At 38.1% G+C, this 144,179-nt stretch overlaps 3 protein-coding genes and 2 pseudogenes across 3 annotated transcripts; all 5 read left to right on the top strand.

The window, feature by feature from the left end:
* The first annotated feature begins 5,545 nt into the window (after nt 1-5,545).
* LOC102928869 (actin-like protein 9) lies at nt 5,546-6,918 on the top strand. The gene has a single exon (XM_006992748.3). It carries the CDS (start codon nt 5,638-5,640, stop codon nt 6,871-6,873), a length of 1,236 nt encoding a protein of 411 aa, XP_006992810.2. The 5' UTR covers nt 5,546-5,637; the 3' UTR covers nt 6,874-6,918.
* Nucleotides 6,919-25,705: 18,787 nt separating this feature from the next.
* Nucleotides 25,706-48,931, top strand: LOC102902755 (vomeronasal type-2 receptor 116-like). Its single transcript, XM_006992749.3, has 6 exons — nt 25,706-25,902; nt 28,857-29,148; nt 29,416-30,228; nt 31,536-31,763; nt 45,398-45,521; nt 48,012-48,931. Exons 1-6 carry the CDS (start codon nt 25,706-25,708, stop codon nt 48,929-48,931), a joined length of 2,574 nt encoding a protein of 857 aa, XP_006992811.3.
* Nucleotides 48,932-58,994: 10,063 nt separating this feature from the next.
* Nucleotides 58,995-76,747, top strand: LOC102905533 (vomeronasal type-2 receptor 116-like). Its single transcript, XM_006992751.3, has 6 exons — nt 58,995-59,191; nt 63,219-63,510; nt 63,791-64,603; nt 65,943-66,170; nt 73,179-73,302; nt 75,843-76,747. Exons 1-6 carry the CDS (start codon nt 58,995-58,997, stop codon nt 76,745-76,747), a joined length of 2,559 nt encoding a protein of 852 aa, XP_006992813.3.
* Nucleotides 76,748-81,025: 4,278 nt separating this feature from the next.
* LOC102905841 (vomeronasal type-2 receptor 116-like) lies at nt 81,026-115,709 on the top strand (annotated as a pseudogene).
* Nucleotides 115,710-140,112: 24,403 nt separating this feature from the next.
* LOC102906153 (vomeronasal type-2 receptor 116-like) overlaps nt 140,113-144,179 on the top strand; it is a 16,546-nt pseudogene continuing 12,479 nt past the window's right edge.

Raw genomic sequence — 144,179 nt, 5'->3', positions numbered from 1 at the left:
CTCACAGCTCCAGAGAAGCTAGGAAACAAAGAGGACCCTAAAAGGGACTCATAGACTGGCTTTGGCAAGGGAAAGCAGATGGGATATCCATGAGTTAACTGGGGATGCATGGTGCAATAGAGGGGAGAGGATGAGGGATGAGAACATGAGGGAACAGGATGGTTGAGCTGGAGGAGGGACCGAGTGGAAGAACAATGAAAGAGATATCTTGATAGAGGGAGACATTATGGGAATAGGGAGAAACCTGGTGCTAGAGAAATTCCCAGGAATCCGCAAGGACAACCTCAGATTAGACTACTATCAATAGTGGAGAGGGTGCCTGAGCTGGCCTACTCCAGTAATCAGATTGGTGAATACCCTAACTGTCATCATAGATCCTTCATCCAAAAACTGATGGAAGCAGATATAGAGATCCACAACTGTTGAACCCATTTTGAGAAACCCCCAAGAGACCACCAAGGAGCTGGTTTCCAATGCAAGCACATAAGTGTCCTTTTATTCAGGTTGAACCTTTTCAGATAGAAAGAAATGTGGCAGTGGCCATGAGCCCAGGTGTAGAGAGTTTTTACAGGGAAAAACCACAAGCTGGGAATTGGCAATTTGGGATTGGGTAGAAGGGATATGGGGCAAGGCGATTTTCTGAAACTATTGGTCTAGACTTTGGGCACAAAACCACATTTGAAACCACTGGGTTAGACTTTTGGCAGGGAACCAAAACCCACTGCACAGAATTATCTGGATTGCTCAACAGGATTATCTAGATATCTCTAAGGGCCACAAATGGCAGACAGGATGTCTGCACGAGTATCTGGATCTTGTTAAACTTTACTTCCCTGTATCTTTTCAAGTTGCCATTGTACATTCCTGATATTCTTCCTGGAACTGAGTACAGCAGGTGGTCTGAGATGGTGGCCCTTTCCCTAGGATGGAGCCTGTAAAGTCAAGTCTAGACCTTCACACAACCACAACCAAGCACCAGGCAGAGCTCCAGAAGTCCACTCGAAGAAAGGAAAGAGGGATTATACAAGCAAGGGGAGTCAAGATCATGATGGAGAAATCTACAGAGACAACTAAGCCAAGCTCATAGGAACATAGACGGACACCTGTGGAACCTGCATGGGACCAGACTAGGCCCTCTGCAGACAGGAGACAGTTGGGTAGCTTGTTTTGTTTGAGGGGCCCCTGGCAGTGGGATCAGGATCTGTCCCTGGTGCATGAGCTGGCTTTCTGGAGCCCATTACCTGTGGTTGGACGCCTTGCTCTCCCTTGATGCCTTGGGGAGTGGCTTGATTTGATCCTGCCTCAACTGAATGTACCAGGCTTTGCTCTCTCCCCACAGGAGGCCTTACCCTTTACAAGGAGATGCAGAGGTGGGGAAGGATGGAGTGGGGAGTTGGAGGAGGAATGGGAAGGGGGGTCTGAGGCTGATATGTAAAATGAATATTTTTTAAATAAAAATATTTTTAGAAAAAAAAGGAAAGAAATGGGTCTGAGCATCTCAAGGAAATGACAAGGCAAAATTTTTACTTCTGTGTAAGTGAGCATAGCTGTGCCAAGCTCAGCATGCAAACAGACCCAGCAGGGGTCCCACTAGGACTTTTTCCATAAAGCAGAGGCTAGTGCTTGAATGGGCAGAGCTCACCTCACATGCTTATGATAATGGCGGGGTTAAAACAATGCAATTACAAGGAGAATAAAGTTTTGAGCACCAAATGAACCTTTTTTTTTTTTTTTTTCATAGCTGACCTCAAGAATAATTGACCTTGGAGAAACTTCAATTTATACCAAGGGGCTTCTTTACTTTTTTTAAAATTTTTTTATAATTTGATTTAATATTACATATCAGCCATGGATTCACCTGTTCTCCCTCCTCCCCTCCCCCCACCCTCCCCCATTCCCATCTCCTCCACAGCAAGGACTCCCCTGGGGATTCAGCTCAACCCGGTAGATTCAGTCCAGGCAGGTCCAGTCTCCTTCTCCCAGGCTGAGCAAAGTGTCCCTGTATAAGCCCCAGGTTCCAAACAGCCAGCTCATGCACTGAGGACAGGTCCTAGTCCCACTGCCTGGATGCCTCCCAAACAGTTCAAGCTGATCAACTGTCTCACTTATCCAGAGGGCCTGATCCAGTTGGGGGCCCCTCAGCCATTGGTTCATAGTTCATATGTTTCCACTAGTTTGGCTATTAGTCCCTGTGCTTTTTCCAATCTTGGTCTTAACAATTCTCACTCATACAATCCCTCCTCTTTCTCATCCATTGGACTCCTGGAGCTCCACCTGGGGCCTGGCTGTGGATCTCTGCATCTGCTTCCCTCAATCACTGGATGAGATTTCTAGCACGACAGTTAGGATGTTTGGCCATCTTATCACCAGAGTAGGTAAGTTCAGGCTTTCTCTGGACCATTGCCAGCAGTCTATTGTGGAGGTATTTTTTTTTTTTTTTTTTTTTTGGATTTCTGGGGACTTCTTTAGCACTTTGCTTTTTCCTATTCCCATGGGGTCTTCATTTATCATGGTCTCTTTTTCCTTGTTCTCCCCCTCTGTTCTTGATCCAGCTGGGATCTCCCCGCTCCCCTAAGCTCTCTTTCCCTTGCCCTTCATCACCCCCCCCCCACGTCCAGTTTGCTCATGTAGATCTCATCCATTTCTCTGTCATTGGGTGATCCCTGTGTCTTTCTTGGTGTCCTGTTTTCTAGGTAGCCTCCCTGGAGTTGTGAGTAGGAGTCTAGTCATCCTTTGTTTTACATCTAGTATCCTCCTATGAGTGAGTACATACCATGTTTGTCTTTCTGAGTCTGGGTTACCTCACTCCAAAAAATTCAATTTTTTAAAATGGAATTCTTTATTTAATTCTCTGACCAAAAGAGAGAGAGAGAAGAGAGAGGGGGAGAGGAGTATATTTTGTTTACATTTCCCATATTTTTGGACATTTAAGGCTACTTATTTAGACCCTCTCTCAGAAGAGAAATGCCTGGGAGCAGGAGAGATGGCTCAGTGGTTAAAATATTGGCTGTTCTTTCAAAGGAGGCGGGTTCTATTCCCAGCATCCCTATGTTAACTCATAATCACCTTAACTCCAGTCCAAGGAATCTGTTGCTCTCTTCTGGCTTCTGTGAACACTGCATACATGTGGACCACATACCTACATGCAGATAAAACAACTATACCCATGAAATAAAAATAAATCTTAAAAAAAAGTCCAGTGGAACCCTCTGTGGTGATGTTATCAACCCCCGCATCACAGCTACAAAGAGAAAAAGTAAGTATATTTTATTTACCTGGCTTTAACAGATGACACCTGAGATCAGCTCTATGAAGCCTAACATAGCTGTTGTCTGCTACATGGGTTTTTGATGTTACTAATAGCTTGTTCTAAAGTGCTGGGGGTTAAACCCAGAGCCCCATACATACTAGGTAAGTGCTTTATGACCCAGCTATCTCACTACTCCTGCTAACAATTATTGAACTCTTTGTTCCCAAATGTGCTCTGCCTGCCACTAGCATTTACAATGGAAGGAGCAGCCTATGTATTCTAAGAGGCTCAGTGTAATCAGGAGAAAGCAGACAACCCTCCCCTCTATAATCCCCATATTGTGAGAGTACAGAGTGGAAATGGGGGAAAGCTTCCAGGAAGCAGACATTGAGCTGAAATTTGAAGAGGCAAATATGGGGATTGGGAGAGATATCTTGGTAGTTAAGAGCACTTATTGTTCTGCTAAAGGACTTGGGTTCAATTCCAATCACCCTCATAGTGGCTCATATCATCCTGTAACTCCAGCCATTTCCATGGGTCCAATGCCCTCTTCAGGCCTCTAGGTGCACCAGGCATTCATGTGTTGAACAAATATACATATAGACAAAACACTCGTACATGTATTTTTTTAAAGGAAGTCATGAGAATAATTGAGCCAAGTGTAGCCACAAAAAAGACAAGGAATTTAAGACAGTTGAAAATACTCATTCCTATCTCCCTCTCCCTTCCTTCCATGCTGGCTACTCATTCCTTTCAAAAATCAGAAAGCCAGGGTGGAAGAGATGGCTCCATGGTTGAGAAGCTCAAGGAGATCTGGAGTAAGGATCCAGCAATCCATGTAGGCACAGCAGTCTGCCTGTAATTTAGCCTGGGAAATCAGAGATAGAGGATCCCAGAGAAAACTGAATTGCAAGATTACCTGCTTCAGCAAGCTCTGATTTGATTTAGAACCCTGTGGTGGTTTGAATGAGAATGCTGCCTCCCCTAGGCTCATACTGTAGGGTGAAAAGGGACAAGAAAAACAAACAGCCTGAAACCTCAGCCAAGGAAAAACATCCTGACACTGACTTGACCCCAGGACCAGGACTTCAAATCCCACGAATCCATCAGCTTGTTCCAGAATCATGCCACTAAAATCCACCAATCTCAAGCTGCCCTGGAAAAATCCATTCCCCCAAGAAACCCTCTGTAAGCTCTGTGCTCTGTTCACTTTGCTGCTGCTTCTCACCCTAGAGGCAGCCACCCCCCTGGATTCTTTTTTCCCCAATAAATCTCTTGAGTCAGGTTCGTTGCGTGGTGTGACATTTTCCCTGGAGTAGAGCAGAGCTGCAATAATTCACCTGATCAGAGCAAAGCTTTGCTCTGGAAACCCTCCCTTGCTGGAGCAGAGTTGCTACACTTGCATTGGGAAAACCTTTCCCTGGAACAGGGCTGTAATCTGCTACAGGTACTGCAACTTTGTGGTATTCCTTGGCTCCTGACTGCCAGGATACCTCTCCATCACTGGCTGCAGTACTTACACATATAATTGAATGTTTGGTTCCCAGCAGGGGGAGCTGTCTTGGAAGGATTAAGAGATGCCCTGTTGGAGGTGTGTCAGTGAGGGTGGGATTTGAGGTTTCAAAAGCCCACAGCATTCCCAGTTATCTCTCTCTGCCTTGTGCCTATGGACCAGATGTAAGGTCTCAGCTACAGTGCCTGTTTCCTTCCCTGCTGCCATGGTCCATAACATGATGGTCATGGACTTTAACCCTGTGGAACCTCCAGACCCCAAATTAAATGCTTTTTCTTATAGATGTCTTCATCAGGGTACATTGTCATGGCAATAAAAAGTAACTAAGACAGAGCCTGTGTCAAAGAATGAACAATAAGAATACAAACATTGGGCTTCCACCCACACAGGGAGATATGTACACATGGACCACCCTCCAAAAAACACACCCATACATAAATGAACCTATGTACACACATGAATGTACACTATGTCCACACATACATATGAAAAAGAACAAATCAGAAACTGAAGTTGGCTTGTTGCCTTCTGATTCCTTTTATCAGCGGGCACATGGCTATCTATGATGTATAGTAGATATCAATTGTGGGGGAGAGAATGTGGAATCAAAGAGTTGGGCAGAGGCCAGACCTACCTCTTCATATTTGGCTTTGTGGTCTTAATCTTCTGTGAACCCTGAGGGCAATGTGCACCTCTTCTGACCGCACCCTGCCCTTGCATTGTGAAGCCAAAGCAGGTAGAGTGATCTCATAGATATCATGATGCATCTCCCTCCCATTCTGCTCATCCTGGTTCTGACTGAGCCTCTTCTTCCCACATCCCTGAGTAAAGTTGCCAACTTTGTCAATCAACCTCACCAAATTCACTTGTAAAGATGGATGTAAATGGTCCCAAGTACTGGGACCTCCACAAGTCACTTGATCTGAACCCTCGCTCAACGCTGGCAAACAAGAATCGGCTACAAGAACCCTGTGGTATGGTTGGTAACAAGCTGTCAACAAAGATGCGTGCTGTGGTCATTGACATGGGCACTGATACGTGCAAGATGGGCTTCGCAGGACAGACTCGGCCCACTTACATTGTGGCCAACGTTGTGGGCTGCCAGCCGAAGAAACAAACCTCCATAGGGCAGCCAAAGGTGGAGACATTTATTGGTGAGGCAGCCCACGCTTGCCCAGAGTTAAACCTGTTGCAACCAGTTCGTAATGGTATTGTGGTGGACTGGGAAGCAGCTGAACTCATCTGGCGCCACATCCTTGAGAATGACCTCCGAGTGGTCACCCAGGACCATCCTCTGATGTTCACAGATCCACCCTTCAGCCCTGCCAGCAACCGTGAGAAGCTGGTGGAAGTAGCCTTCGAGTCTCTGCACTCGCCTGCCATATATGTGGCATCCCAATCCGTGCTGTCAGTCTATGCCAACGGACGAGTTAATGGGCTTGTGGTAGACACTGGCCATGGGGTCAGCTACACAGTGCCAGTCTTTCAAGGCTACAACCTGCCCAATGGTATACAGCGCCTAGACCTGGCTGGTCACTACTTGACTACCTTCTTGGCAGAGAAAATCTTGAGATCTAGTTTGCCGCTGAAGAAGGAAAACATGGACACCATGGAGAGCATCAAGCACCATTACTGCTATGTGGCCTCAGATTTCCAGAAAGAGCAAAGGCGCCCTGATGACAAATTCCGGCGGTGCCTGAAGCTGCCAGATGGACAGACTATTACAGTGGGGAAGGAGCTCTTCCAGTGTCCTGAACTACTATTCCATCCCCCAGAGACCTCAGGACCTTCGTCTTTGGGCCTCCCCGGCATGGTGGAACAGAGCCTCTGCATGGTGCCCCAGGAACTGCGGACCGACATGGAACAAAATGTGCTTCTGTGCGGAGGCTCCTCTCTCTTCACCGGCTTCGAAGGCCGCTTCAAGGCTGAGCTGCTGCAATGTCTTAGTCCGGATGCCCACGTGGTTGTGGCTGCCCAGCCCAACAGGAACCTCTCGGTGTGGATTGGGGGGTCCATTCTGGCCTCCCTGCGTGCCTTCCAATCCCGCTGGATCCAGCGTGAGCAGTATGAGGAACAAGGTCCCCACATAGTGCACCGCAAGTGCTCTTGATTCAGCACAGGGTGGGGAGGGGTGTGGGAATAAAACTTCCTTAAAGAGCCAGCTCTGTCCTGTCCTGTCCCATTCTCCCCCATCTCACTCACTGAAACCCACCCAGGAGCCTCAGACATGAACTCACTTGCAGACCAAGGCTACTGAAACTTCATCCTCACGCATTCCTGGGTGAATCTGACCTAAAACACCTCCCCTTATCCACACCCTGGAGACATCCAAGTTCTCAACTCTTCCTCCATAACAATCCTTTAACAAAGTACTTTGTGAACGAATCTCATCAACCCACCATCCGGAGATCATAACCTCATCTGTCCACCCAAGGCATCCTCAGGTCTGGTGAGACACACACAGATTCTAGCATTTGTTACTAGTTTTTCTTAATTGCCATTCTGACTGGGATAAGATGCAGTTTTCTACAGGTTAATGAACTGGAACACAGGTTAATGAACTGGAATGCATTTCCCACGTATATTGACCATTTGCATTTCATTTTAAGAACTGTTAGTTCATTAGCCCACTTAGTAATTGGATTGTCTGATTTTTCTGTTTGTTTAGTTTGCTGAGTTCTTTATGCATTCGAGACATTAGTGCTATGTCAGATGTGTAGAATGCAAAGATTTTCTTCTATTTTGTGGGGTCCTTACTGACTCAATTGGTTTTTGATTTTTGTTTGTGTGTTTGCTGTTCAGGAGCCTTTTAAGTTCACGAAGTCTTAATTGGCAGTTGTTGGCCTTGTTCCTGGAACAACTGGAGTCCTGTTGACAAAATCTTCCCCTATGCCTATATTAAATTATTTTTTTCATATTTATTCTTTATGAATGTGTTGCCTGCATATTTTATGTGAATTACATGCATACCCGAAGCCCATGAATTTCAGAAATGGGCATAAATTCTCATGGGATTGAATTTACAGATGGTTGTAAGCCACCATGTGGGTGCTGGGAAGTGAATCCAGTTCTTTAGCGAGAACAAGGAGTGATCTCAACTCCCGAGCATTCTCTCTAGGCCACAGTGTTTTCCTTTAGCAGGTTAAGATAGTCAGCTCATTCATTGCTCTCCCTCCTGTCTCTCCCCCATGCTCCAGTCCTTCATCCCCTCCCCTCCACTCTATTCCCCCCCTCTCAGTTTGCCCAGGAGATCTTAACCCTTTCCCCTTCCTGGTGCAATCCATGTGTGTCCCGCTTGGAGTCTTCCTCTTTACCTAGCTAGCTTCTCTAGGGTTGAAGCCCTGTTATCTTTTGTTTTGCTTCTAACATTCACTTATGAGTGAGTACATATCATAATTGTCAAGAGATATCTTGACAGAGTGTACCATTAAGGGGATGGGGAGAAATCTGCAGCTAGGGAAAAACCCCAGGAACTCACAAGATTGTCCCCAACTAAGACTCAACAGTGGTGGAGAGGGTGCTTGAACTAGCCTTCCCCTGCATTGAGATTGGTGTCTACCCTAATTGTCATTATGGAACCTACATCCAGTTACTGATGGAAGCAGTTGCAGAGACCCATAGCCAAGCACTTGGCCAAGATCTTGGAGTTCAGTTGAAGAGAGGCAAGAAGGATTATAAGAGCAAGGGGCAGAGGGGTCAGAATCATGATGGGAAAAACCACAGAAATAGCTGACCCAAGCTAATAGGAGCTCATGGACTCTGGACTGACAGTCGGGGAGCCTGCATGGGACTGAACAAGGCCTTGTGAATGTGGGTGAAAGTTGTGTGGCTTGATGTGTTTGTGGGTCCCCTGGCAATGGGACCAGGACTTACCCGGGTACACAAACTGGCTTTTTAGATCCCATTCCCTATGGTGCAATGCCTTACTCAGCCTAGATGAGACAGGGAGGGGCTAGGTCTAGCCCCAACATGGTATAACAGCATTACTCTCTATGAGGAGGGGATACAGGTGGGATGGGGGTAGATGGGGGAAGCAGGAGAAGAGGAGGGAGGGGGAACAGGGGTTGGTATGTAAAAGGAAAGAACATCTTTTAATAAAAATTATATATATATATATAATAAATTAAATAAATTAATAAAAATATATTATATATATATAATAAAGTAAAAGATTCTGAGAAAAAGCAAATTCATCAGTTATGATTCAGTAAACAATGTTATTAACAGCTACATTAAGTAAATGATAATAAACTTCTGGCTTCTAGTGAAAAGTAAAAGGTTGTCAGCTCTTCAGTGAAGGTCTTTGATGGCCTTAGAGTTGATATATATCTAATTTAATTCTTATACATATAGCTCTCTGGCATTATTTTTAGTTTTATTTTATTTTAAGTGTATGAGTGTTTTGCTTGCACACATGGGTATGTACCATGTCAGTGCCTGGTGTCCACAGAAGATAGAAGGGGGGAGTCAGATCCCCTGGAATTGGAGTTATGGATGGGTGTGAGTCACTATGGGTGGTGGAAGTCAAACTCTGGTTTTCTTCAAGTGTAACAAATGCTCTTAATCTCTGAACATCTCTCTAGCTTCCCACCCCCTCTTTGAGACAGCTTCTCACTGCACTGCCCTGGTTGGCCTGGAACTTCTTATATAGATGAAGATGGTCCTGAAATCACAGAGATCCACCTGCATCTGCCTCCTGAGTGTTGGAACTAAAGGTGCAAGCTACCACACCCGACTCAGCTATTCATTTTTACCAACACTATTTCTTAGAGATACTATCACAGATAATGGACATCTGCAGAGAAACATCATGTATCAGCTGTGAACTGAGCCATTGTGCACATGAACTCACAGGAGATGTGAATACATGCACAAGATTTACACACAAATTAACTATAATTAGACAAAAAAAGTCTTGCCAAGAAATATAAGAGTTCACACATTAAAAACAAGAGGTATTTCCAGCTACTATTGTGTTCTAAATATTAAACACAGGGCTGCTTTCCAGCCACTACTGGCTTCTAAGATGAGCATAAACAAAGGATGAAATCAACAATGTAGGTGAATGAATCTTTGGAGGGTACTGATCTGTAGGAAATAAGGGTCAGGGAAGAAGGTCATGTTTCGTAACTCAAATAAGAGTTTCTCATGGTAAATGATGAATTGGATATTAATGGACCATGAGTCAGAGAATGTCTGGATTTTGCCTGATTATTGGTTCTCCATGCAGTGCAGATCACAGGTCCTGAGTATCCTATATCTGTGACTATTGGAGCATGGGTCCAACTGTGCATTCTCTGTGCCTGATGGGTGCTCTACAAATGAGGCTGCTTTTCCCTGATTTGGACTTTGGAATGGAATATCGGGATTATACATGAGTTCTGACTGTCATGGGTCCTACAAGAACCTTAGCTTCACATCTAACAATAGATATTTTGAGACACACCACTGAAAACACTTTTAATGGTGTTCAGACAAATAGCTTGTTGATAGTGGCCTGGGACCAAATATGTCCAGCATGGATTCCTCCCAGGAGCTTTAATGTATGGTGATGTGAGTAACATCTTTGCACCTGAGGCTGAGATGACCTCAGACCTGATTTTTTTCAACCAGAAATGCAGAACAATGAAGCAGAGAGTGAATGTCCCAGATATTTTCAGTGGAGTAAAGCCACATGGAAAGAAAGGAACTGGGGGCAGACAAGAGATATCTTTAGTGGGCAACAATAATAAAATAATACCATAATAATGCAATAATAATAATAATAACAATAATAATTGCATGTGCTGCCAACATTTCCCAGAAATAGATGGTGCTGCCTGTCACAGATGCTAACATTTCACAGTGGGTGACTGGTACTGCCTGCTGCAGCTGCTCACACTACACAGTAGGGATAGAAGATTTGAAAACTAGGTCACTTTTGACCTGAATGAAGATGCGTGTCTGCTATTTTCAAGTCTTTCACTCTTTGCCATTTATACCACATCCACCTGTCTTTCCACTGTTCGGGAATTTTCTGTAAACATATTTGCATGCTGTTACTACTCTGTGCAGAGCTTCTGATCTCAAACTCCTAGCGGACGATGGGGAAATTCTCAGTGACAATTACTTTTTTCCTGGGGTGCAGGGGTGGGGGCAGGATGAAGACTGTTCAAGAGATGCTTCAGTATAGGCATGGAAACCACTGCAGGGCTGTTCCCAGAATGAAGAACGTTCAACTCTGCACACACAAGCTCACAGTCAAGGAGCAGGTTTGGAGGTCATACGTCAGATATATAAAATGATTAAGAAACAGAAGAACTGGGAGACTCTAGTAGCACTGAGTTAACCAAGTTTGTGTTTAAACCTGTTCTGTGAAATCAGATATGAGATCAGGATGAGGGCAGTGGCAACATTAGAGTGACCGGATACCTATACTGGCCAAACTGAATTAGTACTATTCACACTAAAATTAAACAAATCCTATTTTGTTACAATATATTTGGACTGGAAACTAACATAAAATAATTAAACATTAACTTTTGAGAGAGGAAAAAGGGAAGGAGAACTTTGAAGGTACTGGATAGAGGCCAAAAAGGGCAAATTTATGTAATTATATTTTAGTGTCAAAATAAAAGCCGCATGGTGGTGGCGCACGCCTTTAATCCCAGCACTCGGGAGGCAGAGCCAGGCGGATCTCTGTGAGTTCGAGGCCAGCCTGGACTACCAAGTGAGTCCCAGGAAAGGCGCAAAGCTACACAGAGAAACCCTGTCTCAAAAAAAATATTAATATGATCAAACAATAATACAAAATATAACTTAATTTGAAAAATAACCCTTCTTTTAATAGCTGTAGTGACATTAAGTAGATTATACATTCATGTGAGCATAGATTTCAGAACCTTAAATTCTGAAACAGGATGAAAATTTTTAAATTTACCTGAGATTAGATGGAATAGTGAACGATAATAATGGGCTAGCTCTAACCACTTTGGAGATAGTGATTGAATAGGTAAGTATCCATCTGAAACAACTCCAAACACTAGGAGTAAACCTAGAGGTAGAATTGAGTCTGTACATTAAATGTCACTGTCCTCAGAAAGTCAAATGATGAGTTAGCAATTTCTTTTATTCTAAGATGAAGATCATTGGGACTTTGCAGTAATACATTGGTTGTCATGGCAATGATGTGTAGATTGTTATCTAGCCAGAATGGGTTTCTGAACAATATAATTATGAACAAAATATTTGAGCCATAGTCACTAATGTTGACTGGTGATGTAATTCAGTGTTAGAACATTCCTTGGATCCTGGATTTGCTCCCGTACCACTAGAAAAGTAAAAGCAAAGATTGGATGACTGTCCTAAAAGCAGCTTATGAAGCTCTGACAAGTAAAATGACCAGCTCTATACTAAAGCTCTTGTTAAAAGTGCTTTAGATGATGGACTATACTCCAAAGAGTCAAAATAAATGAAGCCAAAGAAAAGAGAAATGGTGATGGATATTTGATAAAATATATTTTTTTAACTTTCAACTTTATAATATGTTTATGTGTGCTTGGATATGTGTATGTCTTTGCAGCACTTGCATGTCATGTGCCTCAGAGGCCAAAAGATGGCATTTGATCTAATGGAACTAGGGTTACAGGTAGATTAGGCCACCTTGTGTGTACTGGGAATCAAACCTGTATTCAATGAGCAGAGTGTTAATATAATCCCCAAAGATATCAATTAACCACAGAGCCATTTCTTTAGTTCTATAATTGTTAGCCATCTTACAAATTAGTATTACATTATTTTCAGATAGTATTGAATGTCAAGGACTAAATTACACTAAATTGTATGAGAACAAAAACAAAGTCAATATCCTCAGAGATGTAGAAAACAAAAATTACAATAGCACTGAGACACCATAATCCCAGGGAGAATGGATATTATCTACAAAATAACCCAAACATCCATGAGCATGTATTTTGGGGCTGGATACCATGTACACATTTAGTACATGGAAATGAAAGCAGTCACCATTGGATAATGAACACAACTGGTTATGGTCCACATACACTATTTGAAGGTATGTAAGTCAGCATAGCACAGAGACACTTGCTCATCAATGTTTTCAAAATTCTAATTTTGAAATTTAATATTTTAAAGACATTTTCAAAAATTTAAAGATACTGAAACAGTCCAGATGCCTATCAACAGATGAATAAATAAAGAAAAGAAAACAATAAAATTTGGTACTTTTTACTGGGAAAAGAGAACATCCTCAACAAATGGTTCTGGTCAAATTAGATGCCTAAGTATAGAAGAATACAAACCCATACTTGTCACCCTGCAAAAACCTCAGCTCCCCATGGATGAAAGGTCTCAACACATGACCATAAACACTGAATCTGATAGAAAAGAAAGTAGGGAATAGTTCTGAACTCATCAGCACAGGAAAAGTCTTTCTGAACAGAGCACTGACAGCACAGGCACTAAGAACAATTAGTAAATAGGACATCATGAAACTGAAAATCTGTGTGGCAAAGGAGAACATCACTCAGTTAGAGACAGGCTACAGAATGGAAAAGGATTTTTACCATCTACACATCTAATAGAGGACTAATATTAATAATACATAAATAAAAGAAACCAACATCAAGGAAACAATCCAATTAAAAATAGGGTACAAGCTTTTGCTTCTCCAGATGTCTATAGTCTCATCCCTAGGGATGTAATTGAATACCAGTGGCAGCATTCCTGCTTCCCAGCCTCTATCTCCTATAGAATTTTCTATTTCCTTTTTTTTATTAAGAAATTTTCTGTTCACTTTACATAACAACCACAGATTCCCTCCTCCTCCTTCTTCCCACCACCTAGCTTCCCCCCAACACAACCCCCATCCCCACATTTTCCAAATCAGGGTCTCCCATGGGGAGTAAGCAGAGCCTGGCACACTCAGCTGAGGCAGGTCCAAGCACCACCCCCCTCCTGACCTGCACCAAGGCTGTGCAAGGTGTCACACCCTAAGCATTGGGCTCCAAAAAGCCTGCCCATGAACCAAGGGTGGATCCTGATCCCCTAGCCTGGAGGCCTCTGAAACAGTTCAAGCTCAACAACTATCTCCTGTATCCGGAGGGCCTAGTCTAATCCTATGGGGGCTCCACAGCTATTAGCCCACAGTTCATGGGTTACCACTAGTGTGGCTGGTCATTTCTGCACATTTTTCCATCATGATCTCCATGTCTCCTGCTCACAAATCCCTCCTCTCTCTCATTTATTGGATTCCAGGATCTCAACCTGGCTCCAGGCCATGGATTTCCACATCTGCTTTCATCAGTCACTGAATGAAGCTCTATGATGACAGTTAGGGTATTCACTAGACCGGTCACCAGAGCAGACCAGTCCAGTCACCCTCTCGACCATTGCCAGTAGTCTAAGGTAGGGTGATCCTTGTGGATTCCTGAGAACTTCCCCAGTACCATACCTCTTCTTATTCCCATGATGTCTTCATTTATCATGGCATCTCTTTCCCTGCACTCCTCTTCTGTCCCTGTTCCAGCTCGGCTCTCCCATTTCATTATGTTCTCATCCCCCATTCTTTGCCCTCCATTCCCCCCCACATACTCCAAGTTTGTGCATATAGATGTCATCTATTTCTCCTTTGCTGGACTATCTATGTGTCCCTTTTTGGGTCCTCCTTGTTAGCTAGTTTCTCTGTAGCTGTGTGTTGTAGTCTGGTTATCCTTTGCCTTACATCTACTTATGAGTGAGTACATACTGTGTTTATCTTTCTGAGTTTGGGTTACCTCACTCAGGATGATGATATTTTCTAGTTCCATCCATTTGACTGCAAATTTCATGATATCATTGTTGGTTTTTTTTTTTGTTTTTTTTTTTTTTTTTGTTTTTTGTTTTTGGTTTTTGGTTTTTCGAGACAGGGTTTCTCTGTGTAGCTTTGCGCCTTTCCTGGAACTCGCTTTGGAGACCAGGCTGGCCTCGAACTCACAGAGATCCGTCTGCCTCTGCCTCCCGAGTGCTGGGATTAAAGGTGTGCGCCACCACCGCCCAGCGATATCATTGTTTTTTACTGCTGAGTAGTACTCCATTTTGTATGTGCCACATTTTCTTTATCCATTCTTCAGTTGAGGGTCATCTAAGTTGGTTCTAGGTTCTGGCTGTTATGAATAATGCTGCTATGAACACAGTTGAGCATGTGTCCTTATGATATAATTGAGCATTCCTTGGGAATTAGACCAAGAGTGGTATAGCTGGGTCTTGAAGAAGATTGATTCTCATTTTTTTGAGAAACCTCCACACTGATTTCCACGGTGGCTGTGTAAGTTTGCACTCCCACCAACAGTGGAGGAGTGTTCTCCCCATCCTCTCCAAAATAAGCTGTCTTCAGTGTTTTTGATCTTAGCCATTCTGACAGGTGTATCTCAGAGTCATTCTGATTTGTATTTCCCTGATGACTTAGGATATTGAGCATTTCCTTAAATGTCTTTCAGCCATTTGAGATTCTTCTGTTGAGAATTCTCTGTTAAGCCCTGTAGCCCATTTTTTTTTAAATTGGAGTGTTCTATATTTTGATGTATAGCTTTTTGAGTTCTTTATATATTTTGGAGATCAGCTTCTGTCAGAGGTGGGGAAGATCTTTTCCCATTCTGTAAGCTGTCATTTTGTCTTCCTGGCTATGTCCTTTGTTCTACAAAAGCTTCTCAGTTTCAGGAGGTCGCATTTATTAATTGTTGCTCTCAATGTCTGTGCTACTGGTGTTATATTTAGGAAGTGATCTCCTGTGCCAATGCATTAAAGACTACTTCCTACTTTTTCTTCTATCAAGTTTAGTGTAACTAGATTTATGTAGAGGTCTTTGATCCACTTGGACTTGAGTTTTGTGCATGGTGACAGATATGGATCTATTTGCAGCCTTCTGCATGTTTACATCCAGTTATGCCAGCACCATTTGTTGAAGATACTTTTTTCCCCAATGGTACAGTTTTGGTATCTTTGTTAAAAATCTGATGTTCATAGGTGCGTGGATTAATGTCAGGGTCTTCAATTTGATTCTATTGGTCCGCGTGTCAGCTTTTATGACAATACCAAGCTGTATTTATTACTATAGCTCTATAGTAGAGCTTGAGGTCAGGGATAGTGGTGCTTCCAGAGGTTGCTATATTATACAGGATTCTTTTAGCTATCCTGGGCTTTTTTTTCCATATAAAGTTAAGTATTGTTCTTTCCAAGTCTGGGAAGAATTGCATTGCGGTTTTGATGGGCATTGCATTGAATCTATAGATTGCTTTTGATAAGATTGCCATTTTTACTATGTTGATTCTTCCTATCCATGAGCATGGGAGATCTTTCCATTTTCTGACATCTTCTTCAATTTCTTTCTTCAGAGACTTAAAGTTCTTATCATACAGGTCCTTTACTTGCTTTGTTACAGTTACCCCATGGTATTTTATATTATTTGTGGCTATTGTAATGGGTGGTGTTTCTTTGATTTCTTTTTCAGCCCATTTATCATTTGAATATAGGAGGGCTACTGATTTTGAGTTAATCTTGTATCCTGCCACCTTACTGAAGCAGTTTATCAGCTGTAGGAGTTCCATGGTAGAATTTTGGGTCACTTATGTATACTATCATATTGTCTGCAAAAAGGGAAAGTTTGACTTCTTCCTTTCCCATTTGTATCCCCTTGATCTTTTTTTTGTTGTTTTATTGCTCTAGCTAGGATTTCAAGTACCATATTGAATAAATATAGGGAGAGTGGACAGCCTTGTCTTGTTCCTAATTTTAGTGGAATCACTTTGAGTTTCTCTCCATTTAATTTGATGTTGGCTGTGGGCTTGCTATAAATTGCCTTTTTTATGTTTAGGTATGTTCCTTGTATTCCTGATCTCTCTAGGACCTTTATCATGAAGGTGTTTTAAATTTTGTCAAAGGATTTTTCAGCACCTAATAAGATTATCATGTGTTTTTTCTTTCAGTTTGTTTATATGGTGTATTAAAAAGATAGATTTTTTTAATGTTGAACCACCTTTGCATCCCTGGGATGAAGCCTACTTGATCATGGTGGATAATTTTTTTGATGTGTTCCTGGATTCTGTTTGCCAGTATTTTATTGAGTATTTTTGCATCAATGTTCATGAGAGAGATTGGTCTGTAATTCTCTTTCTTTGTTGCATCTTTGTGTGGTTTGGTTATCAGGATAATTGTAACCTCAGAAAAAGTTTGGTAATATTCTTTCTGATTCTATTGTATAGAACAATTTCAAGAGTTGGAATTAGCTCTTCATTGAAAATCTGGTAGAATTCTGCACTGAAACCATCTCGTCCTGAGCTTTTATTGTTTGGGAGACTTTAAATGACTGTTTCTATTTCCTTAGGGGTTATTGGTCGATTTACATAGTTTATCTGGTCTTGATTTAACTTTGGTATGTGGTACCTATCCATAAAATTGTCCTTTTCTTTCAGATTTTCCAATTTTGTGGAGTAGAGGTTTTTGAAGTATGACCTGATGATTCTCTGGATTTCCTCATTGTCTGTTGTCATGTCTCCTTTTTCATTTCTGATTTTGTTGACTTGGATGCTCTCTCTCTGCCTTTTGGTTAATTTGGATAAGGGCTTGTCTATCTTGTCAATTTTTTCAAAGGACTAACTCATTGTTTCATTGATTCTTTGTATTGTTCTCTTTGTTTCTATTACATTGATTTCGGCTTTCAATTTGATTATTTCCTGATGTTGATTCCTCCTTAGTGAATTTGCTTCTTCTTGTTCTACCAATTTCAGGTGTGTTGTTAAGTCACTAATGTGAGAAATCTCCAACTTCTCTATGTGGGAATTTAGTACTATGAATTTTCCTCTTAGCACTGCTTTCATAGTGTTCCATTAGTTTGGGTATGTTGTACTTTCATTTTCATTAAATTTTAGGAAATCTTTATTTTCTTTCTTTAGTTCTTTCATGACCCATTGATGATTCATTTGAGCAATATTCAGTTTCAATAAAATTATTCAGGTCCAATAAAAATATGGAGGTTATTCCAATTCTTTTGTATCTGTTGAGATTTGTGACTGAGCATGTGTTCAGTTTTAGAGAAGGTTCCATGGGGTGCTGAGAAGAAGGTATATTCTTTTGTGTTTGGGTGGAATTATCTGTAGATATCTAATAAGTCCATTTGAGTCATAACTTCTGTTAGGTCTCTTATTACTCTGTTAAGTTTCAGTCTGGCAGATATATCCAGTGGTAAGAGTGGGGTGTTGAAATCTCCCACTACTAGTGTATGGGATCTGATGTGCAATTTTAGCTTTAGTAATGTTTCTTTTACAAATGTGGGTGCCCTTGTATTTGGGGTATAAATGTTCAGAATTGAGATTTCATCTTGGTGGATTTTCCCTGTGATAAATATGTAATGTCCTTCCCGACCCCCTTTGATTGACTTTAGTTTGAAATCTACTTTATTAGATATTAGGATAGCTATACCAGCTTGCTTCTGAAGTCCATTTGATTGGAAAGATTTTTCCAAGCCTTTTACTCTGAGGTAGTTTCTGTCTTTAAAGTTGAAGTGTGTTTCTTGTATGCAGCAGACAAATGGATCCAGTTTTTGTATTCATTCTGTCAGCCTGTGTCTTTTTATAGGCGAATTGAGACCATTGATATTAATGGATATTAATGAGTAGTGATTGTTAATTCCTTTTTTTTTTGTTGGTAGTGTTGTGTGTTTCTCTTCTTTGGTATTTGTTGGTATGGGATTATCTATTGCCTGTGTTTTCATGGGTGTATCTAACTTCCTTAGGTTGGATTTTTCCTTCTAGTGTTTTCTGTAGGGCTGGATTTGTGGATAAGTATTGTTTAAATCTGGTTGTATCATGGAATATTTTGTTTACTCTGTCTATGGTGATTGAGATTTTGCTGGATATAATAGTCTGGGTTGGCATCCATGATCTCTTGTGTCTGCATAACATCTCTCCAGGACCTTCTGGCTTTCAGAGTCTCCAATGAGAAGTCAGGTGTTATTCTGATGGGTCCGACTTGTATGTTACTTGTCCCTTTTCCTTTGCAGCTCTTAATATTCTTTCTTTATTTTGTATGTTTCATGGTTTGATTATTATGTGGATCGCCATTACTCTTAGGTTTGGTCTTTTCATGGTATCCCAAATTTCCTGGACATTTTGTGTTATGATTATTTTGGCTTTAGTGTGTTTGACTGATGAATCTATTTCTTTTATTTTATCTTCAATGCCAGAGTTTCTCTCTTCCATCTCTTACATTCTGTTGGTAATGCTTGCATCTGTAGTTCCTGTTTGTTTACTCAGATTTTCCATTTCCAGCCTTCCCTCAGTTTGTGTCTTCTATATTACCTCTATATCAGTTTTCAAATCTTGGACTGTTTCCTTTGCCAGTCTAATTGTTTCTTTCTTGGCTTTGTTTAAGGGATTTATTGATTTCTCCCAATATTTTGTTTATCTTTTCTTCAATTTCTTGAAAAATTATCATTCCGCTTTAAAGACCCCTATCATCTTCTTAAAGTCATTTTTAAAATTTATTTTTTCTTCTTCTTCTTCTTCTTCTTCTTCTTCTTCTTCTTCTTCTTCTTCTTCTTCTTCTTCTCCTCCTCCTCCTCCTCCTCCTCCTCCTCCTCCTCCTCCTCCTCCTCCTCCTCCTCCTCCTTGTTCTTCGGGATGTTCAGGTCTTGCTGATGTAGAACCTCTAGGTTCTCATGGTTCCATATTGGTCTTTGTGTTTTTGTTTTTGTTTTTTTTTTCCAAGACAGGGTTTCTCTGTGTAGCTTTGCGCCTTTCCTGGAACTCACTTGGTAGCCCAGGCTGGCCTCGAACTCACAGAGATCTGCCTGGCTCTGCCTCCCGAGTGCTGGGATTAAAGGCGTGCACCACCACCGCCCGGCTTGGTCTTTATGTTATTGACTGTATTTTTGCACTGGCATCTACCCATCTCTTCCTTCACTCTGTACAAGTGGTGTGTGTGACTGAGGGTTCCTCTTTTGGTCTGATTGATATTCTTTGACTAATGGCAGCTCTTGGTCTAATCTGGGCTCTTGGTCCAATCGGTGTTGATGGATTCTGTGTCTCAAGAAGCTGATCTTGGTCCAATGAACATCAGTGGGCTCTGTCTCATGGATCAGGTATTCCTAATTGGTGCAAGGTGGGACCTGTTTTCTTGGTGATGGGGCAGTGGAAGAGGTACCTGGATGGTCCCTTCTGCTTCAATGGCTGGAGGGAGGGGCATGGAATGTGCCCCAGGGGACTAGGGCTAGGGATCTGTTCTGCTCATTTTGGAGATGGGGTCTTCTTACCTGTTCCCAGTACCTGGGAACAGGGTAGGGTTATGACTCTGGTGTTCACTGGTGTCACAGGGGTTTGTGTTCTTGGTGAGGGGGCAGGGGAAGAGGCAGCTGACTAGTTTCTGGGGCTCCAATGGCTTGAGATGGGGACAGAATGTGTCCCTGGGTCCCAGGGGCTAGGGAACTGGTCTATCCAGTCTGAAGATGGGGCCTTACTTGGTGCAGGGTGGGCTTATGACTCCTGTTTTCACTCGTGTCCCAGGAGGCTCAGGACAGATTTTAAAAACCTGTACTCTAACTTTTTCAAAAATCTAAAACCAATGGATAATTTCCTCAATACCTACCATTTACCAAAGTTAAATCAATATCAAATAAATAATTTAAACTCACCAGTAGTGAAATAGAAGCAGTCATTTTAAGTTTCCCAACCCCTCAAAAATCCCAAAGCCAGATGGTTTTAGTACAAAATTCTATCAGACTTTTGAAGAGAAGTTAATGCCACTACTCTTTAGATTATTCCACAAAACAGAAACAGAAGAATATTTACCAATTCATTTCATTAGGCTAAAGTTATTCTGATACCCAGACCTCATAAAGATAGTGAAGAAAGTGAATTACAGACCAATTTTCCTTATGAATATAGATGTAAAAATACCACAAGAACACTTGCTCAACCATGTTCACTGATGCTCTTTTCACAATAGCCAGAAACTGGAAACAACCTAGATGTCCCTCAAAAGAAGAATGGATACAGAAAATGTGGTACATTTACACAATGGTGTATCACTCAGCCATTAAAAAATGTCATATAATATTTGCAGGCAAATGGATAGATTTAGGGGAAAAAATCATCCCGAATGAGGTAAAGGGCCAGCCAAAGAATACATTTTGGCCCTGAAACCAGAGTCAGTGAAAGAAACACACCTCAACCCCAAAACCAGAGCCAAAAGATTCAAAAGGGCCAGTGAAAAAAAATGCATTGGCCCTGAAACCAGAGCTAAAGAAACAGACTTTGCCACTGACCAATTCAGCATGAAAAACAACCAATCTCTGAACAGGAAGACCAATCAATCCATGATCATGAAATTCAGTTAATCTCTGAGCTTATCAAAACTCAGGGATTGAAATCCGTTGAAATCTGACCCATTTTGAAATTCCCATCTTGAAAATCTTCACCCTGGGAAAACTCCACCCCTAAGAAGCTCTACATAACTCCTGTATCTGTTCAGTTGTGAGCTATTATCCCACCTTTACTGAGATAGCCACTCTCCGGGATTCATCTGTCCAATAAATTTGTTGAATGATACCTTCTTTTGCCAAGTGGAGCCCGCCAGAGAAGTAACAACTTTCACCTGAGCAGGGGCAGAATGACTGCATGTATGTAGGGAAACTCTCTTAGTAGAGTGGAGCGATGAAGTAACAACTCTCCCAGAGAGGAGCGGAACAGCTACATCTCTGTGGGGAAACTCCCTTAGTGAAGCTGAGCAGAGCTGAACTGTAATGGCTCTCTTGGAGAGCAGCAGGACTTCTACGTTCCTGTGTGGAAACCATCCCCTACCAGAACAGAGCTGTAAGTATTGCCTGGCCTCTTACAGCCTGGATACCTTTCCTTCCAGAGCTGTAACACTTACAATAACTGAAATGCAGGAAGATAAAGATCTTATGTATTCTCTTACTAGTGAATATTAGCCATCAAATGAATGCTAACCAAGCTATAATCCATAGGCCCATAGAGGTTAGGTATGAAGGAAGGTACTAGGGGGACACATGGGTGTCCCCGGAAGGGGACACAGAATAAATTTTATATGTGTACTGGTGGTGGGTGTGGACTGGAACAGGAGTATCACGATGGGAGTGGGAGGAGAAATAAGGTTGAAGGAGAAAATGTTCCCGTGTTTTCAGTATGATATTCTTCAGGGTACCAAAAGAGACATTAACACCAACACAGACACAAAGTCTTCAATAATCTTTCCTGATTACAAAAAAGTGGTATAGTAATGCCGGCACAAAGCTTGTGGGAGTAGTCAGTCCATGTGTGATTTGAGTTAAGGCTCACCCCACACAACAGAACCCTTATGTGGTCCTCTTTGCATGACCTACAACTGAAGATTAGCTAGCCCAGAGGCTTAGGGTAAAATCAAATACTAGTTGTCTAAGAAAAACATGTTCTGATAAAATAGCTCCTAAGGATATTCTGCTAGACACAGAACAGAAACTTACTGAGCCATCAGCAGAGAGTCTTCCTCCTGCAGCAAACTGGAACAAACACAGAGACTCACAGCTAGACATTATGCAGAGAGAGAGAGACAGAGACAGAGAGAGAAAGAGACAGAGACAGAGACACACAGAGAGACAGAGACCGAGAGAGAGAGAGAGAGAGACAGAGAGACACAGAGAGACACAGAGAGAGAGAGACTTTGGGATACACACCTCTAAATAGGATTTATCCATCATATTCCTCCACTCAGAGCTCAAGGAACCCCTCAGAATAGGAGGCAGTAGGAATCGGGGAACCAAAGGGCATGGATAACACCTGGAAAACAAGGTCCTCTAAAGCAGTTTAACAAATCTCATATGAATACACAGGGCTGAATCACCAATCATAGGGCCTATATGGGTCTGACCAGATACTTGACATATACATTATAGCTTTCAGGTTAGTATTTTTGTCTGTCAATGATTTTGTGTCTTCTCTTGGAGATCTTTTCCTCCTGTTGCTTTGCCTTCTCCATCTTTGATGTAGTAGGTTTTGTTTTATCTTATTATATTTCATTTTTTTAAAAGGCTCTGTGATAAAATATAAATAAAAATTTTCATTTGCTTTAAAATTAGTAATAAATAATTCTTTCTTTTCAAAGATTTATTCTTACATGTATGAGTGTACAGAGATCAGAATATACAGTTTGATCCTCTAGAACTGAATTTATGAATGGTTGTGGAACTCCATGAGGGTGCTGGGAATAGAACATGAGTACTCTAGAGGAGCAGTCAATGCTCTTGACAACTGAGTCATCACTCCAGCCCTGGTAATGCATATTTCTTAATAACCAGTATTATATTTTAACTTCCCTGTTTTGAAATTATATAAAACTTCATGAATATGAAAGTGCATTCAGTTGCTTTAGCTACAAAAAATGAAAATCATAGTTATGATGAGAGTCCTTCATCACATAAGAATGGCTATCATCAAAAGATGACCAAAACCTAATGAGCATGTGGGAATTTTAGGGAATCACTTGAAAATATCTAGTGTGAGTAGAAACTGAGACAGCCAGTGTAGTAAGCAGTATACAGCTGCTTCAGTTAATGAATGTATGAGTAGTATGTTATGGTTCATCGTACCTTTCATGGGACTTCTTGAAGCTACCAAGGTCAGCATGTCACATAGACACTTTCCTGCCCGTATTTATTTCAGCAAAATTCAGAATACACATGATATGGAATCAACCTTGATGCCTGCCAACAAATGAACAAATAAAGATATGGAAAAATTTGTTATTTTACTTCACACATACATAGTCATTATTGTCATTTACAATGCATTCTTAGAATTTTGAAAGTTTCATTCAATAAATTATCTCACTTAAATAAACAGTGGTTTTTAACTGTTATATAACCAATTATATAGACATTTAAATATTTAACTTCTATGTAATTCATAAATAATTGAAACCAAAGGTAAAGTTAAATGAATAAGATTACTGAGTCCAGACTTCTCTTAGACCTATTGGAAGTCAGATAAAAGGCATGCAGAGTTTATACACATACAACAGAGTTGTCCTTAATCTAGAAGAATTAACTGATATGAGGAATTGAGGACAGGACAAGAGATAACACATTAAACTCAAGAGTCAGACTTGAGAAATTCAGACTTTTCACAGACTCTATATGCAATAGCATGTGTGTTTGACACACTTCTTTTTGCACAAAGAAAATAATATAGGTATTATATGAGCATTGAAAAGTGTAACATGAATTTTAAAAGTTCTTTTTAATAAAAAACCCAGTGCCAGATATTGGAGTAAACGCTGAAACCCAGAGAGACAAAGGAACAAACTACTGCTGCATCTTACCTCTAGGAATCATCAGGCTGAAAAGCCTTTAGGTCCTGTCTCCTCATACCTTGTATAACTTTCTCCAAACAGTCATCACTTCCTTCCTAGTGCTGGGATTAATGGGGTGTGCTTCCCAAATACTGGGATTGAAGGTATGAGATCTCAAGTGCTTGGATTAAAGGTGTGTGCCACCACTATCTGGCTCTGTTTCTCTTCTAGACTGAGTCAATCTCATGTAGTACAAGTGGTTTTGAACTCACAGGGATCCAGATGGATCTCTCCCTCCCAAATGCTAGGATTAAAGGTGTGTTTCACCACTGACTGGCTTCAGTGTTTAATCTAGTGGTTTGTTCTGTTCTCTGATCTTCAGGCAAATTTTATTAGGGCACACAATATATCACCACAGAAAAGGCTTGAGAGAACTGGGGATAGGATACGTTATGAAGCCAATGAGAAGAAAAATACAGAAGAAAATATCATCAGTAAACTCTCCCACTGACAATGCAGATTCTATAATGCAATGAAGAGTGGATAACTAGGAAAAATTGTATAAGAGTTTACACATTCAACACAGGGTTACTTCAAATTATTATTTCCTTCTAAGATACTCAGCAGAAGACTTCTTCACAGCCACTACTAAAATGTAAAATAAACAAAAAACAATGTACGAAATCAAAGATAAAGTAGAAGAAATTGGTCATTACAACGTATCTATGAAAACTGAGGATCAGGGATGGAGATCATGTTTTAGAGCTCAAATATTCAGCTTATCTTCCCATTAATAATGATTGATTGGGAGGAGGAGAAATGGTGGGTCTTATGTCATATTTGAAATAATGCACAAGCATCTGATCATCTCTCTGGATCTTGTTGAATATTTAAAAATCAACATTTAACATGCAAATGAACTCACTTTACACAGAATGTAATTATGTGATGAGCTGGACAGTTTTGGATATAACAGGACTCAGGAAATTTTGGGATTTGACCTGATAATTGGTTCTCAAGACAATGGAAGCACAGGTTTTGGTTAGATATCCTGTACCTGTCACTGGTGTAGCATAGTTCCCATTGTGCATACTTTGTTATTTCAGATGCTCCACAAATGAGGCTACCTCTCCCTGGAATGGACTTGTTGATATAATGCCCTGTGTGTAACCATGAATTTCAACTTTGTTGGTCCTTCTTGAACCATTAATTTATGTTTCACTGTGGGTCATCTAGGAAAATACACTGACATCATTTCTAATAATGTTCACCTAAACCTAGGTAGTCCTGGGACCAAATTCTTTCAACCTGGCTTCATCCCATGGGCCTTATGTCTACAAACATGACTGATGTCATGGAACAAGAGACTGAACTATCCCCATTTATAATTATTAACCCATGTTTTTCACATGGACTGGGGACCTCAGGTGCAAAGCCCCAGGGAAAAGATTGTCCAAGATTACTCCAGGGGTGAGGAAATAACTGGAAAAAGGGAAACTTTGATGTGTAAATAGCCTCTCATTTAGCTAAGAAATAAAAGCAGGTAGGAATAAGTGGGTGCCCATTTGATATACTTATCTGCATAGCACTTCACAATTCACACTTCCTTAGTGTAGAGCAGGGCAAAGATGTTCACTTTGATTTTCCTCTTCTTGCTCCTGAACATTCCACTTCTCCTGGCCAGTTTTACTTATTCCAGGTGCTTTTGGAAAATGAAGAAGACTGAAGACAAGGATGAAAACTTGGTGACAAGTTGTATCTTCTTCATCAGAACAGTGCAGTGGCCAGTGGAGAAAGAGTATTTCAACAACATTTTGAATATACAGTAAGTGCTTTTGTATTTTTCATGTAAATTGTCATCAGGAATATTTCATGAGGGGTTTGAGGATGAGGAACAGAGCAATGCTTTGAGTCTTCTATCATGTTCTCTCTACCTCCACACCAACAAATGACTCCAAATTCTTCTAAAGATTCATTGCTATTTTACCACTTTTACTTTGTCCAGAGGGTGTTCTATTTTTCTTCCAGTTACTTACAAGGATAGAAGTGGAGTGAAGAAAGCAGTCTCTACCATGATCCATCATGAATAGCTCTCCTCTTGACAGTGTTCATAACACAGTAGTCAGTCTCAGCAAAAGGAACCCATTCTATTTCATGAATTTTGAATTTGCAGTAAATGGTTATAGAGTTTGCTGATGGTCCTTTCATCAGTGTGAGCAAGTTCTAGGACCACAAGCATTTGTTCCACACCTAGGTGCAGAGAGATTTCAGGTACATATTAAGTTACTCTCTCAAATTCCTCGCATGTGGTCACTCTGCCTTCTGAAGATGCATCAGGAATGGAAGCAGGAGACATATCCACTGTGAACTCCATGTTTTCTAGGGAAGGAATTTATGAATTGTAAAGTATATGTTTATATTCTTTGGAAAGTGAGGCTATCATTAATAGTGATGTATTGTCACTTTCCTTGTCACTTGCCTGAGTAACAGCTGTGGCATGTGATAGTTGGCAACACTTGCGAACATGGATAGAAGAATTACTGACTAGCTCATCTTTGCCATTATTTAAGAAGCATGTGTCTTTTCTTTTTATGTATATGTTGTTTCTTGTCTGATACTTATATCACATTTACTTCTTATGTTTCTCTTTCTGTAATCTTACTAATTATAGCTGCATATTTTACAAATATGGGCACTGTACACATGTTGATTTTGTGGATTGCTCATAGTTACTTTCAAACACAGTACTTTAAACCAATAGGCAACTCTGACAAGCTCAAGTAACTGATGTTTCTTAACATTTACTATGCAGAAGTTAGTGCTTGAGGTGCACAAGTTCTAGTCTCAAATTTCTTTGTCTTTTACTGAAAATTTCAATAATAATTTTTCTGTGTGGTGAAAGGGAATATTTTAAAAGTGCCTATTTCTATAGACAAAGACACAATTTCTAAGTGAAAAACTGATTGTATTTAACTCTGAGGAAATCATTCAGAATAAAAGAGTATGTTTGATGTGTATTGGTGAGATGATATGAAATGGCTAGGAAGAAGCATGAGTCATTATTTTTCCCATAAATATGAACATAAAATGCCAACATTCTCTTCCAACTGATTTGTTGCCCATTTTTATTACAAAAATAAGTACTTTCTATAAATTTTATACTTTATATTCTTCTATTTTACAAACATGTAATACTGGCATGACAAATCCCAGTAGGATATCAGTATTATGTTAGTATAACTGGAAAAGTAGTCAAAAGATGTTATCTAGAAGAATAATTAGGTTGGTCAGATATACCCAGTGTGAACATATCACATGCCTGTGTAAACATAAAACAGGTGCACAATACTGGAGTGGAGGTGCACGCCCTCAATCTCTGCACTTGGGACCTGCAGCAGGTGTAGCTCTGTGTATTTGAGGTCTGTCTAGACTACAGGAAATTGTTATTCAATACCATGTGATCTGTGACATTTCATGTCCTAAATTATCATTATTCCTGTCTATACAGATAGACACATACAGACATACATCTTTTAACAAATATTTCTTTGGTTTTTGAATTTATTAAAAAAAATAAATGTTAAAAAAAAGTTTTTTTTACCTGCAATAGATAATCCTGAAAGAAAAAGAGAGGGATATGTTAACTATGTTGCCCACTAATTATAATGAATTGTAAGTCCATAAGCCAAATGTTACCCCATAAAGACTATTGTGTAGTTAACAGTTGCTCTTTGACAGCCTTAGCCATTTCAGTTGTTTTCATAAGAAAATAACACAAACTCCTTCGCTAACATATCATATGAATTTTTTATATTGCTCAAGAATTTCAAAATGAAGACAATGTCAGGTTTACTGTTTGGTCAAAGCTTGTGCCCTTAGGTTTTTTTTTTTTTCATTTTTCTTTATTAAGAAATTTTCTACTCACTCCACGTACTATCCACAGATCCCCCTTCTCCCTCCTCCCACCCCCAGCCCTCTTTTCCAAGCCACCCCACATCCTCACATCCCCCAAATCAAGGTCTCCCATGGGAAGCCAGCAAAGCCCAACATACTGAGCCTAGGCAGGTCCAAGCCCCTTCTCACTGCACCAGGGCTGTGCAACGTGTCACATCACAGGCACTGGATTCCTGAAGCTTCCCCTTAGACCAGTGACAGACCCAATCCCCCTGCCTGGGTGCCCCCCAAACAGTTTGAGCCACACAACCATCTTCTGTATCCAAAGGGCCTAGTCTAGTCCCACGGGGGCTCTACAGCCACCAGTCCACAGTTCATGGGCTTCCACTAGTGTGACCAGTCATCTCTATATGTCCTCCCATCATGATCTCGATGTCCCTCACCTGCAATGTCTCTCCTCTCTCTCATCAATTGGATTCCTGGAGCTCAGCCTGGTGCCTGGCCATGGATCTCTGTATCTGCCTCCATCAGTCACTGGACAAAGGCTGTATGATGACAGCTAGGTTATTTTCTAGTCACCAGAGTAAACCGGTCCAGCTGTGCCCTTGCTTTTAACTTCTGTGCAAGCACTCACAAACCAGATGGAAAACACTCTGATGAAGATGACAATGGCACCTCTCATTTATGGGAGACCCAGCCCTATGAACTTTTAATGCTTTTGCAAGCTTTCAGCTTCTTATATTATCCCAACCTTACAACAGAAGATATTTGTTTCAATATTTGAGAGAGTTTAGGAGTACCATCCATTACAGGATAGTCTTTGTATTGACTACAAATAATCATCTGTTGATCTTTGTCCATAATAAACACTGTACCCTTTTACAGAACATCAAATGACAACTACAAGTTTGCTCTGTCCTTGGCTTTTACTGTGGATGAGGTCAACAGGAACTCTGATCTATTACCAAATAAATCTTTAGAATTTGGTTTATCAGACATTAATTGTAAGGATGTGATTCAACTTTACATTTCCAATATGTTTTTTGAACATGATCATAGTGTTATCCCTAATTATGTCTGTTCTGAAGATATCGAGTGTGTAGTGATGCTTACAGGACCCAACTGGGCAACATCTGCAGTACTTGGGACAATAATGAACATCTATAAATCTCAGCAGGTAAGATTTTATGGGGTGGGTTTGCTGTTGCTACCATTCCTAGATGCCAAAAAGAATGTAAGGAGGGGACTGGCCTTACATTTGTATCAGTCTATGTAGTTCATGAGTATTATTCAGAGACTGACGGGCTTTCCACATTACAATCTTTGAATTAGAGATGAGGGACGAAGTAATAGGAGAGGATTATTTTTTATAAATCTTTGCAGAAAAACGTGTTTACAAGTTTTTAGAAGTGCTTGCTATCTCATGCTGCTCCCTGTGTCCTAGATCCTCCAGCTCACCTATGGACCCTTCCATCCTATCCTGAGTGATAATGAAAAGTTTCCCCATCTGTATCAGATGGCCCCACAGGACACATCTCTAGTCCTGGCCATGGTCTCCATCATCCTTCACTTCCGCTGGAACTGGGTAGGTCTGGCCATCTCAGACGATGATCAGGGTACCCAATTTCTCTCACATTTGAGGAGAGAGATGGAAAAAAATGCAGTCTGCTTTGCCTTTGTGAACACGATCCCAGCCAACATGAAGTTATACATGCCAAGAGCTGAACTGTATTATAACCAAATAATGACATCATCCACAAATGTTGTTATCATTTATGGTGACACAGACAGTACTCTAGCTGTGAGCTTTAGAATGTGGGAATCTCTAGGTATACAGAGAATATGGGTGACTACCTCACAGTGGGATGTCACTACAAGTAAGAGAGACTTTACCCTTGACTCATCCCTTGGGAAACTAGCTTTTGCACACCATCATGGTGAGATTTCTGGTTTTAAAAATTTTGTTCAGACATTGAACCCTCTAAAATACACAGATGAATATCTGGCAAGTCTGGAGTGGATGAACTTTAACTGTGAAGGCTCTGCACCCAACTGTAAGACCCTGAGGAACTACTCATCAAATACCTCAGTGGATTGTCTAGTGGTAGAGACTTTTGACATGGCCTTTATTGATAGCTGTTATGATGTATACAATGCTGTGTATGCTTTTGCTCATGCAATGAATGAGATTCTTCATCAACAGAGAGATAGTCAGCCAATGGACAATGGAAAAGGACATGGTTCTAGCTGCTTGAAGGTAGTGTTTCTTCTACTATATTATATTGGTGTCATCAATATCATATCTTTAGGAGTCTCTCAGATGTGGAAACTCAGTGGACTAGGAAATATTTCCCCAAATAGAAAGATTTCAGAGCATTTTTCCTAATGAGGAAGTAAACATAAATGTTGGTGTAAATCTCTAATGCAAAGGCCGTAGAGTAGAAGACACAATGAATCAAGGAAGATCAGTGATTTTGTTATGGAGCACCTGATTATCATCACCCCTGTTCTAATACAGGAAGCTTTATCAGTCCTTCCTCATGAATGCTCTCCACAATGCGAAAATGAGTCCTTGTTCATTATTAGTCAAATGTGTGGTAATTCGTGTAGGGAATGTTTTTCACACATGCTCTCAATCAATTCTGCCCCCACTGTCAGCTCTGGGGACCTCAATTGGCATTCTGAGAGTACACAGATAATATTGCTATGATTCAGTTCAGTACATACATGTGTATTCAGGTGTGTGAATGGTTATTTCTCACTGTGTATGTGTGTATGTTTGTATTTTTCTGTGTATCTGTGTGCACATATGATTTCCTGTGTATATGTTTGTTTCTATCAGTAGCTGTCTGTCTTCCTGTGGAAGTGAGCATAAATTTGTCTCTGTGTCAGTGTCTTTCTATATGGGTGATTTTTCTCCACATATCTTCATGTGTATATTTGTCAATGAATGTGTCTACATGTGCCTATGTGTGTGTTTTGTATGTTTCCATCTATACGCTTACACATATGTTTATCAGAGTTGCTGTGTCTCTGTGTATATGGACATATGTCATTTGATGAGGGCATAAATTTGTTTGTGTGTCAATGTTTCTCTGTGTTCTTTCTGTATCTGTGTGTCTTTCCTTATATGTATTTGTCTGTGTTTGTGTGTGTGTCTGTGTATATGCTTTCTGTGTGTCTGTCTGGATGCTTATTCCTGGCTCTGTGTGCCTCTATGTATATATGAATGTTGAGGCATGTGTGTGTAAATAAGATTGTGGCTGTATTTTGTGTCTATCTTTATATGGATGAGTGTGTACGTGTGTGGGGGGAGTGGGGGGGTGTACATTTGTATTGAGTATCTATGTTTTGTGTCTGCATGTATGTCTGTGTTTGTGTTTGGTAGTTTCCTCTGAGAGAACTGAAATTTTAGGAACATTATGATACTCTTACTTATCCATTTGCTTTCACTGAGATTTCTCCCCTGGGCTTCTTAAATAAAGTTGCCTTTAAGATAAAATCAGAATGTTTTTTGACTTCAAGGAAGGACACATACACAATATGATACTGCCTGTATTTCAGTTGCACTCCTTTCTGAGGAAGACCCACTTCACTAATCCTATTGGGGACAGAGTGAATATGAACCAAAAAGAAGAACTTCAGGCAGAGTATGATATTTTCCAGATTTGGAATTTCCCACAGGGTCTTGGACTTAAGGTGAAGATAGGAGAGTTTAACCCATATTTTCAACATGGCCAACAGCTCCATTTATATGAAGACATTATAGAGTGGGCCACAGGAAGTAGACAGGTGGGTGTGACAAAACTGTACTGATTTCCAATACACAGCAGTAACACTGTCAAGTAGATCCATTTGTGCTTCCTTGTAACATAATGAAATAAATTGTCATATTAAGAACCAATATCTAGCCTCCTATATTATGTTTCTTCTTTTCACTTTTTTTTGATATGACACTTTACTAATCCTTTGAGGATTTCAGACTGCATACAGTATATTTTTACCATATCAGAACCTGTTTCTTGTTTTAAATATAAACATAAAACTGGTTGTAACTATGATTTAATATTTCTAGTGAAGTGAACAATATTCTCTTGTTAACATTATGATTACTATGGAGTGGTTTCCTCCCTTATGCTTAACCTTGGGCACAGATGGAGTAAATTAAAAATACACCAGTCATGAATTTTTATAATCCAATTTTGTTTAATTATTTTTGCAAAGATGTCTGAAATTGTCAACACCTCTAACCATAAATTAACATTTTCATGATCCATATTAGATATTCTATGAATTATAACCTTGCCTTTTCTTTCTTTTTTCTTTTATGTGGGTACTGGTGTTTTGTCTGTATATATTGTATGTCAGGCAACTGCTGTGTGTGTGGTGCATATGGATGCCAGAAGAGTGATTTGCATATCTAGAAACTTGAGACTGCTTAGTGCCATACAGTGGCTGCTAGAAATCAAACTCAGGTCTTCTTTATGAGCAGGAATTGTTACTGAAAGCTAAGCCATCTCTCTAGCTCTTAATCACACCCTGTAAAAATAAATTACTCAATAGAGGAACTTTACCTGGTCCCATTAATTATTTCATAGTTCATTCAAGCTAATAAGGGAGTGTCTATATTTTTTCACTATATGGGAAGTATTGGTAGTAATAAAAATTGGTTTTGAGGAAATTTGTAAATGAAATATTTGTAAATGAATTATGCATCCTCAGATTTTATAGGTATGTATTTATTTATTTTTTTTATTTTACAACACCATTCAGTTCAACATAATAGCCACAGATTCCCCTGTTCTCCCCCTCTCGCCCCCTCCCCCTGCCCCCAGCCCACCCCCCATTCCCACCTCCTCCAGATCAAAGTCTCCCCCGAAGACCGGGATTGACCTGGTAGACTCAGTCCAGGCAGGTCCATTCCCCCCCCTCCCAGACCGAGCCAAGTGTCCCTGCATAAGTCCCAGGATTCAAACAGTCAACTCATGCAACGAGCCCAGGACCCGGCACCAACGCACAGCTGCCTCCCAAACAGATCAAGCCAAAAGACTATCTCACCCATTCAGGGGGCCTGGTCCAGTTGGGGGCCCCTCAGCCTTTGGATCATAGATCCTGTGCTTCCAATCATTTGGTTATTTGTCCCTGTGCTTTATCCAACCTTGGCTTCAACAATTCTCGCTCAAATAAACCCTCTTCTTTCTCACTAATTAGACTCCCAGTGCTCCACCAGGGGCCCAGCCGTGGATGTCTGCATCCAGATTCCTCAGTCCTTGGATGGGGTTTATGGCACAACTATCAGGGTGTCTGGCCATCCCATCACCAGAGTAGGCCATTTCCTGCCTTCTCTCGACCATTAACAGCAGTCTTTTGCGGGGGTATCTTTGTGGATCTCCGTGGGCCTCCGTAGCTCTCTGCTTCCTCCCCTTCTCATGTGGTCTTCATTTACCATGGTCTCCTATTCCTTGTTCTCCCTCTCTTTTCTTGATCCCGTTAGGATCTCCCACTCTCTTCCCCTCCACTGTCGCCCTTCATTGTTCCCACTCATGACCAGGTAGTTCATGTAGATCTCGTCCATTTCTCCGTGTCTTTTTTTGGGGTTCCATTTTCCAGGTAGTCTCACTGGTGATGTGAGTAGCAGTCCAGTCATCCTTGTTCCACATCTAGCATCTTCCTATGAGTGAGTACATACCATATTTGTCTTTCTGAGTCTGTGTTACCTCACTCAAGATGATTTTTTCTAGATCCATCCATATGCCTGCAAACCGTATGATGCCATTGTTTTTTCTCTGCTGAGTAGTATTCCATTGTGTATATATGCCACAATTTATTTATCCATTCTTCAGTTTTAGGGTATTTAGGTTGTTTCCAGGTTTGGCTATTACAAACAATGCTGATATGAACATAGCTGAGCAAGTGCTCTTGTGGTATGATTGAGCATTTCTTGGGTATATGCCCAGGAGTGGTATAGCTGGATCTTGGGGGAGATTGATTCCCAATTTTCTAAGAAAGCACCATATTGATTTCCAAAGTGGTTGTACAAGCTTGCATTCCCACCAGCAGTGGAGGAGAGTTCCCCTAGTTCCACATCCTCTCCAGCATAAAGTGTCTTCAGTGTTTTTGATCTTAGCCACTCTGACAGGCGTAAGTTGGTATCTTAGAGTTGTTTTGATTTGCATTTCCCTGATGATTAGGGATGTTGAGCAATTCCTTAAATGTCTTTCATCCATTTGGGTTTCCTCTGTTGAGAATTCTCTGTTTAATTCTAAAGCCCATTTCTCAATTGCACTGTTTGTCGTTTTGATGTCTAATTTCTTGAGTTCCTTATATATTCTGGATATCAGTCCTCTGTCACATGTGGGGTTGGTGAAGATCTTTTCCCATTCTGTAGGCTGTCACTTTGCCTTGTTGACCATATCCTTTGCTCTACAAAAGCTTCTGTTTCAAGAGGCCCCATTGATTGATTGTTTCTCTCAGTGTCTGTGCGACTGGTGTTATATTTAGGAATCTATCTCCTATGCCAATGTGTTCAAGACTACTTCCAACTTTCTCTTCTAGCAGGTTTAGAGTAGCTGGATTTATGTTGAAGTCTTTGATCCACTTGGACTTAAGTTTTGTGCACGGTGACAGATATGGATCTATTTGCAGCCTTCTACACGTTGATATCCAGTTATGCCAGCACCATTTGTTGAAGATGCTTTCTTTTTTCCATTGTACACTTTTGGCTTCTTTGTAAAAAATTATATGTCCATAGGTGTGTGGGTTAATGTCAGGGTCTTCAATTTGATTCCATTGGTCCACATGTCGGTTTTTATGCCAATATCAAACTGTTTCTATTACTGTAGCTCTATAGTAGAGCTTGAAGTCAGGGATTGTGATGCCTCCAGAAGTTGTTTTTTTGTACAGGTTTCTTTTAGCTATCCTGGGTTTTTTGTTTTTCCATATGAAGTTGAGTATTATTCTTTCCAGATCTGTGAAGAATTGTGTTGGTATTTTGATGGGGGATTGCATTGAATCTGTAAATTGCTTTTGGTAAGATTGCCATTTTTACTATGTTAACCCTGCCTAACCATGAGCATGGGAGATCTTTCCATTTTCTGACATCTTCTTCAATTTCTTTTTTCAGGGACTTAAAGTTCTTGTCATATAGGTCCTTCACTTGCTTGGTTAGTGTTACCCTAAGGTATTTTATGTCATTTTTGGCTATTGTAAAGGTTGATGTATCTCTAATTGCCTTCTCAGCTTCTTTGTCCATTGTATATAGGAGGGCTACTGATTTTTTGAGTTGATCTTGTATCCTGCTATGTTGCTGAAGGTGTTTATAAGCTTTATCAATTCCTGGGTGGAATCTTTGGGGTCACTCAAGTATACTATCATGTCATCTGCAAATAGGGAAAGCTTGACTTCTTCCTTTCCAATTTGAATCCCCTTAATCTCCTTATGTTGTCTTATTTCTCTGGCTAGAACTTCAAGTAATATATTGAATAAGTATGGGGAGAGTGGACAGCTTTGCCTCGTTCCTGATTTTAGTGGAATTGCTTTGAGTTTCTCTCCATTTAATTTGATGTTGGCTGTTGGTTTGCTGTATATTGCCTTTATTATGTTTAGGTATGTTCCCTCTATTTCTGATCGCTCCAGGACTTTTATCATGAAGGGGTGTTGGATTTTGTCAAATGCCTTTTCTGTATCTGGTGAGATGATCATGTGGTTTTTTTTCTTTGAGTTTTCTTTATATGGTGTATTACATCGATGGACTTTTGTATGTTGAAACACCCTTGCATCCCTGGGATGAAGCCTACTTGATCATGGTGGATAATTGTTCTGATGTGTTCTTGGAGTCTGTTTGCCAGTATTTTATTGAGGGAGATCGGTCTGTAGTTCTCTTTCTTTGTTGCATCCTTGTTTGGTTTAGGAATCAGGGTAATTGTAGCCTCATAGAAGGAGTTTGGTAATGTTCCTTCTGTTTCTATTATGTGGAACAATTTAGAGAGTATTGGTATTAACTCTTCTTTGAAGATCTGGTAGAATTCTGCACTGAAACAATCTGGTCCTGGGCTTTTTTGGTTGGGAGACTTTTAATGATTATTTCTATTTCCTTAGGGGTTATTGGACTTTTAAAATAGTTTATCTGGTCTTGATTTAACTTAGGTATGTGGTACCTATCCAGAAAAATGTCCATTTCTTTTAGGTTTTCTAGTTTTGTGGAGTATGGTTTTTTGAAATATGACCTTATAATTCTCTGGATTTCCTCAATGTCTGTTGTTATGTCCCCCTTTTCATTTCTGATTTTGTTGATTTGGATTCTCTCTCTCTGTCTTTTGGTTAGTTTGGGTAAGAGCTTGTCTATCTTGTTGATTTTCTCAAAGAACCAACTCTTTGTTTCATTAATCTTTTGTATTATTCTCTTAGTTTCTAATTTATTAATTTTACCTCTCACTTTGATAATTTCCTGGCGTCTATTCTTCCTGGGAGACTTTGCTTCTTCTTGTTCTAGAGCTTTCAGATGTGCTGTTAAGTCACTAGTGTGGGATTTCTCCAACTTCTTTATGTGGGCATATAGTGCTATGAATTTCCCTCTTAGTACTGCTTTCATAGTGTCCCATAAGTTTGGGTATGTGGTGTCTTCATTTTCATTGATCTCTAGGAAGTCTTTAACTTCTTTCTTTATTTTTTCCTTAACCCATTGGTGATTGAGTTGAGCATTATTCAGTTTCCATGAGATTGTAGGTTTTCTGTAGTTTTTGTTGTTGTTGAAATCTAACTTTAAACCATGGTGGTCTGATAGAACACAGGAGGTTTTTCTAATTGTTTTGTATCTGTTGAGATTTGCTTTGTGGCCAAGTATGTGGTCGATTTTAGAGAAATTTCCATGGGGTGCTGAGAAGAAGGTATATTCTTTCTGGTTAGGATGGAATGTTCTGTAGATATCTATTAGGTACATTTGGGTCATGACATCAGTTAAGTCCTTTATTTCTCTGTTAAGTTTCGATTTGGGAGATCTGTCCAGTGGTGAAAGTGGAGTGTTGAGATCTCCCACTAGTAATGTTTGGGGCTTTATATGTGGTTTAAGCTTTAGTAATGTTTCTTTTACATATGTGGGTGCCCTTGTGTTTGAGGCATAAATGTTCAGAATTGAAACTTCATCTTGGTGGATCTTTCCTGTGATGAGGATGTAATATCCTTCTTGATCTCTTTTGATTGATTTTAGTTTGAAGTCTATTTTGTTGGATATCAGGATGGCTACACCCGCTTGTTTCTTAAGACCATTTCTTGGAAAGTCTTTTCCCAGCCTTTTATTCTTAGGTAGTGTCTGTCTTTGAATTTGAGATGTGTTTCTTTTATGCAGCAGAAAGATGGGTCCTGCTTTCTTATCCATTCTGTAAGTCTATGTCTTTTTATAGGTGAATTAAGTCCATTGATATTAAGGGATATTAATGACCAGTGATTGTTCATCCCTGTTATTTTTGGTGGTAGTGTGTGTGTACTTCTCTTCTTTGGGGTTTACTGTTGTGGCTTTATCTATTGTCTGTGTTTTCGAGTATGTATCTGACTTCCCTCGGTTGGAATTTTCCTTCTAGTGCTTTCTGTTGGGCTGGGTTTGTGGATAGGTATTGTTTAAATCTGGCTTTGTCTTGGAATGTCTTCTTCCTTCCATCTATGATGATTGAAAGTTTTGCTGGGTTAATTAGTCTGGTCTGACATCCATGGTCTCTTAGTGTCTGCATAACATCTGTCCAGCTCCTTCTGGCTTTCAAAGTCTCCATTGAGAAATTGGGTGTTATTCTGATGGGTTTACCTTTATAGGTCACTTGGCCTTTTTCCTTGGCTGCTCTTAATATTCTTTCTTTATTCTGTACAGTTAGTTGTTTAATTATTATGTGTCGAGGAGACTTTTTTGGGGGGTCTAGTCTGTTTGGTGTTCTATAGGCTTCTTGTATCTTCATAGGCATTTCCTTCTTTAAGTTGGGAAAGTTTTCTTCTATAATTTTGTTGAATATATTTTCTTTGCCTTTGAATTGGTATTCTTCACCTTCTTCTATCCCTATAATTCGTAGGTTTGGTCTTTTCATGGTGTCCCAAATTTCTTGGACATTTTGGTTCATGACTTTGTTGGCTTTAGTGTTTCCTTCGACTGATGAAACTATTTCTTCTACTGTATCTTCAATGCCAGAGATCCTCTCTTCCATCTCTTGCATTTGAAGTTCCCGATCTTTTACTCAGGTTTTCTATTTCCAGCATTCCCTCTGTTTGTGTCTTCTTTATTTTTTCAATTTCCTTTTTCAGTTCTTGGACTGTTTCCTTTGTTTCATTACTTTTTCATGATTTTCTTTCAATGCTTTATTGTTTTCTTTCAGGACTTTATTGTTTTCTTTCAGGACTTTATTTTTTCTTGGAGGGCTTTATTGTTTTCTTCTAATTTGTTTGCCCTTTCCTCTAGTTGTTTACAGCGTTCTTCCATTTTTCTTGTCTTTTCCTTTACACAAGCCTCTACCTTCTTCATGAAGATTCTCATAAGGCTACTTTCTTCTGCTTCTTCCAATTTTTGGTATTCAGGTCTAGATGTTGGAGGCGGACTAGGTTCTGGTGATGCTGTATTGCACTTCATTTTGTTGTATGTACTTCTGCCTTGACGTCTGCCCATCTCCTTGTGGTTCCTTCTTTGTCTTATCAGTGTACTTTTTTCAGAAAGAGCTGACAGATTCAGGAAGTCTCTCTCTCTCTCTCTTGTCCAAAAGGGAGTTCTTTTGTCCAACTCTGGTCCAGAAGGGAAGTCAGTGGCAGGATGGGAGCTGGTGGCCGGTCTCTAAGTCTCAGGAAGTGGTTGGGGTTTCAGGCAGATGGGCGTGGGGGCAGGGCGCGGAGATTGCAGGGGCTGCCGGGGCGGGGGTCTTGGAAAGGGGATCCCTCCCAGTGGGGCTAGAAGTGGACCCGCTCGGTGGCCAGAGCCTGTGGCCAAGTTGGGCAAGTCTTCCCGGAGTGGCTGGTGCCCAGGGATGGGGTCCAGGTTGAACCCGGATACTCATCTCTGGTCCAGAAGGGAAGTCGGAGGCAGCATGAGAGCTGGGGGCTGGTCTCTAAGTCTCAGGAGGTGGCTGGGGTCTCGGGCAGATGGGCAAGGGGGCAGGGCGCGGAGATTGCAAGGGCTGCCGGGGGGCTTGGAAAAGGGGATCCCTCCCGGTGGGGCTAGAAGGGGACCCGCCTGGTGGCCAGAACATGTGGCCAAGTTGGGCTGGTCTTCCCGGAGTGGCTGGTGCCCAGGGATGGGGTCTGGGTTGGACTCGCATACTCACCTCTGGTCCAGAAGGGAAGTCGGGGGCAGGATATAGGTATGAATTTAAATGTGGGTGGTTTTAAGGTATACAATTCAAACTGCTCAGTACAAAGTAGGTTTAATTTTAAACATTGTAACTTCAGGAAACTCTGCAAGCATGATCTGAAGTGATATCACAGGTGGCCTAGATAGCATGAAACTTACAGTTAATGTTCTTTCTCAGTGTTGAGAAGGGTCATTCTCTGGATAAAGGGCATATGAGCTGAAGTTGTAGCTACTGAGCTAAATATTCACTCAGAGGACAGCAATGAAACCTCATGTCTTTTCTAACCACACCCCATTTGAGCATTACAAAAATATCTACTGGAATAATACATGGGATTAAAAACAATTCCACAAGTGCTCTGCTCCCAGAAATGCAAATCCCAATGCAGAAACTAACAACAAACAAATAAACATGGAGATATCAAAGCAACATCACTCCAAACCTTACAGTCATAGACATAAAGGAGAGTATATTCAATAATATACTAAATAACAAATTCAAAAGATGATTATAAGGGTTTTCCAAAAAAAAAAAAACAAAAAAACAAAGAGGGTACAAAACAACTCCTGGAAAATACAATGAGATCATGAAAACTTGCACACAATAAGACATTGAGTGAGCATTTGACAAAGGATTTTCAATAAAGATACAAAATAATGAAAAAGTTCAAATGAAAACATATAAAGAAAAAGGAAGATAAATCAAATAAATCTCAGTGAATATTCTCAAAAAGAGAATATTTTAAGTTGAATACAGGATGGCAAGACTTGAAGATCAGGAGTAGGAATTAGAAAATTCAAACTGTAGCAAAAATAATACAATAAGGAAGAATGAAGAACATAGGAGACCAAGTCAATATGATTAAAGATAAAATTTACAAATCATAGCCACAAGAGGGGAAGGACACACTAAAGCCATCAACATTATATCCAGTAAAATATAGCTGTAAATTTCCAAAATACAGCATGACCTACAGATTTCTAGATATAGTAGTCATCTAAATACCAAAGACTCAACTCCAGAAAAGAAGAAGTGCTTGTAATATTTTATTTAAAATTAGTTTTGTAACAGAGAAAATTGAAGGCTACAGGAAAGAGCCTCAGTCATAGAAGGGCTCCATCTGGATAACAGCAGATTCTATTAAGAATACTTTTAAAGGAGGAGAGTAACAGTGATGTATTTCAAACATATAGAGACATAACTGCCAACCCCAGTTACTATATGCAGCAAAATTATCCCTCATAAAAGGAGACAGAACAAAGTTCAGTAATGAACACAACTACAGGAATGCATAACCACTGAAACAGCAGTATGAAAGACTCTAGAAGAACTTCACACTCAAAACCGAGTGGACACAAGAGGTCAAAGGAACATAGACACAGCACTAAAAAGAAGTATTAGAAAAGTCTCAAATACTGCAATAACAAATGGACAATGATTTACAAATAATTCTCAATAAGAATGGAATGTTAATGGTCCCATTTTCTAATCAAAATGTGCAGACAATGAGATTGGTTCAAAAAGAAAAACAGACATTCCTTTGTTACCTTCATGGGAAGAAAACCTTTATTCATAAACATGAATAGAATCCTTCTTTAAAAGGAGGGAAAGCATTGTTATGAAGTGAAATAGACAAAAAGAAAATTAGAGAACAATCTCCTGGATGAACAGGGATGTAACAATTCTGCACTAAATATCTCCCAAGAGATCTCAACAACACAACAGAAAGATCAGTCTTGGCAACTAAGATGACTTCATTCCAGGGATGCAAGCATGGTTCAACATATGTAGATCAGTTAAGCGTATTATATCACATGAATAACTCAAGGATAGAATTCAATTGTTTTCTAAAAATGTGCAGAAAGGACTCTTAACAAAATCCAACCTCAATTAAGATTAAAAAAAAGAAACAAAGTCTGACAGAATAGAAGGAACACATCTTGACATAATAAGGTTTTCTATGTCAAACCTTTTTGCAGACAGATGTTTCCTGTCTTTATTTCTTGTTCCCAAATACCCAGAAGCCATGTCCCAAATTACCACACAGAGGCTTATACTAATTATAAATGCTCAGCTGATTGCTCAGGTTACTAGCTAACGCTTACATTTAAATTAACCCATTTCTATTAACCTATGTATTGCCATGTGGCTTGTGGCTTTATCTCTCCTTCAGCATGTCTTGCTTCCTGGGTGGCTGGTTGGCATCTATCCTGACTCTCCCCTCCTTCCCATCATTCTCAGTTTGGCTTTCCCACCTAACTTCCTGCCCAGCTACTGGTCTGCCAGTTTTTATTAGTCAATGAGAGTACTACATATTCATAGTGTAAAAATGGATTGTTTCACAGCATTTCCACCTTTTTGCCTAATTTAAAAGGAAGGTTTTAACCTATATATAGTGAAACTATACTCAACAAAGACGGTTATTAAGTAAGAATTATAGTAATACTATCTATTCCATTTGCATTTGGCAAAACTAGAGAAAATACTTAATTATCTATCTTATCTTGGTGAGTCTAAAGGTTTGTATCTAATTTACTTTCTATTATAACTAAGGAAAACTATAATCATAGCTATGTAATCTTTAACTCCATCAAAGATCCCAGAAGGGTGAAATGTTACCTAATGACAAGGACATCAGGCTGCTTGGACAGTTACCCAATGTTCCTCTATAATGTTGGGGCATCCAACTCTGGCCTACAGGCCTAGCATATCTGACAGACTTTCATGTGAAACAGGATTTCTGAAGGACTCTCCTGCCTTGTTTGGAAAAGTTTGACATTCACTTTCTTTTGTGTCCTGCTTGTCCATTTTAGACAGCATACCGTCAGCAGTTGAGGCAAGGGCTATTTCTTGCCCAAGTGGCTAACTTTTCCCACAAAGAAAGTAAACTCCATATGGAGTTTCTTTGATGCCTATTATCTTTTCTGAAGTAGATTGGTGCTTTCAGGAGCAGACATTTATCATTGTCATAAAAAAATCTTATGATTTTCAAACATCTTAAATGTCATATTCTGTAGATCTCTGAAGTGTTTGAAGATCATATATCTAAATATATCTGTTTATGATCTTGAAAACATACCTAACATGACAATAATTTTGACTATTATAGACTATCAATGTGTATTTTTAATTATACATTGCATTTTAAATGAACTGTATGAGCACAATCCTGCAAACAAGTGTAGAAACATACATACAACATACCAGAAATAACTTTAGATTTGTGTCAATAAATTTAAATCTATACCAATGTAAAATATTTTGAGTTTGTATTTTGAATTAAAGTAAGTTCAATAATCTACCCATTTCCTCCAACACTTCTATATTATATTCCCCTTTCTTCTTTTATAAAGATATCTCTATATTTAACTCCTTTGTTTAGCCTTTGTTGAGTATAACCAATAACAATTTGTAACCAACCCTTCCTTAAATAAGAACAAACATTTATGAGCAATATTTTGGGAATGTGGGAGTAGGTCTCTAGACTACTTCCTGTTGATTGGGGGCACTGGTAATCTTTGGAGGACCCTGAAAAAATTTAGGATTATGTTTAAGTCCTGACTGGATTATTTTGTGAGGCTGGATCATTTTAGTTAGCATGCTGGAAAGCTGTTCTGGATGCTGGATCACCTGGGCCATAGGTTTCATTGGAGATTTTTCAGGAGGTCTTTCTGTGGAAACAAAAGCATAACCTCTCCCTCAAAGTAACATATCTTTTGAAAAATTTTGAAGTCCAGATAATTTTAAAATCATAAGTTGGTTTAATATAGCAGTTTCCATAATCTGAGCTCTCTTAGCAACCAAAAAATTTTAAAGACAAAATAATAATATACATAATCCAAACATTCTGCATATTTTCCAGCTTTATGTGGATTATTTCTTTTTATATTCTTTTACTCCCATTTTAATACTTTATTTTATTATTTTAAAACTATATTTTAAAATCTAAGACTGTATATGCTCTTTCTCTTTTCTCTCCCAGGATTATGCATATTTTTAAACACACTGTTTAAGAGACTCTTTTTGTCTAAGTTCACCCATATTGTGCATTGGTAACCTTTTCTGTCTGTCTGAGAAACAAAAAAAATATTTTTGTAACTTAGATCATAGCATGCTGGTGCTGGCTCCTCCCACTTGGTTCTCTGACAGACTAGTCTCATGGTGGAGGCAAGTTTGCCACCAGCTTTGGGAGCGATGTTTACCAAGCCAAATCTGGGAAGTTACTGGGTCCACATTACCACCGAGGAGTCAATGCTCATAAATTCATTTAAGTTTTTGGCAGCAGAGCCTCTTATTGGAGCCACCCTATTTTTGCTGAAAACACTTAGTCAGGAAGCCTTCTCTTAAAAGAGCTGCCCCTTTGTTCACTGTCAGCAAACAAAGCCTACCAGAGAAAAGCCTACCAAGAAGCTGCGCTTGACCCTCTTTCTGTGTGTCTAGAATCCTTTTTTAAGCTTTGCCAGGCCACATGTTGGAATACCATATGAAGCATTAATCTAATTAATCTTATTGATAAAAACCAGGAGTCCAATATTGGGGTAAAAACTTGAAAGATCCAGAGGAGCAGCCATAGTCATTTCATACCTCTCCAGTTCCTTCAACCAAAAGGGCCTACATCCTTAATATACCCAATCTTGTAACTTCCTGTCTCCTCTATGTACAGACCTCCAGACTGCTATAATTAACTAGTGACTAGCTCCACCCTCAAACTCCAAGCAAACTTTATTTGTCAGAACACAAACAAAATATTACACACCTTTTGACAGCACTGTAGCACAATGAGAGAAAAATAAAAGAATAACCATTAAAATCAGAATGGGCAGGTGTGTGTGTGGTGTTGCATGTCTTTAATTTAAGCTCTTTGGATGCAGAGGCAGAAAATCTCTTTCTTTTTGTGGGCAGCCTGCCCTACATAGCAAGTCCAAGTAAACCAGAGCTACATATGGGACCACTGTCTTAAAATAAATGAGAAAGAAATGGACAAGAGCATGCATGCATTGTCTCCACTCTTCTTCAAAATAGTCTTTAAAATATTAGCAAATTAAAAAACTAAATGAAAAGAAGTAAAAAAATAAAGGAAAGAAATATAGCCTGGTCTACATAGGGAGTTTAGGAGAAACAATACAACACCATGAGACCCCATTTCAACACAAACAACAACAGCAAAGGAAGCATTGTAGTTATCAGTATCTGTGGAGAACATGAGATGATTCTGTGCAGAGGAGATGTTGTGGTTTTGAAATAGAACTTAATGCAAAACAAAAGATGCAAAGTGAGCATGCAAGAATCAGGAACTTTCTGATGCAGCATAAAAATCCCCATCACCAGGTTCATAGTAATACAAAGATGATATATACATTTTTTTTCAGTTTAAGAAATCCTTCAATTGACTTTAAACAACCTTTTATTGAGGTTCCAGCTGAATTAGAGTCTTTGTAAGGACTTTCCACATCAGGAAACACTTTACCTTCCAGCTCACTGCACATCGACTCACCAGTTTCTCACCACAAAATAAACTGGGTTCTGAATTTTTAGCCGTTTTGCTCTTTATACTGTTTGTCATGCTTTGCAGTGCTGTTTTACTGGAGTTAATCTTTGTTATCAGAGATTTTTGGAGATATTTCTCATTTTCAGATGTTCATTCATCGCAGCTTGCTATTTTTTTTTGCAGTGATTAAACAGTGACCCTAAGCGTATTGAGAAGGAATGTTTTCTTTGGCTCATGGGTTATAGTTAATGGGAGACAAGGCAGGATTCTGGAGACTGCAACCAAATCATAGACACTGAAGGAACAGTGCTTACTGGATTGCAATGCTTGCTTTGTCCTGCAGCCTTGCCTAGGGACAGTACTGCCCAGTGTTCTGGGCACTCCTACATCACCTAACGGTCAATGAAATGCTTCACAGATTGGACAGCAGTCTAGGCTGAAGGAGATAATATTTTTCAGTTAAGCTTCTTTAGGCCCCATGTTTTTTATTGTATTCTGAGAAATGTGATCACTCACTTGGAATATATGAAATTAGCTCATTAATATGTAAACATGCTATATAATATAGTTATAGAAGGAGTAGGTAAACCTTCTGACATCAGCATGTGTCTGATTTTCCTCAGATGCTGCCCTCTGTGTGCAGTTTTGATTGTGGTCCTGGATTCAGAAAATCCTGGCAGGAGGGAATGGCAGTCTGCTGTTTTCAGTGCAGCCCCTGCCCAGAAAATGAAATTTCTAATGAGACAAGTGAGTATTTACTACAGTTATAAATCTTTCACATTGATCATCCTTTCCACCCCTCATACTGGGATGCAGAAGGGTCTAAAAGGGAACTACACAAACACAATAAATTATTTTCCTAAGTCTTTATAGGAATATTGTTAACAAAGTCCCTGTATAAAACTCCTCATGCCTTGACCCACATCTTGACTCATTGTAAATTCATGGCTGGTGGCATTTTGTCAAAGAGACAGATTTGATAATCAAACTGCAGCGTGAGAGAACTTTACACAAGGTCTTTCATAGTGATTAATCTCCTCTAAAATTATACATAGATTAAATTCAGGTCTTGAATCTTTCAAAATATTTTTAATGTTTTTGCATATATGTATGTGTCCCTATATAAGTTTATACATACCAGGTATGTACAGGTGTGCGCAGAGAAGAAAATAGGGCAATGGATCTGCTTGACTGTATGTAGGTGCTAGCAACCAAATCCAAGTCCTCTGTAAGATTAATGAAGAGGGAAAATAATTTCCTGTTCAATTATTAGTAACTGCTAAGAATGAGAGAAGACTACATGTAATATCCAGAGATCTCTTCTCAAAGGTTTGATTTGATTAGAAATTTAGGAAAGTGGCGATAAGTATTGACACATGATATGGAAAATACATTCAATATTCTTATATACTTCACCCAGTAGCAGTGTCACAAAGTAATCCATTAAAATGGTTTTGTATGAAAGAAATTAGCCACAATTATTGAAATGATATTATCACCTACAAAGCCCATATTAGTCAAATGATTATTTATTCAAGATTTGCTAGATATAAATGATAGGCAGATAGTTTTTCACTACTTTTGCTTGTAATCCTATGTAATTATATTGAAAGTCCTTAAGGGATATGTATGGCAAGTAAAATGACTCACTAATGCTGATTAACTGAATTCATCCTCAGGACTGATATAGTAGTAGGAGTTAGCCTACTCCTAGAAGTTGTCTTCTGAACTCCATGCAATCTCACGTAAAACATATGCTAATGTAATTAAACACAGTATAATTAAACTCTTTTAAATTTAAAGACACATAGGAATAAAAGTTATTTGTGACAAAAATTAGCAGAACTGTCTTTATTATTACTTTCATTATGTGTATGGATGTGAGGCTGGTGGATATGTGCGCACAAGGGACAGTGCAGCAGAGAAGCCTCCAATGACTCTGCAGTTTTAGTTTCAGGTGGTTATGAGACATCCGATATGGATGCTGAGAACTGAACTCAGATCTTCTGCAGGAGCAGTACATTCTCTTCCCAGTTGAACAATGTTCCCAGCCCATTAAAAGAATTAACTAAATAGAAAAGTGCACAAAAAATTATTCTAGATAAAAATACTTAACATGTTGGAAGCCCGCTGTGACTATCTGTAATTACCCAATGATTCTGCGCAATTACAATATGGTTTCCTACACTTACCATCATGACTATTACAACTTATGAATAGGGCACTATTTATTGCTCAACACAAACATTCTGTATTGCTACTCCTTCTTAAGAGCTCTTGTGTTATCTTTATCATGCTGTTTATGCGTATCTACCTCACACTAGCATACACTAACAGAGTCTGGATCTCACAGAAATATAAATTAGGGAAGGAGGAAGGTGTTGTCTGTTCCGAAAGGTAACAGAATCCAGGTGTAGCGTCATTTTAATGCTAAGTATATTCAGAAGTTTATACTTTTAGTGATAGTGTTACTGCTTCTTACAAACAACTATTGGGAGCTTTCTTTCTCTACTGCCTGAAGAAGATATTACTGAGGCTGTATTTATGAATTCTCTTATTTTTGCCATCCTCAAGCATTATTATATTCATATAACTTTCATCTTTCACTTTTACCCTTCTACTTACCCCATATAAACCCAATCACTTTTAAATTCATGAGCTTTTTGTTTGTTTGATATATATACACTTATAAATATATGCACATATATAAATATATACACATGTAAAACTTACTGATTCCATGTAGAGTTGCTTTTATTTCAATGTGTTTGGGCCAGCAAATTTGAACTAGAAAATGTATCAGAGGTCTGGTCCCAGTGGAAGACACTGTCTCCATATCTTATGGGGACAGCTTTCATAAAAGAGACAAAGACATCAGGAGGCATTGAATCCATGTGATATCTGATTTTAATACACACTCAGAAAAAGTATGGTTCACTTCGGTGAATTCACCACTATAAGGCACTTCATCATAGCATCTGTAATATATTAAAAAATCTGTACTTTCTAATATCATGTCACATGATCACATCAATTCAAAAATGATTCTTTGGTTTTGTTCCCCATAGAGATAATGAGAATTATGAAATGGAAGCATTGTTATGCAGCAATGTTCTTCAATGACATCCTCAACAACAAAATACAGATATTGCAATGCTTTTTCAATACACATAATTGAAATGTCCTGTCAATGAAAGTGCTGAAGCAGAAATACTAATACTTTACTTTCTCTATCAGATGTGGATCAGTGTATGAAGTGTCCAGAGGACCAGTATGCCAACACAGAGCAGAACCAGTGCATTCACAAAGCTGTGATATTTTTGACCTATCAAGACACCCTGGGGATGGCTCTTGCGTTAATTGCTTTGTGCTTCTCCGCATTCACAGCTCTGGTTCTTGTGGTCTTTGTCAAGCACCATGACACTCCCATTGTGAAAGCCAATAACCAGAAGCTCAGCTACATCTTGCTCATCTCACTCATCTTCTGTTTCCTCTGCCCCTTGCTCTTCATTGGCCACCCAAACTCAGCTACATGCATCCTGCAGCATATTACATTTGGAGTTGTATTCACTGTGGCTGTTTCCACTGTGTTGGCCAAAACAGTTACTGTCCTTCTGGCTTTCAAAGTCACTGCCCCTGGAAGAAAGATGAGGTCCTTTCTAGTTTCAGTGGCACCTAACTACATCATTGTTATCTGTACTCTCATCCAATTTATTGTTTGTACAGTCTGGCTAAGAGCTTCTCCTCCTTTTGTTGATATTGATACACATTCTGAGCATGGTCACATCATCATTGTGTGCAGGAAGGGTTCAGTCACTGCCTTTTACTGTGTCCTGGGATACCTGGCCTGTCTGGCTCTGGGAAGCTTCATTGTGGCTTTCTTGTCCAAGAGTCTGCCTGACACATTTAATGAAGCCAAGTTGCTGACATTCAGCATGCTGGTGTTCTGCTGTGTCTGGATCACTTTCCTCCCTGTTTACCATAGTACTAAGGGTAAGGTCATGGTGGCTGTGGAGATTTTCTCCATCTTGGCTTCCAGTGCAGGGATTCTGGGATGTGTCTTCATTCCCAAGTGCTATATAATTTTGTTAAGACCAGATAGAAATTCTCTCCAAAAGATCAGGAAGAAACTATCTTCCAAAACTGATATCTCATGAATTCTAATACATAGTTGGTTATATATTAGACAAATCTATAGTTGGTTCATAACCACCAAATGCTGAATTATAATGCAACACCTATCCCTTTTACAATGACTCTCACTGTTTCCTCTAATGATGTTACCTAGCAGTATCATGTCTACTACTGTTGTCTACATTGGCTCCTATAATCTTTCACACAGCCACTCATTTCATAAGACCTAGCCATTGGACAATAGTGCAGTATGGAGATATCCTTTTCTTCTCTAAAATACAAACATGTTCAAAATAAAATCAGTGTTCTTACTTTAATATCTGTGTGGATAAATCACTTTGAGGGCAGATGAGTGGTGAGATAAAATGCAGAATATTTGTGGGAGAGTGAACTTGTGCTTATCAATGATGGTAAAATAATATTCCTCCTTCCAGGGGAATGTTAAGATAATCCTGATGCATCCTAGGGGTTAGAACAGTAGAACTTAGAGCAGAACAGGATGTTTTGATAAACAAATAGAAAGAATACTGCAGATGCTGGGTTAATGTCTAAGCAGTTGAGGTCATGTACTGCTCTTGAGAAGGACTTATGCAATTCTCATCCCCAACAAAATGCTCTTGACAACCACTAATAGCAATGTATCCAAAGGATCAGGTGACCCCTTCTGGATTTTAAGGTTATCTGTACTCACATGTGCACATAATCACACACACACACACACACACACACACACACACACACACACACACTTAAAATCACATAAGGTTTTTTCTTAAATATAGAAAAATATTACAAAGACTATGCACTTGGATTCTGCTTTTCAATGTGCTCTTAAGATGTCAGAATTAGAAATAATCTATGGACAAAGAATAAGATATGAGAAGAGATGACTGGGACTGTTAGTGCATATGACATAAGAAACTTCAACTTAAAGTGTACCAAAAGAGACATAGCTAGGGAATTGATAAGGGAAGAATAACTTGGTAAATTGATCTCTATTTGTATATATGAATGTTAGAGATCTTTGAAAATCAGAACTCTGCATTTGTCACATATCTGTTGAAGGAAAACATGGGTCTTAAGTAAATTGTAACATAGTAGTAACTTGCAATTTTTTTGTCAAATATATATCCCTGGTCCAAGGTTATAAGAGTTAGACTTCTTTTCTAAGAATTATTTTTTTTCGTTTCTTGTATAAGTGTGTTTTCTATTATGCAAGAAGTAAAGACAGAGACCAGCATACAGCGTTGAATCCCAAGAACTGTCTTTATGATTATTACTAAGGGGAGCTTTTCAGTTCCATGAGGCCCAGTTTATTAATTGTTATTCTTAGTATGTACACTAATGGTATTCTTTTCAGAAATTTTTCTCTATTCCAATGATTTCAAGGTTCTTGCCCACTTTCTTTCCTGCCTGGTTCACTCTACTTGATTTTACATTGTGGCCTTTGATAAATTTGGACTTGAATTTTGTGCAGGGAGATCTTCATGGATCTATTACAAGATGTCTTATATATGTAGACATCCTGTTAGGCCTGCATCATTTGTTAAAGATGCCTTACTTTTTCAAATGTGTATTTTTATTTTCTTTACAGAGTCAGGTATCCATAGGTATGTGAATTTATATATAGACCTTCAACTCAAATCCATTGTCTTTTTTTATTCCAATACCATGCTGTTTTTTTTGTTTAACAATGGAAGACATTTTATTTAGTTAGTTTTTTAAAATATTCTCTGAACATTTCAACTCTGTAGAAATCAAATGCAAAATATGTGCATTTTTAAATTAGTATGTACTCAACTGTCCGGATCACAGCAAACTCCTACAGTGAGACACACCTGGAGGGGGGGAGGCCGTGCCAGTATGCACAGCCAATATTTCCTGGTGGAAAGCACTCAGGACTAACTCCAGTAACCTGGCCTCCATCTGAGAGTCACTGCAATGCTGAAGCCAACTGGAATGGAAAACTAGAGCTCTCAGGAGTGGGCCAGGCAGTGCTGGCCAGTGTGGAAGGAACATCAAGGACCACAGCCCAGGGAGGCTAGTCTCAGTAATAAGATTGCTCAAATTTAGCTGTATATACACTTATCTACATGTCATTTATAGCTAGAGATAAAAAAGAGCCCTATAAGATTGGAAAACCTTCAAATCACTCCAGTAAATCGGAAGAACACCGGCAAATTCACAGTGGCTCAGGGTGTGGCCAGAGTCAGCCTGCTTCAGAGCTGAATGCCTTTGGGAAAACCCCACTAGCACGTAGATCCCACACAGCAGACATCACAGCTGTCTATGGCTAAAGTGTGTTACCAGTTCACAAGAAAGTAAGTTTCAAATTCCTGTCCTTCTCCTGGCTCTGCTCCCCAAAAAGGAAAATCCAGAGGTGGATTATTTATACAAGGAATCGTGGACACTCAGCTGAGTACTGGAGAAGCATTTGTCCGATGGGCACACACCACCTCTACCCACCCTAGTGCAAAAAGACAGAGCTCTGGGAACCAGTGAGAAAGGCTTAGGTGGGTGTAGAGGGAACCCCACCTGAATTTCCTTCTGAAATGAACTCAAAGTCTGGGGTACAAGATTCATGCTCAGCAGGCACCAAGACAAGAGCTGTAGATGTGAGAGCTGAGGTCTCCACCTTGTCTCTGGCGTCACTGCAGACCTCGGCACCATGCTAACCCCGCGTGCACACTGGTGGCAGGTGTCAAATTTTACTGTAGGGAAGGGCAGCAGCTCTCTACTCACCTGAGGAGGAACATGGGCTTTGTCATTCCCTAGTCCGAGGCTCTCAGATCCACCCTAGCAAGTGGAGACCACCCCAGGAAAGGGCATGAGCACCCCCCTGGAAGACTAAAGGACTCAGGGTACCTTTATAATTACCATATCATTAATTTCTTTCATCATGTTGAAACACACAGCAAATTGAACACTCACTTAAAAATAAACCTCAAACTCTGTATATACAGCACAGTAGGGTGCAAACAGGAAGGGACATCAGTCCTATTGTGGAGTCCACTTTCCAACTGCTGAGCAGATCTCGACAACACTGAGGGCTGATTGAGTGGAGCTGGCAAGATGGCATTCAGCTAATACTGGACATGGCTCCCCTTTGATACCAGTTGCGGGAGGGAGGGGGCGGGCACATCTGCCTAGGGATCCTTGTATAGGGATACTTGATTGGCGAGCCATCAGAGAGGCCCCATATGGCAGGGAGGGGCTCATTTCACAAGCCAGCAGGCCTCTAGCTCGCCTGCCACTCCTGGTGGGTATTTTCAGTGACCCGAAGGATCCTTCTCAGTCCAAGCTGGCTTTGCAGAAGGAGGGGTAGGTGTGTCAAGAGTCCCAGAAACAGAGACCTTCTTTCAAAGAAACCAGAACCCAAACCCAAACCCAAACCAGCTGAGCAGGGAGTGGAGAGGTCAGTGAAATGACTGGATGAAGTGCCACCCTGTCCCTCAAGAGCAGACAGCAGCCGCTGGTGGGGGGTGAAGTGCTCAGTGAACTCCAGTGTGAAGGAGCAGTGGCCCTGGCTGCATCCACGGTCAAGCTCAGGTCTCCACTTCTGATGCTGCTCGCTACCTCTTGATGGGACCAAGCCAGGTCAGTGGTGTAGCCCTTATAGCGGAAGATGGGGGTGGGGCCTATCTGTACACGAGATGGGAGAACTGAGTGGATTTGTAGTTCAGCTGGTTGTTGGGCATGAACTTGTGCAGCTCGCTCTTTCTGCAGCAGCCATGCTGCTTTTTGAAACTATAGCTTTTTAGTAAATTCGAAGTCAGGAATAGTGAAACTTCCCAAAGTTCTCTTATTGTTCATGATTTTTTTTTCAGCTATTCTCTTTTGTTTTGGTTTATCCCTATGAAGCTGTATATTTTCTTCTGAAAATCTATGGAAAATTTCATTAAAATGGTGCATTCTGGTGGTCATGCTTGGCTTTGTTGTTTGTATTTATATTCCTAAATCTTGATTTCCAAAAATCTTTCACTTTGGGTCCTATTTTAAATTATTGATTTAATTTCCATTTTTAGGTCTTGAGATGTTTTATTCATTTCCTTCCAGTTTGTTTGTCTTCTTGGATTTCTTTCCTTTAGTAATTATTATTCCTGTTCACAATCTCTCCTGGCCATAGTTTGTCTCCCCTCCACTCTTTCCTGTCTCATCCCCCACACATTTCCTCTCTCCAGTAGATCCACTGCTTCTCCTTTTTCCTTCATAAAGGGTAGGCCTCCCAGGGAGGTCAAACAAAGACCATATAACAAGTGGCAAATGATACTAGGCAAAACCCCTCATATCAAGGCTGGATGAGACAACCTTTTAGGAGGAAAAGTGTTTTAAGAGCAGACAAAAGAGTCAGACACACCCATCTCCCACTGTTAGGAGTCTCACAAACACCCCAAGGTCAACAACTACTGCAAGTATGTAGAGGACCTAGTACAGACCCATGCAGGCGCCATTATTTCTGTTTCAGTCTCCGTGAGCCCCTATAAGCCCTGCTTAGCTGATTCTTTGGGCCATGTTTTCCTAGTTTCCTTCACCTTTATGCTTCCTATAATCCTTTCTTCTTCTATTCCCCAGGGTTCTCTGTCCTTCACTTAATGTTTGTCTCTGGGTCTCATCTCTACATCTACTTCCAACAGCTGCCAGAAGAAGCCTTTCTGGTGGTGATTTGGCTAGACACTGATCTACAAGCATGAAAGAATGTTTTGGAATCAATTCATTGATTTTTTTTGTTTTGTTTTTGTTTTGTTTTAGTCAGTTGTGTTTGGTTTTACCCTAGGTCTCTTGAGACATTCAACTTCTGGTTCCTAGCCATCCTTTTCCTGGATTTCTTACAGGATTTAGCATCTTTATCTTTAAAAACTTCAATAAAGTTTTAAGATCTTGTTTTGCAGCTTCAGTAGGTTTACTGGTCACAAATGGAGACATATTGTCTTGGCTAGTTCCCATTGTATTTTTCAGTTGAGAGAGTAGCCTGCCAGTGGTATTCTGCTGCAGAGCTGTGGATGATACAGGGGGATTGCATTTGTGGGAACAGGGGGAAAGAAAAGGTTTATGGGAATCCTTGTTGGTTTTCTGGAAGAAGTGGCCTGTGGATAAGCAACATGTGTCTGCTGGAGCTAGGCTCTATGATATAGCAAAGGGTGGTGAGATGGAAGACAGAAGGGGAAGATCTATGGGATCCACAGAAAATGGAAATAGTTAGGCTATGAAGGCTACCACAGGAGTTTCTGCTGCAAAGCTGATGACAAGGCTAAGAGAGTTGAATCTGGGAGAAACAGGGAGAAGAGAAGGTCTGCAGGTAGGCTTCCTGGATTTCTAGCAGGCATAGTCTGTAGCATATCAGGGATTTTTTTCTTTACTTCTTTTTATATTTGGGATATTAGTTTCTGTTTGATGTCGAGTTGATAAAACCTTTCCCCCATTCTGTTAGCTGTCGTTTTGTCCAAATAACAGTGTTATTTACCTCAGAGAACTATGAATTATTGATCTTAATGCCTGCCATATCATTACTCTGTTCAAAAAGTCATCTTCTATGCCAATGAGTTCAATCGGGTTTAGTGTATCTGGTTTTATTTTGAGGTCTTTAAGACATTTGTACTAGAGTTTGTGAAGAGTGATGAAGATGTAACCCACTGCATCCTTCTACATGCAGACATTCAGTCAGCAGAACTATTTGTTGAAGATGCTGTCTATAGTTCACCCTGTATTTCTGACTTCATTATTAAAGATCAGATGTCCATAGGTGTATCAGATACACATAGGATTTATGTGTATCTTCAATTTGATTCCATTGCTCAGTTTTTCTGTTTATATACCAACATCATTCATTAGCTTTTTTTTCACTATAGCTTTATAGTACAATTTAAAGTTGTAAATATTGAGACCGGCCTCTGTGGTTTTATTTCTCAGAATTATTTTAGCTATCCTGCATTCTCTGGGTTTCCAATAAAACTGAATTTTTTCTTCAAAGATCTGGAATTTTGATGGGGATTGAAATGAAAATGCTTTCTGTAAGCTGGAAATTTTTATTATTGAAATCCTAGTGATCCATGATCATGGGAGGAGGTCTTTTCAGTTTTTTTTTTTTGATATCTTCTTCATTCTTTATTTCAAAGAGCTGAAGTTTTTGTCATACAAGTCTTTCCTTGCTTGGTTAGAGTTGACCCAAGATAGTCTATGTGTTTTGACTATTGTGAAAGTTGTTGTTCCTCTGATTTCTTTCCAGGCCCATTTGTCATTTGTAAATATGAAAACTACCAATTTTTGTGAATTCTTTATGTATCCTGGGAGGTTGTTGAAAGTGTTTATCAGCTCTAGGAGTTCCTCGGTGGAATTTTTAGACTCACTCATGTGTAGTTTCATAATATCTGCAAATAATTATTTTTATTTCTTCATTTCAAATTTGTTTCCCCTGATCTCATTCATATATCTTGTATATCTAGGTAAGACTTCAAGTATTATATACAATAAGTATGTAGAGAGTGGACAACTTTCTCTTATGCCTGATTTTGGTGGAATTTATTTGAGTTTCTCTTAATTTATATTGATGTCAGCCATAGGTCGCTGTAAACCTTCATGATTATGTTGAGGTATGTGCCTTTTATCCCTAATTTCTCCAAGACTTTTATCATGAAGGGGTGTTGGATTCTGTAACGGATCTTTTCTGCCTCTGATGGTATGATGCTGTGTTTTTGTTTTTGAAATTTATGGAATAGATTTATTGAATTTATTAGATGGAAATATTCTGACATCTCTGGGATGAATCCAACTTGATCATGGTAGTATTTTTGATGTGTCCCTGGATTTGGTTTGGACATATTTTATTGTGTATTTTTGTACTATTGTTCATAAGGTAAATTTGCCTGTGATTCTCTTTTGTTGATATAATATAATGTGGTTTGAGTGTCAGGATGACTAGAGGTTCATGAGATGAACTGACCAATGTTCAGTCTGTTTTTATTTTTCAGGACAATTTAGGAGTATCAGCATTAACTCTCCTTTGAAAGAATTTTGAAGATTCTGTGATAAAATTCATTGGTTCTGGTGTTGCTTGGTTAGGGGAATTTTAATGATTGCTTCTGTTTCATTAATACTTAGAGTTTTGGTTAAATTGTTTATCTAACTTCAATGTAAGTCTGGTAAGTGGAATGCATTGAGAAAATATGCATATGAATGTATATTCAAGTGTTTTAGCTATAAAAATGGAAAACCACAGTTAAAATGGGAGTATATAACAGTGAGAATGAATAGCTTAAAAAATGATCACATAAACTAATGAGCATGTAGGAGATGTGGGAATTCCCATGAATGTTTGTATTGTGAGTATAAACTGAGGGCCCCATTGTGGTAAGCATATACAGATAATTCAGTCTGTAAATTTGGGAGTATTGTATAGTCCATGCATGCCTCTCCTGCAACTTTCTGGAAGTTAATAAGTTAGTGTAGCACACAGACACTTGCCTGTCCATGTTTATTTCAACATTTTTTTTCATGATATCATCTAAAATTTTGTGATTTTGTTTTTACTTCAAATATACAAAAATTCATTATTACTATTTACAATGCATTCTTATCATTTTGAAAGATTCATTCAATGAATTACTACACTTGAATATATGCACAGTGATTTTTAAGTAAACCACATATCTCAATGTTATAGAAGGTTAAAAAAAATCTTCTATGTAATTCATAATTTATTGAAAACAATGATGACATTAAACAAATAAGATTACTTGTTACAGACTTTTCTTAGACTTTTTGGAATTAAGATGAAAACCTTACAGGACTTATATGCACATAATAGAGTTGTCCTCACCCTGTGAGAATTAAAAGATTAGCAGGAATTGGGGAGAGTGTAGGAGATAATCATGTTAACTACACAGACTCCAGATTTTCAAATTTTCAGACTCTAAATGTAATGGTTTGTGTCTGTGTGTGTCTCTCTCTCTGTGTATGTGTGCTTATGCATGAACATATATAAATGAATTTATACACAAAGAGAGTAGGAGAGGTATTATTTAAGATTTGAAGATATGAGTTTACTGAGTTGGGGTAGAACATAAAGACTGTATGAAGAAAATATCACTCTTGTCTCATAAATTGAACAAGAACCCACATATCGTAAGGCGAGAAGGAGGCTGTCTGAATTGAGGAATGGAAGTGGTAGTAAGATTAGCAACAGATGTTGAGAGAGGGGCAAATACCAACAAAAGTAATTTTACACACGTATGAACGTGACATAATAAAATCTTTAAGCTATACTTTAATTAAATTAAAATAACAGCAATTATTAGACGCTAAACAATACTGGATACCAAATCAAATCTGGACTACTGGAAATTTCATTTGTCTTCTTGATTGATAAAAATTATGGGCCTTGAGGTAGATCAATTCCCAATTTTCTGAGAAAGATGCTGTCTCTAAATCTTTTGCAGGCTTTTGGTTTCATACTCCTCCCACTATGTCACATTGATGAGGCTAAATACAATGAGAAGTGTTTATTCTTACTACAACTTGATATGCCATGTTAGATTAATATCCATTTGGTGAGATGATGCTTTCTGAATAGAAAGAGAGGAGGAGTGGTTGGGGGTAAAGGCACATGTTGGTGGGGGGAAGGACTGAAAAAAGAGGAGGGAAGGGAATCTGCCATTGGGATGTAAAATAGATATATAGTTTAATTTGTTCTCTCTTCCAATGAAAGCCTCTCCCTGTCACATTCCTTTTTATCCAAATCTACCCCCTCCCCGCCCCAGGAAAGCTCATCACAGAATCAGAGGTCATGTACTTTTAAATGTTGATCTTTAAAAGTACAGTAAGTTCCAGATGAGGACACCAGCCCTGTTTGCCTCATCTCGAGTGCTAAATAAGACATATATCCACCTATAGCGAAGGCTTGCCCTATACTTTTTCTGCTTTCTCTTCAGTCCTTATCCACTGAAAGAGGCTCATCAGCCCACATTCACCAGAACACTCTCTCACTGGCAGTTCAAGGTCTAGAATGCAAACAAAAATAGATGACTAGGGAAACGGTATAAAAGAATTTACACATTAAACCCAGAGTCACTTCCCAGTTTTTATTTGCTTCTAAGGTACACAACAAGACTTATTTGTAGCCACTAATGGTAAAATGAGGAGAACATTGTAGGAAATCACAGATAAAGGAGAAGAAATAGGTCAATGTACAGAATAGATCTATGAGACTGAGGCTTGGGAAGGTAGATCATCTTTTAGAAATCAAGTATTCACCTTATCTTCTCTTTAATAATAATTGTTTAGGAGTAGGAGTGATAAATTTTATATACTTCTTTATATACTATTTGAAAGGTAGCACACAAAATCTCTATGCATCATGTTGAATATTTTTTTAAAAAATCAACATTTTTGTAATGTTGTAAAGGTAACAGTGGTTCTATAATGATCTGGATAGTTGTGGGCCTGCAAGATTCAGAATTTTTTTAATTTGGCCTGATTGATTCTCAAGACAGTGAGGCACAGGCTTTAGTTAGATATTCTGTAACTGTCACTGGTGTAACACAGGCCCCATTGTTTATGCTGTGTGGAACTGAATTGCTCTAAACATGGAGCTGCTTTTCCCTGACAGGGAATTTGTGATGCAATTCCCAGTGTGTTACCATGAATACTACTTTGTGGGTCCTTCCTGAACCATTACTGAATGTCTCAATGTGAATTATCTATCATAATATACTGACATCATTTCTGAAGGCATTAACATAAACAGATTGTTCAGGAGTCCTGGGATCAAATTTCCTCATAATAGTACCTCCAAGGAACCTTAGTTTCAACAAACATGAGTGATGTCATCAAACTACATGAGATCTCCTCATATATATTTATCAACCAAATTTAATCACATGGACATCAAATGCACAGCCCCAGGAAACAGTTTGTCCAAGATTCCTCCAGAGTTTACAAAACACCTGGAAAATAAGGAATTATGAATGCACAAGTAGCCTTTCTTTTTGCTACAGATATAAAAGCAGGTGGGAATACATGGATGACCATATAATGTGTTGATCTGAATAGCTCTTCACAATACACACTGTGTAGACATAGAGCAGGACAAAGATGTTCACTTTGATTTTCCTGTTCTTGCTCCTGAACATTCCACTTCTTGTGTCCAGTTTTATTCATCCCAGGTGTTTTTGGAAAGTGAAGCAGAATAAGAGCAAGGATGGAGACTTGTTAACATCTTGTATCTTCTCCCTTGGATCAGTGAAGAGGCCTGTCAAAAAAGAATATTTCAACCGCCTTCTGAATGTACAGTAAGTTCCTTTGCATGTTCTATGTAAATGTCATCACGAATATTTCTTGAGGGCTCTTAAGGTAAAAATTAAAGCAAAGTTTTGACTCTTTTGTCATGTTATCCTGAACTACACACCAAGAAACAACCCCCAATTCTTTTAGAGACTCATTGCTATTTTTCTACTTTTAGTTTGTTCAGGAAGTTATTCCTCCAGTTTCCCTCCTACTTATAAGGCTAGAAGCTGAGCGGGGCGGGGTATGACTTTGTATCTTGTTCCATCACATATAGCCCTTTTCTGGAGAGCGTCTGCAGCACTATAGCCAGTGATATCTTTGAGTATCATCCTATGGGTGCAAATCAGTGGGTGTTGAGTAGACTTTGTGATGACCATTTGATTATTTTGTAACTCCTAATGTATGTGTATGTGCTTGGGCAACTAAGCTTTGTGGCACCTCTATCTCCAGAGAGTTTTTACATAGATATTCAGTTATTCTCTCAAATGCTCTCTTCCTGTAGCCACACTATGCCTTCTAAAGCTGCATCAAGAATGGAAGTAGGAGAACTGTCCACTGTGAACTTCATATATGTTCCTGTTTCTCCATACTTCACTTATACACATGTATAATCATTGGACTTTAATTTCAAAGTACAATTCCTCACTTTTTCTTTATAGGAAAGAAGGAATGTATAGACTGTAAATGTTATGTTTACATTTTTCTTAAATGAAAGACTATCACTAATAGTGGTGACTTCTTACACTCCTTGTAACATGCTGAATGACAGCTGTGGCATGTGATACTTGGCAACACTTGAGAACAGTTTTATACTAGCTCAACTTTTCCATTACTTAAGAAGCATGTGTCTTCTCTCTTTTATATAAGTTGTTTTTCTCTTACATTTATATCTTGTTTACTACCTCTTATATTTCCCTTTCAGAACTTTTAATAATTATAGCTGCATATTTTACCATTTAGGCACTACACACATTTTGATTTTGTGCATTGCCAAGAGTTGTTTTCAAACACCACACTTTAGTCCACTAGGCCATTCTAATAGCTCAAGTCATTGATGTTTTTTAATGTTTAGTTTGAAGGAAGTAGTAGTTGAGTTTCACAAGTTCTAATCTCAAATTCCTGTTGACTTTTACTGAAAATTTCAATGATAATTTTCTGTGTGATAATAATGAATATTATAAGATTATTTTCATTTAAAATGTATAGATAAGTATATTTACTTAAAAATAAAGATACCACAGTGGTAACATTTCTAAGTGAGAAATAGTTTATATTCAACTCTGAGTGAATTATTAAGAGTGAAACAGTATGTTTGAGTTTTACATTTATTGGCTAGATGTTATGCAATGTGTAGAAAGACTTGGGAGTTAATATTTTCCCATAAATCTAAAAACAAAATGGTATTGTTTTATTCCTACTAACTTGTTGACCATTTTACTAGCAAACTTTATATATATTTTCCATATATTGTATTCTTTATATTCTTTTATTTTGCAAACATGTAATAATGGCACAAATAAATCTCACTGCATTTTCCTGGTGTACCTAGTTCTCAGCTGCATGATAGTGTTGTATATTTGTAACTGGAAATGTAGTTGAAAGGTGCTCAGTATAAGAAAATTTATGTTGGTACAATATACCAAGTGTGATTACATTGAACATTCCTGTGTAAACATAAAACAGATGGACAATACTAGGGTATATGCTCTTAATTTCTGCATTTGGGGAATGGAACAGATGTATACCTGTTCATTTGAGGCCAGTCCAATCTAAAGCCAAGTGTCACTGAAAACCATGAAATCCATTACCAACTTATGGCCTAAATGAGTATTTTTCATGTCCACACACACACACACACACACACACACACACACACACAGATGCACATATTTACCAAATATACTCTAGTATTGAAATTTATTTAGAAATTAAATCTTAAAAAAACATTTTGGCCAAGTGGTGGTGGCGCAAGCCTTTAATCCCTGCACTTGGGAGGCAGAGGCAGCAGGCAGATCTTTGTGTGTTCAAGGCCAGCCTGGTCTACAGAGCGAGTTCTAGGAAAGGCACAGACCTACACAGAGAAACCCTGTCTCGAAAAACAAAAAAAATTATTTGTTCCATCCATTTGCCTGCAAATTTCATGATGTCATTGTTTTTCTCTGCTGAGAAAAACACCCCATTGTATGTATGTACCAGATTTTCTTTATCTATTCTTCAGGTGAGAGGCATCTAAGTTGTTTCCATGTTCTGGCTATTATGAATTATGATGCTATGAACATAGTTTAGCATGTGTCCCTGTGGTATGATTGCACATTCCTTGGGTATATGCCCAAAAGTGTTATAGCTGAGTCTTGAAGAGGATTTATTACTAATTTTCTGAGAAAACACCACACTGATTTCCAAAGTGGCTGTATAAATTTGCACTCCCATGGAACTAGAAAATGGCATCCTGAGTGAGGTAACCCAGACTCAGACGGACAAACATGGTGTGTACCCACTCACTAGTAGATACAAGATATAAAACAAAGAATACTAGACAACGACCCACAAATCCAAAGAAGATAACTAACATGGAAGTACCAAAAAGGGATGCTTGGATTGCCCTGGGAAGGGGAAATAGATGAGATCTCCATGAGTAAGCTGGGGATGAGGGGTGGGCAATGGAGGGTAGGAGATAGTCATGAGAACATAAAGGAATGGAATGGTTGAGCTGGAACAGGGATAGAGTGGGAAACTAATGAAAGAGATACAATGATAGAGGGAGATATCATGGGGATAGAGAGAAATCTGGTGCTAGTGAAGTTGCCAGGAATCCCCAAGGATGACCCCAGCTTGGACTACTAGAAATAGTGGAGAGGGTGCCTGATCTGAACTGGCTTACCCCAGTGATCCGACCAGTGAATACCTTAACTGTCATCAAAGACCTTTATTCCAATGACTGATGGAAGCAGATGCAGAGATCCACAGCCAAACACCAGGCAGAGCTCCAGGAGTCTGGTCAAAGATAGATTCTATGAGCAATTGTATCAAGATCATGATGGGGAAACCTGCAGAGACTAAAAACTAGTGGGAACTCATGAAAGTTCGATCAATGGCTGTGCAGTCTGCATGAGACTGGACTAGGCCCTCTGCATGGCAAGACCATTGTGTAGCTTGATCTTCTTGGGGGCCCCCTGCCAGTAGGATCAGAATCCATCCCTGGTGCCCAAGGGGGCCTTTTGGAGCCTACTACCTATGATGGGGCACCTCATGCAGCTTTGAGGCAGGGAGAAGGGCTTGGACTTGCCTCTACTGGATGTGCCTCCCCATGGGAGGCCTTGCCTTCTTAAGAGGGGGGAAGTGACAGGTGCATTGGGAGAGGAAGGGGGGAGCAGAAGGAGGGAAGAGAGGGATCTTTAATTGGTGTATAAAATGACTGAAACATTTTTCTTAATTAAAAAAAAAAAACATTTTGTGCCTGCAGTAGATAAGTCACAAAGAAAAACCAGCAAGATGAGGCTGGGCATGAGGGGATATGTTAACTGTATTGCCCACTAATTATAATGAACTGTAAGTACAGGAGCCAAACATGACCCGAGAAAGATCACTGTGCACTCACCAGTCATTCTTTGAATGCCTTCATACAATTCAGTTTGTTTCATAAAAAATACCAGAAACTTGGTTGACACATCACATGTATTTTTCATATTGCCCAATAATTTCAAAATGAAAACACGATTAGTTTTACTGTTTGGTCAAACCTGTGCCACTGTACTTATCTTCTGAGAAAGCACTTGAAAACCAGAGATGGAAAGTGCTCACTATGGAAGATGCTAATGTGTCCTTATATTTACTGGAGACACACTCTGATGAACTTTTAAAATTTTAGCAAGCTTTCAGCTTCTTATGTTACCCCAGCCTCACAACACAGGACAATTGTTTCAAACTTTGGGCAAGTTTGGGAATGCACTCCAGTATAGGATAGTCCTTGTACTGACTACAAATGATCATCTGTAGATCTCTGTTTGTAATAATCATTGTATCCTTCTACAGAACACCAACTGCAAGCTACAAGTTTGTTCTGGCCTTGGCATTTTCCATTGATGAAGTCAACAGGAACTCTAATCTTTTACCAAATGTGTCTCTGGTGTTTGAATTACCAGCAGGGGGTTGTCATCCTGTGTCACAATTACACAGCCTCATACATAATTCTGAACAAAGCCAGGAAGCTCCACCTAATTATGTCTGTTATGAAGACATCGGGTGTGCAATGCTGCTTACAGGACCTTACTGGGCAACATCTGTCATAATGTGGAAAATCATGGATCTCTACCAATCTCAGCAGGTGAGGATTTTTTGGTGGGTTTGCAAGAAATGCCATGTCTGTTGATACCATTCCCAGATGCTAAGAAGAGTGTGAGGAGGAGACTGGCCTCACACTTATGTCAAACTGTGTAGTGCAAGGGTACAGTTCAGAGACTTGATGGGACTTCCACATTTCCTTGTGTAAACGGAGATGAGGGTAGAAATAGTAGGTAAGGGGAGGTTTCTTGAACCCCTTGGCAGAATAGTGTTTATAAGTTCTTAAGAGTGTGTGCTACCTCATGCTGTTGCCTGTGTCCTAGTTACTTCAGCTCACCTATGGACCCTTTCATCCTATCCTGAGTGATTGTGAACAATTTCCATATCTGTATCAGATGGCCCCCAAGGACACATCACTAGCCCAAGCCATGATTTCTTTGATGCTTCACTTCAGTTGGAACTGGATTGGGCTGGCCATCTCAGACAATGATCAAGGTATTCAATTTCTCTCATATTTGAGAACAGAGATGGAAAAAAATACAGTCTGCTTTGCCTTTGTAAACATGATCCCGGTTAACATGGAGTTATACATGTCAAGAGCTGAAGTGTATTATAACCAAATCATGACATCATCCACAAATGTAGTTATCATTTATGGAGACACAGACAGTACTCTAGCTGTGAGCTTTAGAATGTGGGAATCTCTAGGTATACAGAAAATATGGGTCACCACTTCACAGTGGGATGATATTACAAGTAATAGAGACTTCACACTTACCTCATCTCTTGGAACAATAACTTTTGCTCATCACCATACTGAGATTTCTGGTTTTAAAAATTTTGTTCAGACATTGACCCATGTCAGATACTCAGATGAATACCTGGCAAAGTTGGAGTGGATGAAATTTAACTGTGAAGTAGCAGAATCTAAGTGGAAGACACTGAAGAATTGTTCAACCAATGCCTCACTGGAATGGCTGATGGTACAAACTTTTGACATGGCCTTTAATGATGCCAGTTATGATTTATACAATGCTGTGTATGCTTTGGCCCATGCCCTTCATGAGAGACTTCTTCAACAACAAGTAAATCAGCCAATGGACAATGGGAAAGAACACAATTTTAACTGTTTGAAGGTAGTGTTATTTCTATTGGAAGGTTTCCTGTGTTATAAATGTTATAGCACTCAAGAGTCAGTCAGATGCCCAAATCTAGTGTATTAATAAATATTCCCATTAGAAAGATTTATGAACATTTTTCCTGTTGAGGAAGTAAATCTGGATGTTGGTATAAATCTCTAATACTAAGGCAATCATTTGGAAGACACAATTTATCAGTAGAAATCAGTGATTTTGTTAGAGAGCTCCTGAATATCATCACACTGTTCTTATAGTGGAAACAGATCAGTCCTTCCCCATTAATGCTCTACATTAACTTATTAATTATAAAATACATGGTAGTCAGTGTAGGAGTTGGTTTTCAAAAGCATTCTTAACTGAATCCACCTGCACTCTAGGTTTGGGGACCTCACTTATAACTCTGAGAGTAATTACACATGAAATTGTTCTGTGATTCAGTTCAGTACATACATGTGTATTCATGTACATGAATGGGTGTTTCTCAGTGTGTATGAATGCATGTTTTTGTGCTTCTATGTATCTGTGTATATATCTGTATTGCTTTGTGTGTATGTGTGTCAGTCTAGCTGCATACCTACCTGTCTGTTTGTAGTAGTGAACATAAATTTGCCTGATGTCAATGTCTTTCTGTATGGGTGTTGTTTTTCTGTGTATTTTCCTATGTGTGTTTTGTATGTTTCTGTGTATTTACTTGCATATATGTTGCTGTGTATATGTGAGTGGGTGTCTGTGTCAGAATGTCTTTTGATATGTGCATAAATTGAACTGTGTCAATGTGTCTGTGTGGTTGTCTGTATCTTGGTATGTCTCCCTGTGTGTGTTTGTCTGAGACTATGTGTATGTGTGGGCCTGTGTATAAGTTTTCTATATTTATCTTTCTATGTGTCAGTTTAAGTGTATAAGTCTCTCTGTCTATGTGTGCCAGTATGTTCATATGTGTGTGTTGGCATGTGGTGTGTGTGTGTGTGTGTGTGTGTGTGTGTGTGTGTGTGTGTGTGAGTGTGTGTGTAAATGAGTATGTGGGAGTATTAGGTATTTATATCTGTATGGATGTGCATATCTCTGTGTTTAGCTGTGTTGGTGTATGTGTGTCTGTGTTTGTGTATAGTCCATATCTATGTTTTGTTTCTGAATGTATGTCTATGCTTGTGTCCCATAATTTTCTTTGAGAGAATTAAAATGATAGGAACATTATTAAAAGTTTATTTTCCATTTGCTTTCATGGAGATTTCTACCCTTGGCCCCTTCAATAAAGTTTCCTTTAAGATGAAACTGAGATATGTTTTCTGACTTCCAGTAAGGGCACATTCAATATAGAATGGTGACTGTCTTTCAGCTGCACTCCATTCTGAGGAAGACTCACTTCACTAATCCTGTTGGGGAAAAAGTAAATATGAATGAGAAAGAAAAACTACAACCAGATTATGACATTTTTCAGACTTGGAATTTTCTACAAGGTCTTGGAATTAAGGTGAAGATAGGGATTTTTAGCCCATATTTTCCTCATGGTCAACAGATCCGTTTATCTGAATATAGGAAATGGTGGCCCACAGAAAGTGGACAGGTGGGTCTGACCTAACTGTACTGACTTACATTACACAGTAGTAACGTGTCAAGTGTAATGGGTAGCCATTCCAGCTTTAATCTGGAAGCTCCAACCCTGGTCAGCAAGGCCTCTTCCTCTGTTGGTCCACCAGCTTGACCACCCCTAGTTCTTCAGGTCTTCTCGGAGCCGTACCAGTCCCTCAGTGCATCTCTTTGGAAGCCTGGCTAGCTCAGTCGGTAGAGCATGAGACTCTTAATCTCAGAGTCATGTGTTCAAGCCACATGCTGGGTGCCAGATATTGCTGAAATTATTAAGGCCACTCCACGTAGTTAAATGGGAGATTTATTTTGTAGGGTAACTTACAAGTGAAAGGATAGGGAACAGGGTCTGGGAAAGGTGTAGCACAGTCCGGCCTTGTTCTCTGGAGAACTCTGCTCAGTCTACCTCCAGCATCTAGGGTCCAGGAACCAAGAGAGCCTGCGCATCCGGATCCTGGGTCTTCAGGGTCCTCTCTCCACCCCACCTTGTAGAGTGGACAGTTACTGAAGCCTCAATGGGGGATGGAACTTCCAGATAAAAGCTGGAATGGCTACCCACTACAGTCAAGTCTGTCCATTTGTTCTTCCTTGTAACTCAGTAAAATGAAAGAGATTGTCACACTAAGAACCAGTCTCTGGCCTCCTATGTTATCTCTCTTCTTTTTACTTTTGATGTTATAGTTTATGTAATTCTTTGATTATTTTAGACATACACAGAGTGTATTTTATATCATATCAGAAACTGTTTATGATTTTAATATAAGTATATACTGGTTATAACCAATGTTTAATATTATTTCCAGTAAAGTGAGCAATATTCTCTTGGTACCATTCTGATTACTACATAGTGATTTTCTCCTGTATGCTGAACATCAGGCACAGATGATGAAAAGACTTAGACTGATTGTAAGGATAGAGTCAAGTCAACATGCATGCAATATTAATTTTTATGATATAATTTTCTGCAAACCTTCTTACAAAAAGATCCTTTATTATCAACACTTCTAACCATAAATTAACATTTTCATATTAGGTGTTCTATAATTAAATCATCCATATTAGGTATTCTATAATTAAATACTCACTTTTTCCTTCTTTTTTTAAAGGTAGGTATGGGTATTTTATCTGCATGTATGTCTGTTGAACATTTGCATTTCTAGTACATAAGAATGTCAGAAGAATGATTCAAGTTACTGAGAACATGATAGACCTTAGTGCCAGTCAGAGGGTCCAGAAAATCAAACTTGAGTCCTGTTCATGAGCAACAATTGTAATTACCAGTTGAACCATTTCTCCAGCCCTGAATTATAACGTCAATGAAATGTCACAGTAGGGAACTTTGCTTTTTCCCCATAATTCTTGCATAGTTCATTCAAAATAACAAGATTGTGCCTACTTTCGTTCTCTGTATGGGAGCAACTGGTAGTAATAAACTTTCATGATAATTGTAAATGTCACTGTCCATCTCTGGATGAGGGTAGGGTCTGAAGTGACTGCATGTAAGAGCAGTGATGGAGAAATCAGACTAGAGGATACTTTCAACTTTTGTTTTAGAAGTGATGGTCAGAGAGGAAACATATCTCTGTATGACTTGTCCTATTATGAAAACTTGCAGCTCTCACAGGCTTTATGTGTACACAAAATTATTTCCTCATATTTTTAATCATTGATTATAAAGTCTTTTCATGGCATATACTTTTTCTAAAGTCTTCCATGATTACAGAAGCATATTAAAATAAAAGAAACAAAACCAGCAAACAGCAAATTTCATTTAGAACTAAAATCTAACATTATGATAAAATCAATTCTTTTAACTCAGTTACTGTTTAAAATTGGTGTTATAAATCTTTGTGGTTACAGTAAAACTACGCAGGATATCTCTATGTAAGTTTGACTAAGTTAACACATAAGAATTAATTTCCTACTACCTGTTATTCTATTAATTTACTATAATGGATATTTGATCTTTCTACAGAAATCTAATTCCTCCTTCCCTTGCTTAAATTCTTTCTTTTAAATTTGACATAAGACCATCATCCTTTCCCTTGACCTCTAAAATACCATGTACTTCTCTTTATTCTTTTTACAATCAGAGAAATCCTGATGTGACAAGTCTCCTCAAGAAGCTAGGCAGTACACTGATACAAAATATTTCTGTTTGTGTCTCTGTCATAAACTTTTGTTTCAATATGGCCTTTAACTTTATTACAATCCAATAGAGTAAAAAAAACATCAAGGTTCCTAAAACAGCAGTACCAAGACTTGTCATTAATTTTATAATCAAAATTCTGTCCTGTAAATAATAGTTGTGTGTTTCTTTGGCAATACATGAAATAAAATTATTCAGTTATAGTTTGTCAACTTTTAAAACTTGCTTAATTTTTCTTCTTTAATTTCTTTTTCCAAATCCTATGCCTCATGCTTACTAATACCTATACTATTACCTAAGAGTAATAGGTTCTATAGAAAATTCAATTTCTTGCATAGCTAATTCTCCTAGGGAACCACCATAATTTTTTTCTCTTCAACATCAGTTTTTATAAAAATTGTTATATTATCCCAGTGCTAGCCTTCAGTTGTGGCCCCTTATCAGCAAGAAATTCAAACATTAAAATGTCAAAGATACAGGCAAGAGCTTTGTAGCAAATTCCACCAAACGCAGTGAAGGGTCAGTTCAATTCATTCAAGAACTGTGGAATTATTAAGCAATGCTTTCAAGATATTTAGCATGGCCATATCCCCTTTTTCTTTAAAGCTGTGAAGCATGAAATTCAACAGTTAAGGCCTGTAAACCTTTTCCTAGCTGTCTTATAATGACTGGGAATAAACAAACAAACAAACAAACAAACCCCCAAAATTATGAAATTGCTGATGCCCAAATTAACAAAACAGGACCCAGAGTTGGCATGTCCCACATGGGATTGTATAACCAGCAGTAAAGGAAATATCCCATTATGTGTCCTGGGCATACTAGTAGGCATGGATTCTGATGTGGGTGGTTTTAAGATATCCAATTCAAACTGACCAACTATAGAGTAGGTTGAATATTAAAAAAACTAACCTCAGGAAACTCTTCAGGCTTCATCTGAGGTGATATTTAGATTGTTCAGATAGTATAAAGTTTACAGTTAATGATCTTCCTCAGAGTAATGAGAAGAGTTATTTGCATGGAAACTCACACATGGACTAAAGGTGTAGCTATTGAGCTAAATATCCATTCAGAGGGTAGTAATGAAATATCATTTCTGTTCTTACCACAGCTCTGTTGAACATTACTAAAGCATCCAGTTGAAGAATTAACGGGATTAAAAACAATTCAACAAGTGCTCTGCTCCTAATCATGCAAATCCCAGTGCAGAAACAAACAAACATAATCATAAAGATACCCAAGCAAAATAACTCTAAATGTTATAACAATAGACTTAAATGCAAGTATTTTCAATGACATTTAAACAAAGAATTCAAAGAATGATTGTAAGAATGTACCAAAAAAAATCCCTGAAGTGTCTAGAAGAATAAAATGCTATAACAAAAAAATCACTGAGTGAGCATGTATCCAAGGAAATCATAAAAGACACAAAATAATGAAAAATTCAAAATAAAATATTTGAAGGAAAAGCTAATTAAATCAAAGGAAAAAACAGTGAAAATTCTCATCTAGATCATCTATCAGGCTGAAGATAGGATAGCAAGATTTGAACACCAGCTATGCTTAAGAAAATTCAAACAATGACAAAGGTAAAACAATACCAAAGAAAGAAAAACATAGAAGATCAAGGAGATATGATTAGAAGATCAAATTTACAAATCATGGACACTAAAAGAATCAACATTTTATCCAGTAAAATATAGGTATAAATTTCCAAAATGCAATGAGATATGTGGCCATCCAGATACAGTAGTTATTTAAATACCAAACACTTAACACCAGAAAAGATCAAGGCCTTGAAATACGTTACTTAAAATTGTTTTGTAACAAGGAGAAGAAATGGAAGTCTGCAGGAGAGAAGCCCCAGTCATAGAAAAGCCCCATCTAGATAACAGCAGATTCCACCACGGACATGTTTAAAGAAGCAGAATATCCTTTCTGCTTTCCTTTCCTTTCCTCTTTCCTTTCCTTTCCTTTCCTCTTTCCTTTCCTTTCCTCTTTCCTTTCCTTTCCTTTCCTTTCCTTTCCTTTCCTCTTTCCTTTCCTTTCCTTTCCTTTCCTTTCCTTTCCTTTCCTTTCCTTTCCTTTCCTTTCCTTTCCTTTCCTTTCCTTTCCTTTCCTTTCCTTTCCTTTCCTTTTGTTCTCTTTCCTTTTGTTTTTCTTTTCTTCTTTCTTTTTTTTTTTCAAGACAGAGTTTCTCTGTGTAGGCTGTCCATCAAACTCACAAAGATCCACCTAGCTCTGCCTCCCAAGTGCCTCCCAGCCCATGATGCATTTCTAACACGCAGGGACATAACTTCCAAGCTGAGTTACTATACACAGTAAGATATCGCTAATAATAGAAGGAAACAGATGGAAGTTGAACAATGAACACAATTACAACAATTCATAACCACTGAAACAAGCAGTAACTTGAAGAACCCCTTCACTGAAAAGCAAGATGAACACAAGAGATCAAAGGAATGAATAGACAGCACTTAAATAACAGTCCGAAAATCAGCTACCAGAAAACTATCCAGTATTGAATAAGAGCAAATGGAAAATAATTTTCTGTAATAATTAGGTGTTAATGGTCACCTTTTATCAAAACACACAGACAACAACATTAGTTTAAGAAAGTTACTCTGGTATCAATATGGGAATCAAATATATGCATTTTGAATATTTCCCACATTTTGGAGAGAGCAGTTCTACAAAATGTGGGAAAATATTGAAGTGAAGTGAAATAGAAAAAAATTAGAGACAATCTCTTTGATAGTTATGGATGAAACAATTTTTCACTGAACACCTTCCAAGAAAACTCAAAAACACAAGAGAAAGATCAATCTCTGAGCCAAGATGACTTCATTTCAGGGATGCAAGCACGGTTCACATAGGCAAGTCAGAGTGTAAGATATCACATAATAAACATAAGAATACAATTATATTATTATCCAAAAATGTGCAGAAAGGAATCTTAAAAACCTATCAACTACTCAGATTTAAAAAACAAAACAAAGCCTGAAAGAATAGAAGGAACACATGTTGACATAATAAGGTTTTCTATGGCAAAACTATTGGCAGCATTGTACTACATGAAGAGAAAATAAAAGAATGTCCATAAAAATCAGAAATTAGGATAGCTGTGTGTGGACAGATGTACATGTCTTAATCCTAGCTCATTGTAAGCGGAGGCTAAAAAATTCTATGTCCCCTTGTAGCTAGCCTGGCCTACATAGTGAGTTCAGACAAGCCAGAACTGCATATGGAAACACTGCCTTAAATAAATAAAAAGAAATTCAATTATTATTTAAAAATAGTTCTTAAAACATTGGTGAAAGGAAAAAAATACAAAAAAGAAGAAAAAATTGTCACCTGGTCTAGGTAGGGAGTTGAAGTCAACCAACCCTAAACAGTGAGACCCAACTATGACAACAAAAACAGAAAAGAAGATGTTGTAGTTGCCCATATTTTTGGAGAACTTGTGATGACCCTGTCTGTGTATAGGAGACACAACAAAGGATATTAGAATTAGGAACTTTTTGGTGCACAAGAGAGATTTCAATCACCATATTCATGGTAATACATAGATATATACATATTTTTTAAATTTAAAAAATCCATTGATTGATATTAAACAACCTAACATGCATTGAGATTCCTCCTCCTTTTACAGTCTTTGTAGCGACTTTTCATATTAGGAAACACTCCACCTTCCAGCTCAATACACATCAACTCAGCATTTCTTCACCACAAATATTCTGGTTTCTGCCTATTCAACAGTTTCCTTATAATTTGTCATGGTTTGCAGTGGTAATTTGCTATAGGTCGTTGTTACTATCTGAAATTTGAGCAGATATCTCCCCTGTTGCAGATATCCATGCATTCTAGCTTGCTACTCTGTTGCTGTGATTAACCATAAGCAATGTGAGGAGGAATGGTTGACTTGGCTCATGGGTTATAGTCAAGGGAGGAAAAGGAAAGAATCTGGAGACTGCAGCTAAAGCAACAGCCCCCCCCCCCAAAGGAACACTGTTTACTAGCTTGATTGTTTGATTTTTCATACAGCCCTGCTTGGGAATGGCACTGCCCAAAGTGGGCTGGACACTCCTACATAAATTACCCAATAATAATATGTTTTACCGATATGACAGGATAGTCCAATGCAACAAGTTATATTTAGTTAAGATTTCCTCTATCTTTTAAATGTACTTTGTGTCATGTTGATGAAAACTAACTAGAATTTGCAGCTTGAAAGGTCTATAGTGTTTTCATAGAGTGAACAACTCATTCTTCCTCCTAAATATTTAAGATTGGGAGGTGTAGCAGGGTCCTTTGCTGTTGTTCTCTTTGGGGGCGGGAGGCAAGTAGGCGCAGAGTCAAACCATACAGACTCTGAAAGAATGTGGAAACTACAAGCTCAGTTTATTCAGGAAGAGGCAAGCCTTATATACCCTCCACCCCACCCTCGGGGGAGGTCTAATGAATACTCATCAGCTGGTATGACTTTGCTGCCTCTCATTGGTCCAGGTCATCTCCAGATCATGTTTCAGCTGCTGTTGCTAAGACCATCAGGCAGACCCAGGCTGGCTCTCGGAAAGTATCTTTCTTACTTGTATGGGCCCTCTGGCCCTCAAGCCTGTTAGGGATGAATTATCCCACAGGGAAGCAACTCAATTTTTTATCAGTTTGTCTCCTTACATTCATATGTTTGACATTACATAACTTACAAAGTGAAATGTGATAACTCATGTGGTCTATATAAAATAAGTGAAATGATATTTCAATATGCTAATATAATCCATTAATGGAATGGGTAGGTAAAACTCCTCATATCAGCTTGTGTCTAATTTTCTACAGATGCCACCCTCTGTATGCAGTGCTGATTGTGGTCCTGGATTCAGAAAATATGGGCAGGAGGGAATGGCAGCCTGCTGTTTTAATTGCATCCCTTGCCCCCAAAATGAAGTTTCTAATGAGACAAGTGAGTGTTTGCTTTTGAAAAAATATCCTTCACATTGGCCCTCCTTTCTCCCTTCATACTAGTATTCTGAAGGTGTTTAATATGCAACTACTCAAGTCAAATACATCATTTTTCTAAGTTAGTCTTTGTAGGAATGTAATCAATTACAATGTCCCATAAAGTAACACCATGACATACATCTTAGACTCATTGTAAATTCTTGGCAGGTGAATTTTATGAAAGATACATTTTATTATCAAACTGTAGTGTCAGAAAATTCTACACAACATTTTTCTTAGTCATTAAACTCCTCTAAAATAACATGTAGACAAGATTCAGATCATGAATCTTGAAAATAGTTTTATTTTTTGGCATGTATTTATGTGACCCCATGTAAGGTCATGCACACCATGTATGTACAGGAGCCCATAGAAAACAGAATAGGTTATCAGGTGCACTGACCTCTGTCATGTGTGTGATGGGAACCAAATAAAATACAAGTCCTCTGTAAGGCTAATGAAATGGGAAAATAATTACGTGGAAACCCATCAGAAACTTCAAAGTTTGAGACCAAAGACTTAGTATTATATCCAGAGACCTGTTTCAAAGGTTCAATGTCATTGAAAATTGAGGAAAGTGAGAATACATGTTGACATATGATGTGGATAATATGAGTAGTCCTATACTCAGTGTTTTTATATACAGTACCCAGGTACTACTGTCACAAAATAATAGAATAAAATGATTTTTATGAAGCACAGTTAGCCACAATAATTCAAAATGTCTTGTCACCTACACAGCCCATATTTGTCAAATAATTATTTGATTAAGGACTGCTAAATACAAGTGGCAAACACACAGTTTTTCTCTCAATGCTCTGTAATTTAACAAAATAAAATGAAAGTACTCAAAGGACATTTATGGCCAGTGAGATAGATCAGCAGTTAAAACCCTTGCAACTAAAGCCGATGACCTGAGTTTATCCCCATGTTTCACATAGTAGGAGAAAGTTGCCTACTTCTAGACATGCCTTCTGATTTCCATGTACTCCCATGTACAACATTCACTAAAATAATTAAGCAAAGTGTAATGAAATTGTTTTAAATGTAAAAACAATTAAGAATAAAGGGTATTTAAACAATAAATACAACAAATTAAACAAAATATTTTTGTTACTTTATGTGTATGTATGTGAGATGGATGGTTATGTCTACCCAAGTGCAGATGCAGGTGAGAGGGATCCGATGTTCCTGTAGTTAGAGTGACAGGCAGTTATGAGAGACCTGCTATGAGTTCTGGGGATTGAAGTTGTGTCTCCTGCAATAGCAATACATTATTTCCACAGCTGAGCCAAGTTTCTAGTTCCTTAAACAATTTTGTGGATAGCTTGTGCCCTTAATTGTATTGTTATAGATAAAATGACTTAAAATCCTGGAAACTTATCATTACTTTCTGCAATTACCCAAGGATTAAGCTCAATTGAAATCACAATTCTTACCTTTGCAACAGTGGGTGTTACAAATAATGGGGGAATATTGCTCAACATAAACATTGTGTGTTATAATTCCTGTTTAAGCATATTGTGTTATCTTACTCATACTATTTATCACTGCTTACTTATCCTGAGTATACATGCATAGTCTCAGAATATCCCAGAGATGGAAATTAGGTAAGTTGCAAGGTGCTGTCTGCTTCTAAGTAATGGAATCAAGATGTAGTGATTTTTAGTGCTAAGTATATAGAGAGGATTCTATCTTCAGTAAAGAGTTTTGGCTTTTTGAAAACAATTCATGAGAGTTGGGTGACTGTGCTTCCAGATGAAGACACAAATGGGGGCATATTTATGTAAATTTTTACCCTTTGCTGTTTTCACACATTAATACACATTAATACTAAATTCATATAACATCCACAATTCATGCTTACCCTCTTGCTTTCCCCATGTAAGTCCAGGCATTCTCAAGTTCACGAGATCTTCTATTCCTTTTAAATGCTCACACATATATAAATATTTGTAAGCACATACAATCAACATATTTGATTTAGTGTTGCTTGTATGTCAGCGTGTTTGGACTGGCAAATTCACACTAGAAAATGTATCATAGAGCTTGTCCCAGTAGAAGTCATCATCTCCATCTCTCATGAGCATAGCATTCATAAAAGGAACAAAGATCTCAGGACGCACTGAATTGAAGGGATCTGTGATGTTAAAATACACTCAGAAAAATTGTGGTCAATGAATTTAGCTTCTGTGATTTCACCAGTGTAAATATTTTATCATCACATCTAGAATGCACTAGAAATATCTCTGCTTTCTGAAAACATGATTAATGATCTCATCAATACAGTTAATTGGACAAAACAAGTGACACTTTAGTTTCATTACTCATAAAGATAATGAATATTACTAAATGGAAGCATTGCCATGCAGCCATGTAATTCCATTACATCCTCAGGAACAAAATGCAGATATTGCAAAACTTTGTCAAAATCCAAAATGGAAATTTTCTGTCAGTAAAGATTCTGAAACTGAACTAATAACACTACCCTTTGTCCATCAGATTTGCATCAATGTGTGAAGTGTCCAGAGGACCAGTATGCCAATACAGGACAGACCCTGTGCACTGACAAAGCTGTGATCGTTATGACCTATGAGGACCCACTGGGGTTGGCTCTTGCCTTAATGGCCTTGTGCTTCTCTGCATTCACAGTTCTGATTCTTGGGGTCTTTGTCAAACACCATGAAACTCCCCTTGTCAAGGCCAATAACCGGAATCTCAGCTACATCTTACTCATCTCACTCATCTTTTGTTTCCTTTGCTCCTTGCTCTTCATTGGCCATCCCAACTCAGCTACCTGCATCCTGCAGCAAATCACATTTGGAGTTGCATTCACTGTGGCTGTTTCAACTGTGTTGGCCAAAACAATTACTGTGCTTTTGGCTTTCAAAGTCACAGTCTCTGGAAGAAGGATGAAGTATTTCCTGGTTTCAGGGGCACCAAACTACATCATTGCCATCTGCACTCTCATCCAAATTATTCTCTGTGCAATCTGGCTGCGAGTTTCTCCTCCCGCTGTTGACATTGATACACACTCTGAGCACGACCATATCATAATCATGTGCAACAAGGGCTCAGCTACTGCATTCTACTATGTCTTGGGATACCATGGCTCCCTTGCCTTAGGGAGCTTCATTGTGGCTTTCTTGGCCAGGAATCTCCCTGACACATTCAATGAAGCCAAGTTGCTGACCTTCAGCATGTTATTGTTCTGCAGTGTCTGGGTCACCTTTCTCCCAGTCTACCACAGCACCAAGGGTAAGGTCATGGTGTCTGTGGAGGTCTTCTCCATCTTGACCTCCAGTGCAGGCTTATTGGGATGCATCTTTGTTCCCAAGTGCTACATAATTTTATTAAGACCAGAGAGAAATTCTCTTAAAAAATTAAAGGAGAAAGCATTTTCTTGATCTCACTTTTCATAAATACTAACAGAAATGTGTGGTGATATTTTATTTGTCCTGAAATGTGATATTTTATTTGTGCTTTAATAAATAAATCTTGCCTGGAGATCAGAGTAAAAAGCCAGTCATTATAAGTGAGTAAAAAAGTCATGCAATGTTAGCACATGCCTTTAATCCTATCATTTGGGAGGCAGGGATCTGTCTGGATCTATGTGAGTTTAAGGCCACACTGGGAACAGAGTCAGGAATAGTGGCACATGCCTTAAATCCCAACACTAGTTAACCATGGAGGTTGGAGGTCTGTACATACAGACAGGAAGTGACAGAACTGGGCAGGAAGAGGAAATGATGTAGCTGGACAGAAAGAGCAAATCAGATGGCAGAACAGAAAGGCATATAGGCATGGGTTGAGAGGAAATATCTGCAGATTTCAAAGCTGCACAGCTGGTGAGGTGAGGTTAGCATGTAGCTGTTCCTATTCCTCTGATCTTTCTCAGGTTTTCACCTCTATATCTGGTTCTGTGTTTTATATTAATAAGAACGTTTAGAAATTTGCCAACAGACAAGTTTAATGTTGGTACAGACACATTTTAGGATACAATGCAAAATATACATTTTTCCTGACACTCACTGTTTCTTCTAATAATAAACAGTAATTAAACAGTGTCATGTAAACTACTTTTCTGTACATTGTGTCTTATAATCTTCCACTCAGCCACCTATTTTACAATACCTAGCTAATGAACACTAGTGCAGAGTGTAAGTTCCTTTCCTTCTCTGATATATAATAAGTTTTGAAATAAAATCTGAGTACTTCTTTTTATGTCTAAGTGAATATGTGACTTTGACAGCACTTAAACACAGACTAAATACAGTATGGGACTTTCATAGCCACCACCCCTACAGATCCTCTCTCTCAGATCCACTATTCTTCTATTTCCATTGCCAAAAGTGCAGGACAAAACTATATACTGTAAGGCAAGGTAAAAGAACATTTCTTTATATGTTTCTCATTAATTTGACTTTCCTCTTCTGAGAATTCTTTGTTTAGATCTGTACCACATTTTAAAATTGGATTATTTGGTTTTTGATATCTGGTTTCTTGTGTTCTTCATATATTTGTCATATTACTCCTCTATTAGGTGTACAGTTGGTAAAAATCTTTCCCAAATTTTAGTCTGCTGCTTTGTCTAAATGGCAGTGTCCTTTGCCTTAGAGGAGCTAAGGAGTCTCATGAGGCCCTATTTCTTAGGTATTGGTCTTAGTGTGTGCACTAATGATTTTCTTTTCAGAAATTCTGGAGGTAACCTACCTGGATTTCTGGCAGGCATAGCCTGTTACATAACAGGGATTTTTCTTTACTTATTTCTATATTTTGTTTATAAGTTTCTGTCAGATGTAGAGTTGATAAATATTTTCTTCATTCTAGTAGCTATTGTTTCTTCTAGATAACAGTGTTATTTACCTTAGAGAAACTTTTATGTTTCCTGAGTTCCATTTTATGAATTATTGATCTTCGTGGATGCCATATCATTACTCTGTTCAAAAAATCATCTCCTATACCAATGAGTTCAAGACTATACCCCACTTCCTCCTCTGTCAGATTTAGTGTACGTGGTTTTATTTTGAAGTTTTTAATCAATTTGTACTAGAGTTTGTGAAAGGTGATGAAGATGGATCTATCAGCAGTCTTCTACATGCAGACATGCAGTTCAATCATCAATATTTGTTGTAGGTGCTGTCTACGTTCCAGGGTGTATTTCTCACTTTTTTTTTTATTAAAGATACAAGATTTTTATGTATCTTCAATTTGATCCATTGATCAACTTCTCTGTTTATATGCCAATGCCATAAGAATTTTATTTCTATAGATTTGTAGTACAACTTAAAATTGTGTATGCTGAGAATTGCTGCTATGCTTTTATTTTTGAGGATTATTTTAGCTATCTGGGATTTTCTGTGTTTCAGGTAAAACTGAAAATTTTCTGTATAGACCCCAAAATAATTGTGTAGGAATTTTGATGAATGTTGAAATGTATATGTAGATTACTTTCTGTAAGCTGGAAATTTTTATTATTGAAATCATAGTGATCTATGAGCATGGGAGTACTTTTCATCTTTTGATATGTTCTTTAATTTCTTATTTTAAAGACTTGAAGTTTTTTTATCTTAGAAGTACTTCACTTGCTTGGTTAGAGTTATCTCAAGTTATTTTTTTGTGTGTTTTGGCTATTGTGAAAGTTTTTCCCCCTGATTTCTTTCTTGGTCCATATGTAATTTGTAAATAGGACAACCATTGATTTTTGTGAGTAAATTGTGTATCCTGGTAATTGCTGAAAGTGTTTATCAGCTGTTGGAATTCCTCAGTGGGATATTTGGAGTCACTCATGTATAGTTTCACAATATCTACATACAAATTGTTTTATTTCTTCGTTTCCAATTTGTTTCCCCTGATTTCAGCCAGTTTTCCAGTAGATCTAGGTAAGACTTCAAGTACTATATTCAATAAGTGTGTGGAGAGTGGACAACCTTCTCTTGTGCCTAATATTAACAGAATTCATTTGAGTTTCTCTTCATTTAAATTGATGTCAGCTATCGGGTTGCTGTACACTTCCATGATTATATTTAGATACATGTCTTGAATCCCCAATTTCTCCAAGACTTTTATCATGAAGAGGTGTTGGGTTCTGTGACAGATCTTTTATGCCTCTGATGGTATGATGTTGTGTTTTTATTTTTGAAGTTTATGGAATAAATTTATTGAATTTATTAGATGGAAACATCCTGATATCTTTGGAATGATATCCTACTTGATCATTATAGTTAGTATTTTTGAAGTACTCTTGGATTTGTTTTGTACATTTTTTTTGTATATTTCTGTACCAACATTCATAAGGTAAATTAGTCTATAATTCTTTTTTTCATTGTTATAACAAAATGTGGCTTGAGTATCAGAACGACCGAGGGCTCATAACATGAACTAACCAATGTTCCTTCTGTTTTCCTTTTTCAGGATACTTAGAAGTGTTGACATTAATTCAACTTTGAATGTGTGGAAAAATTCTCTGCTAAAATTATTTGGTTCTGACATTGTTTGTTTAGGAGAATTTTAATGACTGCTTCTGTTTCACTTGCAGTTAGAGTACCATTGTCTAGCTTACTTTGATTTAAGTCTAGTAAGTGGAATACATTGAAGAACTGTGCATATGAAGGTACAATCAAGTATTTTAGCTATAAAATGGAAACACTTGCCTAATAAATTGAACAAGCACACATACATCATAAAGTGAGAAGGAATATGTTTGAATGGAGGAATAGAATTGGTAGTCAGATTAGCAACAGATATTGGTGACAGAGGAGCAAATACCAAAAAAGAACATGCTACACATGTGTGATAGTGACATAATGAAATTCTTTATGGTATATATTAACTAAAATAATAACAATAATTTCAAATAAAAACTGGATACCAGACCAAATCTGGACTACTGGAAAATTCTACACTATTGAAAGATGACTTTTCAGGGTCTTGAGGTAGATCAATTACCAATTTCCTGAGAAAATGCTGTCTCCAACTCCTTTGCATATTGTTCAGACCCCACTCCTCATACTGTTTCACTTTGACCAGCCTTAATACATGGTGAGGTGCTTAGTCATACTACAACTTGAAATGTTGTGTTATGTTGATATCCAGGAAAGGGCTGATATTTTCTGCATAGGAATTAGGAGGAGTGGATTAGGGGTAGAGGCAGAGAACAGCTGGGCAAAGAACTGAGAAAAGAGGAGGAGGGAAAACTGCAGACAAGCTGTAAAATAAATAAATAAATAAAAATAACGAAAGAAAGAAAGGAAGGAAGGAAGGAAGAAAGAAGGGAAGAAAGAAGGAAAGAAAGGAAGAGAGAAAGAAATAAATTCGTTCTGTGTTCCTACGAAAGACTCTTTCTCTTACATTCCTTTCTATCCATATCTCAGCCCCTCAGGACAGCTCATTACAGAATCAGAGGTCCTGCACTTTTTGTTTTTGTTTTTTTGAGACAGGGTTTCTCTGTGTAGCTTTGCGCCTTTCCTGGAACTCACTTGGTAGCCCAGGCTGGTCTCGAACTCACAGAGATTAACCTGGCTCTGCCTCCCGAGTGATGGGATTAAAGGCGTGTGCCACCACCACCCGGCAGTCCTGCCCTTTTTAAATGTTGATCTTTACGTGTACAGTAAAATCCAGATGAGAACACTAACCCTGTTTGCCTCATCTCATATGCTAAATAAGACTCACAGCCACCTACAGCAATGACTTGTCCTACATTTGTCCTGCTTTCTCTGCAGTCCATGTCCACTGAGAGAGGCCCATCAGCCCACACTCGTCAGCCCACACTCGTCAGCCCACACTGGTCAGATCACTCTCACACTGGCACACCAAGGTCTAGAATGCAAAGGAAAAATAGATGACTAGGAAAATGGCATAAGAAGACCTGACACATAAAAGAGAGCGTCATTTCCTAGTTTTTATTTTCTTCTAAGATACCCAATGAGACTTCTTCACAGTGACTACTGGAATGTGAAATGATACAAGCATTGTATGATATCACAGATAAAGCAGAAGAAATAGGTCAACACAAGCAATTGATCTGTGAGAACTGAGGCTTGTGAAGGGAGATCATGATTTAGACATCAAATATTCTCCTTATCTTTTCTTTAGTAATAATTGGTTGGGAGGAGGAGTGGGTGATCTTGTTTAAAATTTGAAGGTTAGCACAAAAGATCTCTATAGGTCTTGTTGAATATTTAAAAATCAACATTTTGTAATGCTGTAAATGTAACAGTGGTTCTGTGATGATCTCGATAATTGTGGACTGGCAGGATTCAGGAAAATTTGGAATTTGGCCTGATTATTGGTTCTCAAGACAATGGAAACACAGGATTTGTTTAGATATTCTGCAACTGTCACTGGTGTAGCATAGCCCCCACTGTGTGTGGTGTGTGGAATTGAATTGCTCTAAACATGGAGCTGCTTTTCCCTCACAGGGATTTTGAGATACAAGTGTATAACAATGAATTCTGACTTTGTGAGTATTTTCTGAATCATTATTGAATGTCTCAATGCGAATTACCAACAAAATCTGCTGAGATTATTTTTAAAGGCATTAACATAAATAGATCGTTCAGGCAGTGCTGATACTGTATTTTCCCAAAATGGCATTCTCCATGGAGCCTTAATTTCCACAACTATGAGTGATGTCAGGAAACTACCTGAACTCTTTTCATACATATTTATTAACCAAATTAATCACGTGGATGTCAGATACATAGCCTCAGGGAAAAGAGTGTCCAAGATTCCTCCAGAGGTGAGGAACCATCTGGAAAAAAAGGAATCATGAGTGCACAGGTATCCTCTCCTTTGGCTGCAGAGGTAAAAGCAGGTGGGGATATATGAGTGTCTATAAAATGTTCTGTTCTGAACAGCACTTTACCGTACACATTGCAGAGGCTTAGAGTAGCACAAATATGTTAACTTTGATTTTTCTCTTCTTGCTCCTAAACATTCCACTTCTTTGTTCAGTTTCATTCACCCCAGATAATTATGGAGAATGATGTAGAATAAAGACAAAGATAGGTCTTTGTTGACAGTTTTTTTTTCTTCTTCCTTAGAAGCATGTGCTGGCCTGTGGAGAAACAGTATTTCAAACACATTCTAAACATACAGGAAGTTTCTTTGTATTTTCTATGTAAATGACATCAGGAAAATTTCATGTGATGTCAGAAGTTAAGAATCAGAGCAATGCTTTGAGTCTTTTTTCCCTATTATCCCAGTCTACACACAAAGAAACAACCCCTAATTCTTTCAGAAACTCAGTGCTATCTTTCTACTTTTAATTTGACCAGAGTGTGTTCTGTTATGCTCCCAGTTACACTTCTACTTATAAGGCTGGAAGCTGAGTGGAAAAAGGACTCTATATCTTGGCCCATCAAATATAGCACACCTCTTGAAAACTTCCACATCTCAGTATCTGATGATGTCTTATGGAAGAAACCCCATAGAATTCAATGAGTATCATCCTAAACAGGTACAAGTAAATGGCTGTCGAATAGAGTCTGCTGATCACCCTTTTTACCACAGTGTAACTCCTAATGTATGTGCTAGGGCAACTAATATTTGTGACACCTCAAGCTCCAGAGAGTTTTTACATAGATATTCACTCTCTCAGATGCTCTGTATGTGGTCACACTGTGCTGTCAAATCTGCATCAAGAATAAAGTAGGAAAACTGTTCACTCTGAACTGCATATGTGTTCCTGTTTCTCAATACTTCACTCATATACATGTATAACTACTGGCCTAAAATTCTAGTTCGTTACTCTCTCTTTAGAGTAAATAAAGAATGAATGGGATCAAATGATATGCTTGCATTTTTTGTACCATGGGGCTATCACTAATAGTGGTGACAGTTATTTCCCTTGTCACTTGCCTGAGTGACAGTTGTGTGGCATGTGAATACTTGGAAACATTTGAGAACAAGTTTAGAGATGTTGCAAAAAAGCTAATCCTTGTCATTATTTAAGAAGCATGTGTATTTTCTCTTTATGTCTAAATTGTTTATTTTCTGACACTTTTATAACATTTAAGTTGTGTATTTTTCATTAATTTCACTAATTATAGCTGCATATTTTTTATCAATTTGGGAACCATAGACATTTTGGTTTTATGGATTGCTAATAGTTGCTTTCAAATACAGCATTTTTGTACATTAGGCTACTGCAATAGCTCAAGTCATTGATGTCTCTTACTCTTTAGTGTGCAGGAGTTAGTGTTACAACAGTTCTATTCTCAAATTCCTACTGAGTGTTACTGAAATTTTCAATGACACTTTTTCTATGTGATAATAAAGAATATTTAAAAATTATTTATTCTAAAAATGTATAGATAAATACCTATTTTTATGCATAAAGATACCAGAGTGGTAAAACTTCTATGTGGAAAACATTGTATTAACTGAGTGAATGATTCAGAATGAAAGAGTATGTTTGAGTTTGATGTTTACTGGTCAGATGGTACAAAATTGCGTCAGAAAACATGGGGGCTGTTCTTCCCATAAACATAAACACAAAATTGTATTGGTCTGTTCCTACTAATTTGGCGACTATTTTTTATGAAAATTGTTAATATTTTACAAATACTTTACACTTCATATTCTTTTATTTTTCAAACTTATAATCTGGTATGAACAAAATTCATGGCCATTTTAGATGTTCCTACTTCTCAGTAGCATGCTTGTGTTGGATTAGTGTAACTGGAAATGTAGACAAAAAGTGCTCTTTAGAAGAAAAATTGTGTTGGTAGTGTGATTAATTCTCACATGCCTGTGTAAACATAAAGTAGATGAACAATATTGGGATACATACCCTTTATATCTGCACTCAGGCCACGTGAAGATGTATCCCTCTGCATTTGAACCCAGTCTAGTCTACATTCAAGTATCATTCAAAAACATTGAATCCATTGCAATTTTATGGCCTAAATGTATATTACTCAAGTACATACACACAGATATATACCTTTACAAAGTACATCTCTAGTATTTGAGTTTATTTAAAAATAAATCTTTTAAAACATATTTGGTGGCTGTAATATATAAACCAGAAAGAAAAGAGAATGAGATGAGGAAGGACATGAGGGAATATGTTGTCTGTATTGTATACTAATGATAAAGAATTATAAGTACTAGAGACAAATATTGCCACAGAAAGACTACTGTAAACTCAACAACCGTTCTTTGACTACCTTATCAAATTCAGTTCTCTATTCATAAGAAAATATCATAAACTTAATGGCTCACGCATCACTTGAGTACACTCTGAGTCTGGGTCTCATGAGATGGCAATTGGGGAAGGAGGATTGTGCTGTCTGTTCCCAAAGGTAATGGAATCAAGATGCAATACTTTTTAGTGGTAAGTACATACAGAGGTTTTCTACCTTCAGTGATAGGGCAACTGTTTCTTATGAATAAGATTCAGAAGTGTGGTGTCCCTACTGCCAGATCGGGACCCAAATAAGGATGTATTTATTTAAATTTTCATTTTTCAAACACTAATATTATATTTATATAAGTTTCACCTTTTATTCCTACCTTCCTAATTCTCCCTTAGAAACTCAGTCACTCTCAAATTTATGAGCCCGTTTCTTACCTTAACATGTACACACACGTATAAATACACAAAGACATACAAACTATAGTAACAGGCTTTTCCTTTTATGCCATCAATCAGCTCCCAAATCTTGACACAGAAAATTATTATTAGTTTTTAATACTCAGCCTAGATTAGGCAGGTTTCTGACTTGCTCTTTTATCTTAAAATAACCTGTTTCTCTTTATCTACCTTTTGTCTTGGAGCTCATTAGTCTTCTTAACTCTGTATAATTTACTTTCACTACTTCTCTATGTCTGGCTGGCTAGACTCTGCCAGGCTTCTTGTCCCTGGCATGTCCCTCATTCTCTCCTCCTTCTCTCTTCCTTACCTTCTTTTTCTTCTCAGCCTAGATTTCTCCCGCTGTTTATCCTCTCTGGCTGCCAGCCTTGCCTATCCTTGCTCAGCTAAGCTTTGGACATTCAGCTCTTTATTAGAGCAATCAGGTGCCTTAGGTAGCCAAGGTAAAACAAATGCAACACAACTTTTCATAATTAAATAAATGTACCACGATAAAAATAACATACCTTTCGTAGTTAAATTAATATTCTGCAGCATAATCAAATGTAACACACCTTTACCTAGCTAAAATAGTATTTTACAACAACCTAGTTATTCATTTAGCATTGCTTCTATGTCAATTTCTTATGTCTGGCAAATTCAAACTAGAAAACCTCTAAAGTGTGTTGTCCAAGTAAAAGAAACACTCTCCATACCTCATGGGGACAGAACTTTTAAAAGAGAAAAAGATTTCAGGAGGCACTGAATCCATGGGATTTGTGATTTTAAAAACACTTAATATAACTGCGGTTAATGAATTTAGGGTCTGGAAACTTTTTAGTCTAAGTCTTCTCATCATAGCATATACAAAATCTATGCTTTCTAATAGCATGAAAACGATCTCATTAATATAGGTAAATATACAAAGACATGATTCTTTGCTTTCATTCACCATGAAGATAATGAGCATTATGAAATGGAAGCATGTTTGTGCATCAATGTCCTTCAATTACATCCTCAGGAACAAATTGCAGATATTGCAATGTTTCCTTAAAACACTTAATTGAAATGTCCTGTCAATACAAATGCTGAAGCTGGATTAATGATACTTTCCTCTCTCCATCAGATATGAATCAGTGTATTAAGTGTCAGACACCCAAATCTTTTTCCTAGCAATCTAATTGAAAACATGCCATGTTGTAGTTTCCTCGAAGACTCCTCCCAACAGATCTTGAATACCTTCTCCTCCAACTTTCCTTCCCCCAAATTATTCTAGTAAACAGCCTCCAACACAGGCAGTTATTTGATTTGAACATAGAGGTTGAGCATGTCAGAAAAACAAGCAACACACTGCCATCTTTCTCACCAAAAATGAAGAGCAGAAACTGAAGTCAAAGAGCAAAACACTGAGCTAAACATGAAAAATCCAGAAATTGGTACCAATAACTATAATCATCCCCCCAAAAGATGCCTAGAAACCAGCCTAAAAACACAATATATAAATGCAAGTGCCGTATGTCTCCTTATAGTAGGTCCTAAATATTCCAACATACCTGAAGCACATGAAAGGGAACTTAAAACAAACTTTATGAAGTTGCTAGAGGTCCTTAAAGAAGAAATGAATGGATTCCTCAAGGAAACCCTGGAGAACACATAGGAGAAATTGGAAGACATGTACAAATCCCAGAAAGAATCTCAGGAATATGCAAATAAACAGCTAAAGCAAAGAATGAAATTGTTCAATTGTTGAAAATTAAAATAGAATCAATAAAGAAAACATACACTGTGGCAATTTTGGAAATAAAAATTAGGAAATTTCAACAGGAGCTAAGATGCAAGAGTCTCCAACAGAAAGAAGAGATGGAAAATAGTATCTCAGGCATTGATGGTACATTAGAAGAAATGGGAACATTGCTGTAAGAAAATAGTATATCCAAAAAAACACTACCAAAATGAAACAGCTAGTAAATCTCAGATACTATGAAAATCCAAAGTCTAAGAATAAAAAAGCAGAGTAAAAAGAATCCTAGCACAAGACTCAGAAAATTATTTCAACAAAATCACAGAGGAAAATTTGCCCAACCTACCTTAGGAGATGCTTATAAAAGTACAAGAAGAATACAAAACACTGATAGAGTGGACCAAAAGAGAAAGTTATCTGTGCATACAATAATAAAAAACCAATCATACAAAACACAAAAAAGAATATTAAAAGCTGCAAGGGAAATAGAACACATAACATATAAGTGCAGTTCTGACTTGATAAGTGAGACTCTAAAATTCAGAAAGGCCTAGACAGATGTGCTGCAGACTCTAAGATTCCACAGATGCCAGGTCACTGCACTGTTGTCAGCAAAATATTCAATCAGTATAGATGGAGAAAATAAGATACAAACAAATTTTATCAACAAATCCAGACCTATAGAAGGTGGTAGACAGAAAAAGACAACTATGGCAAGTTAACTACACATAAAAACACAAGGTATAAATAATCTCATACAGTAAAAATAAATAAAGGAAATGTATGCACACACAAACACACACACATAGGCACACACATAGGCACACACACACACACACACACACACACACACACACAAGACCATCATCAACCACAACAAAATAACAGGAATCAACAATTAAATGCACCTAAGAAGCAAACTGGTGTATACTTTTTAATACCAGAAAAGATAGACTTCAAACCAAAACTAATCAAAAGCATTAGAAAAGCCACTGCATACTCACAAAAGAAAAAAATTCACAGGAATACCATTTCTATTCTTAACATCTATGCCCCAAAGGTTTGTCACCAAGTTTGTAAAAGAAACATTGATACTGCTAAAATTATATAATGACACACAGACATTGACAGTGCGAGATGTCAGTATTACGTTGTTATTAATATACAGGTCATCTAGACAAAATCTAAAGCCCAAAAGACTGGAACTTACAGGTGTTGTAAACCAAATGTACCTAACACCAAAGAATACACCTTCTTCTCTGTGCATCATGGTACATTCTCCCAAATTCACAACATGATCAAAGCAAGTTTCAACAGATACAGGGAAATTAAAATAACTTCCTGCATCATATCAGATCATTATAAATTAAAGCAAGATATAAACAACAACAGCACTAACAGAAATCTAACAAACTTATGGAAACAGAACAACTCTCTAGAGAATGAAAAGTAGGTTGGAACAGATAGAAAGAAAAAAAATAGTGACATCCTAGACTTCAATGAAAATTGATACACCGAATACCCAAAATTGTGGGACACAAGGAAAAAGAAGTTTTAAGAGGCAAGTTCATAGATCTAAGTGTCTAGCTAAAACTACTGGAGACATCTCACCCTGGCAATTTATTACAAACCTGAAGCCTCAAGAAATAAAAAGAAATAATGTTACCTAAGAGGAGTAGACAGAAATATATAATCAAACTGATTGTTGAAATCAATAAAATAAAAAGTGAATAATACAAATTATCAGTGAAGCAAAGGGCTGATTCTTGAGGAAACTCAACAAGATAAACAAATCCCTTTCCACACTAAACAAAAGAAACAGAGACAAAATTTAGATTTAAAAATGAATGATAAATGGAAAGGGGCAAACTATAGATAATGAGGAAATTTACAGAATCATAAAAACATATTTTAAAACCTATACTCATCTAAATTGGAAAATCTAAAATAAATGGATAATTTTCTCGATAATTCTCCATACCAAACTTAACTCAAGATCAGATATAAAATAGATATAAATTTTAATTATACCCATAACACCAGTGAAATAGAAATGGTCATTATAAATCTCCCAAGGGAAGGAGAGAAGCCCATAGTCATATAGTTTTGTGAAGAATTGAACTAGATGTTCAAAGATGAGTTAAGATGAATTCTTCCCAAATTCTTTCACAAGTCAGAAAAAGGAATATTGCCTAATTTATTTTGTGAGATAGAGTTACCCTGATACCCAAATGGCAGAGGGCCCAATAAACATAGAACAGCTGACTAATTTCCTTTTTGATAATCAATGCAATCATACCCAAGAAAATAATTGTAAAACAAATGAAATATATTATTAAGATTACCATCCCAGAGATGCATGGATGGTTCAATATATAAAAATCAAATAATGTATTATCCATGTAAACAAACTGAAAGGAAAAATGAGGAGCACATGATCATGTCATTAAACAAGAAAAGTCTTAGATAAAATTCACCATCTCTTCATCATAAAATTCCTAGAGGTAATAGGGATGTAAGGGGCATACTTCATCAGGGTGAATGCAGTTTACAGAAAAGTCCATAGCCAACATTAAAATTTAGTAATGCTGACATTATTATAATGAGTATTTTTTGCTTCCCTTTAAAAATTTTTTAAAGTACACTCAAATATTTTAGTTATAAAAGTAGAAAATCATGGTTAAGATGAGAGTCCCACATCACAGTGAGACTGAGTACCTTAAAATTATCAAATAAATTAATGAGTATGTAGGAGTTGTGGGGCTTGCCATGAATGTTTCTAGTGTGAGCCACATAGTGGTAGGCACATAAAGCTAATTTAGTCACTAAATGTAGGAGTATTCTTCTGGTCCATTATAGGACTTTATGAAAGTATTAAGTCAGCACAGAACATAGACACTTGTCTGCCCTTGTTTATTTTATTATTAAGAAGAATTTTAAAGATAAGGATCAATCAAGATGTCCCTCAACATATGAGGTAATAAAAAAAATTTTTCATCTAAATTTTGTGGCTTTATTTTTATATGTACAAAGATTCATTATTGCTATTTACAATGCATTCTTAGAATTTTGAAAGTTTTGTTCCATGATTTACCACACTTAAATATACAGTTGTTTTTAACTAAATCTCATGCACTGATTTTAGAAACGTTTAAATAAATAACTGCAATGTAATTTATAAATGATTGAAACCAGTGATGTAATTAAAAAAGTAAGATTACTGGGTAGAGAAATCTCTTGGTTATATTGGAATTCAGATTAAAGCTTCACAGAATTTATGTACAACTAAAGCAGTTATCCTCAACCTGGAAGAATTTAATGATGTCACTAGCAGGAATTGGGGATGGAGTAGGTGATCATCATATTAACTAAACAGACAGACTCTGGAAATTCAAAATTTTCACAGACTCTAGATGTAACATAGTTAGTGTGTGTTTGTGTTTGTGTGTGTGTGTGTTGTGTTGTGTGTGTGCATGTGTGTGTGCGCACATGTGTATGGTTGTGCATGTGTGTCCTTGTGTTGTTTGCATATATAAACACATTTTTGCCCCATGAAATAAGGAGGCATTATTTGAAAATTGAAGGCCTGAAGGAATTGGGCATGGTCTACATTCTGAAGCCAGTATGGAGATACTATCACATCTGTCTCATGAACTGAACAAGCACACAAAAGTCACAAAATAAAAAGGAAACTGTTTGAACTGAGTATTGGAATCACTAGTAAGATGAACAACAGACATGGTGACAGAAGAGCAAATACTTACAAAGGACATGCTACCCATGAATTGCCCAAACAAAACCTTCTATGTTGTATACTAATTAAAAATAACTATCCAAATAAAACAAATCTCCCCACTATGCTGAATCTGAACCACTGGAATTTTTATTTGCATTTGCCTTGAATGCTTAATTTTGTCTGTTTTGCTTTGAAAGAATATGTCTGTCACATTCCTCTATTTCTACACCTTAGGCCCACAGGGTAACTCATCACAAAATAAGAGGTCATACATTTTTTAAATGTTCATCATTAAATGTATAAGATTGAGAAAAGAACAGTAGTCCTGTTTGCCTCATCTCAAATATTTTTGACATTAGTAAAACAACATTTTCATCTCAAATATTAAATAGGACATATCACCACCAACAGCAAAGACTTGCCCTACATTTGTCCTACATCCTCTGCAGTCCATATCCACTGAGAGAGGCTCTTTATTCCATGCTCAGCAGAACATTATGACAGGGGCAGTGCAGGTCCCAGAATGCAAGTGAAGTAGATGAGTAGGAAAATTGTATGAGAAAAATTTATACATAAAACACAGGGTCACTTCCCAGGTTCTATTTGCTGCTAAAGTACTCAATAAGACTTCTTTGCAGCCACTACTGGATTATAAAATGAGCAACAACAATATAGGAAACTACAGATAAATAAGAAAAAATGGGTCATCCTACGGTATTGATCTGTGAGAACTGAGGATCATGGAAGATCATCTTGGTTTAGAAATCAAAATCCAACTTATCTTCTCATTAAAAATGATTGGTTTGGAAGAGGAGTGATAGGTCTTATATAATATATGAAATGAAGCACACAGGTATGGTGTTCTTTCTGGAGCTCTTTGAATATTTAAAAATAAAAATTTAATTTGTAAATGAACTGTGATTCTTTGATGAGCTGGATAGTTTTGGAAGAGCAGCATTCAGGAAATTAAATAATTTGGACTGATTTTTGGTTTTCAAGACAATAGAATCACAGGCTTTGGTTAGATAATCTGTACGTACCACTGGTACAGAGCAGGCTCCACTGTGAATGCCATGTATAACTCAATTGTGCTAAACATGAAGCTGCTTTTTCATGACATGGACTTTGTGATGCAATCCCATGAATTCTTACTTTGTGAGTCATCCTGAACCAATAATGCATGTCTCACTGTGGACAATCTAACAACATCTACTAACATCATTTGCTGTGGGATCTTTCCATATGCTGTGAATGTTTCTCTGATTGGTTGATAAATAAAGCTGTTTGGTCAATGGTGAGGCATAGTAAGGTTAGGCAGTACTTTCCTACTGGAGAGAGAGGAAAAATAAAGGCAGAAGTACAGGAAATGCCAGCTGCTACCAAAGGAACAACAACATGCCAGCAGACCAGTAGGCTATGGAACATGTGGTGAAATAAATATTAAGAATTATTGGTTAATTTAAGTATAAGATCTAGTCAGTAATAAGCCTGAGTAAATGGCCAAGCAATTTTATAATTGATATAAACTTCTGAATGATTATTTTATAAGTGGCTATGGGACTGTGGGGCCTGGGGCGGGACTGGAGAAAACTTCTGGCTATAATCATTTGTAAAGCTGTTAACATTAACAGATTACTGAGGCAGTCAAGCTACCAAATTTTCCCAAAATGTCATCTTCCCTGGGGTATTAATTTCCAAAAAGATGAATGATGTCATAAAACTAGCTGGACTATCATCCTATATGCTTATCATCCAAATTGTATATCATAGATGGTGAACAGCAGATGAAGAGCCGCAGGGAAGAAGTTTCAAAGTGTTCTCAATGGGTGAGGAAACAACTGCACACACAAAATGGAATCATGAATACACAAGTGGCCTCTTATTTGGCTTCAGAAATAAAAGCAGGTGGAGATATCCAGGTGCCCATTTGATAATCTGATCAGCATGGAATGTCACAATCCAAATTTCCCAGGATTAGTGTAAAAAAATGTTCACTTTGATTTTGCTCTTCTTGCTCCTGAACATTCTACTTCATATGGCAAGTTTCATTCATCCCAGGTGTTTTTGGACAATGAAGCAGAGGCAAGGCTGGAATATTTGAGTCATGTGCTTTCATACTTGATGTAGTGCATGGGCCAGTGGAGATAATGAATTTGATAAAAACTTTTCAAAGAACGGTAAGTGCCTTGTACTTTCTATGTAAATGTCATGAATATTTAATGAGAGATCAAAAGGATGCCATCAGAGCAATGCCTTGAATCTTCTGCCCTGTTATCTCTACCTGCACACCATTAAACAACCCCAAATCCATTAGAGACCCAATGGTATTTCTACTTTTAATTTTTCCAGAAAGTGTTTTGTTTTTCTCCCAGTTACCCTCAAACTTCCAAGCCTGGATGCTGAGTGAAGAAAGGACACTATACATTGTTCCATCACATCCAGTATGCCTCTTTACAGTTTCCATATCACAGCATCAGGTGATGTCTTATCAAAAGAAACCTCATTCTATTTCAATGAATGTCACTCTGATTGTGTACAAATAAATGGCCATAGAGTAGAGTCAGCTGATGGACATGCCAGCAATGTGTAGTTCTTAACACATTGCTAGGACAAATAATATTTGTGACACACTAGCTGCAGAGACTTTTCACATAGATATTCAGTTACTCTCTCAGGCTCTGCATGTGGTCACACTGTGCCTTCTAAAGATGCATCAAGGATGGAAGTACGAAACCTGTCCATTTTGAACTTCATATGTGTTCCTGTTTCTCTATCCCTCACTTATATACATGTACATTCACTGGCCTTTAATTTCAAAGTTCATTTATTTACTCTTTCATTAGAGCAAAGAAGGATTGTGTGAACTGTAAACGATATGCTTGCATTCTTTGAGAACTGAGGCTGTCTCTAATAGTGGTGACTGCTTGCTTCCCCTATCACTTGCCTGAGAGACAGCTGTTGCATGCGATAGTTGGCAACAACTGATAATAGCGATAGAGGTGTTACCTACTCGCTCATCTGTGCCATTAATCAAGAAGCATGTGTCTTCTCCCTATATATGTCTAAGCTGTTTATTCTCTGACACTTATATCACACTTACCTTTTGTTTTTCTTTAAGTAATTTTATTTATTATATCTGCATATTTTACCAATTTTGGCACTACATACATTTTGGTTTAATGTATATTTGATCGCTATGGATTAGATGGTATGAAATGACCAGGAGAAAATAGAAGTCATTATTCTTCCCATAAACATAAAACAATATGGTATTATTCTTTTTAACTGATCTGTTACCCATTTTTATTGCATAAAACTCCATAAACTTTTCCAAATATTTTGCATTTTAGATTCTTATATTTTACAAACATGCAATACTGGTTCATGCACATCCAAGTAGGATGCTGATCTTGTGTTAGTGTAACTAGAAAGGTCATCAAATGATGTTTTCTAGAATTGGATATAGTATGAATATATGACATGGCAGTATAAACATGAAATAGGTGAACAATGCTTAGGAGATAGTACATGCCCTTTATCTCTGCACTCAGAATCTAGAGAAATGTATCTCGAAGCATTTGAAGCCAGTTTAGTCTACACCTGGAATCTATTCTCTATTTATGGCCTAACTGAGCCTTAATACTATCCATAACCACAGATGAATACAGACATACATCTTTACCAAATACATCTCTGGTATTTGAATTTATTTAAAAATAAATCCTTAAAAGATTTTATGGCCGCCGGACGTTGGTGGCGCACGCCTTTAATCCCAGCACTCGGGAGGCAGAGCCAGGCGGATCTCTGTGAGTTCGAGGCCAGCCTGGGCTACCAAGTGAGCTCCAGGAAAGGCGCAAAGCTACACAGAGAAACCCTGTCTCGAAAAACCAAAAAAAAAAAAAGATTTTATGGCCACAATAGATAAACCATAAAGAAAAAAGAGATGCAGTTGAACAGTATGGCATATGTTAGCTATATTTCCCACCTATTTTTAAGAATTGTAAGTACAAGAGTCAAATGTAGCCCAGACAATTATGCATACATCTAACAATTATGACTGCCTTACCCAATTCAGTTAGTTTTATAAGAAAATACCGTAATCTCAATGGCTCACACATCACATGATCAGGTTTACTGTTTGGTCAAAGACTGTGGCCTTGTCTTTACCTTCTGAGTAAACACTCAAAAACCAGAGATGGACAAGGCTCTCTATGGGAGATGCTGATGGCTCATCTTATTTATAGAAACTGTACTCTCATAAACCTTAAAAGTTTTTCTAAGCTTCCATTTTCTTATGTCATCTCAACATCCCAACACAGAAAATTTTGTTTCAATCTTTAGGAGTGGTTAGGAATACCATCAAGTACAGTACAGTCCTTGTATTGATTACACATAATTATCTGTAAATCTCTGTCCTTATTAATCATTGTCACGTTTTACAGTGGAGGAAATTACAACAATCAGTTTGCACTGGCCTTGGCTTTTTCAGTAGATGAAGTCAACAGGAACCCTGATCTTTTACCAAATATGTCTTTAACATTTGGATGTCTAACAAATAGGTATAAGTTCATGTCACAATCCTATGATATCATTCAATCTTCTGTAAAACATCATTATAATGTGCCTAATTATAACTGTGTTGAAATGACCATGTGTTAGGTGGTGCTGGGCAGAATCTTTACTAGTTGGGAAAGCAATGGACCTCTATCATTCTCAGCAGGTGAGATTTTGTGTGGTAGTTTTGCAAGAAATCCTGTCTCTATTGGTGGCATTCCAAGATGCTAAGAAGAGTGTGAGGGAGAAACTGACCTTATACTTATGTCAAAGGTCATAGTTCAAGGGTGTTATTCAGAGATTTTATGGACCTTTCATATTTTCCTTTTTAAACTATAGATAAGGGAATAGGTTATAGGTAAGGGGATATTTAAGAACTCTTTGCAGAAAAGTGTGTTTAACAAATTATTTTAGTGCATGGGACCTCATGATCCTCCCTGTTTCCCAGGTTGTTCAACTTACCTTTGGACCGTTCCATCCTATCCTGAGTGATCATGCACAATTTCCTTATTTGTATCAGATGGCCCCCAAGGACACATCTCTAGCCCTGGCCATGATCTCCCTTATACTTCACTTCAGCTGGAACTGGATTGGGCTGGCCATCTCAGACAATGATCATGGTATCCAGTTTCTCTCATATTTGAGAAGAGAGATGGAAGAAAATATAGTCTGCTTTGACTTTGTGATCATGATTCCAGGCAACGTGCATTTATACATGTCAAGACCTGAAATATATTATAATAGAATCATGACATCATCCACAAATGTTATCATTTTATTATTATTATTATTTATTTTACAATACTATTCAGTTCTACATAACAGCCACAGATTCCCTTGCTCTCCCCCTTTTTGCCCCCTCCCCTTCCCCCCAGCACACTCCCCATTCCCACCTCCTCCAGATCAAGGCCACCCCTGAGGACTGGGATCGACCTGATAGATTCAGTCCAGGCAGGTCCAGTCCCCTCCTCCCAGATTGAGCCAAGCGTCCCTACATAAGTCCCAGGTTTCAAACAGCTAACTCATGCAACGAACCCAGGACCTGGCACCACTGCCTAGATGCCTCCCAAACAGATCAAGTCAATCGATTGTCTCACCTATTCAGAGGGCCCGATCCAGTTGGGGGCCCCTCAGCCTTTGGTTCATAGTTCATGTGTTTCCATTCATTTGGTTATCTGTCCCTGTGCTTTATCCAACCCTGGTTTCAACAATTCTCGCTCATATAAACCCTCATCTTTCTCACTAATTAGACTCCCAGCGCTCCACCCGGGGCCTAGCCCTGGATGTCTGCATCCAAATTCCTCAGTCCTTGGATAGGGTTTATGGCACAACCATTAGGGTGTTTGGCCATCCCATCACCAGAGTAGGTCAGTCCTGACTGTCTCTCGACCACTGCCAGCAGTCCTTTGTGGGGGTATCCCCGTGGATTTCTGTGGGCCTCTTCAGCTCTTTGCTTCTTCCTTTTCTCATGTGGTCTTCATTTACCATGGTCTCCTATTCCTTGTTCTCCCTCTCTTTTCTTGATCCAGCTAGGATCTCCCGCTCTCTTTCCCTCGACCCTCGCGCTTCATTGCTCCCATTCATGTCCAGGCTGTTCATGTAGATCTCATCCATTTCTCCATGTCTTTCTTGGGGTCCCGTTTTCCAGGTAGCCTCACTTTCTATAAAATAGACCACATACTTGGCCACAAAGCAAATCTCAACAGATACAAAACAATTGGAATAACTTCCTGTGTTCTATCAGACCACCATGGTTTAAAGTTAGATTTCAACAACAACAAAAACTACAGAAAACCTACAATCTCATGGAAACTGAATAATGCTCAACTGAATCACCAATGGGTTAAGGAAGAAAGAAAGAAAGAAATTAAAGACTTCCTAGAGATCAATGAAAATGAAGACACCACATACCCAAACTTATGGGACACTATGAAAGCAGTGTTAAGAGGGAAATTCATAGCACTAAATGCCCACATAAAGAAGTTGGAGAAATCCCACACTAGTGACTTCACAGCATACCTGAAAGCTCTAGAACAAGAAGAAGCAAAGTCTCCCAGGAAGAATAGATGCCAGGAAATTATCAAAGTGAGAGGTGAAATTAATAAATTAGAAACTAAGAGAATAATACAAAAAATTAATGAAACAAAGAGTTGGTTCTTTGAGAAAATCAACAAGATAGACAAGCCCTTATCCAAACTAACCAAAAGACAGAGAGAGAGAATCCAAATCAACAGAATCAGAAATGAAAAGGGGGACATAACAACAGACATTGAGGAAATCCAGAGAATAATAAGGTCATATTTCAAAAACCTCTACTCCACAAAACTGGAAAACCTAAAAGAAATGGACATTTTTCTGGATAGGTACCACATACCTAAGTTAAATCAAGACCAGATAAACTATTTAAATAGTCCAATAACCCCTAAGGAAATAGAAACAGTCATTAAAAGTCTCCCAACCAAAAAAAGCCCAGGACCAGATGTTGTTATCATTTATAGTGACACAGACAGCACTCTAGCTGTGAGCTTTAGAATGTGGGAATCTCCAGGTATACAGAAAATATGGGTCACCACCTCACAGTGGGATGCCACTGCAAGTAAAAGTGACTTCACACTTGACTCATCTCACAGGACACTAGCTTTTGCATACAACCATGCTGAGATTTCTGGATTTAAAATTTTCCTCCATACCTTGAGCCCTCTAACCTCAGATGAATATCTGGCAAGTCTGGAGTGGATGAACTTTAACTGTGAAGTCTAAGTTTCTAATTTTAAGACCCTCAATAATTGCTCATCTAATGCTTCCTTGGAATGGCTAATATTACGGACTTTTGACATGGCTTTTAATGATAACAATTTTGTTATATATGATGCAGTGCATATCGTGACTCATTTCTTCCAGGAGATGCTTTTTCAGGACAATGGATAATGTGAAAGGATATCAATTTAATTGTTTCAAGGTAGTGTCTCTTAAATTGGATAATTGGTGTCATCAATGTCAGAGTCTTTAATAGTCCCTTTGATGTCCCATTTCTAGTTGGTTGGGAAATATTTTACCAAATATAAAGATTTTTCAACATTTTTCCTCCTGAGAGAGTAAATCTAGAGGTTGGTATAAATCTCAAATACAAAGGTAGTGGAGTGGACACACAATTATCAAGGAAAATAAGTGATTTTGTTACAGAGCACCTGAATATCATCACCCCTGTTCTAATACTGGAAACATGGGTGTCCTTCCTCATTAATCCTCCCCATGATGGGAAGATAGGCTTTTCTAATTAATTGTCAAATATGTGTTAATCAGTGTAGTGGATGGTTTTCTAAAGTGTTTTTAGCTGATTCTGCCTTGAATTAGCTAATAACTCTGCTCTGGAAAACACACAAAAAATAATGCTAGGTTTCTGTTGGGTACATACATGTGTTTCTATGTGTGTGGATGTATGGCAAGCATTGTTTATGGGTATGTATGTGTGTTTGTTTTCGTGTATCTGGGTGTATATCTGTGTTGATGTGAATATATGTTTCTGTCTACCTGTGTATCTGTCTATCTGTAGAACTTAGTGTTAACTTGTCTTACATCAATGTTTTCTGTAGGTATGTCTTTCTGTGTGTATCTTCCTGTGTGTTTTGTCAGTGCATGTGTCTACATGTGTCCATGTGTGTGATTTGTGTCTATTTTTTGATTAGATTCCACATATGTATATCTGTGTTCCAGTGTATCTGTGCGTATTTGTGTGTGTGTGTGTGTCTGTCTGTCTGTCTGTCTGTCTTTGAATTTGAGCATAAATTTGTCTTCATCAGTGTTTCTCTGTGTGTTTATATCTGTATATATCTATCAATTTTTGAGTGTGTGTGGGAGGGGGTGTGGGGAGTGGGGGGGGCTGTGTATATTTTTTGTGGGTTTCTGTTTCTGTTTGGGGTGCATAAGTATGTCTTTGTGTGCCTCCATGTTCACATTTTTGTCTTGGCTTACATGTGTATGTATGAGTAAATAGTATGTGGCTGTATTATGTATGTATCTCTGTATGGATATGAGTGTGTGTGTCTATAAGTGGGTGCATATTTAATATTTATATTTGGTGCCTGCATGTATGTCTGTGTATGTGTTTGGTAGTTTCCACTGAGAGAACTAAAATTCTAGGTACATTATAATTTTATTAATCTACTTACTTTATTGAGATTTCTCAATTTTTCACCTTTAATACATTTGTATTTATGATAAAATTAGAATACATTTTCTGACTGCAAGGACGGGCACAAACACTGACTTTCTTTCAGGGGCACTCCATTCTTAGGAAGATCCACTTCACCTATATTGTTGGGGACAAAGTGAATATGAAACAAAAAGATAAAATGCAGGCAGAGTATGACATTTTCCAGATTTGGAATTTCCCCAGTGGTCTTGGACTTAAGGTGAAGATTGGAAAGTTTAGCCCATATTTCCCACATGGTCAACAGCTCCATTTACATGAAGACATTATAGAGTGGGCCACAGGAAGTAGAGAGGTGGGTGTGACCTAACTGTTCTGATTTCCATTGCAAAGCAATAACACTGTGAATTGTTTCCATTTGTGCTTTCTTATAACTTAGTGAAATGAAATAGTTTGTTACATTAAGAAACATTCTTTAGCCTCCTTTATTATGTCTCTCCTTTTCACTTTTGGATATGATGTTTTATTAAATATTTGAAGATTTTAGACATGAATACAATGAATTTTTATCATACTAGAACATGCTTGTGTCCTTTAATATAAATATAAAGTTGCTTGTTAACACTGTTTAATATTATTTCCAGGAAACTATGCAAAATTCTCTTGTTACCACTCTGATTACTACACAAGGATTTTCCTCTTTTCTGTTGAACCTTTGACACCAGTGCTGAAAGACTGAGGCTAATTTTAAATAAGAAGTAAATTATACATAAGCAAATCATTTTTATTACAAAATTTGTTTTAAGCCTTTTTACCAACAGATCCTATATTGTCAACATATCTAGCCATACATAAACATAACATTTTCACGATATATTTATGTACACTATCAATTATATAATCTTTTCTTTTCACTTTTTCTTTTTCTTTTCTGTGGGTATGAGTGTTTTGTCTACATGCACATCTGCACAACACTGGATTATGTGTTGCATATGAATACCAAAGCAGTGACTAGGCTCTCTGGGAACTGGAGACAACTTAGTCGTCACAAAATACCACAAAATGGGTACCAGAAATCAAACTTAACACCTGTTCATGAACAGCATAAGTTATTAATACCTGAGCCTTTTTTCCAGCCCTGAAACTTATCCTGTAAAAGAAATTGCGAACTAGAGGAGCATGTCTTGGTCCCATTAATTCTTTCATAGTTCACTGAAACAAACAAGGATGTGTTTAGTTTCTTATCTGTGAATCAGGAGGTATTTGCAGTACAGAAATTGGCTTTTGAAAATTTATAAAGAATATATTCCATTGTGGGTAAGAGATATGTTAAAGGTATTGATTCTGATATGGATGGTTTTAAGGTATCCAATTTAAACTTTCCAATTATAATGTGGCTTGAATTTTAAAGGAGTTAACTTCAGGAAAGTCTTAAAATTTGATCTGAAGTTATATATCTGGGACCTCAGTTAGTATGAATTTTAAAATTAATATTCTTTTTCTGAGTGATGAAGAGAGTCATTCTCAGGGAAAAGGATATAACAGCTGAAGGTATAACACTAAGCAGCATATTCATTCAAAATGCAGAAATGAAATTTCATGTGTGCTCAAACCAAGACTCACTTGATCATTACAAAAAAGTCAACTGGAGGAATACAGATCTTTAAGAACAATGTAACTTGTGCTCTAGTCATGACATGCAAATTTCAATGCAGAAACAAATGTATAAAAATATGAAGACATCAAAGGAACACAACTCCAAATGCAACAGTTAAAGGCTTGAATCAGAGTATGTGCAATGACATACTAAAAAAAAGTATTCAAAGATGATCCTGAAACTCCGACATGACACAAATTACTTTCAGAAGAATGCAATGATATCACAAAACCGTGCATGTAATAGGAAACTGTGATAGAGGCATTCTAAAAGTAAAAAATAATGAAAATAATTCAATTTAAAATATAGAAAGGAAAGAAAGAAGAAATCCAATAAAAAACATCTCTGTGAAGTCTCATTACGACAACACTTAAAGTTGACATCAGGATAGCAAGACTTAAAGACAAGGCAGAAGAATTAAAAGAAATTGAAACAATGAAAAAGAAAAAAATAAGGAAAATGAAAGATATATGAGATCAAGAGTGGATAGTTAAAGAATAAAGTTTACAATCTGTGGGCAGAAGAGAAAAAGAAGGACTCAGATAGGCATCAAAAGTATGCCCAATAAAATGCAACAGTGCTTTTCCAAAACACAGTGGGACATGTGGTCATCTAGAGAAAGGAGACATTTAAATACCAAACACATAGTATCAAAAATATCCTTCCCCTGATAAATTTTGCTTAAAATTTGAAATATACAGGGCAATGAAAGGAAATTGAAGGTGGCAAGATACAAGCCCATTTCCTAGAAAGGCCCCTACAGTAGATTCCTTCATGAACTCTCTTAAAATAGGAGAGTATCAGTGATGCAATTCAGTTACAGTCACAATTGTAAGTCCCAGTCAATATAACTAATAAAGTTATCCTTTATACTTGAAGGAGACTGTGATGTCTGTTCTAGGGTAGAAAATTGACTACATGTTGAATTTACTAAAACCCAAACATGGGGGACCCACTTTGGGGAATTTTGTCATAGGAAGATCGCCTTGTGATCCAGATTTTTGAAAGGAAGACATGCCTTATGCCAGGTGGTGGTGACACATGCTTTTAATCACAGGACTTCAGAGGCAGAAGCAGTTCAATCTCTGAGTTTGAGTCTAGTTTGTTCTACAGATCGAGTTTAAGGACAGCTATGGCTGCAAAGAGAAACCTTGTCTCTAAAATCAATACAAAAGATAAGGAAAAATGGACAGAAAGAAGGAAAGAAAGAAAAAGAAGACATGCCTTTAATTTAAGATAATTTATTTTTAATTTAAAACAAAAATTTTATTCATTTTATGCACCAACCATAGATCCCCCTCTCATCCCTGCTCCTGCTCCCTGAACCCCAGCTTAAACCCCCCTGACCCACCCCTCACCCCCTCCTTCAAAATGGTAAGTTCTCCCATGGGTAGACAGCAAAGCCTGGTACATTCAGTAGAGGCAGGACCAAGTTTCTCACCCCTGCTTTAAGTGCGAGCAAGGTGTCCAACCACAGGTAATGGGATCCAGAAACCAAACTCATGCATCAGAGATAGATCCTAATCACACTGCCAGGGGTCCCTCAAACAGATCCAGTGATACAACTGTCTCACATATGCAGAGGATCTTGTCTGGCCCCATGCAGGTTCCATAGCTGTTAGTCGGAAGTTCATGTGCTCCTATGTGCTTGGTTGAGTTGTCTCTGTAGATTTCCCCATTGTGATCTTGACCCCCCTTGTTCATATAATCCCTCTCCCCTCTCTTCAACTGGACTCCCAGAGCTCAACCTGGTGCTTGGTTGAGTATCTCTGCATCTGCTTCCAATAGTACCTGGATGAAGGCTCTATGAGGACAGTAGGGTATTCACCAATCAGAATACCAGGGTAAGCCAGTTCCGGAACCCTAACCACTATTACTAGTTGTCTAAGCTTGGGACATCCTTGTGGATTCCTGTGATTTCCCTAGTACCAGGTTTCTCCCTTACCCAATAATGTCTCCCTCTCTCAAGATGTCTCTTTCATTGTTCTCCTTCTCCATCACTCCCCCAGCTAGACCACTCTGTTTCCTCATGATCTCATCCCCCATCTCCAGACCTCTATTGTACCTTCTCCCCAGTTTACTCATGGAAATCTCTGTTTCCCCTTCCAAAGGTGATCTGTATGTCCCTTTTAGGGTCCTTCTTTTGTCCTAGCTTTTATGGTGATGTGGCTTATAGTCTGATTATCCTCTGCCTTACATCTAGTATCCAATTATGGATACCATGTACATACTATGTTTGTGTTGATGAGTCTAGGTAACCTCACTCAGGATGATATTTTCTAGTTCCATCCATTTACCTACAAGTTTCATGATGCCATTGTTTTTCTCTGCTGAGTAATACTCCATTTTGTATACGTACCACATTTTCTTTATCCGTTCTTCAGTTGAGGCCCATCTAGGTTGTTTCCAGGTTCTGGCTATTATGAATAATTCTGCTATAAACATAGTTGAACAAGTGTCCTTGAGGTAACTTGAGCATCCCTTGGGTATATGCCCAAGAAAAGTACCACTGGGTCTTGAGGAAGATTGATTCCCAATTTTCTGAGAAGTTCTGTTTTCCACAATGGCTGTACAAATTTGCATTCCCACCAACAGTGGAGCAGTGTTCTCCTTGCTCCACATCCTCTCCAATACAAAATCTCACCAGTGTTTTTGATCTTAGCCATTCTGACAGATGTAAGATGGTATCTCAGTGTCATTTTGATTTGCATTTTCCTGATGATTAAAGATGTTGAGCAATTCTTTAGAAGTCTTTCAATCATTTGATATTATTCTGGTAAAAATTCTCTGTTTAAATCTGTAGCCCATTTTTAAATTTGCTTGTTTGGTATATTGATGTCTAGTTTCTTGAGTTCTTTATATATTTTGGAGATCAGCCCTCTGTTAGTTATGGGATTGGAGAAGATCTTTTCCCATTCTGTAGGTTGTCATTGATTTGTCATATATACCATGTCTTTTGCCTTACAGAAACTTCTCAGTTTCAGTTTATTAATTGTTGCTCTTGGTGTCTGTTCTGCTGGTTTTATATTTAAGAAGTGGTCCCTGTGCCAATGCATTCTAGGCTACTTCCTACTTTCCCCTCTTTTGTGTTCAGTGTAGCTAGATTTATTTGAGATCTTTGATAGACACTGATTTGAGTTTTGTACATAGTGATAAATACAGATTTGTTTGCAATCTTCTTCATGTTAACATCCAGTTATTCCAGCACCATTTGTGGAAGATGCCTTCTTTTTCTCCTTGCACAATTTTGGTTTCTTTGTTAAAAAATCAGGTGTCCATAGGTGTTTGGATTAATGTCAGGACTTTCATTTTGATTCAGTTGGTCAACATGTCAATTTTTATGTCAATACCAACCTTGATTTTATCAAGCTATAGTAGAGCTTGAAGTCAGGGATGATGATGCCTCCAGAAATTGCTATATTGTCCAGGATTGTTTTAGCTATGTTAGGTTTTCTGTTTTTTCATATAAACTTAAGTATTGTTCTATTGAGGTCTGTGAAGAATTGTGTTGGGATTTTGATGGGGATTAAACTGAATATGTACATTGATTTGGGTAAGATTTCCATTTTTAATATGTTGGTTCTACCTATTGATGAGCATGGGAGATCTTTTCATTTTTTGATATCTTCTTCAGTTAATTTTTCAAGGATGTAAAGTTCTTGTCATACAGGTCTTTCACTTGTTTGGTTAGCGTTACATCAGGATATTTTATATTAGTTGTGGCTATCATAAAGTGTGATAATTTTCTGATTTCTTTCTTGGCCTGTTTGTCATTTGTGTATAGGACAGCTATTGATTTTTTTAATTAATCTTGCATCTAGCCACATTACTGATGGTATTTATGAGTTGTAAGAGTTCCCTGGTAGAATTTTTTGGGTCACTTATATGTATACTGCCATCTCATCTGCAAATACTGAAAGTTTGAGTTCTTCCTTTCCTATTTATATCTCCTTCATCTCCTTTTGCTGTCTTACTGGTCTAGCTAGGACTTTGAGTACTATATTGAATAGATATGGGGAGAGTGGACAGCCTTGTCTTGTTCCTGATTTTAGTGGCATCGCTTTGAGTTTCTGTCCATTAAATTTGATGTTTTCTGTTGGCTTGTTGTAAATTGCCTTTATTATGTTTAGATATGTTCCTTTTATTCCTGAACTCTTCTAGACTTTTAAATTGAAGGGATGTTAGATTTTTGCCAAAGGCTTTTCCAGCATCTTATATGATGATCATGCAGTTTTTTCTTTCAGTTTGTTTATATGTTGTATTGTATTGACAGATTTTCATACATTGAACCATCTCTGCATCTCTGGGATAAAGCCTAATTTATCATGGTGGATGATTTTTTTTCATATGTTGTTGGATTGTTTTGCCATTATTTTATTGAGTATTTTTGTATCAATGTTCATGAGGGAGATTGGTCTGTAATTCTCTTTCTCTTATATTTTTGTGTGGTATAACTGTCTGGGTAACTGTAGAATCATAGAAATAACTTGGCAATGTTCCTCCTGTTTCCAGTGTGTGGAACAATTTGCAGAGTATTGTATTAGCTCTTCTTTGAAGTTTTGGTAACATTCTTCACTGAAACCATCTGGCCATCGTCTTTTTTTATGGGAGTATTTAAATGACTACTTCTATTATATAGGAGTTATAGGTGTATTTAAATTTTTATCTGGTACTGATTTAATTTGTGCATATGGTACCTCTCCAGAAAATTGTCCCTTTATTTTAAATTTTCCAATTTTATGGAGTACAGGTTTTTGAAGCATGACCTGATGATTCCCTGGATTTCCTTGTTGTCAGTTTTTATGTGTCATTTTCATTTCTGATTTTGTTAATTTGGATATTTTCTCTCTGCCTTTTACTTAGTTTAGAAAAGGGTTTTTCTATTCTATTGATGTTCTCAAAGAACCAACACTCTGTTTCATTGATTATTTGTGGTGTTCTCTTTATTTCTATTTTATTGATTTCAATCCTCAATTTGATTATGTCTTTGCATCTACTTCTCCTGGGTGAGTTTGCTTCTTTTTCTTCTATAGCTTTCAGGTATGCTTCTAAGTCGCTGGTGTGAGATATTTTCATCTTCTTTATGTAGGCATTTAGACCTAAGAATTTTCCTCTTAGTACTGCTTTCAGAGTGTCCCGTAAGTTTGGGTATGATGTACATTTATTTTCATTGAGTTCTAGGAAGTCTTTAATTTCTTTCTTTATTTCTCCCTTGACTGAGTGGTGATTCACTTGAGCATTATTCAATTTTCATGAGTTTGTTGGATTTCTGTAATTTGTGATGTTGTTTAATTCTAACTTTAAGACATGGTGGTCTGACAAAATACAGGAGGTTATTCCACAGGTTTTTTTTTTTTTTTGGTAACAGTTCAGGTTTGCTTTGTGACCAAGTATGTGGTCACACACTTAGAGAAGGTTCCATAGGGTGCTAAAAAGAAGGCATATTCTCTTGTGTTTGGGTGGAATATTTTGTAGATATCTATTAAGTCCATTTGAATCATTATATCTCTTATTTCCATTATTTCTCTAAGTTTCTGTCTGACAGACGTGTCCATTGGGAAGAGATACAGTGTTGAAGTTTCCCACTATTAATTTGTGGGTTTTGATGTGCAATTTAAGCATTAGTAATGTTTCTTTTACATATCTGGTTGCCCTTGTATTTGATGCATAAATGTTCAGAATTGAGACCTCATATTGATGAATTTTTCTTTTGATGAATATATAATGTCCTTCTCAATCTCTTTTGATTAATTTTAGTTTGAAATCTATTTTTCAGACATCGGGATAGCTATACCAGCTTGCTTCTTAAGTCCATTTGAATAGAAAGACTTTTCCCAGCCCATTATGCTAAGATAGTGTCTGTCTTTGATGCTGAGGTATGTTTCTTGTATGCAGCAAAAGAATGCATCTTTTTTTTGTATCCATTCTGTTAGCCTGTGTCTTTTTTTAAGAAAATTGAGTCCATTGATATTAAACAATATTAATTTTCTCCTGTTATTTTTGATGGTAGTGTTGTATGTCTCCCTTTTTGGGGATTTGTTCGTGTGGGATTATCTATTGCTTGTGTTTTCCTGGGTGCATCTAAAGTCTTCAGGTTGGATTTTTCCTTCTAGTGCTTTCTGTAGGGCTGGATTTATGGAGATGTATTTTTTTTTGTATTTGGTTTTGTCATGGAATATCTTGTTCATTCTGTCTATAACAATTGAGAGTTTTGCTGGGTATGATATTCTGGGCTGGCATTGATGGTCTCTTAGTGTCTGCATAACATCTGTCTAGGATCTCAGCCTTTCAGAGTCTCCATTGAGAATTTGGATGTTATTCTGGTGGCTCTTCCTTTATGTGTTACTTGACATTTTTCCTTCATATTTTTTTCTTTATTCTGTATGTTTAGTGGTTTGATTTTTAAGTAGCAGTGGGGCATTTTTTTTTGGTCCAGTCTATTCGGTGTTCTGAAAGCTTCTTGTGTCTTTATAGGCATTTCCTTCTTTAGGATGGGAAAGTTTTCTTCTATGATTTTGTTGAATATATTCTCTGTGCTTTTGGGCTGCTATTCTTCTTCTATCAATATTGTTCTTATGTTTTTTCTTTTCATGGTTTCCCAGATTTCCTGAAGGTTTTGTGTTATGACTTTGTTGGCTTTAATGTTTTCTTTGACTACTGAATCTATTTCCTCTAATGTATCTTCTATGCTATAGGTTCTCTCTTCCATTTCTTGAATTGTTTTGCTTATGCTTGCATCTATACTTCCTGTAAATTTCCTCAGATTTTGATTTCCAGCATTCCCTCGCTTTGTGTCTTCTTTATTGTTCTATTTCAGTTTTGAAGTATTGCACTATTTCCTTCCCATGTTTGGTTGCTTTTTCTTAGTTTTCTTTGCTTTCTTTAAGGGTATTATTGATTTTTCCAATTTTTGGTTTCTCTTTTCCTTGATTCCTTTAAGGGAATTTTTTACTTCCTCTTTAAAGTCCTTTATCATCTTCTTAAAATCACTTTTAAGGTAGTTTTCTTCTGTTTTTTCTACTGTGGGATGTTCAGGTCATGATGATGTAGAACTATATGGTGATGCCATACTGCCCTTTGTGTTGTTGAAGATATTCTTACACTGGCAACTACCCATTTCTTCCACCAATTGGTGCCAGTGGTGTCGGTGTCTCAGAGAGCCACAATTGGTCTAATCAGCACTCATGGTCCAATTGGAGCTCTTGAGTCAACTGGAGCTGGTTCATTCTGTGTTTCTGGGAGTACTTGCAGTCTTGGGGATGGGTGGATTTGGGCAGTGGAGTGGGGCTTATAGTTTACAGTGTCTGATGATAGGGTTGTAGTCAGCCCTGCCTGTAGCCCTGTTGGCCTGCAACTGGGGCTGCAAAAGGTAGCAGGATGGGGGCACAGGGTGTATTCTGGGGTTAAAGCCTAGAGGTTGGGGTCATCAGCTAGGAGAACAGACTCCACATTAGAATCTTTTAAGATGGGAAAAAAAACATATCTTTTATCTGGGACTTAATTTGAGAAGACACAACATTAACCCTGATTATTTGATTTTGGAAAGCTCATGCTTGTCTAGAACTACCCCTTCTGTTGGAAGTCTATATAAGGATATTGAAAAAGGAAGCTTTTGCTCTTTGTATACTTGCTCTCACCTTGCTAGCAAGTCTGTTCTTCAACTGGTATTAGAAACTATTTATTTGAGATTATAGTGTATACTGAAGATCAGCTGAAACCTTCAGCATCATGGACTAAGAAGTTCCTGGATTCTTGAGCTTTGCTTACTTATGCAGCAATTGTTGGAATCACTAAACCATAGCCTATAAGACATTCTAATAATTTGTATATATGTATACATACATATAAAGAGATACAGAGACAGATTCATTTTCTAAGTCTTAAACTCCTGAGAAGCCTGACTAATACAGAGATAAAAAATTGCTCAACAATGAACATAAATTATAGGAATTTATATTGAATCTTACAATGCTATGGAAACACTTGAAGAATTTCTACACATAGAAAAGTAAGATATATTCAAATGATCAAGTAATACCAAGACAGCACTAAAACACCAGACAGAAAAACAACTGTTAGAAGAATATCAAATAATGCAATAGCAAGAATAGACAATACATAGTATATGATTCTCAATAAGAATTAACTGTTAATCTTCACATTCTCTAATAAAAATATATAAAGATTAAAATTGGTTTGTAAAACCAACAGTCATTTTTGCTTCCAGACACTAACCTCACTTATAAACATGCAAAAATCTATTCTGTTAATATGGGGGGAAAGAATGTTGAAGAAATGGAACATGATAAAGAAAACTAGAGACTAAACACATTGATGTACATGGAAAAAATTCTCAACTAAACACTGGGTAATATAACTCAACAACACAGCAGAAATATCTGTCCTTGTGTCAAAGACGACTTCATTCTAGGGATACAAGAATGGATCAACATATGCAGATCAGTAAAGTAAATGTGGCACATAAATAGACTCAAGGATAGAAAATCATGATTATTTAAATATGGGCAAAAAAGTGTTCTTAATAAAGTTCAGCATCCATTCAGATTTAAAATTTAAAATAAGCAAAAACCTGAATGAGTAGGTTGAACACAACTTGACTTAATAAGGTTTCTTCCTTTATTAAGTAATAGTTATTGTGCAGACCAGTAACATTTAAAAATATTTTCTATGACAATCCTATTGTGAAAATTGTACTATATGAGGAGAAACTCAAAGCATTTCCCTTAAAATCATCATTGAGGCCAGATGTATGTGGTGGTTCATATCTTTAATCCAAGCTCTTGTGAGGCAGAGGCAGGCAAATCCCTGTCTGTTTATGTCCAAACTGGCCTTGATAGCAAGTCCAAGAAAGCTGGGTTTGCTTATAGAAATCCTGCCTAAAAATACATGGGCAGAAATAGGACAAGTATATACATATTCTCCACTCTTCTTCAAAATAGTCCTTAATATCTTAGCAAGTACAAAAAGAAATTGTAAGTATGATAAACAGAAATATGCCTCCTGATAGCATATATTTTAATGCCAATACTCAGGGGGAAGGAAACTCAGATCTCTGTGATAACTATGTCATCCTAGTCTATAACAGGAGTTGAGGTCTCCCAACAGTACAGTGTGACACCCTCTTTCAAGAAAACTAAAAAACAAAAGTAAGATTTATAGTTAACCGTATTGTGGAGAATATGAAACACTGCAGTTTCAACACAGAATTCAGTCCTGAATAAAGGATGCAAAGTGAAGACACACCAATCAGCAGGTTTCTGAAGCGGCATACATATTGCTCTAAGCAGGTTTTTGATGAAACAAAGACTTTTTTTATTTTAAACTGAAATAAATTCTTTAATTAATGTTAAGTAAATTAATATTTATTCAGGTTCCCATAGTACTTACAGATTTTATAAAGCACCTTTACTTCTGGAAAGACTACAACTTCCAGTTCAATTCTTTCATCTCAGCACTTTATCACCACAAATGTACCAGGCTCTCCCATTTACTTGTTTTTTCTTATACCCTCTTTTCCCTCGCCTTTTAGTGCTATTTTATTGGACTTCATGTATGTTATCTGAGATATGAGGAGTTATTTCCCTTGTTTCATATGTCCACTAGGTCTAGATTGCAATGCTAATATTTTGATTAAACATTGGCTAAAAACAAAGAGAAGGGAAGTACTTGGTTCGGCTCATGGATTACAATAAAGGGAAGACAAGGCACGATTCAGGAGTCTGCAACTAAAGCGTAGATCCTTATGGGAAAAAAAAAAACTCTACGTACTGGCTTGCTGTGCTTGATTTCTCATATGTGCTCCCTAGGGACAGCAATGCCCACAGTGGGCTGAGTACTCCTAAATCAAGTACCAATTAATAAAATGTATTAAAGGTAGGAAGACAAGCTATTTCAGTGATAAGGATTTTTTTAGTTAAGATTCCCAGTAACTTTTTAATGTACTTTGTGATAAGTTGACAAAAATTACTAGAAACACCAGTTTGCAACTCCATAGTATTTGCCCACAACTAACAGGCTATTCTCCTTCTGAAATTTCTAGCAATGTGAAGCTACTTAATTTTACATTAATGTTTCCACAGATTCATATATGACATTATATAATATACTAAGTGAAATGTGGTCACTCATTTAATGTATATAAAATAGTCTTATTTCACCATGCTCATCTAATGTAGATATGGAAGAAATAGGTAAAACTGCTGATAACAGCATGTGTCTAATTTTCCTCAGATGCCTCCCTCTGTGTGCAGTGCTGACTGTGGTCCTGGATTCAGAAAATTCTGGCAGGAAGTAATGACAGTCTGCTGCTTTGATTGCAACCCCTGCCCAAAAAATGAAGTTTCTAATGAGACAAGTGAATGGTTCCTGGTAAATAAATTCTTCCCAATGATCACCCTCTCTAACCCACACAGGGATGATCTAAGGGTATAAAAGTTAACTCCATAAATCAAATACATCACTTGTTCATTTTTACAGAAAAGTGATTAATCACAGCATATCTTGAAGTAACACCCTTTACCATGACATGCAGATTGGCACATTAAAAATTCATGTCATGTGTCATTTTCTCAAATAAACAGTTTTGATAACCAAACTGCAGTGTATGGGAATTCTACACAAAGTATTTCCTAGAGTGATCATCTCCTCTAAAATTACAGGTAGTTTATACTACAATTATGAGTATTTAATAATATTTATTTATTAAAGTCGATGTGTGTATGGCCCTCTACATAAGTTTAAAGTACCATGTATGTGCGAGAGTCATTGGAGAACAGAACAGGGCATCAGAGCCACTGAACTCTATTAAGTGGGTGCTAGGAACCAAATGAAAGTCCTCTGTAGGATTAATGAAGACAAGAATAATTAGTTGCAAAATTACCAGAAACTGTTCAGTATGAGACATAAAAACTTCAAGCAATATCCAGAGATCCCTTTTCCAAAGGATCAATGTAATTTGAAGCCTAGGGAAGTGTGAATAATGGTTGGGACCTGATGCAGAAAATACAAAGTGTCCTGGGCTCAATATTTTTCTGTACATCACCAATTTAATAATATCACAAATATAAGATTAAAATTGTTTTGTATTAAAGCAACTGTCCACAATTATCTAAATGGTGTTGTCACCCACACAGCTCTTACTAGTCAAATGATTATTTGTTTAGAGTTGGCTCCATGCAAATGGCAGACAGATTGTTTTTCTCTTTTATTGACTGTCACCATGTGCAATGAAATGAACGTCTCTAAATGACACATATGGCCAGTAATGTGACATAGCAATTAAATTCCTTTCTACTAAAGCTAATGATGAGTTCATCCGTATATAGTAGGAAGAGGTAGCCAACTCCCAGAAATTGTCTTCTGACCTCCATGCACCCACATATACAACATTTACTGAAGTAATTAACAAAGGCTAGTGAAATTATTTTAAATATAAAAACATATAAGAGTAATGGGTATTTACAATGATAAATACAACAAAATTTAAGAAAAATATTTTATTATTTCTTTCATTATGTGTATGAAGGCGAGATGAGTGAGTATGTTTATACAATAACAGGTGCATGAGAGAGGCATCCAGTGTCTCCGTAGTTAGTTACAGCCAGCTGTGAGACACCTGACATGAGTGCTGGGGACCAAACTCTTGGCTTCTGTAAGAGCAGTACATTCTCTTAACAACTGAGCCAACTTCCAGTCCCCTAAATAAATTAACTAATTACATGTATCCTTAAATGCATTGTTCTAGATAAAAAGACTTAAAATCTAGAAGCACATCATGACTCTTCAATTATTCACTGATTCATAGCAATTGTAATCCCATTTCCTTATCATGCAAATTAGAGATTACAGCTTATGAATGGGGTCCTATTTCTAAAAACAAACATTCTGTGCTATCACTCTTACTTGAATGTTCTTGTGTTGGGTTATTTATGGTTTTATAACATTATCTCCTTCATACTGGAATATACTCACAGAGTCTCGGTCTTACATAGGTGGAAATTAGGGGAGGAGCAAGGTACTTGTCTCTTCCTAAGGGTAATGGAATCAAGATGTAGGGCTTTTTCATTCTAAACATATACAGAGGTTTAGGTTTCTACCTTATGTGATAGGGTTTTTTTTTTTTTTTTTTTTTTTTTTTTTTTTGTGAACAAGCCTCAGGAGTAAAGGGTCCTTCCTGCCAGATGAAGACACAACTTAGGGGGTCTTTATTTAATGTATTTAATTATTTTTGCATTTTCAAACATCAAAATTATATAACTTTCTTCTATCTTTTTCATCCTCCTACTTACCCCACATAAACTGAATCACTCTGATATTCATGAGCTGTTTTGTTATTCTACATATAGACACACATATACATCTTCACACATACACAAAGACACACACACACACACACACACACACACACACACACACACACACACACACAGACCTTAATGATTCTGCAGGGATTTTTAGCGTGCCAAAGCATGATCAACATGACTTTATCAAGCCCTGCCCTTTTCCCCCATTCCCTTGCCTTTCTAAAACCTACTAGATTACTGAAGTAGTTTGGATGTGATTTGGCCCCATAAGATCATGAAGAATGGTTTTATTAGTAGGTGTCACCTTGTTAGAGAAGATGAGGTCTTTTTGGAGGAATTGTGTCATTCTGGAGGCAGAATCTGAACTCTCAGATACACGAAAGCCACACTCAGTGAGTCAGTATTTACTGTGGCCTATGGATCAAACACGCATAATTCTAAGGTACTTCTACAGCACCATGTCTGCCAGCATGCCACCATGCCCAACCATGATGATAATGAACTAAACCTCTGAACTATAAGACACCCAATTAAATTTTTTCTTTATAAGATTTGCCAGTGTCATGGTTTCCCTTCACAGCCATAGAAATACTACCTAAGACATTTATATTTGTTTTGTTTTGAGACATGTTGTTTGGTTTTTTTTTTGTGTGTGTGTGCAGCCCTGGTTCTCCTGGAACTAGCTTTGTAGACCAGATTGACCTTGAACTCACAGAATTCCACCTGCCTCTGTTCCCCTTGTGCTAGGATTAAAGACATGAGAAACCCCCTACAGGCAGACAATACTTACATACTTAAAGCTAGCTACCAAGGTCTATTCCTTTATCTGGCCACTACCTCCTCCTGGGACTGACTATCAAAGTCCAACTATCAAAGTTTTGAAGTCAGGATAGCAACACCCCCTTGTGGCTGTCCTAATTGCCCTGGCTATCAAGTTAAACAGTTCATTCTAAGATGGGCTGCCCCTTTTACCTTTATGAAGTGCCATTTTCCTCAAGGACATGTCTGTCTCCTCTCTATCCAGAGGCAGTTCTTTGTATTCCAGCCAAATACCTATTCCCCATCTTCCATGGTCCTTTCTCTTCTCCCTCATCCTCTACCTCTTGTCTTTGTCTCTAATTCCCTCACCATTCACCTCTGAGGCAAATAAATCCCCTTTGTGTTGAGAACTTTGATTCTGGGGTATATTTTGCTGACTCTAAGAATTCCTACTGATTCTGTTTAGTGTTGCTTCTATGTCAAAATGTTTGGGCTGATAAATTCACACTACAAAGCATATCACAGGTCTAGTTCCAGTAGAAAACAGAGTCCCCATATACCATATGGACAACATTCATAGAACAGAAAGAAAAAATCAGCAGGCAGTCTATCAGTGCTTCTGAGACTTTAAAATATACACTGTGTAAAACAATGGTTAATGATTTCAGCTTCTGTCACTTATAAACTTTAAGTCACTTTATCATAGCATCCACAATGGTGCTAAAATATCTGTGCTTTCCTTCTAAGATGACAAATGGAATCATGAATACACAGTTATATAGACAACAGAATGATTGTTTGGTTTCCTTACACATAAATACAATGAGTGAATATTGTGAAATTGAAGCATTGCTATGCAGCAATGCCTTTCACCTACATTCGCAGGAAGAATGTGGACATTGGCCTGCTTCTGCAACACACTTAAATAAAATGTCTGGTCTCTAAAAATGCTGAAGCTGCACTAATCATTCTTTCCTTTCTTCATGAGATGTGGATCAGTGTGTGAAGTGTCCAGAGGAGCAGTATGCCAATATAGACCAGAAGCAGTGCATTCCCAAATCTGTGATCTTCCTGAACTATGAAGACCCCTTGGGGATGGCTCTAACCCCAATGGGCTTGTGCTTCACTGAATTCACAACTGTGGTTCTTGGATATTTGTGAAACATCATAACACTCCCATTGTCAAGGCCAATAACCGCAGTCTCAGCTACACCTTGCTCATCTCACTCCTCTTTTGTTTCCTATGTCCCTTGCTCTTTATTGGCCACCCTAATACAGTTAAATGTATCCTGCTGCAAATCACATTTGGAGTTGTGTTCACTGTGGCTATTTCCACGGTGTTGGCCAAAACAGTTATTGTTGTTCTGGCTTTCAAAGTCACAGCCCCTGGAAGAAAGCTGAGGTTCTACCTGACTTCAGGGGCACCCAATTATATCATTGCCATCTGTACCCTAATCCAAATTATTCTCTGTGTAATCTGGCTTAGAGTTTCTCCTTCATCTATTGACATTGATGAACACTCTGAGCATGGCCAAATCATCATTGTGTGTGACAAGGGCTCAGTTACTGCATTCTACTGTGTCTTGGGATACCATGGCTCTCTTGCCTTTGGGAGCTTCATTGTGGCTTTCTTAGCCAGGAATCTCCCTGACACATTCAATGACACCAAGTTGCTGACCTTCAGCATGCTGTTGTTCTACAGCGTCTGGGTTACCTTTCTCCCTGTCTACCATAGCAACAAGGGCAAGGTCATGGTGGCTGTGGAGGTCTTCTCCATCTTGGCTTTTAGTGTTGGCCTGCTGTGGTGCATCTTTTTCCCCAAGTACTACATAATTTTGTTAAGACCAGAGAGCAATTCTCTTAAAAGTTAAAGGAGAAAACATCTTTCTGAACTGACAGATCCTAAATAGAAACTGATAACTGTAGTGTTGGTACAGAACCACCTATTAGGATACAATGCAAGATGCATGCATTATTTTGTGACTCTCACACTTTCTTCTAATGACTATGCTTAGAATCATCATGTATGCTACTTTTCTGTACCTTGTCTCCTGTAAACTTCCAATCAAATGCTTATTTTATAAGATCTGGCTATTGGACATTATACCAGTGCAGAAGTTTTATTCTTTCTTTAATATACATTAAGATTTGAAATAAACTGTGTTCTTCTTTTGATGTCTACTGGCCCACCGGGGGTACCAAGTCTATAGGAGAACCAGGGCTTGGGTAGTCAGGAAGGCAAGGATTCCATGACTGGCAGACAGACAACACACTCAGAAGTGGTTTGAATCTACTGCAATTTTACGTCTGCAAATCAGAGTTTATATACAGAAAAGGAAACTATCAAGTCATACAAGGAACAACAAGAGTTTGGCAATAATTAATTTACATCATCTTTTAAAAACAGCAAGCACACAATTATTAATCGTCACTAGACATATCCCTTCAACCACAAGAACTTTATGACCCAAAGAGCAGTCTGTGGTTTCTAAATGGAGTACAGTCCCTAGACTTGTGTAGACTTCTTATGGTTGCAGCTGTGTCCCTTACTGTATTCCAGCAGTTTTCTAGTTTATTTTACACTTCTACATTTCTGGTTCCCATGGCCCACTTAGCCAGTTTGGATGCTGCAGTTCCTCTCTAAGTCTTTCTTCAGTTTTTCCACCACATATCTTTTCTAATATAAAACCTTTTTACCTGCTGGAATATGGACTCTTGTACTTTTACAACTGTAAGGGGAAGGGGTTCTGCTGTAGTCCTTAAGTTTCCCATAGTGAACTTCCTCAACAGAGGGGCCCACTATCTGCTTCCTATGAGATAACGTTTTCCACCATAAATCACTTTACCTGGGATTCCTAAAGGATTCCTAGTGGGTGAGTGTTCATTCCCTAGAAGTGTCTGAACCTTTATATTTTCTTTATCTAGTGGCTTGGGGTCTTTAAGAAATAGCTCATTCTGCTATATCTGATTAAGATCCATATCCAGTTTCCCCTTTCCTCCACAGTGCACAACCCAAGCATTCATGAATTTTGGCTGTGCTTCATAGATTAATTAGAACATTATCAGAAAAGCAGTTATAGAGAATCCATAGCCAAGGGAGCTCATGATCTGTGAACCACGTCTTCTTCGAGAAGGAGGCATAACACGGGCACTCTGCCAGGGACCTCCAGGGAGCTTAGTCCCGTGGTTCACGTATCTCCTATTGCTATTATAGACATAATTGTTCATGTCACACGGACGACACTGGAGTTGGTGTGGTAATGTCTGACTGAATGTAATCCTTTGACAGCCCTTGAATGGTGAAACAAAACACAGTATGGTGTTTTCACACTCAACTCCCCGCTACCTACCCTCTCTCCAGTATCCACTATGCCTCCATTACCCTACCAAAAAGACATAACACAAAATTATGAACACCATACGAGGCAAAACAATAAACAGTGAGATGGGGTAAAAGAACATTTCTTTAAGTGTTTCTAACCAATTTAGTGAATTCTGGGCTTAGAACTCTACCATATTTTAAAATTGGGTTATTTGTGTTTGGATACATACTATCTTGAGTTTTCATATATTTTGGATATTAGGACTTTATCATATGTGGAGATGATAAAACCTTTTTTTCCCATTACTTAGGCTGATGTTTTTTTTCTCAATGATAGTATCCTTTGCCTTAGAGAAGCTATTCAGTTTCATGAGGCCCTATTCACTAATTGTTGGTCTTAGTGTGTATACTAATGGTGTTCTTTTCAGAAATTCTTCTTCCATTTCAATCACTTCAAGTCTCTTGCACACTTTCTTTTCTACCAGGTTCAGTGTACCTGGTATTATGTTAAGCCACTTGATAAATCTGACCTTGAGTTTTTTGCAGGTTGATCAGTATGGAACTATTGCAGGATGTCTTCTCTATGCAGAAATTTATTGAAAATGCTTTATTTTTTCAACTGTGTATTTTTGTTTTCTTTATCAAAATCAGGTTACATAGGTGTGTTAATTTATATCTAGGACTTTAGTTTGATTCCAATGTTCAACCTGTCTCTTTTAATTCCAGTATTACGCTATTATTATTACTATTATTATTATTATTATTATTATTATTATTATTATTATAGCTTTTTGTACAATTTGCAATCAGGAGTGTTGAAACTTCATTTTTTTCATGATAATTTCAGCTATTCTATATAACATGAATTGCTAAATGGTCTTATTAATAAACATACCAGGAGTCAGATATTGGGGTGAAAGCTGAAAGAACAGAGGGAAAAAACAATCCAGCCACAAGTTCTTACTGGTAGGAAATCCTAGTCCAAGGGAGAGCTACTTCCTGTATACTCACACCTATATACTCTTCTGTGTCTTGCCATCTTAGTTCCTATCTCTGCCCAGCTACATCACTTCCTCTTTCCACTCAGCTCTATCACTTCCTATCTGTCTGCTTAGACATCCTAACCTCTATGGTTAACTAGTTCGGAGATTAAAGATACATGCCACCATTCCTGACTTTGTTCCCAGTGTGGCATTTAACTCACAGAGATTTGAATGAATCTCTGCCTCACAAATGCTCAGATTAAAGGTGTGTGCTAGCATTGCCTGGCCTCTATGTTTAATATAGTGGCTGGCTTTTTCCTCTGATCTACAGGTAAACTTTATTTGTTAGAGCACAAATAAAATATCATGACAATTCTGTTTTGTTGTTATTTCCCTATGAAGCTGAATATTTTCCTCTGAAGATGTATGAAAAACTGAGTAGGAATGATGGTGTATTCTGATGTTGAAGCTTGATTCTATTGTTCTGGAGTATAATCATAAATTTTTGATTTTTAGAATTATTTTACTTTCTGTCATTTTTTAATTACTGATTTCATATACATTTTTAGGTCTTAAACTATAATATTTATTCACTTCCCCTGTTTGTTTTTGTGTTTTTCTAGATTTCTTTCTTTTATTTATTTATTTATTTATTTATTTATTTATTTATTTATTTATTTATTTATTTATTTATTTATTTATTTTACAATTCCATTCAGTTCTACATATCAGACACGGGTTCCCCTAATCTCCCCTTTCCACCCCCTCCCCTTATCCCCAGCCCACCCTCAATTCCCAACTCCTCCAGGGCAAATCCTTCCCTGAGGACTGCGATCAACCTGGTAGACTCAGTCCAGGCAGGTCCAGGCCCTTCCTCCCAGCCTGAGCCAAGTGTCCCTGCATAAGCTCCAGGTTTCAAACAGCCAACTCATGCAATGAGCACAGGACTTGGTCCCACTTCCTAGTTGCCTCCCAAACTGATCAAGCCAATCAACTGTCTCACCTATTCAGAGGGCCTGATCCAGCTGGGAGTGCCTCAGCCTTTGGTACATAGTTCATGTGTTTCCATTCATTTGGCTATTTTTTTCAATAATTGAGTAAAACTGAAATTTATTATAAGCCACAGTCATCCTAGGGACCTCCATGCTATATATATAGCCTCCATGGTTCTATGGGTTGTGGTCTGATTGTTCGTTATTTGATATCTAGAATCCACTTATGAGTGAGTACATACCATGATTGTCTTATCAAATAGGTCCTTCACTTGTTCACTTGTTTAGTTAGTGTTATCCCATGGTATTTTATATTATTTGTGGCTATTGTAAAGGGTGATGTTTCTCTGACTTCTTTCTCAGCCCTTTTTATCATTTGTGTATAGGAGGGCTACTGAATTTTTTGAATTAATCTTGTATCCTGCCACTTTACTGAAGGAGTTTATCAGCTGCTGGAGTTCCCTGGTAGAGTTTTCGAGGACACTTATGTATACTATCATATCATCTCCAAATAGTGAAAGTTTGACTTCTTCTTTGCCATTTTGTATCCCTTTGATCTCCTTTTGCTGTCTTATTGCTCTATCTAGAACTTCTAGTGCTATATTGAATAAATATGGGGAGAGTGAACAGCCTTGTCTTGTTCCTGAATTTAGTGGTATCACTTTGAGTTTCTCTCCGTTTAATTTGATGTTTGCTGTTGGCTTGCTATAAATTGCTTTTATTATGTTTAGAAATGTTCCTTGTATTCCTTATCTTTCTAAGATCTTTATCATGAAGGGGTGTTGGATTTTGTCAAAGGCTGTTTCAGCATCTAAGGAGATGATCATGTGGTTTTTTTCTTTCAGTTTGTTTATGTGGTGTATTTCATTGACTGATTTTCATATGTTGAACCATTCTTGCATCCCTGGGATGAATCCTACTTGGTCATGATGGATAATTGTTTTGATGTATTCTTGGATTTGGTTTGCCAATATTTTGTTGAGTATTTTTGCATCAAAGTTCATGAGGGAGATTGGTCTGTAGTTCTCTTTCTTTGTTGCATCTTTGTGTTGTTTGGGTACCAGGGTAATTGTAGCCTCATAAAAAGAGTTTGGTAGTGTTCCTTCTGTTTCTATTGTGTGGAACACTTTGAAGAGTATTGGTATTAGTTCTTCTTTGAAAGTCTGGTAGAATTCTGCACTGAAATCATCTGGTCCTGGGCTTTTTTTGGTTGGGAGACTTTTGATTTGTTGATTTGTTGTATCTGTTGAGATTTGCTTTGTGGCAAAAGCATGTGGTCAATTTTTGAGAACGTTCCACGGGGTGCTGAGAAGAAGGTATATTCTTTTGTGTTAGGATGGAATGTTTTGTAGATATCTATTAGGTCCATTTGAGTCATTACATCTGTTAGGTCCTTTATTTGTTTGTTAAGTTTCATTCTGGTAGATCTGTCTTTTGGTGAGAGTAGTGTGTTAAAATCTCCTACTACTAATGTGTGGGTTTTGATGTGTGTTTTAAACTTTAGTAGTGTTTCTTTTATGAATGTGGGTGCTTTTGTATTTGGAACATAAATGTTTAGAATCATGACTTCATCTTGGTAGATTTTTCACATGATAAATATGTAATGTCCATCCTGATCTCTTTTGATTGATTTTAGTTTGAAGTCTATTTTATTAGATAGTAGGAGAGCTACACCAGCTTGTTTCTTAGGTCCATTTGCTTGGAAAACCTTTTCCCAGCCCTTTACTCGGAGGTAGTGTCTGTCTTTGAAGTTAAGGTGTTTTTCTTGTATGCAGCAGATGGATGAATCCTGTTTTCTTATCCATTCTGTTAGCCTGTGTCTTTTTATAGGTGAGTTGAGACCATTGATATTGATGAATATTAATGATCAGTGACTGTTTACTCCTGTTATTTTTTGTGGTTGTGTTTTGTTGTCCTTCTTTGGTGTATGTTGGTGTGGGATTATCTATTGCTTGATTTTTCCTGGATGTGTTTAGCTTCTTTGGGTTGGATTTTCCCTTCTAGTGCTTTTTGTAGGACTGGGTTTGTGCACAGGTATTGATTAAATCTGGTTTTATCCTGGGATATTTTGTTTACTCCACCTATGTTGATTGAGAGTTTTGCTAGATATAATAGTCTGGGATGGCACCCGTGGTCTCTTAGTGTCTGCATAAGATTTGTTCACGATCTTCTACCTTTCATAGTCTCTATTGAGAAGTCTGGTGTTATTCTGATGGGTTTGCCTTTATATGTTACTTGGTCTTTTTCCTTTGAGGCTCTTAATATTTTTTCTTTGTTCTGTGTGTTTAGTGTTTTGATTATCATGTGGTGAGTGGACTTTTTTTTTTTCTGATCCAGCCTATTCGGTGTTCTCTAAGCTTCTTGTATTTTCATAGGTATTTCTTTCTTTAAGTTAGGAAAGTTTTCTTCTATGATTTTGTTGAATATATTTTCTGTGCCTTTGAGTTGGTATTCTTCTCCTTCTTCTATACCTATTATTCTTAGATTTGTTCATTTCATGGTGTTCCAAATTTCTGGGACGTTTTATGTTACGACTTTTTTGTCTTTAGTGTTTTCTTTAAATGACGAATCTTATTTTCCCTATTGTGTCTTTAGTATCATGATTCTCTGTTCCATCTCTTGCAATCGTTTGGCTATGCTTGTTTCTGTAGTTCCTGTTCATCTAGTCAGGATTTCTATTTCCAGCATTCCCTCAGCATGTGTTTTCTTTATTGTCTCAAATTTATTTTTCAGATTTGGAATGTTTCTTTCATCTGTTTAATTGCTTTTTCTTGGCTTTCTTTGATTTCTTCCCATTTTTTGTTCGTTTTTTCTTACCTTTCTTTTTAATTAATTAATTTATTTTTTTATTTTACCACAGCATTCAGTTCCACATAATAGCCACAGATTCCCATGCTCTCCCCCTCGCCCCCTTCCCCACCCCCAGCCCACCCCCCATTCCCACCTCCTCCAGATCAAGGTCTCCCCCGAGGACTGGGATCGACCTGATAGACTCAGTCCAGGCAGGTCCAGTCCCCCCCTCCCAGACCGAGCCAAGCGTCCCTGCATACGTTCAAGGATTCAAACAGCCAACTCATGCAACTAGCCCAGGACCCGGAACCACCGCCCAGCTGCCTCCCAAACAGATCAAGCCAAATGACTGTCTCACCCATTCAGAGGGCCTAATCCAGTTGGGGGCCCCTCAGCCTTTGGTTCATAGTTCATATGCTTCCATTCATTTGGTTATTTGTCCCTGTGCTTTATCCAACCTTGGCTTCAACAATTCTCGCTCATATACACCCTCCTCTTTCTCACTAATTAGAATCCCAGCGCTCCACCAGATGCCCAGCCGTGGATGTCTGCTTCCAGATTCCTCAGTCCTTGGATGGGGTTTATGGCACAACTATCAGGGTGTTTGGCCATCCCATCACCAGAGTAGGTCAGTTCGTGCCATCTCTCAACTATTGCCAGCAGTCTTTTGCGAGGGTATCATTGTGGACCTCCGTGGGCCTCCCTAGCTCTCTGTTTCCTCCCCTTCTCATGTGGTCTTCATTTACCATGGTCTCCTCTTCCATGTTCTTCCTCTCTTTTCTTGATCCAGCTGGTATCTCCCACTCTCTTTCCCTCAACCGTCACCCTTCTTTGGTCCCACTCATGTCCAGGCTGTTCATGTAGATCTCATCCATTTCTCCATGTCTTTCTTGGGGTCCTATTTTCTAGGTAGCCTCACTGGTGATGTGAGTAGCAGTCCAGTAATCCTTGTTCCACATCTAGCATCTTGCAATGAGTGAGTACATACCATATTTGTCTTTCTGAGTCTGGGTTACCTCACTCAGGATGATTTTTTCTAGATCCATCCATTTGCCTGCAAACCTCATGATGTCATTGTTTTTCTCTGCTGAGTAGTATTCCATTGTGTACATGTGCCACAATTTATTTATCCATTCTTCAGTTGAAGGGCATCTAGGTTGTTTCCAGGTTTTGGCTATTACAAACAATGCTGATATGAACATAGCTGAGCAAGTGCTCTTGTGGTATGATTGAGCATTTCTTGAGTATATGCCCAGGAGTGGTATAGCTGGGTCTTGGGGGAGATTGATTCCCAATTTTCTAAGAAAGTGCCATATTGATTTCCAAAGTAGTTGTACAAGCTTGCATTCCCACCAGCAGTGGAGGAGAGTTTCCCTAGTTCCACATCCTCTCCAGCATAAAGTGTCTTCAGTGTTTTGATCTTAGCCATTCTGACAGGCATAAGGTGGTATCTCAGAGTTGTTTTGATTTGCATTTCCCTGATGATTAGGGATGTTGAGCAATTCCTTAAATGTGTTTCAGCCATTTGAGTTTCCTCTGTTGAGAATTCTCTGTTTATTTCTAAAGCCCATTTCTAAATTGGACTGTTGGTCCTTTTGATGTCTAATTTCTTGAGTTCCTTATATATTCTGGATATAAGTCCTCTGTCAGATGTGGGGTTGGTGAGGATCTTTTCCCATTCTGTAGACTGTCGCTTTGCCTTGTTGACTGTATCTTTTGCTCTACAAAAGCTTCTCAGTTTCAAGAGGTCCCATTGATTGATTGTTTGTCTAAGAGTCTGTGCTACTGGGGTTATATTTAGGAAGTGATCTCCTATGCCAATGCATTCAAGACTACTTCCTACTTTCTCTTCTAGCAGGTTCAGAGTAGCTGGATTTATGTTGAGGTACCTGATCCACTTGGACTTAAGTTTTGTGCACGGTGACAGACATGGATCTATTTGCAGCCTTCTACACATTGATATCCAGTTATGCCAGCACCATTTGTTGATGATGCTTTCTTTTTTCCATTGTATACTTTTGGCTTCTTTGTCAAAAATTATATGTTCATAGGTGTGTGGGTTAATGTCAGGGTCTTCAATTCGATTCCATTGGTCCACATGTCGGATTTCATGCCAATACCAAGCTGTTTTTATTACTGTAGCTCTATAGTAAGGCTTGAAGTCAGGGATTGTGATGCCTCCAGAGGTTGTTTTATTGTACAGGATTCTTTTGGTTATCCTGGGTTTTTTGTTTTTCCATATGAAGTTGAGTATTTTTCTTTCCAGGTCTGTGAAGAATTGTGTTGGTATTTTGATGGGGATTGCATTGAATCTGTAAATTGCTTTTGGTAAGATTGCCATTTTTACTAAGTTAACTCTGCCTATCCATGAGCATGGAAGATCTTTCCATTTTCTGACATCTTCTTCAATTTCTTTTTTCAGGGACTTAAAGTTCTTGTCATATAGGTCCTTCACTTGCTTGGTTAGTGTTACCCCAAGCTATTTTATGTCATTTTTGGCTACTGTAAAGGGTGATGTATCTCTAATTGCCTTCTCAGCTTCTTTGTCCATTGTATATAGGAGGGCTACTGATTTTTTGAGTTGATCTTGTATCCTGCTATGTTGCTGAAGGTGTTTATAAGCTTTATCAATTCCTGGGTGGAATCTTTGGCGGTCACTCAAGTATACTATCATGTCATCTGCAAATAGGGAAAGCTTGACTTCTTCCTTTCCAATTTGGATCCCCTTAATCTCCTTATGTTGTCTTATTGCTCTGGCTAGAACTTCAAGTACTATATTGAATAAGTATGTGGAGAGTGGACAGTCTTGCCTCATTCCTGATTTTAGTGTAATTGCTTTGAGTTTCTCTCCATTTAATTTGATGTTGCCTGTTGGCTTCCTGTAAATTGCCTTTATTATGTTTAGGTATGTTTCCTGTATTCCTGATCGCTCCAAGATTTTTATCATGAAAGGGTGTTGGATTTTGTCAAATGCCTTTTCTGCATCTAGTGAGATGATCATGTGGTTTTTTTCCTTTGAGTTTGTTTATATATATATTGTATATATATATATGTTTATATATATATATATATATATATAATGTATTACATTGATGGACTTTCGTATATTGAATCACCCTTGCATCCCTGGGATGAAGCCTACTTGATCATGGTGGATAATTGTTCTGATGTGTTCTTGGAGTCTGTTTGCCAGTATTTTATTGAGTATTTTTGCGTCAATATTCATGAGGGAGATCGGTCTGTAGTTCTCTTTCTTTGTTGCGTCCTTGTTTGGTTTAGGAATCAGGGTAATTGTAGCCTCACAGAAGGAGTTTGGTAATGTTCCTTCTGTTTCTATTATTTGGAACAATTTAGAGAGTATTGGTATTAAGTCTTCTTTGAAGATCTGGTAGAATTTTGCACTGAAACCATCTGGTCCTGGGCTTTTTTTGGTTGGGAGACTTTTAATGACTGTTTCTATTTCCTTAGGGGTTATTGGGCTATTTAAATAGTTTATCTGGTCTTGATTTAACTTAGGTATGTGGTACCTATCCAGAAAAATGTCCATTTCTTTTAGGTTTTCCAGTTTTGTGGAGTATAGGTTTTTGAAATATGACCTGATAATTCTCTGGATTTCCTCAATGTCTGTTGTTATGTCCCCCTTTTCATTTCTGATTTTGTTGATTTGGATTCTCTCTCTCTGTCTTTCTTTTTTTTTTTTGATTTATTATGTATACCGTGTTCTGCCTGCAGGCCAGAAGAGGGCACCAGATCTCATTACAGATGGTTGTGAGCCACCATGTGGTTGCTGGGAATTGAACTCAGGACCTCTGGAAGAACAGCCAGTGCTCTTAACCACTGAGCCATCTCTCCAGCCCCATAAATCTTATTTGTTTTGTACTTTTTTTTTTTTTTGGTTTTTCAAGACAGGGTTTCTCTGTAGCTTTGCGCCTTTCCTGGAACTCACTTGGTAGCCCAGGCTGGCCTCGAACTCACAGAGATCCGCCTGGCTCTGCCTCCCGAGCGCTGGGATTAAAGGCGTGTGCCACCACTGCCCGGCCCTCTCTGTCTTTTGGTTAGTTTGGAGTGGGATTTCTCCAACTTCTTTATGTGGGCATTTAGTGCTATGAATTTCCCTCTTAGCACTGCTTTCATAGTGTCCCATAAGTTTGGGTATGTGGTGTCTTGATTTTCATTGATCTCTAGGAAGTCTTTAATTTCTTTCTTTATTTCTTCCTTAACCCATTGGTGATTCAGTTGAGCATTATTCAGTTTCCAAGAGAATGTAGGTTTTCTGTAGTTTTTGTTCTTGTTGAAATCTAACTTTAAACCATGGTGGTCTGATAGAACACAGGAGGTTATTCTAATTGTTTTGTTTCTGTTGAGATTTGCTTTGTGGCCAAGTATGTGGTCGATTTTAGAGAAAATTCCATGGGGTGCTGAGAAGAAGGTATATTCTTTCTTGTTAGGATGGAATGTTCTGTAGATATCTATTAGGTCCATTGGGTCATGATATCAGTTAATTCCTTTATTTCTCTGTTAAGTTTCAATTTGGGAGATCTGTCCATTTGGTGAAAGTGGGGTGTTGAAATCTATCCACTATTAATGTGTGGGGTTTTATATGTGGTTTAAGCTTTAGTAATGTTTCTTTTACATATGTGGGTGTCCTTGTGTTTGGGGCATCAATGTTCAGAACTGAAACTTCAACTTGGTGGATCATTCCCTTCTGGACCAGAGATGAGTATCCGGCCCCAACCCGGACCCCATCCCTGGGCACCAGCCACTCCGGAAAGACCTGCCCAACTTGGCCTCAGATTCTGGCCCTGTGCAGGTCCCCTTCTAGCCCCACCGGTCGGGATCCCCTTTTCCAGCCCCCTGGCAGCCCCTACAATCTTTTTGCCCTGCCCCACGCCCATCTACCTGAGACCCCAGCCACTTCCTGAGTCTTAGAGACCAACCCCCATCTCCCATCCTGCCGCTGACTTCCCTTCTGGACCAGAGGTGAGTATCCGGGCCCAACTCGGACCCCATCCCTGGGCACCAGCCACTCTGGGAAGACCTGCCCAACTTGGCCCCAGGTTCTGGATACCAGCAAGTCCCCTTCTAGCTCCACCGGGAGGGATCCCCTTCTCCAAGCCCCCCAGCAGCCCCTGTAATCTCCACACCCTGCCCCCATGCCCATCTGCCCGAGACCACAGCCACCTCCTGAGACTTAGAGACCGGCCCCCAGCTCCCATCCTGCTCCCGACTTCCCTTCTGAACCAAAGACTTCCGGTCCAGATAAGAGCTTCCATCCTGCCCCGGAGTTCCCATTTGGACAAGAGTACTCCCTTCTGGACAAGAGAGAGAGACTTCCTGAATCTGTCAGCTCTTTCTGAAACAAGTACACTGATAAGACCAAGAAGGAACCACAAGGAGATGGGCAGACATCAAGGCAGATGTACATACAACAAAATGAAGAGCAATACAGCATCACCAGAACCTAGCCCGCCTCCAACATCTAGACCTGAACATCAAAAATTGGAAGAAGTAGAAGAAAGTAGCCTTATGAGTAACATCATGAAGAAGGTAGAGTCTTGTGTAGAGGAAAAGACAAGAATGTTGGAAGAACGCTGTAAACAACTAGAGGAAAGGGCAAACAAATTAGAAGAAAACAATAAAGTCCTGAAAGAAAGCAATAAAGTCCTGGAAGAAAACAATAAATTCCTAGAAGAAAACAACAAAGTACTGGAAGGAAACAATAATGTACTGGAAGAAAACAATAAAGTACTGAAAGAAAATCATGAAAATGCAATGAAACAAACAAAGGAAACAGTTCAAGACCTGAAAAGGGAAATTGAAAAAAATAAAGAAGACACAAACAGAGGGAATGCTGGAAATAGAAAACCTGAGTAAAAGATCGGGAACTTCAGATGCAAGTATAACCAAACAGAATGCAAGAGATGGAAGAGAGGATCTCTGGCATTGAAGATACAGTAGAAGAAATAGTTTCATTCAGTCGAAGGAAACACTAAAGCCAACAAAGTCATGAACCAAAATGTCCAAGAAATTTGGGACACCATGAAAAGACCAAACCTACGAATTATAGGGATAGAAGAAGGTGAAGAATACCAACTCAAAGGCATAGAAAATATATTCAACAAAATTATAGAAGAAGACTTTCCCAACTTAAAGAAGGAAATGCCTATGAAGATACAAGAAGCCTATAGAACACCAAACAGACTAAACACCAAAAAAAAAATTCCCCTCAACACATAATAATTAAACAACTAAATGTACAGAATAAAGAAAGAATATTAAGAGCAGCAAAGGAAAAAGGCCAAGTGACCTATAAATGTAAACCCATCAGAATAACACCCGATTTCTCAATGGGGACTTTGAAAGCCAGAAGGACCTGGACAGATGTAATGCAGACACTAAGAGACCATGGATGTCAGCCCAGACTAATACCCAGCAAAACTTTCAATCATCATAGATGGAAGGAACAAGACATTCCAAGAGAAAGCCAGATTTAAACAATACTTATCCACAAACCCAGCCCTACAGAAACCACTAGAAGAAAATTCCAACCGAAGGAAGTCAGATACACACTCAAAAACACAGGCAATAGATAAAGTCACAACGGTAAAACCCAAAGAAGAGAAGTACACACACACTACCACCAAAAATAACAGAGATGAACAATCACTGGTCGTTAATATCCCTTAATATCAACGGACTTAATTCACCTATAAAAAGACATAGACTTACAGAATGGATACGAAAGCAGGACCCATCTTTCTGCTGCATACAAGAAACACATCTCAAATTCAAAGACAGACACTATCTAAGAATAAAAGGCTGGGAAAAGACTTTCCAATCAAATGGTCTTAAGAAACAAGCGGGTGTAGCCATCCTGATATCCAACAAAATAGATTTCTTCCCTTTCTTTAAGGGAGTTTTTAATTTCCTCCTTAATGGAGTTTTTCATTTCCTCTTTAAGGGACGTTTTTATTTCCTCTTTACTGGAGTTTTTCATTTCCTCTTTAAGGGAAGTTTTTATTTCCTCTTAAAGGGAATGTTTTATTTCTTCTTTAAGGGCCTCTATCATCTTCTTAAAGTCATTTTTAGGGTTGATTTCTTCTGTTTCTTCTGTCTTGGTATGTTCAGTTCTTGCAGGTGTAGAATCACTACCTTCCGATGTTGCCATATAGGTCTTTATGTTGTTGCCTGTATTTTTGCACTGGCGTCTACTCATCTCTTCCTCTGCTCGGTGTAGGTGGTGTCTGTGTCTGATAGTGCCTCTCTTGTTCTAATTTTTAGTCTTGGTGTAGTAGGATTTCTTGGTTAAATTGGTGCTTTTGGGCTGTTTCTTCAAGGGTAGCTGATCTCAGTCAGTGAAGTATATACTTATGATTCTGGTGATCTGGTTTGGTGGCTGGGCAGCTCCTTCTTCTGTGTTCCCAGGTCATGTTTTGTTCATTCGTCAACTCCTCAGCTGATCTTGTTTCTTCAGACTTCAAACTGTAGGCATCTAAATCCTCTCCTGGATGGATTTCAGCTGAGCGGGGTAGTCTCACCAACACCTCCAAGTTGTTGGGTTTCGCAGGATCAGCTGCTGGGCCCTGGGTTGTCCTCAGATGGAGTGTTCAGATTCCTTCTGGTTCCGTCCCACAGAGATGGCTTCTTCCCCGGGTGTTAGGGTTAGAGGTGTCCCTTTTCCAAGCTTTTGATTAAGAGTTTGTTTTCACTAGCTCTTCAGCGGGTAATAGCTATGTTTCTGGTCTTTATTGCGACTGTGTTTCCGCTGCCACCTGCTGTGCCTGCCTGCCTGCCTCCACTCTGGACCTGACTGCCTCTGCCAGGCCAGTCTACCTGCTGCGGACCTACCTGAGTCTGCTTGTCTCTGCTGCTGAGCCTGTCTCTGGATTTCTTTTTTAATCATTATTATTTTCAAGCTAATGCATTCTGACCATAGCTTCCCCTTCCCCCACTCCATTCTTTCTCACTCCACACACACACATCTACACTCCACTAGATCCATTGCTTCTCCTTGTCCCTTCACTAAAGGACAGGTCTCCTAGGGAGGTCAAGCAAACACGGCATAACCAGTGACAACAAAACTGGGCAAAAATCAATCATGTCAAGTCTGGATGAGGCAACCCAATAGGAGGAAAGGTGTCTCATGAGCAGACAAAAGAGTTAAAGACACAGTTCTTCCACTGTTACGAGTCCCACAAACACCTCAAGCTAAACAACTTCTGTATGTATGCAGAGGACCCAGAATAGACCCATTCAGGCTCCATGATTTCTGCTTCAGTTGTTGTGAGCTCCTATAATCCCTGCTTATTTGAGTCTGTGCACCGTGTTCTCCTGATTTCCGTGATTCCTCTGAATCCTCTAACCCTTCCTCCTCCTCTTCTCCAGGGTTGCCTGTGTTCCACTTAATGTTGGCTGTGGGTCTCATCTCTGCATGTGCTTCCAGCAGTTGACAGAGGAAGCCTCTCTGGTGTTGACTGGGCTAGACACTGATCTAAGAGCATTGCAGAATATTTAGGAATCAATTCAATTGTCTTTTTTGTTTGTTTGTTTGTTTTTATTTTGGTCAGTTGTGTTTGGTTTTGCCCTAAGTCTCTGAGTCATTAAGCTCCTGCTTCCTACCTATTTTTTCCCTGGATTTCTTTAAAGGATTTAGTAACTTTATCTTTAGAACCTTAATTATATTCATAAAGGCTATTTAAAGTCTTTTTGTGGGCTTCAGAAATTTTGGAATGTTGAGAATGAGGTTGTAGAGTTACAGGGTACTAGTGGAGACACATTGTCTGGCTAGTTTGCATCATCATTTTTAGGTCAGGCAGCAGGCTGCCAGAGGTGTTCTTCTGCATTGCTCTGCATGATATTTGGGAAGGGGAGGAGGGGATTGGTTCTGTGGAAACAGATGGAGAGAAAAGTTTTAAGGGAAGCCTTGTTTGTTTTCTGGAAGGATTGACCTGTGTGTAAGTAATTTGTGCCTGTTGGAGTTGGGTGCTTTGATACAGCAATGGGTGTTGAGAGGGAGGTTTCAAAGTGGAAGAATGTAGGATTGATACGAAGTGTCAACAGTGGGTCTGTAAAGGCTGCCACTGCTGTTCTGTTAAAAAGCTGGTTAAAATGCTGTGGGGGGTTGGATCTAGAAGAAACAAAGAGAAATTAAGATCTGTAGGTAGTCTACCTGGATTTCTGGCAGGAATAGCCTGTGGGTTAGCAGGGATTTTTCTTGATCTCTTTCTATACTGTTCATGTTAGCTTCTGTCAGATGTGGAGTTGATTAAAACTTGACCCTATTCTGCCTCATCTCTAATGTTATAGAATACATAACTACCCACAGAAAAAGACTTGTTCTACATTTGTTCTTTTTCTCTGAAGTCCATATCCACTGAAAGAGGCTCATCATCTCACACTCATCAGAACTCTCTCTCAATGGCAGTGAAGATTCCATAATGAAAAAAGAAATAGATGTATAGGAAATGGTAAAAGAAAAATTTACACATTAAACACAGGGTGACTTCCCAGTTTCTATTTTCTTCTAAGATACTCAACAGGATTTCTTCACAGCCAGTACTGGAATGTAAAAATGAGAAAAATATTATAAGAAATCACATATAAAGGAGAAGAAATGCGACAGCACAAGGAACTGATGTTTGAGAACCGAGGCTTGGGAGGTGAATCATGGTTTAGAAATCAAATATTCACCCTATCTTCTCTTTAATGATTGGTTGGGGAGAAGAGTGATAGTCTTATTTACTATTTTAAATGTAGCACACACAAATCTCTCTAAGGATGTCTTTGAATCTATAAATATCAACATTTTTATAATGTTGTAAATGTAACAGTGGTTATGTATTGAGTTGTTAAGAATCTCAAAGGAGCCTTTATTTCTGTAAACATGAGTGATGTCATGAAACTATCTATACTCTCCTCACACATATTTATCTTCCAAATTTAATCACATGGTCATCAGATTTAGATACCCATGGAGGAGAGTGTCCAAGATTCTTACAGATGTGAGGAACCACCTACAAAAAAGGCAATTATAAATGCACAAGTAGCCTTTCCTTTGGCTACAGAAATAAAGGCAGGTGGGAATACATGTGTTCAAACATAATGTACTGATCTGAACAGCACTTCACAATATACACTGCCAAGGCTCAGAGAAGAGCAACGATGTTCACATTAATTTTCCTCTTCTTGAAAATGTACATTCTACTTTTTGTTTCCAGTTACAAAGAGGTCCTAAAGTGTCCACCCTTCATTCCATAAAAATACATTTTCTGTTTTTAAAATTAATTTAGTTTTACATATCAGCCACAGATTCCTCTGACCTCCCTCCTCCTGACCCCAGCCTTCCCCTCAATAACCCCCCATTCCCACTTCCTCCATTTCAAGGACTCCCTTGGGGATTCAGCTTAGTCTGGGAGATTCAGTTGAGGCAGGTCCAGTCCCTCATCTCTTCACCTATGCTGACCTAAGTGTCTCAGCATGGGCTCTCGATTCCAAAAAGCCAGCTGATACATTTAAGGACAGGTCCTGGTCCTACTGCCAGGGGTATTCCTAAATAGTTCAAGCTAATCATCCTTCTCACTTCTCCAGAGGACCTGACACATTTCCATGTGGACTCCTTAGCTATTCGTTCATAGTTCTTGTGTTTGAACTAGTTTGGCTATTTGTCCATGTGCTTTTTCCAATCATGGTGTTAATAGCTGTTTTTCATATAATCCTTCCTCTCTCTTACCGATTGGACTCTTGGAGCTCCACCTGGGCCTTCTCTGTCATTAGGTGATCCTTGTGTCTTTCCCAGGGTCCTGCTCTCTAGGTAGCCTCCCTGGATGTATGAGTAGCAGGCCAGCCATCCCAGCTTTACATCTACTATCCTCCTATGACTGAGTATATACCATGTATGTTTTTCTGAGTCTTGGTTTACTCACTCAGGAGGATTTTTTCTAGATCCATCCATTTGCCTGCAAACCTCATGATGTCATTGTTTTTCTCTGCTGAGTAGTATTCCATTCTGTATATGTACCACATTTTATTTATCCATTCTTCAGTTTTAGGGCATTTAGGTTGTTTCCAGGTTCTGGCTATTACAAACAATGCTGATATGATCAAAGCTGAGAAATTGCCCTTGTGGTATGATTGAGCATTCTTTGGGTATATGCCCAAGAGTGGTATAGCTGGGTCTTGGGGGAGATTGATTCCCAATTTTCTAAGAAAGCACCATATTGATTTCCAAAGTGGTTGTACAAGCTTGCATTCCAACCAGCAGTGGAGGAGAGTTCCCTGAGTTCCATATCCTCTCCAGCATAAGGTGTCTTCAGTGTTTTTGAACTTAGCCATTCTGACAGGCATAAGGTGGTATCTCAGAGTTGTTTTGATTTGCATTTCCCTGATGATTAGGGATGTTGAGCAATTTCTTAAATGTCTTTCATCCATTTGAGTTTCCTCTGTTGAGAATTCTCTGTTTAGTTCTAAAGCCCATTTCTTAATTGGAATGTTGGTCGTTTTGATGTCTAATTTCTTGAGTTCCTTATATATTCTGGATATAAGTCCTCTGTCAGATGTGGGGTTGGTGAAGACCTTTTCCCATTCTGTAGGCTGTTGCTTTGCCTTGTTGACTGTATCTTTTGCTCTACAAAAGCTTCTCAGTTTCAAGAGGTCCCATTGATTGATTGTTTGTCTCAGTGTCTGTGCTACTGGTATTATATTTAGGAAGTAATCTCCTATGCCAATGTGTTCAAGAATACTTCCTACTTTCTCTTCTAGCAAGTTCAGAGTAGCTGGATTTATTTTGAGGTCCTTGATCCACTTGGACTTAAGATTAGTGCACGGTGACAGATATGGATCTATCTGCAGCCTTCTACACATAGATGTCCAGTTATGTCAGCACCATTTCTTGAAGATGCTTTCTTTTTTCCAATTTACACTTTTGGCTTCTTGGTCAAAAATTGTATGTTCATAGGTGTGCGGAATAATGTCAGCATCTTCAATTTGATTTCATTGGCCCACATGTCGGTTTTTATGTCAGTACCAAGCTGTTTTTATTACTGTAGCTCTATAGTAGAGCTTGAGGTCAGGGATTGTGATGCCTCCAGAGGTTGTTTTATTGTACAGGATTCTTTTGGTTATCCTGGGTTTTTTGTTTTTCCATATGAAGTTGAGTATTTTTCTTTCCAGGTCTGTGAAGAAAGGTGTTGGTATTTTGATGGGGATTGCACTGAATCTGTAGATTGCTTTTGGTAAGATTGCCACTTTTAGTATGTTAATCCAGGTTATCCATGAGCATGGAAGATCTTTCCATTTTATTACATCTTCAATTTTGTTTTCAGGGACTTAAAGTTCTTCTTATATAGGTCCTTCACTTGCTTGATTAATGTTACCCCAAGGTATTTTATATCATGTGGTTATTGTAAAGGGTGATATATCTCTGATTTCCTTCTCAGCCTCTTTGTCAATTGTATATAGGAAGGCTACTGATTTTTTTTGAGTTGATCTTGTATCCAGCTATGTTGCTGAAAGAGTTTATAAGTTGCATTAGTTCCTTGGTTGAATCTTTGGGGTCACTCAAGTAAACTATCATGTCATCTGCAAAAAAGGAAAGCTTGAGTTCTTTCTTTCCAATTTGTATCTCCTTAATTTCCTTATGTTGTGTTATTGCTCTGGCTAGAACTTTAAGTACTATATTGAATAAGTATGGGGAGAGTGGACAGTCTTGTGTCTTTCCTGATTTTAGTGGAATCGCTTTGATTTTCTCTCCATTTAATATGATTTTGGCTGCTGGCTTGCTGTAATTGCCTTTATTATTTTTAGGTATGTTCTCTGTATTCCAGATTGCTCCAAGACTTTTATCATGAAGGGGTGTTGGATTTTGTCAAATGCCCTTTTCTGCATCTAGTGAGATGATCATGTGGTTTATTTTTCTTTGAGTTTGTTTATATGGTGTATTACACTGACGGAATTTCATATGTTGAACCACCTTTGCATCCCTGCAATACAGCCTACTTGATCATGTTGAATGATTGTTTTGATGTGTTCTTGTCATCTGTTTGCCAATATTTTATTGAGTATTTTTGCATCAATGTTCATGAGGGAGATGGGTCTGTAGTTCTCTTTCTTTATTGTATCCTTGTTTGATTTAGGAATCAGGGTAATTGTAGCCTCATAGAATGAGTTTGGTAATGTTCCTTCTGTTTCTATTGTTTGGAACATTTTAAAGAGTATTGGTATTAACTTTTCTTTGATGATCTTGTAGAATTCTGTGCTGAAACAATCTGGTCCTGGCCTTATTTTGGTATGGAGACTTTTAATGACTCTTTCTATTTCCTTAGGGGTTATTGGACTATTTAAATAGTTTTTCTGTTCTTGATTTAACTTAGGTATGTGGTACCTATCCAGAAAATTATCCTTTTCTTTTAGATTTTCCAGTTTTGTGTATTTCAGGTGTTTCAAGTATGACCTGATAATACTCTGGATTTCCTCATTGTCTGTTGTTATGTCCCCCTTTTCATTTCTGACTTTGTAAATTTGGATCTCTGTTTTTTGGTTAGTTTGGATAAGGGCTTGTCTGTCTTGTTGATTTTTCTCAAAGAACCAACACTTCGTTTCATTATTTTTTGTATTGTTCACTTTGTTTCTATTTTATTGATTTCAGCTCTCAATTTGATGATTTCCTAGTGTCTCTTCTTTCTTGGAGACTTTTCTTCTTGTTGTTGTAGAACTTTAAGTTGTGCTGTTAAGTCACTAGTTTGAGATTTCCCCAACTTCTTTATGTGGGCATTTAGTGCTATGAATTTCCCTCTTAGCACTGCTTTCATAGTTTCCCATAAGTTTGGGTATGTGGTGTCTTCATTTTCATTGATCTCTAGGAAGTCTTTAATTTCTTTCTTTATTTCTTCCTTAAGGCATTGGTGATTCAGTTGAGCATTATTCAGTTTCCATGAGATAGTAGGTTTTCTGTAGTTTTTGATTTGTTGAAATCTAACTTTAAACCATGGTGTTCTTATAGAACACAGGAGGTTATTCTAATTGTTTTGTTTCTGTTGAGATTTGCTTTGTGGCCAAGTATTTGGTCAATTTTAGAGAAAGTGCTGAGAAGAAGGTATATTCTTTTTTTGTTAGGATAGAATGCTCTGTAGCTATTAAGTCCATTTGAGTCATAACATCAGTTAAGTCCTATATTTCTCTGTTAATTTCGATTTGGCACATCTGTACAGTGGTGAAAGTGGGGTGTTGAGGACCCCCACTATTAATATGTGGGGTTTTATATGTGATTTAAGCTTTAGTAATGTTTCTTTTACATATGTGGGTGCCCTTGTGTTTGGGGCATAAATGTCCAGAATTGAAACTTCACCTTGGTGGATCTTTCCTGTGATGAGTATGTAATGCCCTTCTTGATCTCTTTTGATTGATTTTAGTTTGAAGTCTATTTTACTGGATATTAGGACGGCTACACCTGCTTGCTTCTTAAGACCATTTGATTGGAAAGCCTTTTCCCAGTCTTTTATTCTTAGGTAGTGTCTATCTTTGAATTTGAGGTGTGTTTCTTATATGCAGCAGAAAGATAGGTCCTGCTTTCATATTCATTCTGTAAGCCTGTGTCTTTTTATAGGTGAATTAAGTCCATTGATATTAAGGTATATTAATGACCAGTGATTGTTCATCCCTGTTATTTTTTGGTGGTAGTGTGTGTGTACTTCTCTTCTTTAGGGTTTACTGCTGTGGCATTATCTATTGCCTGTGTTTTCAAGGGTTTATCTGACTTCCTTATGTTGGAATTTTTTTTAGTACTTTCTGTAGGGCTGGGTTTGTGGTTAAGTATTGTTTAAATCTGGCTTTGTCTTGGAATGTCTTGTTCACTCCATCTATGGTGATCAAAAGTTTTGCTGGGTATATTAGTCTAGGCTGACATCCATGGTCTCTTAGTATCTGCATTACATCTGTCCAGGTCCTTCTGGCTTTCAAAGTCTCCATTGAGAAATCGGGTGTTATTCTGATGGGTTTGCCTTTATAAGTCACTTGGCCTTTTTCCTTTCGTTCTCTGAATATTATTTCTTTATTTTGTACATTTAGTTTTTTAATTATTATGTGGCCAGAGGACTTTTTGAGTGGGTCTAATCCGTTTGGTGTTATATAGGCTTCTTGTATTGTCATTGGCATTTCCTTGTTTAAGTTGGGAAAGTTTTCTTCTATGATCTTGTTGAATATATTTTCTGTGCCTTTGAGTTAGTATTCTTCTCCTTCCTCCATCCCTCTTATTTGTAGGTTTGGTCTTTTCATGGTGTCCCAAATTTCTTGGACATTTTGGGTCTTGACTTTGTTGGCTTCAGTGTTTTCTTTGACTGATGAATCTATTTCTTCTACTGTATCTTCAATTCCAGAGATCCTCTCTTTTATCTCTTACATTCTCTTGGTTATACTTGAGTCTGAAGTTCCCATTCATTTATTCAGATTTTCTATTTCCAGCATTCCCTCTGTTTGAGTCTTCTTCATTTTTTTCTGTTTCCCTTTTCATGTCTTGGACTGTTTCCTTCATCTGCTTCATTGATTTTTCATGATTTTCTTTCAGGAATTTATTGTTTTCTTCTGCTTTATCTGCCCTTTCCTCTAGTTTTTATAACATTTTTCTCAATTTTTTGTTTGTCTTTTCCCCAATTTCATTTTTGATTTCTTCTATATAAGCCTCCTCCCTCTTCATGATGTGATTCATAAGGTTGCTTTCTTCTGCTTCTTCCATTTTGTGATGTTTAGTTCTAGCTGTTGGAGGAGGGTAGTTTCTGGTGATCTTGTACTGCTCTTCATTTTGTTGTATGTACTTCTGCCTTGACGTCTGCCCATCTCCTTGTGGCTTCCTTTTTGGTCTTATCAGTGCTCTTGTTCCAGACAGAGCTGACAGATTAAGGAAGCCTCTCTCTCTTGTCCAGATGGGAAGCCCAGGCCAGAATGTGAGCTGGCAGCTGGTCTCTAAGTCTCAGGTTGTGGCTGGCTTCTCAGGCGAATGGGCATAGGGTCAGGGCATGGAGATTGCAGGCTCTTCTGGGGGTCTTGGAGAAGGGGAGCCTTCCCAGTTGGACGGAAGTGATCCTGCATGATGGCCAGAACCTGGGGCCAAGGTGGGCAGGTCTTTGCCGGAATGGCTGGTGCTCAGGGATGGGATCTAGGAGCAGACCTCTCTGGGTCTTGCCAAACTCTTTTTATAAGGCTAAACTTACTGTTATACACAAACCACACAAAGATGCAACAAAGAAAGAGAATTACAGAACAATGTCCTTCATGAACATTGATGCAAAAGTGCTAAATAAAATAATGGCAAACCTAATCCAAGAATACATTGAAAGAAATCATGATGAAGTAGGCTTCATCACAGAAATGCATGAATGGCTAAACATATGAAAATCTGTCAATGTAATAGTCCATATAATCAAACTGAAAGAAAGAAAAACACATCATCCCATCTCCTTAGATGCTGAAAAAGTCTTCCACAAAAACCAACACCCCTGATGATAAAGGTCTTGATAAATCAGGAATAGAAGGAACATATCTCAACATAAGAAAGGCAATTTATAGCAAACCTGCAGCCAATATCAAATTAAATGCAGATAAACTCAAAGAGATTCTACTAAATTCAGGAACAAGGCAAGACTGAACACTCTCCACTTATCAGTTCAGTATAGAACTCAAACTTCTAGGTACCTGATACCCAATGACAGAAAGGGTCCACCCAAAACAAAACTCCATACCATGTTGAATCTGAACCACTGGAAGTTTTATTTGCCCTCTCCATGAAAGCTGAATTTTCTCTCTATTCCTATGTTAGAATCTTCCTGTCACATTCCTCTATATCTACATCCTAGGACCACAAAATAGAGGTCATGCACTTTTTAAATGTTTATTACTAAATGTATAATAAGATTGAGAGGAGAACAGTAGTCCTGTTTGCCTCATCTCAAATGCTAAATAGGACATATCACCACCCACAACAAAGACTTGCCCTACATTTGTCTTACATTCTCTGTAGTCCATATCCACTGAGAGAGGCTCTTTGGCCCATGCTCAACAAAACATTATCACAGTGCCAGTGTAGGTCCCAGGAGGCAAACTATGTAGATGAGTAGAAAAATTGTATGAGAAGTATTTATCCATAAAACACAGCATAACTTCCCAGTTACTATTTACTTCTAAAATACTCAATAAGACTGCTTTGTGGTCACTACTGGACTATAAAATGAGTAAAAACAATGTAAAAATCCACAGATAAACAAGAAGAAATGGATCAAGACATGGTATTGGTCTGTGAGAACTGAGGATCACACAGAGGTATCTTGGTTTAGACATCAAATATTTAACTTAACTCCTCATTAGTAATGATTGGTTTGGAGGAGGAGGAGTGATATGTCTTATGTAGTACATGAAATGAGGCACACAGATCAAGTGTTCTTTCTGGATCCCATTGAGTATTTAAAATCAACATTTAATTTGCAAATAAACTGTGATTCTTTGTTGAGCTGGGTAATTTTGGAAGAGTCATGTTCAGGAAATTAAATGTTTTTGACTCATTATTGGTTTTCAAGATAATGGAATCACAGGCTTTAGCTAGATATTCTTTACCTGTCACTGGTGTAGAGTAGGCCCCACTGTACCTGCTGTGTGTAATTCAATTGCTCTAAACAAGAAGCTGCTTTCCCCTGATGTGGAGTTTGTGGTACAATTCCCAATGTATAAACATGAATTCTGATTTAGGGAGTCCTGAACCAATAAAGCATGTCTCATTGTCTATAATCTTGCAAATTCCCCTGACATCATTTCTGAAGCTGATAACAATAACACATCGATGATGCACACATGGAACCAAATTTTCTCAAAATGTCATCTCCCCTGGGGCACTAATTTCCAAAAAGATTATTGATATCATGAAACTACCTCTACCAATCTCATATGTGTTTATCAGCCAAATTTCATGACAGGGATTGTGGACATCAGATGCTTAGCCCCAGGCAAGAGAGTTTCAAAGTATTCTCAATGGGTATGGAAACAACTGCATAAAAATAAAAGGAATCATGAATGCATAAATTGCCCCTTATTTGGCCACAGAAATAAAAGCAGGTGGAGATATCATGGTGGAGATATCCGTGATGTGCTGATCTTCATATCACATAACAATCCCAAGTTCCCAGGCTTAGAACAGAAAAAAATGTTCAAGATGATTTTGCTCTTCTTGATCCTGAACATTCCACTTCAGTTGGCAAGTTTCGTTCGTCCCAAGTGCTTTTGGAAAGTGAAGAATATTGAATATGTGGTTGGAGAATTGGGGATATGTGGCTTTTTATTTTACACAGTGCCATGGCCACTGGACATAAAGGATTTCATACACAGTTTCAATGAAGAGTAAGTGCCTTTGTGTTTTCTATGTAAATGCCATCATGGATGTTTCATGAAGGATTGAGAGGATTAGGATGAGAGAAATGTCTTGAATCATCTGCCCTTTTAAAACCACCTGCACACCAAAAAAAACCCCAAATTCTTTTAGAGGCTCATGCTATTTGTCTTTCAATTTGTCCAGAGAGTTTTCTTTTTACTCTCCCAGTTACCATGCAATATACAAGGCTGGAATCTGAGTGAAGAAAGGACACTATATATTGTTCCACTACATATAGCCCTCATCTTCATAGTTTCCACAGCATAGGAGCAGGTGATGTCTTATTGAAAGAAATCCAATGCTGTTTTATTGACTCTCATCCTAAATGGATACAAGTAAATGTCTGTAGAATCAGCTGATGGGTATTCCATCAATGTGTAGGCCCTAATGCACTTCCAGGGCAAGTAATATTTGTAGCATAGCTAGCTGGGGAGAATTTTCACATAGATTTTCAGTTACTTTCTCAGATGCTCTGCATGTGATCAAAGAAGGACTTATAAAGATGCATCCAGAATGTAAGTAGGAAACTTGTCCACTTTGAACTTCATATGTGTTCCTGTTTCTCCATACTTCACTTATATATATGTATAACCACTGGACTTTAGTTTCAAAGTCCAATTCTTAACTTTCTCTTTAGAGTAAAGAAGTATTATATGGAATGTATATGATAGGCTTTCGTTCTTCAAAAAGTGAGGCTGTTACTAACGGTGGTGACTGCTTACTTCCCTTATCACTTGCCTTAAAGCAGCTGTGGCATGTGATACTTGGCAACAATTGAGAACAGGGTTAGTGAAGTTACTGACTAGCTCATCTTTTCCATTATTTAAGAAGCATGTTTCTTCTCTCTTTATATCTATGCTGTTTATTGTCTGACACCTATATTACACTTACCTCTTACGGTTTTCATTAAGTAATGTTATTAATTATATATGCATATTTTACCAATTGCAGCACTATACACATTTTGATTCTGTTACCTGCTGATAGCTGTTTTAAGGACAGCACTTTAGTCCACTTGGTGACTCTAACAGCGCAATTAATTGATGTTTCTTTATGTTTAGTGTGCTGGATATATTGTTTGATTTTAACAAGTTCTAATATCAAATACCTGATGTGTGTTATTTTATTTTTTTCAATGACACTTTCCCCTGTGTAATAACAAAGGATATTCTAAAGTTATTCTTATTTAAAATGTGTAGATAAATTCCTATTTTCATACATAAAGATACCACAGTGTTAAAATTCCTAAGTGGGAAAAAATTGTATATAACTCTTTGAGAAATATTCAGAATGAAGTTGTATATTTGATCTTTATTGGTCAAATAGTTTGAGATTACTAGAAAGAAACACGAGTTATTATTCTTCCCATAAACATGAACACAAATTGCTACTATTCTATTTCAACTCACCTGTTACCCATTTTTATTGCATAAAACTCCATAAACTTTTCCATGCATTTTACATTTTAGAAATTTCTATTTAAGAAACATGCAACATTCTGCGTGGTGGTGGCACACTTCTTTAATCCCAGCACTTGAGAGGTAGAGCCAGGCAGATCTCTGTGAGTTTGAGGCCAGCCTGGTCTACAAAGCCAGAATCAGGAAGGGCACAAAACTACATGGAGAAACCCAGTCTAGAAAACAAACAAACAAATGAATAGACAAAAGAACTTGTAACATTGGCACATTCAAATCTCAGTAAGATGCTCGTTTTTTGTTAATGTGACTGGAATGATATTCAAAAGATATTTTCTAGAAGAAGAAATTATTTTCTTCTGATATAACCATTGTGAATTTATGACATGCCAGTGTAAATATAAATAGGTGAACAATACAGAAGGGAAGTACATGTCCTTAATTGCTGTACTTAGGACCCAGACAAAGTGCATCTCTGTGCATTTGAAGCCAGTTTAGTCTACAGCTAACTGCCATTCAAATTTGTGGAATCTATTTCCTAGTTATAGCCTAAGTGAGCACTAATACTGTCCATACTCACAGATGAATATAGGCATGCAATTTAAACAAGTACATTTCTGGTATTTGAGTTCATTAAAAATAAATCCCTAAAAAGATTTTATGACTGCAATATATAGAGAGAAAAGAATATGAAGATGGTCAGGATGAGATATGTTAACTATATTGCCCACTGATTATAAAGAATTGTAAGTACAAGAGCCAAATGTTGCCCAGACTATTGTGCATACACCTGATATTTGTGACTGCTTTACCTAAATCAGTTGCTGTCATAAGAAAGTACCACAAACTCAATGGCTCACAATTCATGTGCTTTTTTTCATATTGCTCAAATATTTAAAAATGAAAGCATGATCAGATTTATTATTTCATCAAATCCTGAGGCCTTGTCTTTACCTCCAGAGAAAGCACTCAAAAACCAGAGATGGGTAATGCTCTCTGTCAAAGACACCAGTGTCTCATCTTATTTATGGTAGATGCACTCTCATGAACTTTTAAACATTTTGCAAATATCCATATTCTTCTGTCAGCCCAACATCCCAATGCAGAATATTTGTTTCAAACTGTGGGTGTGGTTGGGAAAACCATCCAGTACAGGATAGTCCTTTTACTGACTACATAATTAGCTTTATATCTCTGTCCCTATTAATCACTGTAACCTTTTGCAGACCAGGAAGTGAAGGCAATCCCATTGTACTGGCTTTAGTGTTTACAGTGGATGAAGTCAACAGAAACCCTGATCTTTTACCAAATATGTCATTAGCATTTCAATATTTTGCAAGTGAATGTAATACTATTTGGCAAATGTACAGTGACATTCAATCTTCTGTGAGCATTGATAATCCTGAGAATTATAAATGTGATGGAAATAACATGTGTAGAGTGGTGCTTTCAGGACCAAACTGGGCAAAATCTTTAATACTTGGTAAAGCAATGGACCTCAGATATTCACAGCAGGTGAGATTTTGAGAGTTGGGTTGCAAGAAATCCTGTCTCTATTAATGCCATTCCAAGATGCTAAGAAGAGTGTGAGGGGGGAACTGACCTTACACTTATGTAAAACTATGTAGTTCAAGGGATTTTATGGGCCTTTTGTATTTCCCCTTTTCAAGTATAGATAAGAGACGAATTAACAAGTAAGGAGCTATTTAAGAATTCTTTTCAGAAAAGTGTGTTTATGAAGTTGTTAGGAGTGCATGATACCTCATGCTTCCACTTTGTGTCATAGATCGTTCAGCTTACCTTTGGACCCTTCCATCCTATCCTGAGTGATCAGGAACAGTTTCCTTATTTGTATCAGATGGCCCCAAAGGACACAACTCTAGCCATGGCCATGATCTCCCTCATAATTCACTTCAGCTGGAACTGGGTAGGACTGGCCATTTCAGATAATGATCAGGGCACCCAGTTTCTCTCAGATTTGAGAAGAGAGATGGAACAAAATACAATCTGCTTTGCCTTTGTGAACATGATTCTGGTCAACATGCATTTATACATGTCAAGAGCTGAAGTGTATTGTAACCAAATAATGACATCATCCGCAAATGTTGTTATCATTTATGGTGACACAGACAGTACTCTAGCTGTGAGCTTTAGAATGTGGGAATCTCTAGGTATACAGAGAATATGGATCACCACCTCACAGTGGGATGTCATTCCAAGCAAGAGCGACTTCACACTTGACTCATCGTACAGGACTCTAGCTTTTGCACACCATCATGCTGAGATTTCTGGTTTTAAAAATTTTCTCCAGACCTTGAGCCCTCTCACCCCAAATGAAATCCTGGCAAGTCTGGAGTGGATGAAATTTAACTGTGAAGTTTCAGATTCTAAGTGTCAGACATTGATGAATTGCTCATCCAATGCCTCATTGGAATG

Source organism: Peromyscus maniculatus, chromosome 1, assembly GCF_049852395.1.
Source record: "Peromyscus maniculatus bairdii isolate BWxNUB_F1_BW_parent chromosome 1, HU_Pman_BW_mat_3.1, whole genome shotgun sequence".
Classification (NCBI taxonomy): domain Eukaryota; kingdom Metazoa; phylum Chordata; class Mammalia; order Rodentia; family Cricetidae; genus Peromyscus; species Peromyscus maniculatus.
The sequence above is the reverse complement of the archived record's forward strand: the minus strand, read 5'-3'. Positions and strand labels throughout refer to the sequence as shown.

Coding starts and splice junctions, on each gene's coding strand:
- LOC102928869 (XM_006992748.3), top strand. CDS start 5,638: ATGGATGTAAATGGTCCCAAGTACTGGGACCTCCACAAGTCACTTGAT.
- LOC102902755 (XM_006992749.3), top strand. CDS start 25,706: ATGTTCACTTTGATTTTCCTCTTCTTGCTCCTGAACATTCCACTTCTC. Junction 25,903..28,856: donor AACAACATTTTGAATATACA/GTAAGTGCTTTT, acceptor ACCCTTTTACAG/AACATCAAATGACAACTACA. Junction 30,229..31,535: donor ATGGTTCTAGCTGCTTGAAG/GTAGTGTTTCTT, acceptor CCTGTATTTCAG/TTGCACTCCTTTCTGAGGAA.
- LOC102905533 (XM_006992751.3), top strand. CDS start 58,995: ATGTTCACTTTGATTTTCCTGTTCTTGCTCCTGAACATTCCACTTCTT. Junction 64,604..65,942: donor ACAATTTTAACTGTTTGAAG/GTAGTGTTATTT, acceptor ACTGTCTTTCAG/CTGCACTCCATTCTGAGGAA. Junction 66,171..73,178: donor GGCCCACAGAAAGTGGACAG/GTGGGTCTGACC, acceptor AATTTTCTACAG/ATGCCACCCTCTGTATGCAG.